Source organism: Hyaena hyaena, unplaced genomic scaffold (genome assembly GCF_003009895.1).
Source record: "Hyaena hyaena isolate Hyena2069 unplaced genomic scaffold, ASM300989v1 scaffold_841, whole genome shotgun sequence".
Lineage (NCBI taxonomy): Eukaryota > Metazoa > Chordata > Mammalia > Carnivora > Hyaenidae > Hyaena > Hyaena hyaena.
The window spans coordinates 4,900-149,078 of NW_024081474.1; the positions used below are offsets into that span (position 1 = coordinate 4,900).

The window sequence follows — 144,179 nt, forward strand, 5'->3', positions numbered from 1 at the left end:
CACGTCCGCTCCTGCCTAGTGCAACCTGCGGAGCGCTGTGGGCCCTTTTTATTGTCTAGATCACAGACCTTAAAGATCTCAGAACACCAGAACCATCCAGCTCCACGGATGGGGCCCAAAACTCACTTTCTCCTCCGAGGTGAACTTTCCTCATAAAACTAAATGAAGCCTCATAAAAAAGTTTCCTTCCATGACTCAAAAGTAGCATCACCATAACACACACACAAATCTGGCAAGCTACCCTTTTTAATCACGTCTCATGATGTAAAAGGCAATTATTTCTTTAAACCACCTCATGTCTCTCCGATGTATTTACAGCGTGAGTCACTTCATCCAGTGGTATATGCAGTAATAAAATATTTGAGAAGAAAAAATAGAAACCTCCTCCCATCTCCTGGGTGTTTCCCTCTGAAAAGCTTGTTTCTGTCAGTATCTAGAAAGCTGTTCTTCCATGTTCCTGTGCACCACATTTGAGTCTGATGGGGACACAGAGTCAAGACTCAGAGGGCATTTAACAGTTTAAACTGTATTTGAAATGTTTTCCTGTTTGCCAGACACTTGTTTTGATCCTTTTTCTCTTAATTTCACAAGTCTACAAATGACCCCAGGGATCCTATAATCTTTCAGGTATAAAACAAAGGAGTTTTTGCTTTTTTTATTTCCACTTATTTTTCTTCTCTCCCATATTTCTCCCCCAACATTTAGATCTGCCTAGGAAGGGCTTTGTATCTCACTAAGCAAAATTCTTTCCTATTTTACTATAGTCCAATATATATAATATCGATTTTAAAAGATGAATTTTGCAAAAAGTGAGCTAAAAGAACTTACACCTTTGAGCTCAGTGCTACTTTAACAATGAAATGTAAACCACCGGGTAATGAAAGGAATACAATCCAGAAGAAGTAAGACCTGATATGGCTGGGTCCATCCTTCTCCATTGCAGCCTCCCTTTGTGGTCAATATGAGCTACTTGAGTCTGTTGGCTTTTTGAACCACAAGCTCCCAAAGAGGAAGACTTGCCCAAGTTCTAGAGCATGGATTCTGTGTCACACACCTTCCCAGCATTCATGCAGTGATCTTCCCTTCCCTCCAAAGGTTGCTTTGGACCAGGCCCCCCTTCAGCTGTCCAGCTCTGCAGCACCCAAGAGCTTAAAAAAAAGACACCCACTAACCCCATTATTAGTATGAACATTAATCGCATTGACTTTATGGAATCTTCTGTAGGGTGGAAGGCTCCAAAGGGTAGGTTTCTGCATAGGAGCTGTGATCAGGAGTGCTGGGTGCAGGAAGAGAAATCAGAGAGGTGTCCCAGTGGGATTAATATCCTCCTAAATTTATTTATTTATTTATCCTCCTAAACTTAGAGAGACAAGGAGAATGTTTCCTACTGGGGAAAGGGATAGGCTTTAGAGTTACCCAGACCTGAATAAGAATTCTGGCTCTCACACTTATTAGCTATAATCCTATGCAAGTTACAAGCTTTTCTGAACATCAGTTTCCTTCTCTGTGAAATGGAAATAATAAAATTAATCCCCATAGGGGATTGTATGAAACAATTCATGTCTCACCTATACTTCTGTGAATCACACTCTCTGATACCTATCAAGTGTTCAATAAAAAATATTTATTTCCTTCCTTTTTTCTGGAACTGGCACCCTTTTTCAATTGCCTACTTGATGAGCTAACTTCTTTTTTATATATAATTTTTTAAGTTTATTTATTTCTTTTGAAAGAGACAGAGAGAGAGAGAGCACGAACCAGGGAGGGACAGAGAGATAGAGAGAATCCTGAGCAGGCTCTGCAAAGTCAGCACAGAGCCTGATGCGGGGCAGGAACCCATGTAACCATGAGATCATGACCTGAGCTGAAATAGAGAGACAGATGCTCAATCAGCTGAGCCACCCAGGTACCTCTTAATGAGCTAACTTCTTTTTTTAAATGTTTATTTATTTTTGAGAGAGAGACAGACAGGCAGACAGACAGGTTGTGAGTGGGGGAGTGGCAGAGAGAAAGGGAGACACAGAATCCAAAGAAGGCTCTGGGCTCCAAGTTTTCAGCACAGAGCCTCCAATATGGGGCTTGAACTCGGAAACCATGAGATCATGATGTGAGCTGATGTCGGGTCAGATGTTCAACCAACTGAGTCACCTAGGTGCCCCTTGATGAGCTTACTTCTAACATGGACACTGCATTTTCTCTCACATTGTCATCACTGAACAAAACGTATTTCCAACCTACCTTTAGAAGGTGTTTAAGGATTGGCCTAACTAACCCATTGCCCCTTCCCAGGTGTTGGTTACAACAAAAGGCATCATCGTTTTTCTAGCCAAAACAAACAAACAAGCAAACAAACTAAAAACATCTTGGATGTCAGTTCAATCCACTGGTTATTTAGTGAGCCTGTAATTGTGCCAGGCATTGTGCTGGGGTACTTGGGAAGCAGAAATGCCTTGAAGACGTTATAATGAGAGAAGTTCATATTCCAAAATAACATCAAGCATTCCCATTCCTTTCCTCACCAAAGGAATCACATCTGGTATCCTCAGTAACAGCCTTTGGGGAAATGTAAAGTTTTTAGAAAATTTGCCACCAGAAAAGAAAAGATAATCTTGTACGGGGCTATTGGTTGGCAAGTGATAGGAACAGGTGGGGAGGTACTACAATGGATCCAATTCACCTTTTATTCCCATTGATGAACTAAGAGTCTTGACATGTTTAGGAAGGTAAAATATAGGGGCGCCTGGGTGACTCAGTCGGTAAGCGTCCGACTTTGGCTCAGGTTATGATCTTACGGCTTGTGGGTTTGGGTCCCACATTGGACTCTGTGCTGACAGCTAGCTCAGAGCCTGGAGCCTCCTTCAGATTCTGTGTCTCCCTCTCTCTCTCTTACCCTCCCCTGCTCACGCTGTCTCTATCTCTATCTCAGAAATAAATAAAACATTTTTTAAAAGGAAGGTAAAATATATCATGTGCAGCTGGGCAAATGTTTTGAACATAGACTTTCCCACCCTTTCTCCCCCACTTCCCCTTGCAAAACCAAAGAGGAAAGAGAGAGAAGTGGAGCCAATAATATGGCATCATATTTAAGGGAGAAAAACCAATGAGAGAGAGAGAGAAAAAAAAGAAGGAAGATCCATTAAATGGACTGTTTGTAAAAGGATCCCATTCTGTGTGTTAATCTCTAAGGGGAATATGTCCAAATTTAATATGTCTTTACATAGAATTTTTCTCAAGGGGCTTTAAGAGCTCTAGCCTAACACTGAGGTTTATGATAAATTTGCAAAAGTGGAGAACTCAGGCAAACACCAACATTAAGTTATAAAGGAACACCGTACTTTCTGTGGTGATATCATCCATGATATGCGGTAGGGAGAAAACAGGTTATTTTTATTTGTTTGAGGTGGAGCTGCCTCTGAAGCAAGCAAGGAGGAAGAAAATTGAGCAACTGGATGCTGTCTGTTATATAATGGCTGGACCTCAGATGGTCCATCCAGATCAGACACTGCCCTTGAATGTGACTTTTCAATACCAAGGCCAGGAGGTCCTGCTTGCTTTGTATTATGGCAAAACACAGCAACAGTGTCTTCTCTTAATCATTGGCCTTCTCTGTCTTGCACTTCTGCCTTAGATTTAGAATCCATAATATTCTGGTGGGCACAAATAATTTGCTAAAATTCTTCCAAGTCCTCAATAGGCCCTTTTCTTTCTTCTGCCTTTCAGTATAAGTCTTCTGAGATTATCACTGAAGCTGGAACTCTCAAAGAGGGATTTTGACCAAAAGGAACTGGCTGATTCAGATACATGATGACCAAGGGAGTTGGCATCCTATGGAAGTGCTGCAGCTGAAGGTAGGGAACTTCTTAAATACCAAGGCATTTCATTGTGTAACTTGGCTATTTTCAAACTTTTTTAACTGCAACTCTTTCTTGCAGTTTCATGACTGCATCAAGCTTTGTCTTTCCTTGCTTCGTTTAAAAAAAAAAAAAAGGCTGAAGATGATAGACTGTAGACCATTTACTGTAGACCAAAACAAAAGGGCTTGGCTTTTCGGTCTCTGTAGATGGGACAGCCATTCAGTCAAGGATTGTCACCATGATTCAGGCTGGGCTATAGGAAATTCATCACTCTACACTTATACTGATGGTCAGCAGAATACACTTTTCTTCTCACTGTTTTTTTTGTTTTGTTTTGTTTTTTTTAATGTTTTATTTATTTCTAGGAGAGAGAGAGAGAGACAGCGTGAGCAAGGGAGGGTCAGAGAGAGAGGGAGTCACAGACTGAAACAGGCTCCAGGCTCTGAGCTGGCAGTCAGCACAGAGCCCGACGCAGGGCTCGAACCCACGAACCGTGAGATCATGACCTGAGCGAAAGTCGGACGCTTAACCGACTAAGCCACCCGGGCGCCCCTTCTTCTTACTGTTTTTGATATATTTTGTAATTGACATACTCCATGGGTCTGATATTACTTCAATTCTTCCTGCTTTTTATGTGTCTTATTCTCCCTTACACGGACCTGGTCATCTATTCACATTGCTATGGACTAAATGCTTATGTCCCCACAAAATTCATATGTTTCAACATCTAACCCCCAATGTGATGATATTAGGAGATGTGGCCTTCGGGAGGTGACTAAGTCATAAGGGTAGAGCCCTCAAAAATAAGATCAGTTCTTTTATAAAAGATGCCCCAGAGAGCTCCTTAGTTTTTTCCACTATGCAAGGACAAGTGAGAAGACACCATCTATGAACCACAAAGTGGTCCTCACCAGACACAGAATCTTCTGGTGACTTGACTATGGATTTCCAGCCTCCAGAGCCATGAGAAATAAATTTCTGTCATTTTTATAAACCACCAAGTCTGTGGCATTCTGTTAAAACAGCCCAAATGGACTAAGACATACATAAGCATTATCATCACACTGATGTGACATGGGAAAAGGACACAGCATAGGACAGTCTAAGACTATAGAGCAGGAGCCAGAGCAGCAACTTCCCCATAAGTAGGAGGGAACAGTTATTCGCTGTTTACAACATCTGACAATCAGTAAAATTGACTTTAGTGTCAAGACAAAAGGATGTTTGAGGGATGACTAATGCTTTAAGTGAATGTTTTTTAATCTTATGGTGGTTCTCCATATAACTTCATACCTGTAGAGACTTAAATAGAAAGGACATTAGATTGAATATGCCTTTAATGTAGAAAAGTGATTGATTGATTGATTGATAGCCATTAATTGGCCATAAAGTGTCTTAATGCCCTCGATCCCTAGCAGCCACTGTCAACATAAAAAGTACTCCCTTCAGTGAGAAATGTCTCTCATGCTTCAACTGGAATATTGTACCAGTGCTGTTTATCATTGTGGTGGCTTATAATGAATGGAAACATGTTTCTAAGTATTAGTCTTCCTCTTGCACAATTTTTAAAAATTAATTTTAAGGCTTCAGTGCCAGGTAAACAACTTGTCTCAAACATGTTTTTCATGCTTCAAAACTATTTCATAATTCTACATTTTTGTGATGTTCACTGGGAGAGGCAGGGAGGGGGGAAAGTCTTGCAAAGGAGAAAAATAACCATTTTTCCCATTTATCTTTCCTGGACTTTCATGTATGTCTTCCAAGGTAGTGGCCCTACCACTTTCTCCCTCCCCTTGTCCCCATTCTATCTCCTCTCCTCTTCAAGATCAGCTTCTCAAAAATGAACTGTTGAGACCTCATCAAGACAAAAACTTCTGAACCACAAAGGAAATAATCAATAAAACTAAAAGGCAACCAACTGAATGGGAGAAGATATTTGAAAAGGATATATCGGATAAAGGGTTTGTATACAAAATTTATACAGAACTTACCAAACTCAACACCCAGAAAACAAATAATCCAGTAAATAAATGGGCAGAAAACATGAATAGACACTTTTCCAAGGAAGATACTCAAATGGCAAACAGATACATGGAAAGATACTCAACATTGCTCATCATCAGGGAAATACAAATCAAAACCACAATGAGATACTACCTCACACTGGTCAGAGTAACTAGAATGAACAACTCAAGAAACAACAGATGCTGGCAAGGATGTGGAGAAAGGACAACCCTCTTGCACTGTGGGTGGGAATGCAAACGGGTGCAGCCACTCTGGAAAATGGTGTGGAGGTTCCTCAAAAAATTAAAAATATAATTACCCTATGATCCAGCAATTGCACTACTAGGAATTAATTCAAAGGATACAGGAGTGCTGATTTGAAGGGGCACATGCATCCCAATGTTCATAGCAGCCTTATCAACAAATCCAAATTATGGAAAGAGCCTAAATGTCCATCAGTTGACGAATGGATGAAGAATACGTGTGTGTGTGCGCACACGTGCGCAATGGAATACATACAATATTCCAATGTATGCAATATATATATACAATACACAGTGGAATACTACTTGGCAATGACAAAGAATGAAATCTTACCATTTGCAACAATGTGGATAAAACTGGAAGGTATTATGCTAAGGAAAATAAGTCAGTCAGAGAAAGACAGATATCACATGATTTCACTTATATGTGGAATTTGAGAAACTTAACAGATGATTATAAAGGAAGGGAAGGAAAAATAAGATAAAAACAGGAGGGAGGCAGACCATAAGAGACTCTTAAATACAGAAAACAAACTGAGGGTTGATGGGGGCCAGGGAAATGGGTGATGGACATTAACGAGGGCACTTGTTGGGATGAGCACTGGTATGTATGTAAGTGATGTATGTGTGTGAGTGATGAACCACTGGATTCTGCTCCTAAAGCCAAGACTACATTGTATGTTAACTAACTTGAGAATAAATTAAAAAATAAAATAAAATATTATTTATGTATTAAAAAAAAAAAGATCAGCTTCTGGCCTCAACACACTGGCCTTTTCTCCCAAACAGCAGAAGACCATCAGCACTTTCTGCTCAGGCTGTGGTATTTCCACTCCTGCTACTCAACAGACCACTGTTACATGGTAATGGTGGCTATGATGACTCCTTGGAAAACAATCCTGTCTTTGTCACACCTTCCATGTCAGTTCACCTTTGCATAGTCTAGGCGACTTACCTGCTGCTCATCTATTCTGGAAGATTTGTAAAGTCCTTATTCCTTCTAAAAAAAAAAAAATCATATGTCTTGCATGCACACACACACACACACACACACGCATATCCAAAGAAGTTCAAGATCCATTGTTTGGTAGAAACAGACACCTCATAACATTTAAGTGATTTAAGCAGAGACTTAACTTGGGTCAATCAGTGCTTCTACCTGAACTTCCTACACTGTAGACAATTAAAACCGTGAATGCTCTGAGCCACAGAGAGGCTATCAGATGAACTGGTGACCCAAATCTACACCAGAGCTCTGTGCTTCCTCAACAGTGGGCCTTTGCACAAACTCACGTGCACACATGTAACAGGCACACATGTGCATTCACACACACACAACACACAGTGAAGATTGAAGTTTTCCAAATTTTGTAACACATCCTACGTTAGCTTAAAAAATTTTTTAAGTTCTCTTTGTATGACCATTTCATAGGCATGAATTCTTTCTCTTCTTTCCAGGATAGGAATTCTAGTTAAGCTATAGTGAACATTAATATGAGTGTACACATACACACACACACGCACATATGCACACACATCGACGCACACATGCACACACATCTAGATAACATTTAGAGCAAAATCAAATATTTACATAATAATTACCTGCCTGTGGCAAACAACCACAGTATACTGCCAACCATGGCAATATTTTGCCATGACTGCAAATAATAGAGTGAATTTGCCTTTCTGATCTTTGCTGACCCATTACACTAAGGATTTCTTTCTTCTGAACCAAGGCTTCATCCATGACCTTGCTCTTGAAGATATGGCCTGTTGCTAACAGCTAAAGAGAGAAGCAACCCTTGTTTCCTGTGTGCCTACGTGAACACCCCCTCCTGGGTCACCAGGATCTCCCTTGCCTGCCTCTTCTTTGGCAGAGTCACCTGTCAGTGGCCATGTGACCTGGCTTCATGGAGAAGATGTGGCAAATGCTGATGAATTGCATCGTTATTATGTTGTGCCTCCTGGGCCTGGGGAACTAGGCAACGTCTGTACATTGAGAAATAAATCAATCTAATGAGCAGCCACAATGGACTTGGCCCAGGCCGGGCTGAGGGCACCTCACATGGTGCGGATCCTAATGTCCCAGGGTTTGCCAACTCTCAGTTACGGCAGCAGTTATCCCAGTGAGGCTGAGCCAAGTCCTTCTTTTTCTCCTACCATTGCCTGATCCTTTGCTTAACTTGCACGGTGTATTCCTGTCTCTCCAAAAATGTGAAAAAGCCAGCAGAGGACCTGAACCCTTTTGGTCTCTCTGCTGGTACCTCCAAAGCACTTGGCTTCTTCCTGCATTCCTTCCTTTCTACAGAATCTGTGATTTAGTCCCACAAGCATGACTGCAAATGCCTGTGAAATGAGAACAATTGATTGGTGGGTATCTAGTGTATGCAAAAATAGTGAGCACAGATAGGGAAGCATCTGATGTGTTATTTCCATTGTCTGGCAACTGTTAGCTACATGCCTGCCCAAGGCAGGTTGGAACCTAACCTGTTCCATTAATATGCATGTTCCAGAGTGAGACTGAATGATTTCTCCAGATTCATATAGAGAGAAACTAGCAGAGCCAAGTTGCAAACCCAAATCTGATTCCAAATCCAACGTCCTTTTCACTATAAAATGCTCTATGTTTTTTTCTTTAGTTTTTAATTAGGGTGAGATTCATGTTAACATGAAATTCACCATTTGAACGTGTAAAATCCAGTGGCATTTAGCATAGGCATGATGTTATGCAACCACTACATTTGTCATGTTCCAATATTTTCATCACCCCAAACCACTAGTGGTGACCACTAGCCTGTTTTCTGTCTCTGCAGATTACTTTGGCTGGGATTTTCATATAAAAATCATCAGACAATAAGTAACTTTTGTGTACGGCTTAGTTCACTTAGTATCATTTTTTGAGGTCCACCTGTGCTGTAGAATGTATCAATACTTCCTCCCTTTGTATGATTGAAACATTCCACTGTGTGTCTACACCACAACTTGTCTATCCATCCTTCCATCTATGGACACTTGGATTGTCTCCACCGTTTGGCTATTGTAAATAATACTACTGTGGACGTGCATGTACACATATGTGTTTGAGTCCGTGCTTTCAATTCTTTGGGTGTATGCCTAGAAGGGGAATCACTGAGTTATGTGGTAATTCTGTGTTTAACTTTCCAGGGAACCACCAAACTGTTTTCCACAGTGGCTGAACTATTTTACATTCTCATCAGCAGTGAATGGGGGTTCCAGTTTCTCCACATCCTCTCCAACAACTGTTATTTTCCTTTCTTTAACTTTTTTTGTTGTTACAGTTTTCCTAGTGGGTGTGAAGTGGTATCTCATATGGTTTGGATATGCATTTCCCTAGTGACTACCAATGTTGAGCATCTTTTTGTGTGCTTGTTGGCTATATAGTTCTTGAAGAACTGTCTATTCAAGCCCTTTGCCTCTTTTAATTGGATTCTTTTCTTTTTCTTTTCTTTCTTTTTTTAATGTTTATTTATTTTTGAGAGAGAGACAGAGTGTGATCAGGAGAGGGGGGATGAGAGAGAAGGGACACACAGAATCTGAAGCAGGCTCCAGTCTCTAAGCTGTCAGCACAGAGCCTGATGCAGGGCTCGAACTCATGAACTATGAGATCATGACCTGAGCCGAAGTCTGGCACTTAGCCTACTGAGGCCCCCAGGAGTCCCTATTTGTCTTTTTCTCACTGAGTAGGACTTCTTCATATTCTGAATACTAGACCCTTATCAAATATGCAATTCAAAATACTTTCTCCCATTCTCTATTCTGTCTTTTCACTTTCTTGAGAATGTCCTTTAATGTGCTTGTTTTTAATTTTGAAGAAGTCTGATTATCCATTTTTTTTCTTGTTGCTCATGCTTTTGGCATCATTGTACTCCTTTTTTACCCAAAGTACCTAGATTAACACCATACACTCAGCAGGAAGTCAATAATATGTGTTTGCCAAACAGTTTCCTGCATCTATTTGGCTGAAGAGAATGATAACTGACTTTTCATCCAACTGAAACATTCTAGAACTCTAAGGCTGTTTGCAGTCATATTTCAGAAATATTATAATTTCCCAAAACCAACAGATGATTTCTCATTGTACTCTTAGAAAAATCATAAAAATATACATTAGTTTTGATATGTCTTTTTTACATGTGTACATGGTGTACATGTCCACCTTGTACACATAATGCTTTTTGTGTATATGGTACACATTTTACATGTTTACATATGTGTTTCTTAGTGGCATATGTGTTTTTACATGTTTTCCATTGTAAGAAAGAAATAGCAAGTTGCTGGTCTCTTAGGAATCTTCGATGTCTTTTTTTTTTTCTTGGCTACTCAACAGCTCTGACCTTTCCATACACTTTTCTCAGGCATAAATCATGAGGGAGAGGGAGGAACCTGAAGATTTAATTGTGTTATAATTACTCTTGGGCTGCCATGCCACCTCCAGCTTATAATTCCAAAGGAAATGATACCTTTTCACTCTTTCTGTGGTGATTTATGGCTATGCTTTGCAGGAAAGTAATTTATGTGGCTAATAAATCCAAGATGAGTTTCCCAGGTACATGACGGAGGAGAAGACTGTTAGCACTTGCATCGTCCTTTGTTATTCTCCAGGTGACAGTGGGTTCTCCATCCTCAAGCCCATTATCATTGACAACGATTACTGCCAAGAACTAGCTCTACCTTCCATGGTGGCCCTACAGCCCCAGTCAAAGCTTCACGTGAGTTTCTAGCACAATGCTTAGGCTGATCATGGTTAAAGATCCGGTTTCTAATCGAATGCCCAGATTGGAATGCCCACATTCACATCTGCTAGTTATTTGAAAAGTGATTTCTCAATTATTTGTGCAAACTAATTCAAATAATATACTGATCCATCTTCAAGGCAGGGAGACATACACATTGTATAACTACCAGTCCTTTTGAATATAATGAAGGAAAAACCTAGTCAGTGGGATCTGGGGAAAACATAATAAACAGCTGTAAGGTAAAGCATTACACTTAAGATATGCAAAGCCAGATATAGAGAAATATTTCACAAAATCCTTATCATTCATTCTTCAGGAAAGAGTCCTCATATACATGCTGAATGTATTCTTAGACCTGTACTAATCACATTTCAATGTCAGCAGAGGGATTTCTAATCTAAAACAACATAGGAAAACATAAAACATACAAGCCAAAAAAAGAAAAGAAAAAAACCCTTTGTACCTAAGTTTTCTCATCTATAAATGTGGTTAATGATAGTATGTGTTGTATAGAGTCATTCAGTGAATGTATATAACACATTTTTTAAAAAATGACAAGCAAAGAATAAGTTCTTCATAACTTTTGGCTACTGTTTTTAAAACTTTATCTTAGTAATATAATACAGTAGAAAAAATACAGGTGGAAGGTTTTTTTTTAAATGTTTTTTATTTATTTTGAGAGAGAAAGAGAGAGAGACAGTGACAGTGAGCACGAGCAGGGAGGGACAGAGAGAAAGGAAGAGAGAGAAAAATCCCATTTCGCACAGTCAGCACAGAGCCCTAAGTGGGGCTCAATCCACCAACAATAAGATTATGATCTGAGCCAAGATCAGGAGTCCATCATTAAACTGACTGAGCCACCCAGGCACCTAGGAGGTGGCCCTTTTGAACTGCAGTTTGTTTTTCTTCCTTCTGTACCATGTTTTTGTTGAGTGTCTTTTGTTCCTTCTCTAGAAAGGCTTCACTCTTATGTATATGTGTGCAGCAGCTAATGTATACATGCACACTATAATAACAGGAGCAAGTAAGTGATTCTGACAAGTACATCTGATCAGAATGGCCAAATACTGGAGATACTAGAATTGTATAGTCAATTCAATCAGCAACAGCTAGGAAAACAATTTCCTTAAAATCAGTCACATGTGTTGTATTTCATAATACTTCACATGTCTCCAGGCTGGCATTTACCACGTGGTGCTGACTTGCCTTACTGTGTCTCGCTCTACATCCAACTTTGTTCCACCCAAATGGAGACAGAAAACTTGTCTTGTACTTCTTGGTATCTCAAATCCACACAAGCACACAAAATGGCTGGATGAACAAGTGAAATAAGCAAGTAAGAACCGCTGCTGAAATAAGTCACTGTTACTGACATGGTAGAGCTTTTAGCCATACTCATTGGAGAAATCCCTTTGTGCCTGAAAAGTACTTTTCCCTAGCTTTCCACAGAATCAGACTCCCAAGTTACAGAATTAGAAATGGGATAGCACTGGAGTATTGGAAAAATTACTAATTTTTAGTAGAATAATAGAGTCAGAATGAGCTTTAAAAGTCATCTAATCTAGCCAGATCACTTTATAAAAGGAAGAAATGAGGCCCAGAGAAGTTAAGTGCTTTGCTTAAGGCCACACAGCTAGTTAGCCTCAGAACTGGAAACAGAACCTATACTATCACACACATTTAACTGAACATCCTCCATCCACTATGGACTAAGAAACTTCCTTTACTTTTATAACTGGCTTTCCCATGACACAATCCTAATAATGCTTTTTCTCATCTGTAAAAATCCTCAAAGAACCAACTTGGCAAATTACATTTACTAACTTGGCATTTATATTGTGCATTCAACTAAGAAAAATTGAATGGTAATTCACAAGTGGGAGAGCATGCCAGCCAATTATCCTTTAAAAATAAAGCAGAAATAATAAAACCTGCTTTCATTTCAATGAAGGAATTGGAGCTATAAAGTCTAAGCATCCTTGTGAATGTAATGAAGTCAAAAAGAAAACTGATAACAATGACAAAAAGCTGAGACATCAGTGAGTGTCTGACTGACTATCAATCAGAGGGAAGAATTGACCCTTGGAGGCAGGGGTGTCTGATTTAACAAATAAAAATACAGGACACCCAAACAACCTTGAATTTCAGATAAAAGATGGATAATTTTTAGTCCCAAATATTGCATGGGACATACCTGTACAAAAAAATTATCCATTATTTATTTGGAATCCAAACTTAACATAGACATCATGCATTTTATCTGGTGATGTCATTTGAAGGGAAATTGGCACTTACACAGTTGGGCTATGGTCCTGTCTTAATTCCCTGTGCCTAGGGACATGTTACTCTCCTGAGAGAGTTCCATGGAACAAACACATGGTCTCACAAGGGAAAACCCCAAGCAATTAGGGAAGAGTAGGCTACCTGCTCAACCAGACTGTCCCAGGCAGCCAATGGGGTGAGAGACAAATCCTCCCATGGCTCCCCCTTTCTATTGTGAAAGCCTGCCATGTAAAATACAAAAATACATGCATTGCTGAATGCCACAGATGAGTACCTGAAGGGACTACAAAATGAAATCTCATTTTAACTGGAACAGAACATCTTTATTTAAATCAACCTTAGAAATAAACACACACACACACAAATACACAAACACAAAGGCAAACAAACAGAATCCCACCCTCCCTTACCTAAAAAGACCACTCTTACATAAAAACTGTATGGCTTTTCCATCACAGTTGTTTGAAATTGGGATTTACATACATGATTAAGGTCCTTATATGTATATATATCTTAATCACAGCCTGGCGCAAGAGACCACAAGTATTTTTAACTGTTTTCAATGACAAAAATCTGCATTCCCTCCTCGCAGCTCACTTCCATGGAGCATTCCAGCACCACCTGCTTCCGTTTAAGCAAAGCTGACCAAATCCACTCCCCCCCCCAAAAAAACACACACACACTGAGTTCAATTTAATTATAGCTTTTGTTTTAACCCTCACTACTTGGTGATTAAGGCAACAACAAAAACCAAAAGGACCCAAAAAAGCTGGCATAAAGTTGCATTTCACATAACTTGAGAAGTATCTTCATCTAGTCTTTGTCCCTGTTATACTTTCAACTGTAACATTAAAGACTCTCCAGGAATAAGATCCCTGTTATGACCACTTACAAATAAATTAATATTGCACCTTCCCTTTGGAAACTTGAAAGGACCCTCAAAGGTCCCTAGATACTTTGTCAGAGTCCAGCTCTTCTGGATTATTTATGAATTGCATAAGAACCATCTAAAATTCCATGGCAAAGACAGTGGAAATGCCCTTATGTGTGCAGCTGGTTAGTGCTCATGGATTATTCATGAAGCACCACAATTCCAAATTGGTCTAAAGGAAACAACAGGACAAAGGACTCAGCAACCAGCTTGACTTGCTGGAAATTGGATCAAATGAAGTTAGTGTAGTCATCAGAACTAAGGCCCTCAGCAGATCTGATTTCTGATGTGCTTCAGCTGAATCTGAGCAGCAAATAAGAAGCAGCTGTTACTGCTGATTCTATGATGCTAGTAACTAAGGGTGATTCTTTCTTCCAGGTCTACAGGTCTTGGGTAGTAAAGAACATTCAGTGAAATGCCCTTAAAACTTCATGGATATGAGCTTTTACCACAGGGCCCCCAATGGGTACCCAACTCGTTTTTTAGAAAAGGCAAAGGCTGGAAACAATGCAATATATGCATATCTGGGAATAGATCCCAATATAATCTTGAGGATCTTCTTCAAGGGAGATGGCAAAGCTGTCAAAGACAGTATGCAGTATCTGGGTCATTGCCTTATTTCAAATCCAAGCTGAATTTTAGACTTCTCTTTTTGTCAAAGGGGGAGGGTACTGAAATCCACAGCAAAGGTGATGGCCTTTGTCAGAGGAAGGTGTGGGTGTGGCACATAAGGGATGCAGAGGTTTGGATCAGTGCTCAAAAATCAACTCTCAAACCAGGGTCCAATGTGGATGGCACCACTGAATGTGAGCACAGATATTAGTGGTTCTGCTTTCTCCTAGCTAGAAGCTGGGTAGAGAGTTATCTTGAAAGGCAGGAGAGAGAATAAGACAACTAAGAACAGGAGAGAGAGAAAGAGGGAGATCCCCAGTGCAAAATGGGAAGTGGTGCAAATATCACAATGATATGTCTCTCACACTGGTGTAACTGGCACATGGGTGGAGGACTATTACAGACATAAAGATGTGTTCAGGGAGGAAGTCCAAGATGGTGGCAAAGCTGCCTATTCCAAAATCATGCTCCTTCCTTTGGCAGCCCATATCCAATCTCTGATCCATCTCAATCCTCCTTGGGACAACTCTGAAGGGGCATTCCAGGCCCAGACCTCCTGAATCAGCTGAGACTGTCATGTGTCTACATTCCTTATTGCTTTTCCTCCCTTTTGGCATTCTTCCCAAGGGCACTCCTTAATAAAAACACCATAGACCAAATTCCCTCACAGAATCTGCCTCCTGATCCACAACACCATCTATATCTGGGATTTCCTTGACAACTTTCTACAGTAAACTTGCTACATCTCCAGCTACACCATTGGATTATGCTTGAACAATTCATTTCTCATGCCTGAAAAATAATCCATAGGAAACTTGGATCATCAATTTGTTGAGGCATTTGGCTCAAGAATGTGTGTTTCTTGCATACAAGAATTATTAACATTGGGACAAACTATTATCACATAAAAAGTAGCATAGAAAGCCAGCATGGAGACATTTGGTAAGTGTGGAAAGGGTGGAGGAGGGAAGGGATCTTTGTTGGTTGTTTTCTGGTTTTCATTTTTTCAGTTGTATGACTCATTGTGGCCATGCAGACCTGACTAATGGTGGTTTTTGTCAGATTTTTAAAATCAAAAGCCAAGATGAGGAACACTGTTCAAATATTGTTTGCAGTAAATCACCCTTTATCTCCACTCAGAAAGGGCAGAGAAGGAGGAACTCATATTCTAAGAAAAGAGCAGACCCTTTCCCCCCTTTACTCCTCTTGTGCTCTTTTGGAAGTACAAACATGAGTACCAATGTCAGGACCACTCTGAGTGCTGAGAAGCTCAGCCTGTCATGTGCTTGGCTTTCTCATAGCAAATTCCAGGCAGGTCTTTCTCAATGGCCTACCAACAGCATAGTCATTAAAGAGGCAAAGCTCCATCTCTGAACTTGAACCTGCCCTCACCCATTAGCTATTGGCCAGCAGATAGTCACAGGAACTGGATTTTGAAGGAATGGGGACTCCTTGAGACTGTTGGCAGACAAGACAAGCACCCCTGAAATTAGAACAGATCTAGAAACTGAGGTGCTCCCTGTGTTCAGACACTGAAGTTGATGTCATTGGAAAACTGAGAGGCCAAGAAGTACCAGAATTTGGCACTTGTTCTTGGAATATTTGAGCATCTTTGGGTTGAGCTCAGTCATCACCTGTCACTTCTGCAAAGCAGCCCTCAGGACATGCTGTACTTGAGCATTTTGTTTTAGGGATCATGTTTCTTAGATGGCTTTTCAACAAAGGTGGTCTTCTCAGCCAGCACTCCCAGAAAGACCACTGAGATGATACAACCGAACAGTTGTGCACAACTTCCAGCCCTCACTGCCAGGAGAGAGGGGGTGGAGGAGACCATGAAGAAGTTTATGGAAACCAGAAAACAGCAGGAAATGCTAGATCAAATTTCTTTTCCAATCCAGCTGGAACGATGGTGTACCCTAAACATCCAAGAGCCAGGCACAGTTAAGCAAGGGCACTGGAGCCAGAGTGACAAAGAACACCATATATGAGAAAGGATGCAGAGGAATAAGATGGGCTACTGCACAGACACTAGCATGTCAGATGCCAATTCTGGGGTCTCCCTGGAAGGAGGTTCTTCTGACTGATTTTAAAAAAAAGCCCATTTCTCTGCTTCTCAATTTTAGATATATAAAGATTACTAAGAGTACTTGTTTCAAAAGCTGATCATGGATCCTTCTCCTAGAGTTTCTGATTTGATGGAATGAGAGCCAGGAATCTAGTTTATTGGTATAATTAGTTTTTAAGCAAACCATCGGTGACTCAGAAGCATGGACCACAATTTGAGAAACAAAGCTCAGATCTACAGAGAGATGTTTCCTTTAGTAGTTTTCCCATATACTTCCCTGCCAGCAACTGAGTCTGGATTATTTGCATAAAGGACTATCATAAACTCTGGAAAAGTCTGTAGGATTTGAACAAACATAATTGTACTAAAGGGAGTAGAATGGAAAGTAACAATTATTAAGCTCTAACTACATGTTAGAAACTGTTGGCAGTTTGATCTATTAGTTTAATTTTAGAAGACTCCTATATAAAGAAGTACCTCCATTTTACAAATGGAGAAACTGAGGCTTGGAGAAGTTAAGTAACGAATTTGCCTAAAACCACCAAGCTAAAAGAGTAAGGATTTAAACCCAAGCATATCATCTGCTCTGAAAGCATAATTGTCTGAGCACAAGAATCTTCTATGGCATTTGTTTAAAATTTGATTCTCAGCCATCCACTCCCCTGGAGATTCTGATTTCACGTTTTTTCAGTAGAGCCCTGGAATCTGTATCTTTGGCAGTTACCCCTAGACGGTTCTTTAAGCAAAAAGTGTTGCTTTTGAAAACACCTTCAAAACTTGCCTTGAAAAATAAATGTGTATTGCTCTTCAGATGTTTTCCTTTGCTACATTGTTTCTTTTCTTGGAGAAAAACTCTGGATTGGGATGAAGGGATTCCCAAAGCTATGTAATAACATTTGAGGGTGGGCAACATTTTTTGCATGACTCCCAGTAATAAAAAACAGCAAGTGGTTGAAAAAATAGCCGCAGAATTAGAACAGCCGCTGTGCTCCATACAGAGATTAATTAACTCTCTTGAAGGATCAGATTTCAACACTCCAAAGTCCTAACATTCTCTGGCTGTTCACACACTATAGAGTACATCAGAATCATGTGGTGTAGGGGGCTGTCATGTGGGTGCGCAGGCTTCACCCGATAGAGATTCCAGGTTTCATGGGTTTGTGGTGGGGCTCAAGAATCCACATTTTGAAAGAGCACCTGGAATTATTCTAATGTAAATGCTTACAAACCACAATTTTAAAAACTGTGGCAATTTATCAAGGCCATCTTGGGTTATTTTCAAAAATAGAGGGTGGATGGATGGATGGATGGATGAGTGGGTGGATAATAGATGAATATCAACTAACACAAACAAACCATAAGATTTAGTGGTAACATTGCTGTTTTATCATTATCCACTAGTAGTCTGACAGATTAACATAAATAATTTGTTTATTCAGGAACAGTGTTGAATATATAAGAGCTATGACTGCATCCACCCCAAATTTTTTACCAAGCATGCTACACCATTAAGGTAATGGTGACTCTTCCAACTGTTCCTTACCCAGTATACCCCAAGAAACTGTCACCAGATAGAAACTGAAGCAAATCCTATTTTACTATCAATGTCCATTATAAAATCGGGCTGTGTTCTGAGATGAATAACAGTATCCTTGGAATATGATAAAATAAAAGGAAATAATACGATAAACTTATAATTTGAAAGTTCTGGCATTTGGATGACACAATAGTGTTTATCAATGTAACAGTAACCCTGCTTTGTGTTATTACATATTAAAAGTGAAAGTAGGGCTATTTTCTCAATAAAATATATGACGAAGTAAGCATCATACATCAGATAGAGAATGGAGTATTTAATCAATCTTATAATAATTGCTTAGCAATTTGGAGTGAAAATCAGTTTGGCTTGCTTTCTCATACCACACCCCCAAATAAATTCTAGGTAGATAAATTTTTTACATTAGAGAAGTGTAAATTACAGAGGATTTTAAGTTTATCAAAATAAATATTCCAGTTATTCCACTAAAAAACAAGCTTATTTAAAGTGGACAATGTTTTGTGGACAGTGAATAATTTTGGTCACAGTTTATCTATCCATAGTGCCTACAACCCTTCTAAGGGTAGTATCCAATAAATAAATATCTGAATTTATCAACAAATCACTAGATTAAATTTCTAGAGGGGAAGGACTTTTAAAAATTTAAAACAATTGAAAAATAAATACAATAGAAAACAATAGAAAAAAATTTTTTTGATCAACAGATTTGAGAGAGTGGGAACCTATAAAAGTCAGAAGACAAATCAGTGGTATATTTGTAGTAGATGTAGAGGAAAGATAATTGTTTAATAACTTTTACTCTATTAAAAAATTCACCCACAAAAATATATACCTGTATCAATAAAATATTGTCCCACACTCTCTCATTCACTGCTGGTGGGAGTGTAACTGGTTGACATTTCTGGAAGACAATCTGATAATATGTATAAAATGAGTTATAAATGTGAATGCTGTTTTTTTCCAGCCATTCATTTTCTGGGGATTCATCCCAGAGTAAGTAGGTCTATAACTACATACAAGAATTAACATAAGAATGTACATCACAGTATGGTTTTTAACGGCTAAGAACATTGGAGACATCCAAGTGTTCATCAATGGGAACACCAGGGCCAGACCTACCAGGGAACCCTAGGGAACCTTTAGGGAATCATGCCTGTATTTTTTACAAGAGAAGCTATCAATGTAAAAGTTAAACATTTCAGAATAAACATAGTTTGTTTGCACTAGACATGAATATAGCTGATGCCCCTGAATTGTATAGTCCAAAATGGCTAAAGTAATAAATATTTTGTTATGTATATTTTACCACAGTAAAAAAGCAATGAGCTTGAATAAATCTAATTTTCATAAATGTTAAGAAAAATACTGATGTAGAAGCCACCTGGGTGGCTCAGTCAGTTAAGCACTCAGGTCAGGTCAGGTCTTGATCTCAGGATTGTGAGTTCAAGCTTTGCATTGGGCTCTGCACTGGGTGTGAAGTCTACTTAAAAAATATATAGAGAGAGAGATGTAAAACAATAATAAGGTAATTATTATTATTAAAGAAAATATTCATTCTCTGAGTAGTAGAATTATGAGTGATGTTCACTTCTCTATCCCTTGATGAAAGTCTGAATTGTAATTTACAGGTGCAGGTATAATTTTTAATTGTGTTACTTATTAGTGGCAAGGATGATAAAATGACTTTCATTTTTTTAGTTTAATCTATTTTAGCTTTATTGTTGATTTATTTAAAAATTTTTTTTAATGTTTTATTTATTTCGGAGAGAGAGAGGGAGAGAGAGAGAGAGAGACAGTGTGAACAGGGGAGGGTCAGGATGAGAGAGAGATACAGAAACTGAAGCAGATTCCAGGCTCTGAGCTGTCAGCACAGAGCCTGACGCGGGGCTCAAACCCACGAACCTTGAGATCATGACCTGAGCCAAAGTCAGACGTTTAACCGACTGAGCCACCCAGGCGCCCCTATTGTTGATTTAAAATTTTATTGTATTATGATAAAAATGTGAGATGTGTATAATTTTTAAAAAATTTTTTAAGTAAACACTCTTTTTTTTCTTAAGTAGTTTATTGTCAAGTTGGTTTCCATATAACACCCAGTGCTCATCCCAACAAGTGCCCTCCTCCGTGCCCATCAACTCCCTTTCTCTCTCTCCCACCCCCATCAGCCCTCAGTTTGTTTCCAGCATTCAGTGACTTCCGTTTTTGAGAATAGATTGTCCAGTCTGCTGGGCATACATCCACTGAAAATAAGCAGAGAAAAATTACAGATAATTCATAAAAGGAAAGATAAATTCTAAGGAAGTACATGTGAAATGTTCAACAACAATCAGATTTATGCATTCAAAGTTAAGGTCATTTTCAACTGCCAGTTAGGCATATTTTTAAAAGACATACCCAGTGCTGGTAATCTATGCCTTGAGTCATTGGTGCCTCTAATATCATGACTTGAAAAATAATTATCATTTAATATTTGTCTGGTCTTACTCACTTCTTTTATGGCTTCAAGCCCTAGGCTGTGCCCTACTGTCAAAGCCAGATAAGTGCCTTCTCCTTCTTCTCCTTCAACTCTGCATCCTTCTGGTACCTTTCTTCCAGATCCATCTAGAACTACTTCCCCCACCTGCCTCACACTACCTCCCACTTCTGCCCTAGTTTCCCACATTTTGCTTCTGTTTTCATCTTCCCTTCATTCTTCAATTTGAACAAACCATTTCCTTTTGCTACCCATGAAGCAAGACCTAATTTGCACATTTCAATAGAAAGATGACTATCATTCTGCATTTCTCTTAGCATACTAATTTCTCCTGTATCAGACTTTGCAACTCACACATATTTCAGAACATTTAAGAATGTCTCAAGACTATTATTCCCTATGACATAGGTCATTCTTCACTGACAGACTGACTTTATGTGGTATTTCATAACTGTAAGCTACTATTTCATTTTGATTTCTGAATTAACATTATTCGGACATGAGTCCTTATGCATGTCAAGCCCTGCTTGTTCCTTCATTGAAACAAACATATGCAGATTCCACATTACTATCCCCAGATAGGTCACGTGGGGAAGGAATTAAGGAAGGAAATAAATTAATTTCCATGTCCTGTCTGAAGTCTGGCAGAGCTCAATAGGGTTGAGTGGCTCCAGGCCAACACAGACCCTTGAGCCACTCTGTCCCAACATGTACAATCTTTTCTTGGTAGACAGGGAAATACGAGGCCAATTAGTAATTTAAGCAAGAGTTTGCATTATTAATGTATTCAAATTTTAGCACACTCCATATAGAAAATAGAAAATACAACTGGCTTACTCCTTTAATACAAAAACTTCAGTAAATACTTTTTTCTCAGTCTACTTTCTATCCTGGAAGCAAAAAGTTTTAAGCGGAAAGAAACACCAGGGGAAAATGCAGAGATCTGGCAGGCTTATTTGTACTCCCTGAGATGTCTGAAAAGGAAGCTGCATCAGCTTGAACTCTGCCTGTAAGAACCCTCATAATCTCTAAAATGTTTTTTACAGAAATGTATTTTTGAGGATTTCAGTATGTGGTCTTATATTTTTGGCAGAGGCTGAGAGCTGCAGAGCTAGATAAAAGAGCTGTATACACAAGCAGCCCATCCTGCCAATAGGTTAACCTTAACTCTCTAACAAACCCCAATTCCATGGGGCAGCCATGAGCTCAAAGGAAAACTAGTCAGACCAGTTTGGCTTTCTCAGGGGTGTTAGAATCATTTGTTTTTAGTAAATCAATTTCATCCAGTCACTCATCCACAAATAATTACCAAGTCACTGCCTTGAGCCAATCCTTGGGTAAAATAAATGGACAGTGGCTTTGGGCCATGCTGGCGACCATTAACTCCAATTTTTCTTTCCATATTGAAAAATTTGGAGGCTGATTTATAGTCAAAATCTTACAAATTATGAAAAGAATAAACTCTAATGCCTTTTAAGCCCGTAAATCTTTGAATCTTTTTCTCAGCAGCATTCAATACAAGCACTCTTGCTCTTGAAATATTTTTGTTTCCTGCCCTTTATCCTACCTCACTGTTGGCTCCATCATGATAATCTTGGCAGGTTTATCTTCCTGAACCAGATCTCTAAACATTGGAGTTCCCCTGGGTGGCTCAGTCCCTTATTCCTCTCCTTCTTCTTCACTCTTTCCCACAGTGACCACCTCTATCCCTATGGCTTTAAATACCATCTATGTGGGGACAACTCCCCAGGTTTATCTTCAGCTCGAAACTCTCCTCTCGGGGCGCCTGGGTGGCTTAGTCGGTTAAGCATCCGACTTTCGCTTAGGTCATGATCTCGCGGTTCGTGGGTTCGAGCCCCGGGTTGGGCTCTGTGCTGGCTGCCAGCTCAGAGCCTGGAGCCTATTTCAGAGTCTGTATCTCCCTCTCCCTCTGACCCTCCCTTGCTCACGCTGTCTCTCTCTCTCTCTCTCTCTCTCTCCCCTAGAAATAAAAAAAAAAAGAAAGAAAACAACCAAACTCTCCTCTCATCTCCAGACTTATATATCCAGAAGCCTCTTACATGCCATGTGGAGATCTCATGGACATCTAAAATGACATGTTCCTCCAGAATTCCTGATTCCTTCCCCTCCTCACCACACCTGCTCTTTCCCGGGGTTCTCCAGCTCACAAAATGGCACCACCATTTGCCGAGTTGTGTAAGCTAAACCTGAAAGTCATTGCTGATTTCTTCTTCCCTTGACTCACTACCTACATTCAAGCAATAGCTTGTTGATCCTACCTCAAAAATATGTCCTAACACCAGGTGTGATGTTCAAAATATTTAACAACTGGTACTAAAGAGCATTTGCTGCTGACACTGCCATGGGTGATATCTTTCCAATGGGTCCCCTGAGGGTGTCGGGTGGCCTACTGTAACCTGGATGAGCTGCTGAAGGGGCCAGTAGATGCTAGAGGGGCCCCCATCAGTTTGATGTCTGTCTCCACCACTCCCTACCAGAATGCCCACCTCAAGTGTTAGCCTCAGACCCTGCCGTCACTCTTCCCCTATTCTGCTCTGTAGCATGGGTTTTGACCCCAGGAATACATCTAGGGTGAGGAGAGGGAAGCACTCACTTTGGATGCAGATCTATAGAACAACAAGAAGCTCGGTAATCAAAAAATAATAGTTGAATGCAATGCTTTAAAATTTTTTAAGTAATTAAAAAACCCATAATGAACTAAAGACCACATTTAAATATAAACAGGATGCAACAGTCAGAATTAGGATGAGGTTATTGAAATAAGTCATACAAAGTGCATGGTCAGATCCCGCCCTAAAATTTTGGCATTTTGTTTATCATGGACTTTCACTCTAATTTTGATTTTATAAAATATTGCCTTAAAATGTTACTTCTCTTAGGGTGCCTGGGTGGCTCAGTCAGTTAAGCATCTGAATTTGGCTTGGGTCGTGATCTCAGAATTTGTGGGTTCAAGCCTTCCATTGGCCTCTGCAGAGCCTACTTAAGTTTACTTCTCCCTCTCTGAACTTTCCTGTCTTGTGCTTTCTCTCTCTCTCTCAAAATAAATAAAGAAACTTAAAAAACAACTTTAAAACATTATTTCTCTTGATTACTAAGCTTTTGAGTGCCCCTTTAAATCTTATGCCCTTGGCAAGCACTTCATTTGCCTCACCCTGTCAGTGCCTTTCAGGTACCTTGGTAAAATCAAACCCACAAAGGTTGGTCTCCCCTTGCTTATCTTCCCTGTAGTGGGCAGCCAGCCCCTGTCCAGAGAGGTCCACATGGTTAATTGTGGCCTCTTCCCTTGGGGTGGTAATGTCTTCTTGCCGTTCTAATCTCTGGATTGTCTCACTACTGCCTAAATGGTTTAATTTTATTCCTTGGATAAAATCCTTCTGGTCATGACCTGACCATACCACTCCTACGTTTTCACCCAAGAGAAGTGAAAATGTATTCTGTACTAAAACTTGTACACCAACATTCCTAGCAGCTTTATTCATAATAAATAAATTATTCATAATTGTGCCAAATCAGAAACAATCCAAACATCCATCAATAAGTGAATGGTTAGTGTATACTCATATAGTGGACTACAGCTCGGCAATGAAAAACAAAATAGATGTAAGAGTATGGATGAAAATCAAAGTAATTATGTTTGGCTGAAAAAGTCAGACCCCATCCTCCCATAGAAAGAGTAGGTATTATATATACTGTACTCATACATTATATACATTATGTATTACATTATCTGGAATGACAGTAGACCAGTTGCTACCTAGGGCTTGGGTAGGGGGATTGATTGCAAAGCAGTACAAAGGAGCTTCTTGGGGTGATGGGAATGTTATAGATCTTGATTGTGGTGGCAGCCATCTTACTATATACATTTGCCAAAAACTCATCATAAGTTACTTTTAAAATAGGTGCATTTAAAAAAAACAACAAAATAAAATAGGTTTATTTTATTATCTAGAAACTATACTTCAAAAAACCTGATTTCATAAACCTCAGTTACCTCTTCTATAAAATGAAGAAAAAATATACTTGTTTGTGACAATGAAGTGAGGCAACACCTATAAGAGCTTAGAACAGTGCCTGGTGTATAATAAAAACTCTATAAATGATAGATATTATTTTAACAAGCATAGTGTTCTTTTTAAACTATAAATTAGGGGTACCTGGATAGTCCATTGGTTAAGCATCTGACTCTTGATCTCTGCTTAGGTCTTGATCTTAGGGTTGAGAGTTCTAAACCTGTGTTGGACTCCAAGCTAGGTGTGAAGCCTACTTAAAAAAAATTAAAACTATAAATTAGAGGCAAGTCACCTTTCTACCTAAAAATCTATTGTGTTTCCCACTTGAAGCACTAAAATCATATTTAAATTCTAAAAGAATGGCCCCCAAAATTCCAGTTGACTTATTAAATAATTCATTGAGTATAGACCACTTATTTTTTTTATTTGTAGTTTTCATCTCTTTAACAACAAAAAGAAAAGGAAACCATTTTATTGAAGTAATTCTATTGTTGAGAGAAACTCGTTGCACACATTTAAAAAAACAATCTATGCAAAACATATCCCTTCAAGTGTCGAGACTGTTCTTAAAGGGGACAACACATGAACGGAAAAAGAAATTCCAGCTTGAAGTGGACGGTTATTACACCACTTTTAATAAATAGGTTTTTTTTAACTGTTTATTTATTTATTTTTGAGAGAGAGAGAGAGAAGTAGAGTACCCTTGCCTATCATGGTCCCTAAGCCAGGAGATGCCATCAAGGTTCTCCATATCAAAATCTGCTATGGAACCTCCATCTTGGAATGTGACACACATAGTGCAAGAGAGAAACCTGTAGCCCAAGAAGCTGGACTCGAGGGTCCCTGTGCTATTTCTACCCAAGTGTGTCACCCTAACATCAAGTGTGGGCTATGAGGCTTGGTGTAGGGTAACTCCAGGACCCCCATTTCCGTCTTGTCAAATGTCAACAGCATCTTCTGAATCGCAACTCTGAACCAGGTGAATGATAGCTCTGTGTCCATACTGCCCTGTCAGCCCTGGGCATGGGCATGAAGCGCTTGAAAATGTTTCCTGGTAGAATGAGTGGTGTCCTTCACCACTCTTCAGTTCACGAGCTGTCTTGCTTCAGGGGAACTTATTGCCTTCCTTGTAGATGTGATTTGGGGAAGGGAAGAGGAAACAGATGCAGAGAGAGACTCCTGGACCCTCTGGCTCCTTGTTTTGCACAGGTGTGTGGTAGCCTCTTGCACCTGAATCTTATCTCCCTGTCTCATCCCCTACGTGTCTCTGGATAGGCAAAGATCTGAGATCTGGGGCCCAAGGCCAGTCACTCAGCCTTTTGTTTTGTTTTGCTTATTTACTTTGTAAAAATTAAGCTTTTTGAGATAGTTGTAGATTCACATAAAGTTATAAGAAATAAGACAGAGATCCTGTGTGCCTTTCACCCAGTTTCCTTGGATGGTAACATCTTACAAAACTATAGTATAATATCACAACCAGTGTGTTAAAACTGTGCAGTCCACCCTTCCAATTCAGGTGTCCTGAATTTTACCTGTATGTGTGTGTGCTTGTGTGGTCCACACAGTTATCCAACACTGCAGTTAAGATACAGAAGAGTTCCATCACAAGAATTCCTTGTGGAGGGCCTGGGTGGCTCAGTCGTTAAGCATCTGACTTCGGCTCAGGTCATGATCTCACAGTTTGTGAGTTCAAGTCCCACACTAGGGAGCTCAAGTCCAGCTTTGGGTGAACACGAGCCCCATTTCAGGTAAAGACAAGAAACAAACAAAAAACGTGAGGCCTTCTTCAGGTGAACCTGCTTCTCTCTCTCTTTCCCTCTGCCCCTCCTGGGGTTTTCTCTTCCTCTTTGCCCCTAGCTCACTTGCACCCGCTCTCTCTCTCTCTCGATCTCTCTCACTTTCTCTCTCTCTCTCACACGCACAAATCCTTTGTGTTGCTCTTTTACAACCACAACCATCCCTCCCCCCACCCGTAACACCTGGCAACCACTAACCAGGTCTCCATATCTCTAATTTTGTCATATAATTTGTTATAAAAATGGAATCATACAGTACTTAGCTTAGGGTATCGGCTTTTTTCACTGAGCATAATTCTCTTGCAATTCATCTAAGCTATTGTGTGTATCAATAGTTCATTCCTTTTTATTACTGAAAAGGATCCCATGTTGTGGAAATATCACCATTAGCTTAACCATTTATCCACTGAAGGATATCCGTGGTGAGCCCCTGGCCACTGATCCCTCAGCATGAGGGGGAAGGCCCATCTGTGGTCCATTGTCTGTGGGTGTTTCTGGAGAAAAATCTAGGGCATGAAGATCACAAGATGGTGAACTCTTCACACCAAGAATGAGATCTGTCACATTGTGTACCAAAATGTCTGGAAGAAGCCATCAACATCGCCTTCCCCAGATAGGGAGATGCCTTGCCTGATAATATCCAGCGAGATACCATCTTTGTGCTGAAAGGTCAACCCATTCCCACTCTTGGCAAGGTGGCACCCATCTGCTCCACACTGACTCCATTGGATGCAAAGCCATGGGACTAAGACAGGCTGTGTTGGGCAGGAAGGGGAAGGTGGGAGAGCCATGATTAAATATGATGAGCACAGCCTATGTTTTCCCACATATTGGTTCTTTCTTGTCATCCACACCTCTTCTCCTTTCTCTGCCATCCACCTCACTCTGCCCTCACTCTTGCTCTCCTTTTCCTCCAGGCAGATGCATGTCCCAGACACAACACGAAGAGGAAGATCCTCTTCCTAGGCTCTGCCCCAGCCTTCCTAGTAACCATCAGAGCAATACCTCCAACAGACCCTCACCCAAGACACACCCAGCTCTGTGTCTGCCGGATGATGGCTATCTTTTCTAGAATAGGAAGAGGTAAGTATTTTCAGAGTGTTCTTATTCCAGAGCCCTTCAATAGCTGGTTGCATCATGGTGCGTGGGATGTGAAGCAAGCTAGCCCAGGAGGGAATTTTCATATTCCTGTCTTAAAACCAATTCTCATTCAGATCCTGAAGAGTGACCTGATACTGACTTGCCCAAGCTTGAAAATACAATGTCCCCTTAGTCTCCCAGCTCAGGAAAACTTTTCCCCTTCCCTCCTGATATGCTACATCATCCTTTTGGGGGCAACAACAGGAGAGAAAAAAACTGCTTTACACACCACACACACACACACACACACACACACACACACACCAGCTTGTACCTCCCTAGATCTATGGTACCCAGCAGGAAATAGCCAAGGTTATGGTTACTGCACATACATTCACCCAACTGTGCCATTCATTCATATACTGGCAGGCTCTCTGCTTAAGATAGGAAGAAAAGCAGATCACTGATGACCATCTTCATCTGGGGACACAGGACACATAAAACCCAAGCAGCCTCCCTGACAACTCCTACTAGCTTCACACCCATGAAGCTAAAAGTTCTCGAAATAACTTAGAGTCACTTGCAAACAAGCAGGACACTACTACTGCCTAACCCTTCAGCTGCAAGAAAGGCAAATGAGAGCAGGTGCACAGGCCATGCAGCCTTGCACCCCACTCCTGAGGGCACCAGGTGTAGCAGACATGGGGCCAGCTCTTCCAGGGCCTTTGGTTTGCACAGCAAGTCCCGGGAGACAAGTGTCTGCATCTCTAGGAGCTCCTCCTTGCTAGACTCTCCCTTTGTCTTATTCAGTTTCCTTCATTCCCTAAAAAATAACTGTTAACTTCTCCTTTTTTTTTTTAATTCTAACTAAGCTAGGAGGATTCTTTCACTCATAAATCAACTGTGCAGTCTTTTAAAAAAATTTTAACTTTATATTTCAGAGCAGTTTAAGATTCACAGCGGAATTGAGAAGGTACAGAGATTTCCAATATGCCTCCAGCTGCCACACATGCAGAGCCTCCCCATTATCAACATTCCCCACCAGAGAGTAGTATATTTGTTACAACTGATGAACCTACATGGGCACATCATAATCAACCAAAATCCATGGCTTAAATTATGGGTGCTGACATTGTTGTACATTCTATGGGTTTGGACAAATGTGTAGGAACATGTATCCACCATTATAATATCATACAGAACATTTTACTGCCCTGGCTATTCATCCCTCCTTGCAACCCATAGCAACCACTGATTTTTTTACTTTCTCCATAGTTTTCTTTTTTCCAGAATGACCTATAGTTGGAATTACACAGGACATCTTGTAGCCTTTTCAGAATGGCTCCTTTCCTTAGTAATATACATTTAAATTTCCTCTATGCTTTTTTATGGCTTGATAGTTCATTTCATTTTAGGGTAAAATAATATTCCATTGTCTAGATGTACCAAGTTTATTTATCCATTCACCTACAGGAAGGCATCGTGATGGCTTCCAAGTTATGGCAATTATGAATAAAGCTGCTATAAACATCTGTGTGCAGGTTTTGTATAGATATAAGTTTTCAACTCTTTTCAGTAAATACCAAGGAACACAACTGCCAGATCTTACAGTAAGAATATGTTTAGTTTTGTTAAGAAACTGCCAAACTGCCTCCCAAAGTGACTGAACTGTTTTTGCATTCCCGCCAACAATGAATGGTAATTCCTGTTGCTCCACATCCTTGCCAGCATTTGATGCTGTCGGTGTTCTGGAATTTGGCCATTCTGATAGGTGGGTAGGGTAGTGCTATCTCATTGTGTTAATTTGCATTTCCCTGATTATATATGATGTGGAGCATCTTTTGTTATGCTTATTTTCCATCCGTATATCTCCTTTGGGGAGGTGTCTGTTAAGGTCTTTGGCCCATTTTTGAATCAGGTTTAGTTTTCTTATTGTTGGATTTTTTAAAAGGATCTTTTTGTGTGCTTTCTGGCCATCTGTAATATATTCTTTGGAGAAATATCTATTCAAGTCCTTTGCTCATTTTTTAATTATGTTGTTTTGGTTTCTTGTTGCTGTTACTAAGTCATAAGTTTCTTTAAATATATTCTGGATATTAATCCCTCTCTTATCAGATAAATAAATTGCAAATATTTTCTCCCATTCTGAGGGTTGTCTTTTAACTCTGTTAATAATATCTTTTGGTGAACAAAAGGTTTTGATCTTGATGAAATCTACTTTATTTTTTAAAAAAATTTTAATGTTTATTTACTATTGAAAGAGAGAGAGAGACAGAGCATGAGGATAGGAGGGACAGAGACAGGGAGAGACACAGATTATGAAGCAGGTTCCAGGCTCTGAGCTGTCAGCACAGAGCTTGACGCTGGGCTCAAACTCACAAACTGTGAGATCATGACCTGAGCTTAAGTTGGACACTTAACCGACTAAACCACTCAGATGCCCCTATCTATTTTTTCTTTTGTTGGTTGTGTTTTTGATGTCCTGAGAAATAATCGCCAGATCAAGTACCATGCAGTCTCCCCTACATTTTCTTCTAAAAGTTTTATAGTTTTAGCTCTTACATTTAGGTCTTTGATTCATTTTGAGTTAATTTTTTGTATATGGTGTGAGATAAAGTTCCAATTTCTTTCTTTCATCTGTAGATATACAATTTTCCCAGCATTGTCTGTTGAAAAAACTCTCCTTTTCCTGTTGAACAGCCTTGGCATTCTTATCAAACACCATTTTACCAAATATGCAAGGGCTTATTTCTGGGCTTTCTATTCCATTGGTCCATGTTTGTCTATATGCCAGTGCCACACTGTTTGGATCACGGTAGCTTTGTAGTAAGTTTTGAAATGAGGAAGTGAGGGATCTCCAACTTTGTTCTTTGTTTTCAAGAATTTTTTTAACTATTCAATGTCCCTTGAGATTCCATATGAATTCTAGGATAGATTTTTCTATTTCTGCAAAAATTTTCATTAGGATTTAATAGAGGTTGCATTGACGCTGTAGATTGCTTTAGGTAGTATGGACATTTTAACAATATTAAATCTTCCAATCCATGAGCACAGAAGATTCTCTATTTATTGTATCATTCTTTAATTTCTTTCAACCGTGTTTTCTAGTTTCATGTGTGTTAATTTTATATGCATGAAATACTCTGGACGAAAACAAGAAACTCATGGTAATTGTTACCTGTCTGGAAGCAGAGGCTGGGACCAGTGTGGATGGATGCTTTTATATACTTATTGTAACTATGTATATTTTTCATACTTGCACTTGTGAATCAGGGCCATGATCAGAGTAAGGTGAATATGGCACATGGGGCACAAAATTTAAGAAGGTACCCATTCTCAGATGCCAATGTTGTCCTTACACAAACCTGAGAGTGAATACCTCCTTAAATGTCTTGCTGTATGTCCCCACCCTGGCCTCTAAAAGCATTTCCCAACTAATAACTTGCACACAGTCTTCATCTCTGACTCTGCTTTGGGGAACCTGACCTGAGACACCCTTTAGTATCTGCTAAACTGTCAAATCCTCAAAGAGAGATTGCCCTTGACTCTCCTTCTCTAAAGTAGGAACCTCTTATTACCTCCTGTTCTCTATCACAAAATGCTGCTATATAATTGACCTCAATATCTAGCCACTTGCTTATTTACCTATTTCTCTAATCCCAAGATTACACCCTGCATCAGGACTGGGACCATTGTCCTCACCCAGTTTCTGGTATGTAGTAGTACTTACAATATATCTGTTGAAGGAGTATGTGTGGAATTAATGGATTTATTCCCTGAATATCAAAATAAAGTTCAAGGAGAATGGCTTCTTTTTTTTTTGTAAAGTTAAGATCCTAAATTCAAGTATCATCATGATAGTTTAATAAACAAAAGGATGCATTTCTAAATGTCTTTTTAAAGGTACAGTTAGAGGTACTGGGTGGCTCATTAGGTTAATTGTCTGACTTTGGCTCAAGTCATGATTTCCTGGTTCATGAGTTCAAGCCCACATTGGGCTCTCTGCTGCCCACACAGAGCCTGCTTCAGATCCTCTGTCCCCCTCTCTCTCTGCCCCTCCTCCCCCCTCTCTGTCTATAAACAAACAAACAAACAAACAAACTTTTTTTAGAAAGGTTTAGCTGGAGTGCCTGTGTCCCTCAGTCAGTTAAGCATCTGACTCTTGATTTCAGGTCTTGATCTTCTGATTTGTAAGTTCAAGTTCTACACCATGCTCTATGTTGACAGTGCATAGCCTGCTTGGGATTCTCTCTCTCTCTCTCTCTCTTTCTCAAAATAAATAAAATTTAATAAACTTATGAAAAAAGTTAAACAGAGTACTATCAGGAAAAATATTATTCCTGAAGCTCATTCCTTCTTGTCAAATCTACATATCCCATCTGGCTCTGATTTAGTCAGATTTTTTTCTGCTGCTTTTTATTTTTCTTTTTTCTTCTTTTTTTCTGAAAATTCATGCATGTTTCCATTATGTCATGTATTTTGTAACTATAGCCTAAACATCTTATTTTTTTAAGTCTCTCAGCCAGCATATTTGTTTGCCTTAGATAAGCCTCAGACTTGTAAAACAATGATATGATCAATGCACCTCAGGACCTCCTTTTTGCTGTCTAACCCTTTATACAAAAAAAAGGTCTTTCTGCAAGTATCCAGGACATGAAGACAGTTTTTCCTAAATATTTTTCAAATACTAAGGCAGCTTTTTTTTTCCCTCAAAGGCCCACGAATGTTTGTAGATATTGGAGAGTCCCACAATATTTGTCTGTAGCAAGCAAGAGCCAAAAATTTGAAAGAGGAATGAGGTATTGAAACCCCAAGACCCAGGAATGATTACATTTACAGAAAGACTCAGAGGATGAAGCTCTCAAGCAAAGCAACTGTTCCCAATGTGCAAAAAGCTCTGCTAGTCCCCACCCAAGGAAAAGGTGCCCAATAGGTTCTTCTGTGTATGAGTATCATTGTATAGATGTGTTCTTTCCATGGATGTGGTCTTTGCTTAGATGTTTAAGGGTTTTCTCTAGAAAAGGAGTCAACAAAATTCTCTTAAAAAGGGCCAGATAGTAAGTACTCTGGGTTTTGTGAGCCACATATGGTCTCTGTCACATCTTCTTAGTTATTCCTTTGATTGGTTTGTTGATTGACTGGTTGGTTGTTTGACGGTTGGTTGGATTTTACAACCCTTTAAAAATGTAAAAATGATTCCTAGCTCAATGACTGTATAAAACAGACCATTGGCTGGATTTGACCCACTAACCCTAGTTTGCCAGCTCCTGATCTAAATGATAGGAGGGAAGAGAGGATATTATTGATACTTGTTGGTTTCCTTTAGAGCTTCTTAGCTAAGCCTTATTATGTGCCTTCTCCCTTCTAATGCTATTAATCTATTCACTGGTGTGTACCAGATCCTGTGTCAGGTACTATTAATTCATTGCAGAATCTCAGCAAATAGTCCTTTGCTTTTTATTCCCTATCTTATAGATCAGGAAAGTGAGATTTACAGAAGTTTAAGTAACCTTACCAAGTTCACACTACTAATAAGTCAGAATCAAGAACCAAAATTAAATCTGGTTCCAAATCTCTCATTTACTCTTTCCATTGGGACCTGTCAAGGTAGCTCTTCTTACCTATTCACTTCCAATCTATCCCACACATTCTACCCAATATTCTTTAAATAGTCATTTTATCATGACACTCCCTTGCTCAGAACACTTCAGTGACTTCCTAGTATTTACCCAATAGAGTAAAAGCTCCTCCATCTAGCTCTTGATATGATCCCAACTTAAATTCTCAGTTTTATTTTCATGTTCCTGTGTTTCCCCATTCCTTCAGTCTGGCTTGATCATCTTACCCAATCTCCCAGCAGATGGCAGGAGGCTTTCCACCACCATGTTCTCCCTCCTGCCATCCTCCACCAAGTACATTCTCCCTTCCCACTTCTCAGAACTTACCCACCCTCTGCCCTCTCACAGGCTTAGCCCAACTTTACCTCGAGGCCTCAGGAAACCTGATGTGGACCTTTTCCTTCCAAGTGGGAGATAATTGTTCTACTCCCAACATGGCTATGGCCCTTTGTTTGCTCCTCTGTCTCTGTTACACTTGAGAGGCAGATCTATGTCCTTGGAGGGTCCTCTTCTTCAAAGTCATTCTTCTGGGTTTGGATATGGTCTGTCATTTGGGCACCTGTCCCCCACTAGGACCTTCAAGAAATCATGAATGTTTAGTGTCTCCAGGAACTAGCCTTTTATTTGTTTGACAGTCTATTCTTTGTCTCAAGGGCATAATTCCACTTTAGCTAGAGTTTTAGTTAAATAGATTTTCCAATTGTTCATCACACAAGCCCAGTCTTGTAAAATGGAGAATTGAATCAGCCAACTCTGAAACCCCCTACTTGGACCCTATCTTCGTTCAGGTCTGCAACTCTCTCGCCATCTCCAAAACTCACATGTATCACTCTGCCTACATTTATAAGGTATCTCATATTTGATGCACTATTTGCATATATATTATCAATTTAAATTCTATAAAACCCCTGTGAGGCAAGTGGTATATCCTAACTTTACAGATGAAAAATTGAGGCTGCAGAGAGCTGAAGAACTTTCCCCAGGGTCACATCATGTCCTCGAGGAACTTGAGAATTGTCCCAGTACCCCTCAGGATAATAAGCAGAGGCTCCAAATTCCCAGCCTTTCATTTCCAGAGGAATTGTATTCTGGCACATTTATGCAAACGTTAGAGCCAGAATCTCAGGGAGGAGTAGGGAGAGGCAGGGAAGAATGAGGTCAAGAAATATATGAAGGCGTTTCTCCCAGGAACCCCTGGCCAGTTTCTATAAGCCTCAGCCCTTCCATGGTATGAAGGAAATTTTCCCTTACCCTAATATTTTTAGCATGACTATACCCCAATCTCCTGTGAGGACTTGTATCACAAAAATTTCATTTCTGAATCTGCTACATCAAATGAACTTAGGGTTAAAAAAAAATGTGTGTGTGCATTTGCACATATGCACACACACGTATGTTTAATAGCTCATGGGAAAAGCACATAAAGTTACATTGCAAAGTGCATGCAATTGTCACATGGTATTGATTACACATATTGAATATAAACTGAAAAAGATGTGGCTTTGGGGGAAAAAAGTTTAAATTAAAAAGAAAAAAGACAAACAAGAATGGTAGAAACTGAAAATGCTTAAATGCTTATTCAGACAAGAGATTAGGTCAACCTCCTGACCCACTGACAAGAAGTGAGAAATGTCTGGGGTGAGGAAGATTGCTGTGCATTGCCCAGTTGCTATAGTTACCAGCTATGAATTTTCCTACAGGTAAATCATAAAGTGGCCTCAAATCTCTGATAGACTTTTTCTCAATCAAATTATCAAGTGGGTCAATTTTGTCTTGGGAAAATTTTCTCAAATCATTTCTATTTTTTTCATAATAGGCAAACTAAATTTTATCTTATTTTTTAATAATTTATTGTCAAGTTGGTTTCCATATAACACCCAGTGCTCATCGCCACAAGTGCCCTCCTCCATGTCCATCACCTCCCTACCCCTCCCTCCACCCTCATCTGCCCTCAGTTTGTTCTCAGCATTCAAGAGTCTCTCATGGTTTGCCTCCCTCCCTCTCCCCCACTATTTTTCCCCTTCTTCTACTCCATGGTCCTCCATTAAGTTCCTCCTAATCCTCCTATACGTGCAAACATATGGTATCTGTCCTTCTCTGCCTGACTTATTTCGCTCAGCATAACACCCTCAAGTTCCAACCACATCGCTACACATGACCAGATTTCATTCTTTCTCATTGCCATGGAGTATTGCACTGTACAGATAAACCACATCTTCTTGATCCATTCGTCAGTTGATGGACACTTCTCAAATCATTTCTGATGTTGATTGATTGACTGATTCATTCATTCATTCATTCATTCATTCAAGGAACATGAATTGGGTTCTGCTATGAGCCAGGCAGTGTGTTAGGCGCTTTATATAAAGGAAACACTGAAAGAGATAATCCAGTAGAGAGATGGGACCTCACCATGTAAAACAGAAGAAACAGCAATCATTTATGAAGTGCACCCACGTGCCATTAATTATTCCATTAATAGGCACAAGTATCCCACAAATCCAATTCTTAATATCTGTACTATGGAAATCAGGAGTTCATCCAGAATCATGCTCACTTCTCTCTGCCCCTAGGGCCCAGCCTTCACCTGCTATGCTCTATGCCAGTGCTATTTTGTACACATACAATGCAAGCCACGAGTAAAATTCTACATTTTCTAGTAGTCACATCTGGAAGGAGATAAGAAAAAAGAGATAAAACTTATTTTAATCATGCATTTTTTTTATTTTTTATTTATTGCTAGGAGAGAGAGAGAGACAGCGTGAGCAGGGGAGGGTCAGAGAGAGAGGGAGTCACAGATGAAACAGGCTCCAGGCTCTGAGCTGGCAGTCAGCACAGAGCCCGACGCGGGGCTCGAACCCACGAACCGCGAGATCATGACCCAAGCGAAAGTAGGACGCTTAACCGACTAAGCCACCCAGGCGCCCCTAATCATGCATTTTAATTTAACCTAATATATTTGTAAACACTATCCTATCGACATGTAATAAGGACAAAAACTTTCATGAGATATTTTACCATTTTTTTTCATCTTCCAAGTCCAGGCCATGTTTAACAATTACAGAACATCACTTTTCAAGTGCTTAGTGGCCAACTGAGGCTGTTGGTGGCCATATTGGATGGTGTGACTCTACCCCTTTTTCAGGCAAGCAGGTTGGTACCTGTATCTGACAGGCCCAGGCAAATGGCAGTCTCTCTGAACACACAAAGAAGAGCTGGGTACTTTAGCACGGGTGGGGGTTTCAGCAGACAGTCTTTACAGAGAAAGTGACTTTGAGTCAGACCTTGAAGACAAGGAAGAAGTGGATGAGAACAGGAAAGAGGTCACAACAAGCTGGGTGAGCAACAAGAGTAAAAGGAGAGAGACTGGAAGGGAAGGTATAAACAGGAAGGGCAACATCAGTTCACATTGCCTGGCACATAGGATCCTGGGAAGCAGCATTTTTATACCTTCTTACTATGCCCCATGGGGAAAGATGTTTTGTATGTATTTATCCACGTATTTGTATACGCACATACATAGATATACACATATATCCACATATATTCACATACATATGTATACACTCAGATATATTAAATTCCCTTCTGTTATAATTTTGTGATGTTGGCCATGATGCACCAACTTGATTTCATAGCCACTCTGGATTGGAACTCACACAAACTTGCCAAGGAGGACGTGGGGTATCTAAATCTCCAGCACCCATTTCTCCCTTTCTATTCACTTCTGCATATCTCAGTGAAAGTGAATTGATTGAATTGACCCATCTCTGACTCCAAGAGGAAACACAAAACTCCAGCATGGCCCACCAGAGCATTGCATCTGGTGGCCTTCATGACTGATTCAGAGAGAAGCATGTGGCTAATCAGAGCCAGTTAAAGCTAATTTACCATAATATTTTTCTGCAGTGATCAGGCCAAGAAATAGCCTGTTATGTTACACTTTAGAGATCATAGGAGTCCCCACTAGCAGAGGGCTCTCTGAGAGGAAATCCAAAAGAGAGAAAAGTAGATGTAAGAGCAGAAAAGCCTAGTTTTGAAAGTACTGTTTGAGCATTTTGATCACACGATGCCTGAACCTCACCGCCAATCTACTATTGGACTTTTAAATTATATAAGCCAATACACTTTCATTTTTCCCTTAATCCTAGTTATGTTGAATTTTCTGCCACTTAAAACCTAAAGAGCCTAATTGATAAAATCTCCATACATGTCACTGCAGACACTTGGTGCCTTTTTATTGCCTGCTTTGGCAAAGTTCCAGGCATTTTTCTTCTGAGCCATTCCCTGTCTCCAGTTCAGAATCCCTTCCTTTATGTGATCATTTCACCATAGCATGAGTGTCATTACCTGGCTACTTCTTCCAGGCATATTTGCATTTTAATCTCATTAGCCCTCTGAGTGATCTAAAAGATTCGGAATTTCAGCAGTGCCCTGCAGACAGGTGAGGGAGAAATCTGGAAGCAAAGATTTCACACGGTATCTTCTCTGAAAGACCGTAAGCCCAATTCTATACATGGGAGCTGAGGTTTTTTTTTCTTTAATTAGTTTAAAAGTCCCGTTTTCAGAGTGCCATTTTCGATTCGGTCAAAAAAGCATGCAACTCTTGTGGGTTATGGGTTCAAGCCCCACATTGGGTGTAGAGATTACTAAAATAAATAAACTTTAAGCACTTTTAATAAAAATAAATAAATAAAGGTCCCACTTTTGTTGTGGTTATTGGCGTTGCTGAATAGTAAGTTATTGCCTGAAACTCCAAGCTTCCCTCTGGGTCTGTGACTTTCCATAACTCTCTACCTTCATTTGAAACTAAGCACCCAAAGATGTATCCTGTGAATACTTGGCTACCTATAGGAAAATATGAACACTTCAAAAATAAGTGCCCTGCCAACATTTCAGAGCTGTAAAAGGTGGTGCCCAGAACTGTCAAATGTCAAAAATAATTACCAGGCAGAATGTTACTCACACATCCAGCAGTCATGATCAAAACTGATCCTTCCTGCCTTCATCTGTCTGGACAAAGTTAGGTAGGAAAGCTGCCCGGGCTGGTGCCTTGAGGCCTCATAGATTTGGAAAGGGAGAGTCTCCGACCTAATTCTGGAATATTCTCCTTAGCTGTCAGGGGTAATTTTATGAACCCACTGCTCAGCTGCTGTTTTCATTTGCTTATTTGTTTTCCTGTGCACACACGCTCACACACACACGCGCGCACGCAGACGCACAGACACACAATTTTTCATAAGTGCAGAGACTAGTTGTGTCATATTTACCATGATTTCTTAATTTTCCATTATGAAGTAAAATATGATATGGGTGCAGAAAAGTATTCAAAACAAATATAAATAGTCATGAATTATTATAATCACTCCCCGGGTCAAGAAATAGAACTTTGCAGCCACCTTAGAAATCCCTGTCATATGCTCCACCCCAGCCATTACCCACCTCTGAAAGGTAATCACTGTCAGGACTTTTGTGCTAATGCTTTTCTTGTGTTTCTTGATCATCTTATCACCAGAGTGTGAAATCCTAGATGCTATAGCTTGGTCTTGCCCATATTTTAAAAAATCTAAAAAGTCTTTATTTCTTCTTCTCAAAGGCTCCATCTTTTGCTTTTCCTAACAGATTATTTATTAAGGAGCCCAGAACGCTGTGTTTAAGGGGGTGTGAGGGTACCAGTATATATTATGCCCATCACCCCCATGCTTTCTTTGGTCTGCCTCACCCATATTCCTCAGCTTCCCCTGCTTGCTCTACACCAACTAACAACCACTGTGTGCCCTCCAGTGTTTTCCTCCATGCTGATGAATCATATGCAGGTGGTATATTTGAAAGAAGAGCCCAGGAAACAGGAGTGAGAGAGAGAGAGTGAGGCAGGGAAGGAAGGAAGATGGTGTCATGGAGCTAGTTACCTCTGTGGGCACCAGAGAGGCACAGAAATCACAGGAAAGGCACAGGAATGTGACTCAAGGCACAAGGAGGCTTCCAAAATCTCTCCCTCTCCTCCCCAAAGATGTCTCTAAACTTCCTGCTTTTTCCTCCCACCCACCCTCCCCCTTGAATTTAATCTAAGCCTAAAATAATCCTTTCAAAGCCCCACTTTGGATATCACCTTTAGGGGGCAGCATGGAGGGAAACCATGGACTTGGGGTCCAAAGTACTGTCAAGACCTGGCACAGCTCTTCCTGCTGCATCAGACACTTGGGCAGCTCCTCCAGAGTCTCCTAGAGGTGAAACCCCTCCCAGAGCACAGATACTGTCAGTCTGGCTTGGCCAGAGCCTCAGCTAAAAACAAACAGCACACACACACACACACACACATGCACACCACAAAGACCTTGATGAAGCGAAAGTCCAGGATTTAACAGCCAGATGAGCTCTGCTTCTGTGCAGACAAGAAAACACCTGCATAAAAGAAAGCAGCAGAGGGTCAGAACTTGCAAAACAGCCTTTGCTAACTAGATTAAACTGGTCTTCTGTACAATCCTTTAGCCAGGTCTCCTGCCCTCCAAAGGTCCCCCAATCAGTCTTCCCCAAACCCCCTCTGCAGTCACCATGGTCTGGGTCAGAAAGAGATGGAATCACCCAATAAGAATAAGTGTGCCATGTACACAAAAGTCAGTTGCTTCCAGAATCCACTGGAAGGTGAAACGTTTTTTCCTCCACAGAAAAACAAAGCAGGGAGAAGAAGGGAAGTATTCCCCCTCATTTGTGAAAGGGGAAGCATCTGGATTTGACAACCTGGAGACAATTCAGGTATGTGCCACTGTGGTCAGTGTCATGTATAAATGTCATTTCCCATCTGCCTCGGAGGTGAAAATATCAAACCTGACACTACCTCATGGTTTGCAAAATGACAACAAATAATTTTATCATAAACAAGTTAGCACAGAAGTCTTCCCTTCTTAATTTAATTTCAGGAGAAAGGATGCTTAATCCTTTAATTACACAGCACATTTATCTGTCAAACTGACTCTTTCTGCTAAAAAGTATTTTGCCATCACAGAGGCTGCTGATACCTATCTGCTCAAAGAATTTATAGCATTACAGAAAAATTATCCTCTTCAAAAATTTTTTTTAGAAAGCAAAGAGTGGAAAGCTTTATCCTTTTAGGAAAGAAAGCACTATATAGGTCTGATCATCAACTGCCCCTCCCTCCGCCACCATGCCCAGCTGAAGGGGCTGCAAAGGCCAAGGGCACAGGGTCTTGATGCTGGTCAGCCGGCAGTGTATTTCCAGAAGGTATATTTCCAAAAGGGTTTCTTGCCGGAGGCCGTGCCAGCTCCGACAGATCCAGGGGTCCCTGAAGGATGGACGGTGTCGGCGAAAGAGAATGAGAGAGCCCCGAGATCCTTTCTGATCACCAGACAGGCATCTCTGTCTGTCGGTTTTGGTGTCTTTATTTATAGGTTAAATGATAACATGACATCAGAAAAAGGAATTTTTACAATGGGTAGCTCTTTGTGATAAGATGCTTTGGAAAGTGTACAGAAGCAGGTTTTACAGAAATATTCTTGCAGAACTATTCCAATTATAGTGAGGTTAAGTAAATCTTTTTTTTTTTTATGTTTTTTATTTATTTCTAGGAGAGAGAGAGAGAGAGACAGCGTGAGCAGGGGAGGGTCAGAGAGAGAGGGAGTCACAGACTGAAACAAGCTCCAGGCTCTGAGCTGGCAGCCAGCACAGAGCCCGACGCGGGGCTCGAACCCACGAACCGCGAGATCACGACCCGAGCGAAAGTCGGACGCCCAACCGACTAAGCCACCCAGGCGCCCCAAGGTTAAGTAAATCTTACAACTAAAGATTTAGCAGGGTATTCTTAGTAAAAGACAGGATACATATTTGTTCTAAGTTAATCACGCTAAGGTTAGGTCATAGGTTAAGTGTATAGATGGGCTAAGAGTCATTCTGTCTGACTCTCAAATGTATGTTTTTGAGTTGGTTAATAAGTTGTTTGTGGAAACCTATTTGATGCTGAATGTGTGAACACTATGGAGGCCCTAAAAGTGTCAGCCTTTTGTTTGTGGGTAATGTTTTAGCTACTCTTATCTATCCTCATCCTAGCCACCTGTAAGGGAGGATGTTTGCAGAAAGTAGGCCTTGGGGAAGGGACTGCCATACATCACCAATTAGGAGAAGGTGTAAGTATTAACTTAAGTTCTGCCCTTATCTGTACCTTAACTCTAAATTAGGCTCTTTGTCTCGGGGCCAGGCTCAGTTGTAATTCTTGTGTTCTTAACCCCCTAAGTCTTGGATCTGCAAGGCCCTCAGGAAGAGCCTTTTGACAATCATCCATAGAGCTTTCATCTAAAATCTCTCTTGTAAAGGCAGGAATATGCTTTTCCTTATGAGGTATCTGTGTTCAGAATATTGGTCTGATATGGAATATTGTGAGGCCTGGTCAATACCAGCACAACACGAGCCAGTAGTAGCAGGAGATACCAGTTTTCATTTCTCATGGCAGGAGCTGTGCAAACACTGCCATTTCCTTGCTGTGATTGCCATCCAGAGAGGCCAGTGTGGCTCCCAGCAGTGTCTGGGGACTTAACTGAATGGGATCCACAAATAAAATCTCAAATCCAGTTGAGAAATCATCTACTCAAAGGCCTGAAGAAAGAGCACCACATGGCGAGGCTAATGTTGAGTGAAGGATCCAATATCATCCCTGGGAATGGGGCAGCTGTGGTTCAGAAGTGCCCTAGGAATCTGGGGCCAGAGTCCTGGGGGGGCGGGGAGGGCGTACTCTGTGATGTTGACCAAAGCTCAGACAGAACCTTCGTGAAAGTTTTTTTCCAAAAATAGTAATAGCAACTTCTACCTTACAAGACTGTGGTGAGGATTAATGAGATGGTACCTATGAAAGCACTTCAGCAAGTCTAAAGTAAATCTGTGATCATAGTGGCATGTTAGCTGGTGGCTCCAATGGATTTCAGTTAGAGGGATATACACAAAAATTAACTCAAAATGGACTAAATATTGTGTGAAAGGCCTAAAACCACAGAACTCCTAGAAGAAAACATAGACTCCTTGACATCAGTCTAGGCATTGACTTTTTAGATTTGATCCCAAAAGCAAAGACAGAAAAAATAAAAATAAGCAAGTGGGTCTCCATCAACCTAAAAAGCTTCTGCATGGCAAAGACAAACATCGACAGAATGAAGAGACAGCCTCCTAAGTGAGAGATAATATCTGCAAATCATATATCTGATAAAGGGTTAATATCTAAAACATGTAAGGAACTCATAAAACTGCATTAAAAAAAATCTGACTTAAAAATGGGCAAATGACCTGAACAGACATTTTTCCAAAGAAGACACACAGATGGCCAACAGACACATGAAAAAATGCTCAACATCACTCATCATCATGGAAAGAGAGATTAATACTACAATGAGATACCACCTCACACCTGTCAGAGTGTAACAACTAACAAGTGTTGGTGAGGATTTCTCCAGAAAAGGGAACCTTCACACACTGTTGGTGGGAATGCTATCTGGTGCATCCACTGTGCAAAACAACGTGGAGATTCCTCAAAATATTTATAATGGAACTACCATAAGATCCAGCAATTCCACTTCTGGATATTTATCCCCCCAAAAATGAAAACACTAATTTGGAAAAAATATAGGCAGTCCCACATTCATTGCAACATTATTTAAAATCACCAAGATATGAAAACAATCTAAATGTTCATCAATGGTTGAATGAATAAAGAAAATAGTGTGTATACACATATATTATATACTATATATAACTACAACTGAGCCACAAAAAGAATGAAATTCTGCCATATATGACAACACAGGTGTGCCCTGAAGGCATTATGTTAAGTGAAATAAGTTAGACAAAGAAAGAGAAATACTGTATGTAGAATCTAAAAAATAAATAAATCACTTATATGTGGAATAAAAAAAAAAAAAAAAGAGCTTAGAGATCCAGAGAACAAACGGGTGAAGATGGGAGGTTGGCAAAATGTGTGAAGGGGGTCAAGAGGTACAAACTTCCAGTTATAAAATGGACAAGTTGTGAGGACATAATGTACATCATGGCAACAATACTTAATAATACTGGATTGTGTTGTTGAATGTTGCTAAGAGAGTAGATCTTAAAAGTTCTCATCACAAGAGAAAAGTCTGTAATGATGTATAAAGAGATGTTAAGTAGACATTGTATTGATCGTTTTGCAATACACACATGTACCAAGTCATTGACTTGTGTATCTGAAACTAATAGAAATATGTGAATTATATCTCAAGTTTTTAAAACAGAGCCAACTCCTTTCCCCCCAAAATTAAACCTTTCTAATACTAGAAATACTGAAAACAGACATAAAATGCCACTTTTTGCCTTTCTTATAAGAAAAGGAAGTTTAATTATAACCAGGCTTTGTAAGGGAGGGATGAGGGAATGAGGCAGATCAAAACCCCAAATGCAGAACCCTATTTTGGAGGGCCATTGGTGGTACCTATCAAAAATTTCAACATGCTTACCCAGCAATTATCTCTCCAGAAAAGTACCTTTCCTTCTGGAGTATAAAAATTATAAGAACAAAGGCAGTGGTTACAGCAATGTTTGCTTACATAAAAGGAGAGTCCTAAGTGTCCATCATTAGAAGACCAGTCAAATAAAGTATGAAGTAGTCATATGATGGAATAATAAACTGCTATAAAAAGAATAAAAGAGAGCTAATTGTACAGCTCTGGGTGAAAAGTCCATACTTTGTCAACTTACAAAAGTCCATACTTTGTCAACTTACAAAAGCCTACTTCACACAGAAATATTCAATCAAGTATCACCAAAGTACCACGTGCATGTATACTCATACAGGTACAAAGAAGAGTCTACAATGTCAAACATGGGGGCTGAAATTTAGATATTGTGGAGGGAAAAGACTTTTAGTACTTAAATGCCATTTATATGCTGTGTGAAATATTTAACATGAGCTTGTATTGCTTTTATAATATGAAATGGAAAAAATATATTGTCTTATTCTCTATGCACAACAAGGATACCTCAACAAGGATAAATGAAGAATATTCTCTAAAACAAACTAGATATCACTGTGATCCTTCTTGAATCAAACACTCTCTTGAGGGGCACCTGGGTGGCTCAGTCAGTTAAGTTTCAGAAACTTGATCTCAGCTCAGGTCTTGATCTCAGAGTCATGAATTTAAGCCTCACATTGGGTTCTGCACTGAGCATGAAGCCTACTTAAAAAAAAAAACTCTCTTGAAGTACAGTTGACCCTTGAACAACATAGGTTTGAACTGCACAGACACACTTATATGGGTTTGTGGGTTTTTTTTTCAATAAATATAGTATAATACTATAAATGTATTTTCTTTTTTTGACAATATAATTAATATTGTCTTTTCTTCTAGCTCACTTTATTGAAGAATAGAGTATATAACACACATCACATACTAAACATGTATTAGTAAACTCTGTGTTTTGGTAGGGCTTCCAGTTAACAACAGCTATTAAGTTTTTGGTGGAGTTAAGAGTTATATGTGGATTTTCAATTGTGCAAAGGGCCAGCTATATATGAATTTTTTAATTGGGGACCTGTAGAACATGAAAAACATCTAGATACAATTCTTAAAACCTCCAGAAATTTTTAAGCATAAAATATATCTGGCCTACACTTTTCTTAGCTGTAACAAGCAGACTTCAATATTTATTAAAATGTATGTAAGTAGGGGCATCTGAGTGGCTCAGTCAGTTAAGCGACTGACTCTTGGTTTCTGCTTATGTCTTGATCTCACAGTTCATCAGATTGAGCCCCACATCCAGCTCTGTGCTGATGGTGTGGAGTCTACTTGGAATTCTCTCTCTCCCTCTCTCTCTGCCCTTCCCCTGTTCACTCTCTCTATTTTTCAAAATAAATAAACATTTTTAAATGTGTGTAAATAGTTCTGTAAGATTAAAATAAGTGAGAAAACCAAAACAGAAGGAAAATCAGGGTAAGAAAGCCAAATGAAGTTAGAAATAGCATTTGTAGGGGAGGAAATGCACCTTATAGCTTGCATCCTGGGATCTCAGTAGCATGGGTGTCCTAACATCTCCACAAAGAGAAAAATACAAGTTTATGACTTCACAGTATACACAGGATTAAAGCAAACCTCTTACTTGTGAAGATTACAGATCTTCATGTGGATGAGTCCTGAGAGAAATTTCTTTCATGAGTCCTCATTTAAAAAAAACAAAAAACAAAACAAAACAAACAAAACAAAACACTGCTACATTAAGAGGGCTCTCAAGAAAATCCTACAGAAATGAGTTTTCATAGAATAGTAGCTATTTTGGTTATGGAAAACAACATGGTAGAAAAGAAGATATTATTGCCCTTTACTTTCTAGTAAGGGACCTTTTTCAAAACAACAAACAAAAAACGCACCTACTTCATAATCATGATGTGCAATTTAGATCACAAGAGTCACAAAGAATGCTAATGACAAAACACTGTTTGCTAACCTGCTATCCCCAGCCCCAAGCAGAATGCCCGGGTAAATAAGAAGCCTTCAACATAAGTGTTTAAATATTATGAATTTTGCCTTTACGCAGAGTTCTAAAATAGCTTGCTCTTCTGCTATTTTCCATGATGCTTTCGTCAATGATAAACTGGACTGCAAAATGGGAAAAATACACAATAGAAGCTTGGAATTTCTTTCAAAGCATATTCCTTCCTTTCTCTGCTTGCCCTAGGAGCTGGGAGGTGGGTACAAAACCATTAAAAGATAAGTTTTCTGGCATGAGACCAGAAACAGTTCAAAAGGTGCTATTGTAGAGCTGTCAGCTCAAGGAACCTAGCTACAGAATTCCTAAGAATGATATGGGAAGTCTGTGATTTAATCAGCTGCAGACTCATTACCCACAGGACCTCCACAGAGAAGCCTCCATCCATTAGCATGTCAGGTGCATATTTCATGGACGGTAGGAGTAACACTTCGGAGTTAGGGCAAAAGTTGACAGCAGGAGCTGTGGTTTACCAGGGCATTTCTCACTGGTCGGGGATTTCATGCTGGTGACAGCTACATAGCCTCTCACCTTTAAAAATAAAAAAAGTAGAATGACACCTGTCAGGGGGCTCAGTTGGTTGAGCCAACTTTGGCTCAGGTCATGATCTCAGGGTTCGTGAGTTCAAGTCCCTCATCGGGCTTGCTGCTGTCAGCTCAGAGCCTGCTGGGGATCCTCTGCACCTCCCTCTGCCCCTCTCCTGCTCACACCTTCTCTCTCAAAAATAAATAAAACATTTAAAATAAAATAAAAATTAAAAAGTAGATCCATCAGCCTTTTGGCAGATTCCCCCATAGAGGACTGACATAAACTGACTTGCTATTGACTCTTCACTCTGACCACAAAACTCTCCTATGACAGTCAGATGTTTGTTCTAAAGAGCAAGTTTGCATTCACCTATTAACCTAGCGGCCCTTCCAAAACGGAGTGTGTGCACCTGAGTGCGAGAGACAGCGGAAGGGGAGAGAAAACTGAAAAGCACCACAAATCAGCAAGTACCCACGACTAACCAGGCTCTCCCAACGTCTCTGGGAATGTTGAAGTACTAAACCAGATCCTGTCTTTACAAAGCAGTCAACCGAGGTAGTACAAAAATGGAACCGTTAGTGCCCAGTTGGTGAGGCTAGGCTGTGTATCCCCACAACCCCTCAGCCTGGAAGTTACACAGCCACGCTGTGAGGGGCCAGCCAGCCCTTCGAGGCTGCCTCACTTGCAAGCGGGTGGACCGCACATCAATAAGACACAGGTTCACTTATTCCTCATCCCCTGCCCCTTTCCTTCCCAGTCAGACTGCAGGCCATGCTTTCTCTTTGCTTTGGATCTCCGCCCTCATCCAAGAGTCCTGAATCAGGGAAACATCACTCATAAAAACTTACTGATCAATACTGACCTGTCTGAGCAGCCAGTTGAACACATCAGGCCACACAACACACCCCAACAGAAATAGGAACTTAACCTATTTTTAAAGACATCCAAAGAACAAAATTGCATGCTATATTGCATACTCCAACCCAAAACTTTGGACTGAAAGATAAAAGTTTCAAAATTCTGCCACCAGAGTAGAAGAGTATGCACATGGGGGAACCAAAGAGGGCTGGAGAATGCAATAAAAATTAACACCCTTCCCCCAGAGAGTCAGCTACCAAAGATGCACTGTGAAAATAATCTCACAAAGAATGAGGAGAGCAGCTGAGACTGGGAAGGTGGCAGCCCCAGGGCTCTTGCTACCAAATGGCGCCCTCCTCCCTTTACCTGAAACTGAAAGACATTCTCTTGTCAGGACACGGAGGTATCCCTGCCACCAAACAAATTACAGACACCCCAAAGAAAATTCCTTCTGCAAACAGTATCTCTTGCTAGACATAAACACCTCCTTTCAAAACTTGAAATTTATTAGCACCCAAATGATGTTTATGACCCTGTGGCTTGTGATCCTGTCATGGATTCTATCAACCAGGGAGACTGGATTAGCTCATGGACCCAGGCATTTATGGCTCTGAAGTGAGCCACTGTTCAAAGAACTCTAAGGACAGATGGTATTGATCTACCCACAGGTGGATGAGTGCTGCTCGAGCAGGAAGGGCCCCATGCTGGCTAAAAGAACACCCAGAACCAAGGAGAGAGCGTAAAATAATAAAGCAAGAACTCACACAGTGACCAGCAAACACCCAGAAGCCATATCTAACTATAAGAAGTGAGTTACCCAGGGGGAGAAAGCAACCAAACTCTGAAGAGGTGATACAACCAGAAAGAAAAAACAGCAAGATTTCTGCATTGACATAAAAAGGCAAAGATGAGGGGTGCCTGAGTGGCTCAGTCAGTTAAGCAACCAACTCTTGATTTCTGCTGAGATCATGGTCCCACAGTTCATGAGTTCGAGCCTCACATCAGGCTCTGCTCTTACAGAATGGAGTCTCCTTAGGATTTTCTCTTTCCCTTTCTCTCTGCCTCTCTCTCTCTCTCAAAATGAATAAACATTTTTTAATAGTTTATTGTCAAGTAGGTTTCCATATAACACACAGTGCTCATCCCAACAAGTGCCCTCCTCCATGCCCATCACCCCCCTTCACCTCCCCCCACCCCAACTCCTCTCAGTTTGTTTTCAGCATTCAAGAGTCTCTCATGGTTTGCCTCCATCCCTCTCCCCCACATTTTCCCCCTTCTTCTCACCCATGGTCCTCCGTTAAGTTCCTCCTAATCCTCCTAAATGTGCAAACATATGGTAACTGTCCTTCTCTGCCTGACTTATTTCGCTCAACATAACACCCTCAAGGTCCATCCATGTTGCTACACATGGCCAGATTTCATTCTTTCACATTGCCATGTAGTATTACATCGTATAGATAAACCACATCTTCTTGATCCATTTGTCCATTGATGGACACTTAGGCTCTTTCCATGTTTTGACTATTGCTGAGAGTGCTGCTATGAACATTGGGGTACATGTGCTCCTATGCATCAGCACTCCTAAACCCCTCGGGTAAATTCCTAGCAGTGCTATTGTTGGGTCTTAGGGAAGTTCTATGGTTAATTTTTTGGGGAACCTCCACACTGTTTTCCAGAGGGGCTGCACCAGTTTACATTCCCACCAACAGTGTAGAAGGGTGCCCATTTCTCCACATCCTCGCTAGCATCTGGAGTCCTCTGATTTGCTCATTTTAGCCACTCTGACTGGTGTTAGGTGGTACCTAGTGTGGTTTTGATTTGTATTTCCCTGATGAGGAGGGACCCTGAGCATTGTTTCATGTGTCTGTTGGCCATTTGGATGTCCTCTTTGGAGAAGTGTCTGTTCATATCTTCTGCCCATTTCTTCACTGAATTCTTTTTTTGTTTTGTTTTGTTTTGTTTTGTTTTTTGTTTTGGGGGGTGTGGAGTTTGGTGAATTCCTTATAGATTTTGGAGACTAGCCCTTTATCTGATATGTCATTTTTTGCAACTATCTTTTCCCACTCTGTCGGTTGCATATTAGTTTTAGGACTGTTTCCTTTGCCGTGCAGGAGCTTTTAATCTTCATGAGGTCCCAATAGTTCATTTTTGTTCTTGATTACCTTGCCTTTGGGCATGTGTCAAGTAAGAAGTTGCTGCAGTTGAGGTCAAAGAGGTTGTTTCCAGCTTTCTCCCCTAGGGTTTTGATGGTTTCCTGTCTCACATTCAGGTCCTTTAACCATTGTGAGTTTATTTTTGTGTATGGTGTGAGAAAATGATCTAGTTTCATTCTTCTGCATGTTGCTGTCCAGTTCTCCCAGCACCATCTGTTAAAGAGCTGTCTTTTTTCCATTGGATACTCTTTCCTGCTTTGTCAAAGATTAGTTGGCTGTGCATTTGTGGGTCGAATTCTAAGTTCTCTATTCTATTCCCTTGGTCTATGTGTCTGTTTTTGTGCCAATACCATACTGTCTTGATGATGACAGCTTTGTAGTAGAGGCTAAAGTCTGGGATGGTGATACCTCCCATTTTGGTTTTATTATTCAATATTACTTTGGCTATTAGGGGTCTTTTGTGGTTCCATACAAATTTTAGGATAAATTGTTCTAGTTTTGAGAAGTAAACAGGTGCAATTTTGATTGGAATTGCATTGAATGCGTAGATTGCTTTGGGTAGTAATGATATATTAACTATATTTATTCTTCCAATCCATGAGCATGGAATGTTTTTCCATTTCTTTGTGTCTTCTTCAATTTCCTTCATAAGTTTTCTATAGTTTTCATCATACAGATCTCATATCTTTGGTTAGGTTTATTCCTAGGTATTTCATGGTTTTTTGTGCAATTGTGAATGGGATCAGTTTCTTGATTTCTCTTTCTGTTGCTTCATTGCTGGTGTATAAAAATGCAACCAATTTCTGTACATTGATTTTGTACCCTGCAACTTGGCTGAGTTCTTGGATCAGTTCTAGTAGGGTTCTGGTGGAGTCTGTTGGGTTTTCTATGTAGAGTATCATGTCTTCTGTGAAAAGTGAGAGTTTGACTTCTTCTTTGCCAGTTCTGAAGCCTTTGATTGCCTTTTGTTATCTGATGGATGATGTTAGGACTTCCAGCACTATGTTAAACAACAGTGGTGAGAGTGGACATCCCTGTCATGTTCCTGATCTCAGGGGGAAAGCTCTCAGTTTTTCCCAGTTGAGGAGGATGTTAGCTGAGGGCTTCTCATAGATGGCTTTTATGATGTTTAAATAAGTTCCTTCTATCCCGACTTTCTAGACGATCTTTATTAAGAAGGATGCTGTATTTTGTCAAATGCTTTTTCTGCATCTATTGACAAGATTTAATGATTTTTATCTTTCCTTTTGTTGATGTGATGTATCACATTGATTGATCTGCGAATATTGAACCAGCCCTGTGACCCAGGAATGAATCCCACTTGATCTTTGTGGATAATTCTTTTTATGTGCTGTTGAATTTGATTTGCAAGTATCTTGTTGAGGATTTTTGCATCCGTATTCATCAAGGATATTGGCCTGTAGTTCTCCTTTTTTGCTAGGTCTCTGTCTGGCTTGGGAATCAAAGTGATGCTGGCTTCATAAAATGAGTCCCGAAGTTTTCCTTTGATTTCTATTTTTTGGAATAGCTTGAGAAGAATGGTATTAATTCTGTTTTAAATGTCTGTTAGAATTCCCCAGGGAAGCCATCTGGCCCAGGACTCTTATTTGTTGGGAGATTTTTGATAACTGATTCAATTTGTGGGAGATTTTTGGTAACTAGAAGAATTCCATTTCTTCACTAGTTGTTGGTCTGTTCAGATTTTCTCTCTTCCAATGTGAATTTTGGTTTGAGTGTGTCTTTAGGAATTTGTCCATTTCTTCTAAGTTGTCCAATTTGTTGGCATATAATTTTTCATAGTATTCCCTGATAATTGTTTGTATTTCTGAGGGGTTGGTTGTAATCAGTCCATTTTCATTCATGATTTTGTCTATTTGAGTGCTCTCTCTATTCTTTTAGAGAAGCCTAGATAGAGGTTTGTCAATTTTGTTTATTTTTTCAAAAAACCAACTCTTGGTTTCATTGATCTGTTCAACTGTTTTTTAGGTTTCTATGATGTTTATTTCTGCTCTGATTTTTACTATTTCTTTTCTCCTGCTGGGTTTGGGGTTCTTGTTGCTCTGCCTCTAGTTCCTTTAGATGAGCTGTTAGATTTTGCACTTGTACTTTTTCTAATTTCTTGAAATAGGCCTGGAGTGCAATGTACTTTCCTCTTAAGACTGTCTTTGCTGCATCCGATAGAGTTTGGATTGTATTTTCATTTGTTTCCATGTATTTTATAATTTCTTCTCTAATTGGCTGATTGGCCCACTCATTCTTTAGTAGGGTGTTTTTAACCTCCATGTTTTTGGAGGTTTTCCAGACTTCTTCCTGTGATTGATTTCAAGTTTCATAGCATTGCAGTCTGAAAGTGTGCATGGTATTATCTCAATTCTTTTATATTTATTGAGGGCTGTTTTATGTCCCAGTATGTGATCTATCTTGGAGAATGTGCCATGCACACTTAAAAAGAAAGTGAATTCCATGGCTCAGGATGTAGACTTCTAAATATATCTGTCAGATCCATCTGGTCCAATGTGTCATTCAAGTCCATTGTTTCTTTAGTGATTTTCTGTCTGGTTGATCTGTCCATTGCTGTAAGTGGAGTATTAAATTCCCCTGCTATTAGCATATTCTTATCTATAAGATTATTTCTGTTTTTAATTGTTTTAGATTTAAGATTTAATTGTTTTAAATACTTAGGTGCTCCCATATTTGGTGTGTAGACATTTATAATTGTTAGTTCTTCCTGATGGACAGACCCTGTAGCTATTATAGAATGCCCTTCTTCATCCCTTGTTACTGCCTTTACTTTAAAGTCCAGTTTGTCCGATATAAGTATAGCTACTCCAGCTTTCTTTTGACTTCCAGTAGCATGATAGATATTTCTCCATCCCCTTACTTTCAATCTGAAGGTGTCCTCAGGTCCAAAATGAGTTTCTTGTAGACAGTAAATAGATGGATTTTGTTTTTTTAAATCCATTCTGCTACCCTATGTCTTTTGATTGGAGCATTTCGTCCCTTTACATTCAGTGTTATTATTGAAAAATATGGGTTTAGAGTCATTGTGTTCTCTGTAAGATTCATGCTTGTGGTGGTGTCTCTGGTACCTTGCATTCCTTGCAACATTTCCCTCATAGAGTCCCCCTTAGGATTTCTTGTCCGGCTAGTTTAGTGGTGATGAATTCTTTCAATTTTTGTTCATTTGGGAAAACCTTTATGTCTCCTTCTATTCTGAATGACAGGCTTGCTGGATAGAGGATTCTTGACTGCCTATTTTTTCTGTTCATCACATTGAAGATTTCCTCCCATTCCTTTCTGGCCTGCCAAGTTTCAGTAGATAGGTCTGTAACCACTCTGATAGGTCTCCCTTTGCATGTTAGGGCCTTTTTGTCCCTACCTGCTTTCAGAATTCTCTTTGTCCTGATGTTTTTCCAGTTTCACTGTGATAAGTGGTGCAGAAGATTGATTCAAGTTACGTCTGAGGGGAGTTCTCTGTGCCTCTTAGATTTCAATGTCTGTTTCCTTCTCCAGATTGGGGAAGTTCTCAGCTATAATTTGTTCAAGTACCCCTTCAGCTCCTTTATCTCTCTTCTTCATCTGGAATTCTTATGATACGGATATTGTTCCCTTTGATTGCATCAATTCTTGAATTCTCTTTTAGTGCTCCTGGATCAATTGACCTCTCTTTTTCTTGGCTTCCTCTTTTTCCATCATTGTGTCTTCTAATTCACCTATTCTCCTCTCTGCCTCTTCAATCCGTGCAGTGGCTGCCTCCATTTTATTATGCACCGTCTTCCATGCCTTTTTCAAGCCCAGCAATTAATTTGATGACTATTGTTCTAAATTCTTGGTCAGTTATGTTGCTTATATCTGTTTTTGAGCAATTCTTTAGCTGTCATTTCTTCCTGGAATTTCTTTAGAGGAGAGTTCTTATGTTTTGTCATTTTGGCTAGTTTTCTGTCTCTTGTAAGTTTTAAAAGCTTGTTATGTGCTCTGCACCTGCGAGTTCGCTATATTCAAGGAGGCTCATTGACTGTCCGTGGTCTGTCTGTTCAGGAAGTGTTCTTTTAATGTCGTTCCTTGGTTTCTCTTGTTGTGCCTTTGGTTATTTTATTTCCTTACTCGTAGTGATATTTGGGAGTCTCCACTATGTGTACTTTGGTTTGTTTCTTGAGGTAGCCCTGAAAAGGAAAACAGACAGACAAACACACAGGGAGCAAAAGCATGCAAATGCACAGACAAATCAAACAAACAAGCAAACCGAAAGGGGAAAAACAACAGCAACAACAACAACAGCAACAACAGACAAACGACAGTGTAAAAGCATAAAACCAGAAATAAATAAAGAGCAGGGTGGATGTAGTGCTGATGGAAGAGCATATCCAAAGTGAGAAATGAATAGGTACCAATGAATAGGTAAACATTTACACTCTACTGTAATGTGAGTGCTCACATGGAATTGCTTTATATTCCTCTCTTGGAATTAATCTCCTTGTGGGCACAGACAAAGCCTAAGGCATCCAATTTCCTCCCCCAAAGTCTAGTTCAACCCCTGGCAAATAATAGGTATTCAGAAAACATTTGTCAAAGAAAATAAATAAGTTGACTTCACTGTCTGATATCTTGCCTATTCTAATTAAATAGGTTTCTTTTATGTGACACTTTTTAAATTAATTAATTAATTATTTTTAAGAGAGAGAGAGGGAGACAGAGAATCTCAAGTAGGTCCCGTGCCATCAACACAGAGCTCGACTTGGGGCTTGAACCCTTGAACGATGAAAGCGTGACCTGAGCTGAAATCAAGAGTCAGAGGATTAACCAACTGAGCCACACAGGTACCCCTAATGTGACACTTTCAACCACCTTTAATAATTAATGGCACATTGTAAATTCAGTGAAGTAAATATAGTATTCAGCATTTCTCAAACATGAAAAAATATTTTTCCCCACTAAGTAATTTGTAGTACTAGGGGTAATATGAAGTATAGACAACTAAAAATGGAAATGGAAAATATTGCATTGGCTTTTAGTTTATACCTCACTGTTTCCTAAAACTCAAGGTTGGCAGAGACCATTAGTGCTCACTGAGTATTCATGGGCTCCCTGCATCTCTCATGCTGCCCTGTTGTTGGGTCGGGGCCATGTGATTGCATCCAGTGTGAGAATGTATGGAAGTGATGTGCCGTCTCCATTCCAATGCACTCAAGTGTCAGTAGGTCACCTTCATCTTTTTCTCCTTTTGCTGGGACAACTCTGGAAATCAGATGTTGAGAGAATGACCTCACAAGAGAATCCCCAACTCACCAGATGTGGAACACTCCATTTCAACTCACATCAGAGTTTGTGATGAGCAAGAAATATACTTTTGTTGTACTAAGCCACTGAGATTTTAAACCACAGAGTAATTTGTTATAAAACCCTAACCTAGCCCATCCTTACTAAATTCATTCATCATTATCACATTCCTTGAGATAAAAATATGGAATAAATGTCTACTAAGTGTCGGGCATCATACCCATCTTACAATAAGGGTATTGCAAAACTGCCAAGAGAGAAACTAAAGAAGCATAATATGTAGACTGAAGGATGAACAGCCTCTGTTATTTGAAGGAAAAGTGCTGAGGTTAGATGTTTTTCATCTTTGCAAACCTAGAAGTTACTTCAGAGGTTATCAAAGTAAGCTTAAGGGCAAAGAATACAAATTTGACCAATGTAACTGGCATTTTATTGTGTCTGGACTACTCCATTCTTTCCCAAAAGCTGGGTATTCTCTGAGTAAGACTGGAAAGCAGTATGTCCAGAAATATGAATTCATATCCAGAAATAAACATTTCTGGTCTCCTGTTATATCCATATGGAATTATTGGCTTAAAAAAACTACAAATCTAAAGAGAACACTGTAAGTGGTCTAATATATATCAGAAATTGTCACTAGACCTCTTCAGTCAGTGTTCTTGTGCCTTTGTCATAATTAGGCAATGTGTCTGTGAATTTTCTGGATTAGGGTTACATAATAGATCAGCACTCTTAACAGATTTGTATCATCCAGCCATAATATCCATCCAAAAAAATAGTCACATGAGATAAAATTCCATTGCAGTGATGTACTTTGATTCGCATCTATAACTGACTCGTGACATTACGGGGAATTGGGGACGAAGAATAATGTTGGGAGACATTGAGGCAGAATGTAGAGGAGGCAGCATTAGTTCACTGTCCATCATCTTCAGTGGTAAAAAGTCAGAACAATGAGATCTACTCGGTGCCCCACTTCTCTAAATCCCAAGGATCTCTTTAAAGCTCAGCAGAATTTTCATAATCACAGTGATTCAAAAGAGTCCAGAATTCCAACACCAGTTGTCAGACAAACCCCAAGTCGTGGGAAAACAAAATCTTTCACTAATTTTCTTTCCAATGCTCTAAGCAGCTTCACAACTTTGCTTGGTGGAATTTCCAGTAGCACATAATACTGGGTTCCTCCCTCCATCTTCTTGCTCCTCCTCCCAACTGGGCCAAAAGCTTTTTTAAAAGATTGTATTGGAGAAGCTGTTCCCAGGTTTGATGTGTACTGGCCAGGGTTTAACCTCAAGTTTATAGAACTCTGGGACCCTTCATGGAAGCCACGGTGACAGACCAGTTTGAAATCTGGAGCGCTGGGCAATGAAACCACAAACTCTGTGCAGGCACTTGATCAGCCAGGCTCTTCCTATGAAAGACGACCCTTTTGAGACAGAGGTCAGAGTTGGAATGCCCTATTGATTGCAGCTTAGCTCTCCAGGCTGAAACCCTCAGGACCTAGGACTGGTCTGGCCCAAAGCGAGCTCTGGAAACATATATTTCCTCTTAAAATTTTTATTTTCAACTCACCAATAACTTATTCCACCTTGAGTTAATGCCAACTGAGACAGCCAACCAGATTCTCTTCCAGTTCCAAAACTGCCCTTCAGTCCTTGACAACCATTATCTTGCCTCTACATTTTTTACTTTTGATAAAATAGCCATTGTATCTACAAGTTAATAGATCCAGTTCTAACTCACTCTTGTTTCTTTATAATATATTAATACACACATTAATTTTTTTAACATTTATTTATTTTTGAGAGACAGAGAGTGTGAGCAGGGAAGGGCAGAGAGAGCAGGAGACACGGAATCCAAAGCAGCTGCAGGCTCTGAGCTGTCAGCACAGAGCCCTACGCCGGGCTCGAACTCACAGACCGAGAGATCATGACCTGAGCTAAAGCCTGACGCTTAACCGACTGAGCCACCCAGGCACCCCTCATACACACATTAATTTTTGCATAAATAGAATCATTTCATATTTGACAGGGATCTGCTTAGTATAGTCTTTATTTCTTTTTCACTTGCCCCCACTTCCCCATCTTTACAATTACACAGGATCACCAAAGCTATCGTCCTTATTTTCCCCTATATTTGTATCATCATAAACATATGCACATGTGGAATTTTGTTAGCCTGTGTTTATTGTACAAGTTGGATCATTTAAACAATTTTTGGTGTGTGTGTGTTTTTTTAAAATTTATTTCTGAGAGAGACTGCATGAGCAGGGGAGGGTCAGAGAGAGAGGGAGACACAGAATCTGAAACAGGCTCCAGGCTCTGAGCTAGCTGTCAGCACAGAGCCACAAAGCAGGGCTCAAACCCACGAACTGTGAGATCATGATCTGAGCCTAAGTCGGATGTTCAACCGATTGAGCCACCCAGGCGCCCCAAGTTGGATCATTTTATACAGATTTCTCTGTATCCCTTATTTCCTCATTCTATAATACCTTGTCAACTGTGGTAGCTCTAACACATTATTTTTAATACCTAAAAATGCAGCTTGGTCAAGCGATACCAATTACTTTACCAGCTTTTCTTCCTCTTTATTTCTAGCTTGTATTTGTTTGTGATTTTACTTTTTCCTTTACTAACCATGCTTCAGTAAATATCCTTGTAAATATAACTTCCCATATTGATGCTTTCATTTCTAAGGAAGATAGTCATAAGAGTGGACTACTACCTTGAAAACTATGTATTTTAAAATTTTATATCTGACCCTCCGCTGCTCATGCTGTCTCTCTCTCTCTCTCCTAGAAATAAATAAAACATAAAAAAAAATGTAAAATTTTATAGATTGTTTTTCATTAGATGTTGCGTGGTTGTTTCCATAAACATGATGTAATTCACCTTGCAACTAGCTACACATAGGTATTACAATCTTTAAATTTTTTCCAGTCATATTTCACTGTTACTTTAATCTGTACTTACCCATTCCAATGGATTTGAGCATCTTGTCATAATTCTTTAATCCCGTTGCTTCACTCATCTATAAATTGCCATTGATTTTACTGGAATGATTGTCTTTTCCTATGTTCCCTCTTAAGTGACACATGTATGAGATAAACAGAAAATTAGTGGAATTCACAGCCAAGGTCAAGCATAACTGGGAGGTGACCATCATTAATAGCACTATATTGTACATTTCAGAGTTGCTAAGAGAGTAAATCTTAAAAGTCCTCATCACAAGAAAAAATATTTGTGTCATGATGGATGTTAACTAGTCTTATTATGGTGGCCATTTAACAGTACATACACATGTCAAATAATTATGTTGTATGCCTGAAGTGAAGATAACAGTTACATGTCAATTATATATCAATTTAACAACAGCAGCAAAAAAAAAAAAAAAAAAAAGAATAATGGGGAGGAACTTGTATAAGGAAAGGAGTTAAGGATTGGGGATTGCAATCAATTTTGCCAAAAGGTCAGTGATAAGTAGAAAGGAGTTCTACTTTACACCTAGATATGACAGTGGGCATTAGGACACCATCTATTTTCTTGGTCATGGATCAATCTCACTCTCCCAAGAGCTCGAGTGCTGAGTTGTCCTTAGTTGTGGAGAGCATTTTGGTGGGAAGAGAGAGAGCAGAAAACAAAGAGGGGAGGGAGGCAAGGAGAAATAGTATGTGGTTAGTGCCTGCCTTCTGCCAGTTACTGGAAGAGGCATTTTATAGACATGTTCTCACTTATTCCTGGCAATGAACTTATGAGTTAAGCCATCATCTCTATAGGTACTCAGAGATACCAAGCAACTTGCCCGACATCATTCATTTAGTGAGGGATGGACCTAGAGTCTGGCACAGGTCTGTTTCACTCCCCCATCCATGCTGTTTCCCAGCCAAAGGGAAAATGCCAGTGGGAACCTGAGTCAGGCACTGTGTCCTGCACAGAAGAGCCAGGTAGTTGCAAGGTTGCATCACCACCACCCTGGGAAGCCTTGTATGTAGCTTTGAGTTCTACAAAGGTGTTCTTATAGTCAACACTACCCTCATGTGGCCAGCGAACTCTAATTTGGCAATAATATTTCTCTTGTAAATATTATGCTGAGATAAATCAAAGAAAGACAAATACTCTATGATACCACTTATATGTGGAATCTAAAAAAACCAAACTTTTAAAAACAGAGGATGGTGGTTACTAGGGGCTGGGGGCAGGGTACTTGGGGAGGTGTTGTTTAAGGGTACAAACTTGCAAACTATTAGATCAATAAGTTCTGGAGATCTAATGTACAGAAGAGTGATTATAACAATACTGTATTATAAACCTCAAAGTTGCTAAGAGACTAGATCTAAACTATTCTCACCTCAAAAAATATAATTATCTGATTTCAGTTAACATTATATATTGCAATACATAAATTTTCAAATCAACTTTTTGTACACCTTAAACTTGCCTTAAACAATCTTATATGTCAATTATATCTCAATTTTATTTAAAAAGCCTCTCTTGTGAGTATCAGCCTTCTTTAGGGTGGGTGGCTTTAAAATTAAATGTACTTTTAATTTAAAAGTACATATTCATGTTGCCACAAATTCAGTTTCTGAGCAGCCAGTGAGTACAACCAGACTTATCATATACCAATTAGCAGTACACAATATGTTTTTGTAAGGAGAGATAGCTATGTTAAAAAATAAATGTCAGGAATCTATCCAAAGGACTGTCCTTCAAGTAACAGCTTCAAATACCAATTATATACTATGTCTATTCAGAGGAATTCAAGGGAATGCTGACAGAGGTTTCTGGGTAGTGATTGTTATTTTCTCCATTTCAACTTAACAATTACTCCACCAATCAGGTCCCATTGGTCTTGTCTCCTTACTAACTAATTCAGACTTTTCCCATCACAGAAATCCACAAAAATGTCATCCTGGAATGAAATCAAATTGTGCAAGATGAATTCTCCATTTAGAGCTCAAGAAAATAACCTTAATATATAAATCATCTTGGATTTTTCCATAAAGTGATTGCACAAAACAGAAAGCATTACTCATAACATGGAAGTTATCAGCAGTGTCCTAGGGAAGGCACAAACAGCTTGCCCAGCCGTCTCAAAGGTTCTAAGGGGTGGACATCCAGTTGGAACATTTACATTGATTTCTCATTTTATTGTCAAGCCTTATCACATAAGGGTGATTTGTGTTCCACACTAATTAGCTAAGAGGCTTAGACATTAATCCACTTGCCCAAGAAGTAGCCCTCTACAAGGATGGAGTTTTTGAAAAAGACCGGCTCTGGCTTTATTGCCATGGGATCCATCACAGTAAGGAGATGTGCATAGCATGCTCTCAAACGGCATCTGGAGACATCCATACTTTACACTCATACACAGGGCTTTTTCCTCCTGGTTCCTTGTGTTCCTTGTAAGTGTATCACTTAAAAGCAAGCAGTGTCAGAGGCACCTGGGTGGATCAGTCAGTTGAGCGTCCGATCTCACTCATAGGTTCAAGCCCTCTGCCAGGCTCTGTAGTGACAGTCAGAGCTTAGAGCCTGCTTCGAATTCTGTCTCCCTCTCTCTCTGCCCCTCCTCTGCTCATGCTAGTCTCCTCTCTCAAAAAAAAAAAAAATGTTAAAGAAATTTATTAAAAAAAAAAAAAAGCAAACAGTGTCAGTTGAAGAAAGTGGGAAATACCAGTGGAGAATTTCAGTGAAAAGGAAGTTGTATAAATCTGCTAAGGGTCCAGTATCCAGCATATATAAGGAACATTTGAATTCAATAAGAAGACAACTCACTCAATTACAAAGTCTATGAGATTTCTTTTTCAAATGATGAAAATATTTTAAAATGGACTGTGATGATAGTTGTGCATATCTGTGAATATGCTAAAAACCCACTGAATAATTCACTTTAAATGGGGAAATTGTAGGGGTGTGTGGGTGGGTCAGTTGATTAAGCAACAACTCAATTTCAGCTCAGGTCATGATCTCACAGTTGTGAGATCAAGCCCCAAATCAGGCTCTGCGCTGAGCATGGAGCCTGCTTGGGATTCTCTCTCTCCCTTCTTCTACCCCTTCCCTGCTTATATGTGCACTTGTGTGAATGTGCATGCACACTCTCAATAAATAAATAAATAAAGGAATCGTATAGTATGTGAGTTATGTTTCAACAAAGCTATTTTTTAAGGACATAAAAAGGAACCTGTGAGTATGATAAATACTCACTGGCTGAAGTGAATGGCAGGGGGGTGTAGAAAGAATGAGACCAGATATGCAGAAGCCATGGTCCCATCCAATGGCAAGTTAGTAAAGCAGATGAGTAGCCTAAGATGCCCATAACTGGCATGCCAGCATCTGAGCCTCTCTACTAATTTAGTTATTCAGTAAATGTTTATTGAGCATCTACTATGTAACATGTTATGTTCTAAGAAATTGGGATATGGCCATGAACAAGTGTTTAAAAGAAAGAGAGAAAAAGTTTAGGATATTTGCTGCCGCATCAGTTAGCTCTCAAAAACTGGAAACAATCTGATGATCCATAGGAAAATGAGTAAACAACCGTGATGGAATTTTGTCCATCCATACATTTATTTACAACTATTACAGGGATGCCTGGGTGGCTCTGGCAATTAAGAATCTGACTCTTGGTTTCAACTCAGGTCATAATCTCATGGTTCATGGGATTGAGCCCCATATCAGGCTCTGTGCTGACTGAGCAGAGCCTGCTTGGGATTCTCTCTCTCTCTCTCTCTCTCTCTGCCCCTCCCCAAGTCATACTGTCTCTGTCTCTCTCAAAATAAATAAATAAACTTAAAATAAATAAATAAATAAATAAAATAAAATAAAAGTCTGATAAATTATGAAAAAATTGCTCATTAGTGTGCATAATAATATGTGTATCTGTATTTGCATAATTTTTTACTAGATGGGGAAAAGTATAGAAGGATAAATACCTGGGTGTTACTATTGCTCACTCTAGGAGGGAGAGGAATGTTTATGTGCATGCATGTGTATGTGCATGTGTATGTATGTGTGTGTGTGTGTGTGTGTTGGGAAAGTGCTTATTAATTTTTTCTTTATACATCTTTATATTGTTTCATTTGGGAGTACAATTATATGTTACTTTCATAATTGAAAATTTTAAATAAGAAAGGGAACACAAGGGAAGTTCCTATGGAACTGAATCCATCATCCAGACTTGTGAGCCTTTCCCTTCAAGTTTAATTTCATGTACAACTGGCAGGATGGACTGTCTAGACGTGAACACCCACCATATGCTATGGAAGGTTTGTTGAAATGGGAATTAGCTGTGGATCTGGACCTGTCCTCATAGCTGCTCACAAGGAAACACAATAAAAATAGTTTCATAACACTTGCGATAAGACTACTGTACAAAGATTGATCACTTGACGTCATTAAATCAAGTGCCTTTGTGTGGGTTTCTGAGGACAAAGAAGTCCAGAGGTATTTTATGTGCAACATGAAGTATGAGATAAGAAATTAGCAAAGATAAGATTTCAGTACATTGGTGTGTTAGCTGGATTCCACTCATCTGCCCTAACTCCTAAGCCAAGTCCCAAACATTTCTTTCAATTCTGGAATAGACTTGAAGAAGAGAGACTATCATTTTTTTAAATGAACTTATTTTATGTATGCTCCTTCCCTTGGGGGCTTAAGAATGTGGGCAGTATCAAAATGTGAAAGGCGGTGTGTGATCATGGTTAAAAGCACAGTCTTTGGCCACAGAATGCCTGAGTTCAAACCTCAGCTCTGCCACTTAGTGACTTGGGCAACTCATGTGCATGTAGTTTCTCCATCTATAAGCTGGGGTTAACAATGAAAAGCACCTCTGGGGACAGTCAGGAGGATTGAATGTGCTGATATAGGCAAAGCATTTAAAATTGAGCCTGGCACTAAACAGTACACATTTTTGTGCATTAAAAACTGCTTATGGCTTTGGCATGTTGTCCAAAACCTGGGTGTAATGTCCTGTCGTTTTCACTCACACACATGGACTGATTGCCTCCTGCCTTTGAGGCTGTATTCAGAATAATAAATAAGCAAATGAATGAATCTTACAACCCCTGTGCTGAATGGTTTGCCACACATTTAAAAATGTGCAAGCCTTTTAATTGCTATCTCTTTTCACAGCAGAGGCCAAATGGAAGCTGTTACAATTATTGAATTAGTCGTGACAGAATATGCAAAGTGAGAAGAGGGCAGCGCAGGATGGGTCCTTCAGGCAGAGTGCTGCTAGTGTGGGACCACAGGGCTCAACACCCCAACTCAACATTTGTGGTGTGACTATCAATTATTGAGGCTAGATCCCTAACTGGAGCAAACACTTGATCCTGTTACCTTATGAGTTTGGTGAGTTACATCAATCCTTGGTCAGATTTAGAGCACAGTGTCTGCAGGTGATTGCATAAATTCACCTTGGCCTACAAGCCTCGGCCAGAGAGAAAGCAGAGCAGACCTAGCAAGAACCAGAAAATGGATCTAACACAAAATACCAAACCATGTGCCCCAAATGCTTCGTCTTTTCCCCTTGAATTTCATGAGTCAAGAGAATTCTTCAGTGCATATGGTTTGTGATCTCTAAGCCTTTTGATAGGTAAACAAAGGAAGAGATGACCGTGGAAATGCCCATTGACCAATGGAAACTTATGTCATCAGGAACATTTTTGTGGCTCGATGATTTCCCCAAATCAATGAGGCCAAACATGTTAGCTTTTGAAGCCGTCTGTGGTTTTGTAGAGTCTTGACAATAAGGCCCCACACAGTCAGACAGTTAAGGGTACCCAAAAGCTCTCGTGGTCATTCTATTCATTCATTAACTCTGTGACATTACAGCTATTTCTATGTCCCTGACACTATGCTAAAAGCTGGGATCACACAGATTCCTTTTTAATTCAGAGCAAAAAAATGGATAAGAACCTCAAAAGTTGATGAACTTTTAGTCAGAAAAGAAAGTTCCTAGCAAAACAAATACACATTGTGGTATTGCTTTTATGTGGAAAACTTTCAGCTTAATACATTATTATGTCAACTGACCACAGTTCAAGGGCTAATTTCTCAGGAGCTGGTGCAAAGTGGAAAGCTTGGGAAGCTAGTAATTAGGTAAGTGGTCTTGCCCATCATTGCTTCTAAAGGAACACCAGTCAAAATTATGCTTGGAAATGTTACTTCAATAGGAAACAGAAAGCAGAAAAGAAATGTTAATCCAAGTGATAAGGAAACAATTCCTACCAGGAAATATTGCCATGGCAATGTGCATGTCCCCATAGTTCTCAAGGCAAAATACAGATTTAAGAAACATCTCCTAGGGCACCTGGGTGGCGCAGTCGATTAAGCGTCTGACTTTGGCTCAGGTCACGATCTCACGGTTGGTGGGTTTGAGCCCCGTGTCGGGCTCTGTGCCGACAGCTACCTCAGAACCTGGATCCTGTCTTTGGGATTCTCTTTCTCCCTCTCTCTCTGACCCTCCCCTGCTCATGCTCTCTATCTCTCTCTCAAAAATAAATAAAACATTAAAAAAAAATTTTTTTTAATAAAAATAAAAACAAAATGGAGCAATGAAAATGACAGAAAAATCATGTTTGTTTTAGGACTTAAAACATCCAGATCTATTCCTTGAGCTGTCCATGAAAGATGAAATTGAGGGGTCTGGGACACAAAAGGAAAAAGGAATTCATAATGGTTACTGGATGTCATTTGGGGAGGTGGTCACTTTTTCAACACAGGATAATTTCCTTTTTACAGTTGCTTTGTGAAATCAACTGACAATAGATAAAATGACCTAAATCTGTCATTTACAAAGAGGAGTTCTCTCTGGCTTATCTAGCACCCCACCCACCTCAGGCTCACACCCTTCCTACACCCAACCCAGCATTATCAGCAGCTCTAGGTATTAATCAAGAACCTACTCTGACCTGCCCAGACTAACAAGTTCCGTGTGACCAAAGACACAAGAGCAGAAGACTCTGTTCCTCCTCAGAGTTTTTTACTGATTTTAACTAAAACAGGGAGGCCCTCAGTCTTGATTCTCTCCACTCCATCAGAATGCTGACAGGGTGATTGAACACAAGAATCCATTTTCTCTAACTCCTTCCTGAGCAATACCTACGACCCTGATGGAAAGAAGAGGCATTCCTCAGACTGCCCCCAGGACTTCCCATCTGATGGTCCAGGCTGCCATACCCTACGACTAGCTCTTTCGATGACAGATAACATGAGAATGGATGAATTTAATTTGTCATTGCCTTAGTCTCCCCATTTGTCAAATGGAGACAATAATGCTTCTCCGTGTTTTATGCCCTGTTTTAGGAGCAGACTGAGCTCACTAGAAAGAAAGTCCTCAAAGAATGTAGTGTTTATATTAAAACTTGATTTCCTCCCTTTGTCCCAAGAGAATGCAGCCCAGTAGCTATGGATCGTCCTCTGACCAGAGAGGGAAATAAACCTATTTTGTAGCTGCTGCCAAGCTCTAATGGAATGCCAAGCTCTAATAATGGAAGCTCTAACTTCATGAGGCACACAATGGTCATGAGAAAGACCCAGGGGGCACCAGCTCCACAACTAAATGCCTATTCAGGGGCCCAACAGAAACTTCAGATCAATCCTTCCTCAAATGTACTCCCAAGTTATATGGAAACAAAAGTCATAAACAAGGTTACTAACCAATTTTTATGAAGAGATGAAGAAGATAAGACTTTCCACCCTTCCTTGAGGGAAGACTTTGTGCTTTTCTCATTCTTGAGTTTCAGGGCCAAAATTCAAGGTGACTGCTCAACAAACATTTGTTGCCTTTGTGCAAGTGGTCCAACACTTGCAAGTGCCTGATTCTCCCCTTCAGGGGAGAGATGTGGATTCAGATTAGGATTAGCAGGGCCTTGAATAATTCATACTAAATCATCCAATTCACCTAGACCTGCAGAAAAGGGCCTTCAATTCCCATGTTTAGAAACTTACCATATCTAACCTAAATCTGGCATGTTCTTTTTCCAGTTCTAGTGGAATCAGAAAACACAGTGATGAAGAAGTTGTAATTTAACTATTGCAATATGCTGCTTCTGAGTTACAGATGAATTTGTCTTTCTAGGTAAAAAAAAAAAGTCTAAACAAGCTAATGTTAGTGTCATTGGGTCATTCTATGACATCTTGCTTAAAACAGGATACTTTTGGTCTGAACTTGTTTTTGTCTGATTCACCATTCAGTAGTAAATTGGCCTTGAAAGCCAGTAGATGGCTTGTTATTATCTCACTTCAAGAAAAACTCAAGATTGCAGTAGAGAGAAAGCAAGTGCTGGTCTCCAGATTGAGGTCCCATTTCCTGGGTACCGAAACTCATGGTATGAAGTCAAACTACACTTCTATTCTTTTCTTTCATTTCCCTCCGGAGAGCTAAGGAAGGGGGACTGCAGAGGGAGTGTCTCACGAACAACACTCACCCAGGCTTTAAATGTGTTTGCTCTGTTTTCAATAGCCTCTATTCCTACAGCACATTCCTGAAATAATACTTTGCCACTTAGGGACTTCATCCTTTTCACGAGCAGACAGCTACTTAAGAATGTAATTACTGCCACCTTGTGGGATGGAGACAGACTTACAGATATCCTCCCCTTATCCGTGGTGCGGGGTGGGGATACATTCCAAGACCCCCAGGAGGTGCCTGAAACTGCAAATAGTACCGAGCCTTATACATACTATGTTTTTTCCTATACATACTTATGATAAAGTTTAATGTATAAATTAGGCACAGTAAGAAATTAATAATAACCAAAATTAAAATGGAGCAATTATAACAATATTCTGTAATAAAAGTTATGTGAATGTGGTCTCTCTCTCCCTGGGTATCTTATTGTACCGTACTCACCCTTCTTCTCGTGATGATGTGAGATGATGATAAAATGCCTACACAATGGGATGAGGTGAGATGAAGGATGTAGGCATTGTGAGGTAGCATAAGGCTACTAGTGACCTTTTGATTATACCTGAGAAGAGGGATCATCTACTTCCAGACCCCAGCTGACTGTGGGTAACTGAAATCATGGAAGTAGAAACTCAGATAAGGAGTGGACTACTATATTTGTAAAAGCTTGATCTGTTCGGTTTTTTTGTCACACTTGAATTTTTTTTCTCATTTTTGATCACTTTTTCTTTTCTGGGAAGGAGTCTCTGCTGATCTTGTTACAGGAGCATCTTGCATCTGGCTGGAAAAAAAAAAAAAACAACCCAACCCTGCTTGCTTCACATCCTGTTATTCTCAGTCAAATGGAGCTCTGACATACAGAGAGTAAAAAACTTCCATTCCCTGGAAAGCTTTTAAGCTTCACAGACAGTGCCAGGAATTGAACCATAATCCTAAATAATTATATTTACAAAAAAGGGCCTGTCCATAATCTCTCCAAAAAATAATATTATTCACATATGTTTTGTATAGAAATCCACATACATTGGCTTAGCCATGTTTGCATTCTGATCTTAGACTAGAAAATTAGCCTGACCTAACAGAAGTGTTTAAAATTGCCTGCCCTATAATATATCACATCATTTGCTTTCAATGCAAAGCATGGTCTGGTTTATTTTCCATTGCATTTTCCTATTATAAAGACACTTCTATAGCTGTGTATATCTCTGTAGATGGCTCTAAGGGAAGGGGTTAGAAGTAAGGTTATACCCATGTTTGGATAAACACATCTATCTGTTTTACCTCAGAGTGAACTATCTCATCATGGGAAAGTTGAAGTTCACTGAATAGACACCAACATTTATAAAGAGTTTGATTACAAGCAATGTCTCTGTTTTATATATATATATGTGTGTGTGTATGTGTGTGTATATTATATATATATATATATATATATATATATATATGTAACTTTTTCACTTGGAAGAAGCTGGTTTTGTATAATTCTTTTTAGCAGCTACAATTTCCAATACCTGAGTAGATAAATCATATCACTACAGCTTTGACTTGAATCACCAAAATGGTTACTAAACTCTACAACATAGACATTACATCTGAACAGACAAAATGTAAGAATCAACTAGAACCATCTTGCAACAAAGCCCCTTCTTTCCTGAAATCTACTTTCTCTTACTGGAAGAGATACTTGATTGTAACCAGCATTGTCACAGAACAATTCCCTTTCTATAGTCTAAGAGATTTTGAGTTGAAAGTTTGGGAGAGGAAGGGGGAAAGGATATGAGGCTCTCTCAGGAATGTGGAGTAATCTGGTGATACTGATACATGAATATTTCAGAGGGGAGAAAAAGTGTGACACAAGGCAGAACCCAGAAAGGGAGCCAAGCTGAGTATTTTCCCCCAGTGTTTCCAGTCTTAAGTTTTCAGAGTAATGGCAAAGCTAGAAGGGGACATAACACATCAAAAGTCCCAGAAATGGAAGAAGTAATACAAGGAAAATAAAATTAAATAGAATAGCAGGTTGAAAACTAAACACATTCTTTACACTATATGATAGGCCTTACTTTTTTCTCTAAGTCCTCAAGAAGCAAAATGAAAGAGAATTCAAGTGAAAGTAAAAAAGATCATGAGCTCTTTCTGGGAAAAGAAATGAAACTGGTCACCAAATATTTACTCAGAATATTGTGAGGAACATTGGTGCTGTTCACCAAAACAGTCAGCTCTCCCAGGCTCAGGGGAGAATTGCACTTCCGGGCTCCCAGCCGGTAGGGTGGGGCTGTGTGACTTATTTTGGTCAGTAAGTAGAGAGCTGAAATGACATGTGTCCCTTCCGGGACAGAACATTTTGTTATTGATGCAATATGCAGAGTTCCCTATTCCTTGTGACACAGTGGCCTGCAATTCAAGATGGCAGCTGCTTAGCCATCCTGGGTCTCTGAGAGAATCCCAAGATCATAGCCACTTGGCCTGAACATGTAATGTAGGTGAGCAACAAATCTTCATGGTTTGGGCCACCAACATTTTGGAGATGTTTGTTACTGCAGCATACCAAAGGCAATCCTGCCTGATACACACTTGCAATAAGGAGGCAGTAAGGACAGGAGCATATGAGGTGATCCTTATGTGCAGACAGTGAGTGCCTGAAGCTTGCAATGCAAAGATAGGGAGGGTGGGAAAGAGAAAACCTTATATTTCAAAGCAGTTGCACTTTTAAGAAAGGAAGTTAAGCCTTGATTTGGAAATGTCAATTGTTACATAGAGTTGAGTCAGAGTTGTGACTCAGAGGCTTTCATGTTTTCCTGAGTGAGAGAAAGAAACTTAATTCTCTCTTTTTGTCTCCCTCAAACATGTCCCAAGGGTGGAGTTGAAATGGGCAGCTGGGAAAGATCCTAAGGAGAATCTGGGGCTCTGGGTTCACAGCAGAACGACTCCTGGGAGCTACATGAGTCACATTACTGTTGGTCCTCATGTCAGTTATTCCTGGGCCTAAAAACAGACCTGGTAAAACTTGTGGCCTGGCCTCTGTTTTGAGGGAAGTATAAGGACGAGTAACTTCCTCACTTGAGATACAGTGGCTAGGAGAGCAGCAGCATCTCCCTTAAGGTTAGAGGAGTAGTAAAAACATCAGCCAGAGAAAGGAGGAAGCCCCACTGCCCATTAGCCAAAGATGGCCATCAAGAAAGACAAAGGGTGCCATGCCAAGAAGCCTGGAAAAAAAGAGAAAAGAATATGGTCCCAACACATGTTTAATATTGGCGACGATGATGATGATAGCTAATATCATATAGTGCCTACTGTGTGTTACTATGTGTTACTGTTCTAGGTAAAGACACATACACACACACACACACACACACAACATATCACATGATGACAGCAACAAGACAGACTCTCCAAAGGAAGTTTGGTGTGGGGGAGGGGCGGGATACACCTGGGAGGCTTAGTTGGTTAAGCATCAGACTCGATTTCAGCTCAGGTCATCATCCCAGGGTTGTGGAATCAAGCCCACGTTGGGCTTTGCTCTGAGCATGGAGCCTGCTTAAGGTTCTCTCCCCTTCTGCCTTTCTCCCCTGCTCAGTCTTTCTCTAAAGAAGAAGAAGAAGAAGAAGAAGAAGAAGAAGAAGAAGAAGAAGAAGAAGAAGAAGAAGAAGAAGAAGGAGAAGAAGAAGAAGGAGAAGAAGAAGAAGAAATTGGGAATACTTTGGAAGTGGGGTGCAGTTAGATTTCTATATTTCTATAGCAAAGAGTGAGCAGGGTAAATGGAGTAAATGACCACATTTTAAAAACAAAAGCTGGTTGTTTGGTAGGATACTTCTTCCAGAAAACAATTAGCTGACACTATGAAGCACCTACTGTGTGCCATATGTGTTCACTCAACACATACGCTTTAATCCCCTACTCAGTGCCAGGCCCCATGAGCACACTGGACAGCAGTGAGCATGGCAGGCCAGAACCCTGTCCTGATGGACACAGAAAATGAACAGGAAAAGTAGTTAGTTCATTAATTTTTATAATGATATATGCTATAACAGAAACCAATACCAAGAGAGGACAGCAGTGCACAGGAGAGCATGCTTCAGACACAGCCTCTCTGAGCAGTTGCCTCTTCAGCTGACCCAAGAGAGAGAAGCAAAGGCCAAAGAGGCTGGGGGTGCTCCTAGGCACCAGCAGAAAAGCACTGGGGTCCCAGAGAAATGAAGTCCGAGGGGGTGGCACTTAGCAAGGAAGGCCAGAGACAATGACTTCGAATTTTACTTTAGCAACAATAGGAAGCCTTTGAAGAGATTTAAGTAAGAAAGTGAAATGATCTCATTTACATTTTTAAAAGACAATTATGGCCGCTAGAGGGAACTAACATTTACTAAACCGGCATTTTTGACCCTGACTCTTCTAGGAGCTTTTGGGTTGTTTAATCTAATCCTCACAAAAATCTCAGGGAGTAAGCTACTAGTCCCATTTTGTAAGTGATGACTTGGTTTGCCTGAGCCAGCCAGAAGGACCCCTGCACAGTGTAGATTTCACTCAGGTAAATACTTCATGGATCATGGCTGGCCACCAAGCTTGCTTCCCAGAGAGAGTTTAGGTCTGTGCTCCCAACAAGGGAGACTACTGAATGGGCATTGGAGTCAATGCAAGGCACCCGAAATCCATAGGTGCACCAAGCATCATCTACAGACAAAGAAGACAATATGCCCTGCTTGGTTTTTTTTAATGCTTATTACCAGTAAAATACACATGTATAAGAGTGTCACTGAATTTATTATATCTTTGTGCTGTTTTGTGTCTTCTCAAGCAGCAGAGATCAAAACTGCAACCACAAGCACATGAAGTCCATTAAGTTGTCTGATTTTTAAAAAAATTTTAATGTTATTTATTTTTGAGACAGAGAGACAGAGTGCAAGCAGGAGAGGGGCAGAGAGAGAGAGATAGAATCCGACGAAGGCTCTAGCCTAGAGCCTGATGTGGGGCTCAAACTCACAAACTGTGAGATCATGAGCTGAGTTGAAGTCGAATGCCTAACTGACTGAGCCACCCAGGGTCCCCAAACTGTCTGATGTTTTAAAAGCATCTTAATTCTGGGGCACTTGGGTGGCTCAGTCAGTTAAGCGTCTGACTCTTGGTTTCAGCTCAGGTCATGATCTCACTGTTCATAAGTTCGAGCCCCAAATCCAGTTCCACCCTGACCTGGGGGAGCCTGCTTGGGATTCTCAATCCTTCTCTCTCTGCCCCTCCCCTGTGCATTCATTCTCTCTCTCTCTCTCTCAAATAAATAAATAAATATTTTTTAAAAAACATTGTTTAAAAGGCATCCTCATTCACAACTACCGGGGAACTATGGGTTTTAGACAATAGTTTTGCACTCCATGTCTGAGAAAGCTGGAATGCACAGTGTGGCCAGTGTCTTGGCCACCAGGGTAGGAATGAAAACTCCTTCACAAAGCCTTCCACCAGCTCTGCTGCACACACCCCTGCCATTCCACAACAAGGATGCATTCGAGTCACCCCACCTTTCAATAATCTGTCTTCACTCTGGATAATATTGACATATAAATGTATGCACGGTCCGACATACAGGTTTACCTCCAGCCAGCCATGTGTACATGAGTGAAAGCAAGATGTTCGGTTACTACATTGCATAAATATGTTTAGAGTTTGCCACCAGCAAACGTATGTTCTATTTTCCCACCCCAATTTGTAAAATACAGCCTCTACTTGACCCAGAGTGGGTCAGCTAAAACTGGCAACCAGAGGAAGGTATAAGGATTTCAGACCTAAACAAGGTATTGATTCATTGGTTTTCTTCATCTACTCTGTGTTGTATTGAGTACCTTCCTCATTAACAGGCACTAAACTTCATGTTTTATTGTTATCGTCTTCCTTAAACACAATCTCGTTAAAACATAAGATATCACTGTCCCTATTTTATGGATGAAGAAAATGAGGTTCAGAGAGGTGAACTTGACTGCCAAGGTAGCTGGTTAACATCTCAGCCAAGATTCATGGCCAGGTCTAGGTATGATTGAAGCTTAGGTATGATTTTAATCACTCCATTCTCTTCCAAGAAACTACAGCTATCTGAGTTAGAGCATCATGGAACACTTTCCAATCCTTTATAAAAGGTGCCTTTTAGGATCATTTTCCAATACAGGAACAATGGGAAAGTCAGAATCATGAAATCAAGGATCTGGAAAGTGCCTGAGAGCTGAAAAATGGTGCAGTGGACCCTCTCATGTACCAATGAGAGGTGGACAAGCCCATCACCACAAATCAGAGTGGTCATCTCATTGGGCTACCAAACTACCTACACCCAAATGACTGTTGTCTTCCAAAGTGAACATACACTTGAATGTATGAGCTCTAGGCTGTTTATTTTTAAAACTAACCACTTTAGGAGCACCTGGGTGGCTCAGTCAGTTGAGTGTCAGACTCTTGATTTTTGCTCAGGTCATGATCTCACGATGGTGAGTTCGAACCCTACATCAGGCTCTGCACTAACCTAAAAGAGCCTGCTTGGGGTTCTCTCTCTCCTTTTCTCTTTACCCCTCCCCTTCTCTCATGCATGTGTGCCTTCTCTCTCTCTCTGTCTCTCTTTTTCTCTCTCACTCTCTCAAAATAAATAAACTTAAAATAAATTAAAATAAAATAAAACAAACCACTTTACTATATCACACCTTGCATATACATGCATTGTAATTGGTAAATCCAAACATCAATTAAGGTAATTATATTGTTACCAGGATAAAATATTCTTCAGCTGAAAATGTTTCCCCACATTCAGCTTACCTATTTTTTCAATGATTAGAGCAAGAAGTCTTTTAATTTGGACCTACATATTGTCACGTATTTATTTTACAGATATTTTACTTGGTAGTTTTTAAAAAGTTATTATTGGTCAAGTCAGTTTTTAAAATCACCAATCCTTTCTCTGCATTTATCTTAAATGCTGTTAGACAGCCACCACCCACTAGTAGACACTCACATGATAAGGTGTTCAGTGCTTGATTGCTCATGGAGACATTTGATAATATTTGTACCCCACAGCACTGCTTTACCTTCTCATCAGGGAAAAGTCATTATTTGGTAGATTTTCAGTTTTACATAAATCCAGATAAATTTCTCCCTTTTTAAAATAGTTATTTGTCTGTTACTAATCAGGTAATCCATTTCTACTATTCTTACCAAAGCAATTTTTAAAAATAGAATCCACTAGTGGCACCCAGGTGGCTCCACCAGTTGAGCATCTGACCTGACTCTTGATTTCAGCTCAGCTTGTGATCTCACAGTTTGTGAGATTGAGCCCAGAGCTGGACTCTGTGCTGACAGTGCAGAGCCTGCTTGGGATTTTCTCTCTCCCTCTCTTTCTCTGCCTCTCCCGCTTACTCTCTCTCCCTCTCTCCCTCTCTCTCTCTCTCAAAATAAATAAATAAACTTAAAAGAATAGAATCCATTAAATATTTCTGATCAAATCAGGTAATCTTTGTTCCATGCAGTTCCCGCTAAAAAGTAAAAATATCACTTAGTATATCAGCAAAGAGTTAAGGGCAAATTGTTAGTTTTTATGTATTCCAAGTAGTTTTTAAGAACAAATGATACAAAAAGTCACCTTAGGCTTAAGCTTAAATAGTTACCTTAATTTCATGGAATAAACAGGTATCTATAGTAATAAATGCACAATTATATAAACATTTGTCATTTTTCACTTTCTCAAATGTCTCTCTTGAAACTTTCTGAAGTTAAGAAATTTGTTAAAGTACGTTAAAGAATGCTGTTTCCCTTTTCTCATAAATTGTGTTCAGCTATAACACACATGAAGAAAATTGCATACACCATAATACCTCAATCAATTTTCATAAAACAAAGCACTCATATCATGAAACAGAATGTGACCAATACCCCTAGGGCTCCTTCCTGCCTGGCCCAGGCACAACTTTCCCAGAGTAACTACAAGGCTGACTGGCCCCCAAAGTTGAGTTTTGTCTCTCTTTAAATTCCATATAAATGGGAAGATACAGTGTGCGCTCAGTGACTCTTGCATTCCTTCAATATTATGTTTTCTGAAATTCATCCCTGTTACTGCCAATAGCTGCAGTTTGTTTATTCCCACTGCTGTCTATTCTTATTGCTCTGTTGTAGGGACACCACAATTCATTTCTCTACCCCACTGCTGCATGGGACATGCCTACACTAAACATTATGCCTTGTTTATCTGAAATTCAAATTTCATTGTGTTTTTTCTGGCAGCCTTAATCCCTACCAACGCTTAACGTTACCAGGAGAAGTGCCTACTTTATTTAAAAAACAAAAATAAACCTACTGAAACCACTTGTTTACCCTGATAGAAGTTGCATCTACTAAATAAAAGCTTTAAGAGTCTTTGAGTTCATCTGTACAATGGGAATAGGGAACTGGTCTATTCAAGAGTATCTCCTCCTCCAGAAAAAGAAAAAAAAAGTCCACTTTATGAAATGAAGTGCATCCTTCAACTATCTATGTTTATTAAATCAACTGAAACAGCCAAGTCTTCACTTTATTTTTGACATGCAAACAGCTTCAATTATATTACGAGTTTGCTGACAAACACAGAAGTTGTAGTTATAACAATGTTTATTATTTCTATGAAGTTTTCCTTTATTCTCCAAAGCATATTACAAATTACAAATTAATGAAGCTCCACAACAGCCCTCCACCCCCACCCCATGGAAGAAGGAAATTACTATATTCATTTTATTATTTTTAAGTCTTTATTTAAATTCTAGTTAGTTAACATATAGTGTAATATTGGTTTCAGGAGTAGAATTCAGTGATTCATCGTTTACATACAACACTCAGTGCTCATCACAACAGTTGCCTCCTTAGTACTCATCCATCACCCATAAGCCCATTCCCCACTCACCTTCCTCCATGAGCCCTCAGGTTGTTCTCTATCATTAAGAGTCTCTTATGGTTTGCTTCCCTCTTTCTCTCTCTTTTTCCCTCCTTCCTCTATGTTCATCTGTTTTGTCTCTTAAATTCCACATATGAGTGAAATCATATTTGTCTTTCTCTGACTAACTCGTTTTACTTAGTATAATAGACTCTAGCTCCATCCACATCATTGCTAATGACAAGAGTTCATTTTTTTGATGGCTGGGTAATATTCCAGTGTGTGTGTGTGTGTGTGTGTGTGTGCGCGCGCGCACGTGTGTGTGTAGCACATCTGCTTTATCCATTCATCAGCCAGTGGACATTTGGGATTTTTCTCTAATTTGGCTATTGTTGATAGTGCTGCTATAAACATCAGGATGCATTTGTTCCTGTGAATCAGTATTCATTTTAAACCTCAAAATCCCAAAGTCAAGATAGGAACCACTGATCACAGAATAAATTTCAAGCCCAAAAGGAAAGTTCTTGGCTACATTCTCCAAACACCAAGCTTATGTCAAAAGGAAACATTAATAATCCATGAGCGAAAACCACTGCATTCTGCTTTTGCAACTAAAAATGGGAAAGAAATCTGGGGGGAGCCAGGGAAGGCTAAACATCCAACCAAGTGCTTATCTTCATTCTTAAATATAAGCCTCAGCAGCAAAGTTTCAACCTCAGTAAAGTTCTGATTTGCTTTTTGATTCAAAAAATGGATCCTTATCAAGAATACAAGGCTCAGACAAGTGATATCCACAGAAAACCAGAAAAATATAAATTCATGAAAATTTAGTGGGTCCAGAGGAAATTCTAAGATTAAATTCCAAATGATCATTTGCTAAGGATATTCTGAAGTAGAATTCTTCTGCTGTTATCTTCCAATGTGATTACTGAACAAGTACTGAAAATTACTGACCAAGTACAATAAAGCTGGTCTAAATTTCTCTCTTGACTTTTCCAGCCACAAAAATCTTGGCATGGGGGAATAGTTGTCCTAAAATGACTATTGTTCAACCCAGATCCTGATTGGAAGTGAGACTCTGAGGTTCTGTTGGGAACAGCTGGGATATTTTGGGGGAAAACATTTTGATCTAATTCCATATTTGTCTTCAGACATTAACCAATGATTTATGAAACTTTCCTTGACAACTAATATTTAAAGAATAGAAATTGGGTATTTTCCAGAGCAATTTTTTCCCCTGAATTATTCCTTTAGCTCTTGCCAGAAAAATTTCTATCAACATGCTTACACTAAAGATCTTTGTCTCCATTTTTGCACTATTTTTCTGTTGAATAGAGAAAAATGCCCATTTAAAATGTGAAAAACAGAATTATAACTATGATTAGTGGCTATGTGCTGAAAAATAAAACCGTAAGATGTAGAAGACATACTATTGGTGGTGATAAAAGATCAAGTTTAGTTCACAAGTACAAATTTTGTTTAACACAAAATATGTTGTGTTTTTTATGTTAATTTTAAGAGAGAGAGAGAGAGCCCACAAGCTGAAGAGGGGCAGAGAGAGGTATAGAGAGAATCCCAAGCAGGCTCCATGTTGTCAGTGCAGAGCCTGACACAGGACCGATCCCACCAACTGTGAGATCACAGCCTGAGTCGAAACCAAGAATCCGATGCTTAACTGATTGAGCCACCAAGACACCTCAAAATATGTTGTTCAAATTGAACGAGCCAAAGATATAATATGAGAGTAGTACTTTTTTTTTAGTTGATTATTTGTTTTGAGAGAGAGAAAGATCGCATGCCCATGCGAGCCAGAGAGGGGCAGAGAAAGAGGGAGAGAGATAGAGAATTCTAAGCAGGCTCCACACTGTTACCGACATGGAGCTCAAACTCACAAACTGTGAGATCATGACCTGAGCTAAAATCAAGAGTTGGACAATTAACAAACTGAGCCACCAAAGTACCCCAAAAGCAGAAGTCCTTAGTGGATAAGGAAGAAACATTGGCAAAAAGTCACAAAATTAAAGAGAAAAAGTATTTTTTAAAAAAATGTTTTATTTATTTCTGAGAGAGAGACAGCATGAGAAGGGGAGGGTCAGAGAGAGAGGGACACAGAATCTGAAACAGGCTCTGAGCTAGCTGTCAGCACAGAGCCCAACACGGGGCCTGAACCCACAAACCATGAGATAATGACCTGAGCTAAAGTCGGACGCCCAACCGACTGAGCCACTCAGGCGCCCCGAAAAAGTATATTTTTAATGACTGTCTTTACACAATGATCAACCATGATCCAGTGTGGACATGTTAAAATAAATCTATCTTGTGAAGTAGAGTTGTTTAGCTGAAAAAGGGATTTTTAAGAAGTGAATTCATGACATGCCTTCAAGTCCATGACAAGTTTGAAAGATTCTTGTTTACCTCGCAAGACTGGTCATCTTCCCATGACCCCAGCCCCTTCCACCTTCCTCAGCTCAGTAAATAACTGCCCATTTTCACCTATCACAAACTTAGGAGTCATTATTAATGCTCTCTTCCCCAGTCTTCACTTTACTCAATCCAGTGCCAAACAATATCCTTTCTATCTCTAAATTGTATTCTAAGTCCATCCACACCTCCCCATCCTGACCAACACTGCACCTTGTTCCAGCCTCCATGGGCATCAGGGCAACCCCTAGGCATTTTTCCTACTTCCATGCCTGCCCAACAGCCATTCCTTATCTCATACAGCAGAAAGGCTCCTTTTAAGCTCTTTTTACTAGATCATATCACTCTCCATTTTTTTTTAATTAAAAACCAAAATGAGGGGGTGCCTGGGTGGCTCAGTCTGTTAAGCATCCGACTCTTAATCTCGGCTCAGGTCATGATCTCACAGTTTGTGAGTTCGAGCCCCACATCAGGCTCTGCACTGACAGCACGGAGCCTGCTTCAGGTTCTTTCTGTCTCTCTATGTCCTCCCCCACTTGCTGTCTCTCTGTCTCTCTCTTTCAAAATAAATAAATAAACTTAAAAAATGAAAACTCTTTCATCAAACTTCTTAGTACACCCCACAAGGAACTGCAACTAGATTAATCTTGGCACAAAGGATACAACGTATCTTGGTTCAAGATACATTTGCTGAATAAATAATAAATACAATAAAGATTTTTTTTAAATGTTTTATTTATTTCTAGGAGAGAGAGAGAGAGAGAGCGAGAGCAGGGGAGGGTCAGAGAGAGAGGGAGTCACAGACTGAAACAGGCTCCAGGCTCTGAGCTGGCAGTCAGCACAGAGCCCGAAGCGGGGCACAAACCCACGAACCGCGAGATCATGACCTAAGCGAAAGTCGGACACTTAACCGACTAAGCCACCCAGGCGCCCCAATACAATAAAGATTTTTAAGGGAGCCTCCTAGGGAAAAAAGAGACTTGCCAGTCAGCAAAGTCATTGCAAAGGAGGGGTGGGGAGACAGAAAGATGATCTATAAAGATGTTCTAAGCAGGGCAGGATTCCACAAGCCATTTGTTACTGGATCTTTGTGATCAACCTCCAGAGACACCCTGAGACCCTTCTGTGTTTGGCTGATGCATTGGCTTGCCCTCTCACCCCACTTCCTAACCTCCGTATTCTGGTTCCATCACCTCAAGGCAACCCCTGAGGAATCCTGAGTCTCCAATGGGTGTCATTAGTCAGTTCTCTGGAGACAGAGAGCACCAACCCTGCTGGTTGGTGTCATGCATGGGGACTCTTTGGTGGGTGGGGATGGTGACTGCTGAGCTAGTCAGGCTCCCAACACTGGTGACAGCATGAACCTTCATGGGGCTGCAAGTGGCTGAGAGAGGACCAAATAGTTTTCAAGAATAACAGAAACTGGAGGTGCCTGTGTGGCTCTGTCGGTTAAGCATCCGACTCTTGGTTTCGGCTTCAGTCATGATCTCCTGGTTTTGTGAGTTCGAGCCCCACATCAGGCTCTACGCTGATGGTACAGAGCCTGCTTGGGATTCTCTGTCTCCCTCTCTCTCTGCCCCTCCTCCACTCCCACTGTTTCTATCTCTCTCAAAATAAATAAACTTAAAAAAAAAAAGAATAACAGAAACTGGACCCAGAACAATTACATAGAAGAGTCATAGGAGAATGAGCTGATCAAGAAGAGAATCCAGAAACTATCCAAAAAACATTTTTCTTCGCCACACCTTCACTAAGTCACATGGAGGTAGGATTGGTCAATAACCCAGAACCATGTCATCTACTATTTGTTATCTGAGCTTTAATGACACATTTCTCATTTTTAACTATGTTACTTAAAAAAAGCATTAAAGCAGAAAAATATTGCCCAAAAGATAAAAATGCATTTTGTCACTTATTTTTATCTTCCTCATCCTTTCCCTTTAAATTCTGCACCCATCTTCTGTCATGCTGTTCTCCAGTTGCTCTCTAAGAAAGTTCCACTTCTCCCTCACACACAGAAGAAAAAGTATCTTTTCACTTTATGTTAACTAAAATTTACATGTACTTTACAACTTATACAACATTGCTTATGTGGTTTACTAACAAGACAGTTATAAGCAAAGGTCAAAAACAATCAAATGCTGGCAATTTCCTATGGTTCAACGTAGTATATTTCAGTGGGTTCTTACAACCACCTTGTGAAGAAGATATCATTAGTCCTGTTTCACTAAGCTGAGGTTCAGAAAAGTTAAGAAATTGGTACAAAATGCTCAGTAAATACATGCCCAATACTTAAGGACCCAAATCATCTGATTCCAAAGTATTTTTCCCCCATTAAAATGTGTTAAATGCAATACATAGCTCAGGGCTTTTAAGATATCTTGTGCAGAATGTCCAGGGTCTAAACAATCTCTTTTCCCTTCACCCCCTGAAGTATTCTAAGGAGAAGATTCAAGCTCAAGAACCACTGAGGTTCCCTTTATTTAAGTTTTGGGAAGCAATCACGGGGACCAAGGAAAGAAAAGCAGAAGGAATATAAAGGTTCCTATTGTGCTCTTGATTGGCTGGGGCTATCAATCCCCCCCTTTACGGGTAGAATCAATACAAGGAACTCCATGCTTTTCCTGACCATCTACTTTCCCTCCAAAGTGTTTCCCTTTTCAAAAATGGATGATTTTCTAACTAATGTAAAAAGAGGATCAGTTCCTCAAAGGAAAAACAAAAGCCAGTATCATCTAATTCAGAGCCTGGATCAAGCCACTGTGGGTTTCACTCAAAAGAAATTCTCATTGCTCCTGATCCACACTTGCCACTGGTCCCAGAAACATACCAATAGCTTTAGAGCCAGTGTTTGTAAGCTGCCTCCCAAGAATTAAGAGTCACAGGAAGCAACAAGCGCATAAAACCTGAGCATTCAGGAATTGGAGAAAATAATAGATTTGAATCATTCTGACTCTGTCCTCTAACAGCCTCCAAACTCTCAGCCTCTAGTCTATCACCTCTGCTGCTGTGATGGAAATCGCCTGAAAAAGAAAAAGCTCAGATGCATCTTGTTTATCCTAACAAAAGGCATCCTTTACTAACCTAGCATTGCATGAATAACATGATGTATTCCATTAAGAGATCCCTGTTCTGACGAAATTTACAAAGTAACTTAACCTTTCACATCTGGAGCACACATCTTGAAAATGCAATGTGAGAGAATGTTCCCCAGGAGATGGAAACATATTTATGATCCCCCACGTTATAGGTGAATAAAGCACAACAGGGAAGACCTAAATCTCTTTGTAAACTAAATTGGTAAAATATGTTAGGGAGGGAGGGGGTGTTGGAGAATAGTAGATACACATGTACTCGCAAAACCTTGAAATTTCCAGGGTTGTTAAAATGATAGACTCAAGATACAGAGAGGGCTGATAGGTCTGAGGAGGAACAGTGTGCGTACAATGAGTTTTATTTCCAATTTTCATTTTTAAAGACATGCTTGGCCTGATTTTTTTCAGACCTGTCTAAACTTCTCTTTGCGCCTGGAGCCTGAGGATGAGTACCAAATGTTTATGGCTGGCTAACATGACTCTCTCCATGGAAGACATTGTCCTGTTTCTTATTTAAGGCCCTAGTAATTAATCTGAACTGTCTTTTTTCAGACATAGAAGAACCGGATTCTAAAATTCTCTCCTTTCCTTCCTGTCCCCTCCCTGCCCTTTCAGGAGAAATGGGAAACATTTTTCCTGTCATCATAACCTTTTGGATTTTTGCATTGTATGTTCTGATGAATCTGTTGTTAACCTTCAGGCATTTTGAGCTCTGAGGTATCTGAGAAGCAGGAAGTGATTTATTAAGATTCATCCCCAGAGAACAAAGATTGGAACACAATAGTGATTTTGTTAATAATACAAAAAGAGATTTTCTACATATAAATCACATCAGCATATGTTTCTAGGTTCAACATCCATAAGGTTCCAATTTAGAGTAAAAAGAAAAAAAAATCACATTCAACAATCTCATATTGTAGCTTTGTTATGGAACTAGTGAATTTTGGTCAACAAAACCATTCACCTCTAAGGAAAAAACCCAGCGCAATAAGTGGACTAAATCCAAACTATTCTTAGGGCAAATTGTTAAAATATTTTCAAAGAAAACTCTTGAAAAAATAACATAAGAATTCTCCCATAAAATACCAATCTTAGATTCATGCTAATTTGTAGTGAATCTGACATTTAATAGTGATTTCTAGTTAATTGCTTTACCAAACTCTCTTTCAGGCCAAACATCCACAGATAATGCATTGCTTGCTTTTCTGTTAAAGAAGAGAGAAGAGAAAAAACAAAGTCGAGCATCTAGACTTCTTCAAATAATTACTGAAAAAAATTTCAGCCACTCTGAAGTTAAGGGATCTCAATGTGCATCAGGAGCCTAGTAAGTGTCAGAGACCAATAACGCCCTATCAGCCCTTAAGGAATCCATAGTCTACCAGGAGAAATGACATGTCAACACTCAGAATACAACAAGTAAGTGCTTAGCTCCAGGACCAAACACTCCACAAACAACTCCATTCATACTGTTCTCACTTTCAGGAATCAGGAGAATTATAATAGCTGCTCTGTACACGGAAAGCATGGGAAGCTATCATAAGCATGTCACAAGCATTATGTTAAGCCTAGCCTCAACAATTCATATGGATATTATTTGTTCTATTTCACAGGTAAGAAATACTGAGTTTCACCTTATAACAATGTTCGTAGGAATGTAAACTGCTACAACTGCTATAGAAAAGAGTATGAAGTTTCCTCCAAAAATTAAAAATAGAACCACTACAAGATCCAGAAATCCCACTTCTGGGTATTTATCCAAAGAAATGAAATCACTATCTTGAAGCAAGATCTGCACCCCATGTTCATTGTGGTGTTATGCATTCTAGCCAAGACTTGGAGACAACCTATGTCCATCTGCAGATGGGTGCATAAAAAAAGATACGGCATATCCAAAATGCAACATTATTCAGTCATTAAAAAGAAGGAAATCCTGCCTTTTGCCACAACATGGATGGGCCTTGAGGGCATTGTGCAAAGTGGAATAAGTCAGAGAAAGACAAATACTGTTAGATCCTAGTTACGTGTGGAATCTAAAACAGTCAAACTCACAGATGCAGAGAGTAGAATGAGGGTTGGAGGTGAGGGAAATGTTAATCAAAACTTAAAGTTATGGGACAAAAAAGTTGCAGAATCTAATGTATAGCATAGCAACTACAGCTAATAATACTGTATTATGTCCTTGAAATTTACTAAGAAAGTAGGTCTTAGATGTTCTCACCACTAAAAATTGGGAATTATGTGAGGTGATAAAGATAGACAGATAACTAACCTTATTGTGGCAATGATTTTTGCAATATATATATGTATCAAATCATCACGTTGTACACCTAAACTTCTTATATGTCCATTATATCTCATTAAAGCTGGGGGAAAAATCTGTGTTGCAATGCAAAAGCAGCCGTAGATAATACATGAATTAATGGTGTTGCTCTGTTCCAATGAAAGTTTATGGATACAGAAAAGAGGGTTTTTTAAAAATGTTTTTATTTATTTGTGTGTGAGAGAGAGAGAGCATGAGCAGGGGAGCATCAGAGAGAGAAGGAGGTACAGAATCTGAAGCAGGCTCCAGGCTCTGAGCTAGCTGTCAGCACAGAGCCTGATGTGGGGTTAGAACCCACGAACTGTGAGATCATGACCTGAGCTAAAGTTGGATGCTTAGCCAACTGAGCCACCCAGGTGCCCCTGAAAAGAAAGTGTAGATCTTTCCTGTCCAATGGGTATAAAGCTTCAGTTGCAAGATGAATAAGATGTGTACAACGTTTTCCTACAATACTTGATTGTGCACTTAAAATTTTATTAAGAGGATACCTATCGTGTTTAGTATTTTTACCACAATAAAAAATTTTTTAACAAAAAAGATGAAAAGAAAAAAAGAGATCACCAATACCATGAGGGAAAAGGTGGTGGACATGGAACGCAGTATCCCACGTCTTGGCAATGATGGATGGAGATAACAAAAAGCAAAAGACAACGTCAATATACAAAAGTCAGTGGATTTCCTCTATACCAGCAATGAACAATCAGAATTGAAAATTTTTAAAATATCACTTACAATAGCACCCAAAATTGGAATATTTAGTTATAAATCTAGCAAAATATGTACAAATCTATGTCCAGAAAACTATGAGACAATGTAAAAAGAAGTCAAATAAATTCTAAATAAATGGAGAAGAAGGTATTCTTTTTAAAAAGTGAGGAAGACAGTTTATATCAGTTGTCTAAACTCACAAGCCATTAGACAGGAAAATCAATACCTGAAGTCCTCTGGCTCCACATTCCCGCTGACCTAAGCTTTGTGCTAATGTCTTGTTGTACCTTAAACCAAACGTCACTAGTCCTTTCGTTATATTTCTGCAAATTAATATTGTTGCAACAAGGGAAGTCCTTACTGCATTCTCATGATGGTTTGCTTTTGGAAAATTGTAATTCTAATTCCACCTTAGCACAAGTTGTAATACATTATACAGCTTTAGGACTCATGACTCCATTTTCATGTGAGCACTAGAAGTAAAGAACTTCTACACATTTTCAAGTGCCTTTTTACCTTCCTCTAGAGTACCTCCTTTGTGAATCCCAAGAGACCTAAAACTTCATAAAGCCATCTGTGCTCACATAAAACTATCCCTGCAGAGAACCATTGGCACTGGCAGAAAAACTTTAGAAGTATTCTGAAGTATTACATGTCTAATGAGTTGAATTCAGTGTTCAATTAGTAAACTATTATTTCACAGATTGTGATGAGGCAAAGATTTCCTCAATGGAGAAAACGCTCAACGGAGTTCCACGCTAAGCCAAACATTCAGACAAGATGGTGCACATTGTGTCAGCTTTGGCCTCCAGTCACAGATAACGTGAAGTTCATCTCATTAGGAGGCCTTACTTGTGACGTCAAGGGGACTTCCCTCCAGCCAATCTCGACAGCTGCCAGCACACAGATTCCACCTTCTATTCTATCCTGACTGGTTTCTTAAGGAACATTCACAAATGGGCCATCTGTTGCTTTTAATTGTTCTGAGTTGAAGTGCAGAGAATAGTATGTTTTTAAAAAAATTACACATACTAAATTTCTCATGTTGCCCTAAAGAAGATAGCATACATACCTGCAGTAGATTCCCCAGATGCACACAGATGTGCCCCCCAACCGTGCTTATTTTTAGGACCATATGTTCCTTTTTCATATCTTGAATATGGCCAGGTTAAAGCCACATTATCTTGACTACTGGATATATTAGTAAATGACAGAAAAAGAATTTTGATGGGTTTCATCCCATAAAAGTTGTAAGGGAAACCTTTCCCTCCTATTAAGACAGAGTATTAATTCAATGTTTCAACTATAAGATACTATTTTCCAGTATATGTTTTCTAAAGAAAAATACAGGTCTCATAATCTGCCCTCTCCTGTCCCAGTTCTAATATTAGAACCGTCAGAGGTTTTGTGTTTAATTTTATCATTGAGATTTTGATTGTGGGAGAGTGGGAGGACATAAGGATGAGTCTAGCTTAGAAACTGATTGGTCCATTGATGGAAATAGGGATTACAGGAGGAGATACTGGGGAAAATGAGAATCAGAAGCACAGGAGAAAGATCTAGGCTGGAGCCATAGATTTGGGGGTTAATGCACGAAAGAGGCACTGAAGTGTGCTCTAGAATTTTTAGCCCCTACACACACACACACACACACACACACACACACACACACACAGCAAGGTCTATCCTTGCCTACATAGATGAAGCAAAGACCACATTCTGATCAGTTGGCACGAGCTTTACCAAGCCCCACCCTGTCGGCAGGCAACCTGATTGACAGTAGTGTCTTCACAGGTGAGGATGACATCAAGACCCTAGAGCCTCAATACCAGGTATCAGGGTCTGGGGTGCCTGGGTGACTCAGTCAGTTAAGCACCTAACTTTGGCTCAGGTCATGATCTTGCAGTTTGTGAGTTCAAGCCCAGCATCAGGCTCTCTGCTGTCAGTGCAGAGCCCACTTTGGACCCTCTGTCCCCCACTCTCTCTGCCCTTCTCCCACTTGTGTGCTCACTCTATCATGTGCGCTCTCTATCTCAAAACTAAATAAACATAAAAAAATAGCAGGTATCAGAGTCATCAGAGAAAACAAACAACATGGAACACACCTGGAAAGGCAGGAAATGGTGCCACATAGCACCCAAGGAACATGTGAAGTGTTTCCATATGGACGCCCAGCACTATGTAGGAAGAATTTGAGAATCTGGAGTTTCCAGAGTTTGTAGAGGCAGAGCCTCCATTGTGACTTATTTTCACCTTAATTTCACCCTTAATCCAATGTGATTTCAGAAGTACGGGCTATACTGAAAAATAGGGTTACACAAAGAAAGAAAGAAAAGATAAACACATTTTATAACTCCATCTCCCCATGGATGAAAAGTATCTATTCAATCATCCCTCATAATGCAGATTTTTTTTTCCTAGGAAAATATAAAAAGTTACATCACGGTTCCCTTTTCATCCCCTGGCAGTGAAATTCTGCAGCAACTGTTCTCTTAACATCTCTGTCCTCGCGTGGGTCTCTTTTGCTTCAAAACAAGAAGCTGGTTGGACTGTGCTATTATTCACACTGATCAGAGAAGCAAATTTTCCTGGAATTCTCCAAGACACAATAGAAGGCACTGTTCTTACAGCTAATTGGAGGAACATGGATGGTGCCCAGGTTTGAATCACACAGACATAATTATTCCTTTCCCTTCACAGATAACATTAGAAAAGCATTCCCTTACATTCATGAACTTCTCCCTCTGCAGCATGAGAAATGCACGAATGTAGCCCAGCCTTCCTTGCTTACAGAGAGATCTGTTCCCCAAAATTGAGTGCATTTGTTTAAGCCCCTTTCCAAAAAAAAAAAAAAAAAAAGTTGAAAGTTTAGCTTAAGATTGACTTTTGGGGAATGGAGGGATGGGATTTTATCAGATTGCTGGGCAAGTAATGTGAGTATCTGCCAAAGAATCATATTGCTTTTTCTTTTAACAACAACAACAAAAAGTTTAAACTCATGCTGATTTGGCAGCAGGGAGCCTGCTCATGTGACAAATTAGTCAAGATGAAATGCAGTGGTTTGGCATTCCTGGAAATTTAATTCTCAGGTTTTGAAAAATGTGGGGAAAACAAGAAATCTTATTGTTAAGAGAGAGTCAGCACAGTGGCAGCAGCCCATTTGTAAGAAAAGTTCGTTTGCAAACAGGAAGGAACGTTTTGAAATGTCTTGAACTGGAAAGGTTGCCTGTAAAACAGCCATTTAAAATAGCTACAAAGGGATCATGTAAAACATAGAGAGAAAGAAGCACGGAAGTAAAGGCCTGATAGGCAAGAAAGTGGAATCTATATCCAAGGAGCTGAAAGTCCTATATGATTTTTAGTCTTTGCTTCATTTTATCCAAATGTCATGAGGAAGGGACCCAGGTGCCTCTGTCTGCGATTTCAAACAGAATCCAGATGCCAAATCAGGGTTAAAAACTTAAAGATAAAAACCTGAAGCAAGAGAGAATCAGAAAAGAGAGAACAAGGTCAAAAACACAGCAAGTAAGATCCAGGTCACCAAGTCAAGATCACGTACACACACTCAAAGTCAGGGGGAAGAGACCGAAAATTTCCAAGTTCAAGCTCACTTACTAAAGAAGAGCAAGGCCAAACAGGTCAAGAAGCGCCTTACACTGGACTTTTCAAATTCTTTCAAGGAAACTAATGCTGGAGTAAATTCATATCCTTAAAGATACTGGAGACATGACTGGAAACAGACGGGTACTGTGACAGCATTTGTAAATATCATATATCTTAAAAATCAGTGAAAAATGTGCATTTGTCTCATACAGTAGCTTTATTGTGTTCAAGATGAAGCTGATAAAAGTTAATGTCTCACCACTGAGTAAAATAGACTGCTCAGAAGGACACATCACATGCAGAAGTGCAAGAGAAACCACACCCTTGTGCAGCTGGGAGAACAGAAACTGATTGAGAAGCACAGGGCTCAACCATTGTCCTTAGCTGCACTTCCACATCATGTTGGGCCCTAACCCTCCCTACAATTCAGGAGTAAGCCCTGCTTCACCCCATGGCCATCAAGGTAGCCAGGGACCACAAACTCAAGAGGCAAAGGGGGTCAAGTAGGAAACACAATTGCCTGAGCTACTTGTCTCGAGGCCAAGGATAATGTCTGTCAGTTACAAAATCTTTTCAAAATGCCACGGAAGCCAAACGAAAAGGTCAAAGAGAGGAAGATGTGGACCCATATGCAGCCCGAGGGCCACAGTGTACCAACCTTTAGCGGTCTACTCCTCTTCCCCATAAAAAGAACTTAACTAATATTTGAGTGAAGAAGAACATAGAATCTAAGAGCTGGTGGCAGATCTTTTGCAAGAGAATAAACTGTGTCCAAGAAAGAAGAAAAGTAAAGAAATTAAAGTTATAACTCACATCTTAGCATATCAAGACTGTTTTTTCAGACTCTTCATTAAAAAATTTTTTTAAATGTTTATTTATTTTTGAAGGAGGGAGAAACAGAACATGAGCAGGGAAGGGGCAGAGAGAGAGGGAGACACAGAATCCAAAGCAGGCTCCAAGCTCTGACCTATCAGTACAAACTGATGAACCATGAGATCATGACCTGAGCTGAAGTTGGACACAATCAACTGAACAACCCCGATGCCCTGGGAGACTTTTCATTTTAACAAATGACAAAGGTAGGCTGGATGTGGAATGGACGTTCTGTGTGAGTTATCCAGAAAGCAGTAACCTAGATAAAGGTCAATGAGCAAAAACTCTATTGAGGGGGTGGGGAGAGGGAATGGAGTTATTATTTAATGAGTATAGGGTTTCAGTTGTACAAAAGGAAGCATTCTGGAGATGGATGGTGGTGATGGTTGTATAATATGAATTCACTTAATACCACTAGACTATAAATGTTTTAAAATGTGATAGATAGAGACACACCCATACACAATGGAATATTATTTAGCCATAGAAAAGGATATCCTGCCATTTGCGACAACACGGATGAATATTGAAGGTATACGCTAAGTGAAACAAGTCAGACATAAAAAGACAACGGACACCTGGGTGTTTCAGTCAGTTAAATGTCCAGCTCTTGATTCTGACTCAGGTCATGATCTTATGGTCGTGGGATCGAGCCCCACATCAGTTCTGCACTGAGTGTGGAGCTGCCTTGAGATTCTCTTTCTCTTCCTCTGCCCTTCTCCCCTGCTTTCTCTCTCTCTCTCTCTCTCTCTCTCTTTCTCTCTCTCTCAAAAAAGGTGGGGGGAGACAAATTCCATATGATCTTACCTAGATGTGGAATCTAAATAAAACCAAAAACCCATAGACTCAGAGAAAAGATACAAACTTCTCATTATAAAATAGGTAAGTCCTGGATGTACAATGTATGGCATGGTGACTACAGTTAATATTACTGTATTACATATGTGAAAGTTGCTAAGAAAGGAAATCTTAAAAGTTCTCATCACATAAAAAAATTTGTAACCATGTGTGGTGATGGGTTTTGACTAGACTCATTGTGGTGATCATTTCACCATATACACAAATGTCAAACATTAGATGGTACACCTGAAACTGATATACTACTATATGTCAATTATATCTCAATTAAAAATGGTCTGGATGGTAAATTTTATGTTATGTGTATTTTACCACAATAATAAAAAAAAACGTTTTAGGGAGTGCAACCCTAGGGAACAGGAGTGAGGGAAAGGCGGAGCAAAATCAGGCGGGAGAGAGAGCCAGAACAAAGAGTCTTGAGGAGTTAGCCACTGATTACAGGGGATTCCGCAGGATTGTCCCATGAATTTTGTGGAATGTGACTGAAGGCCATCCATGAGGGAGCAAGGAAAAAGCAAGTATCTCCAGGCTCCACCCTGCATTGGACATGAGTTTGCCCTGCAGAGGTATCACTCCAGCATGTCTGGGATATCATCAGTGGAGCCAAGTGGTTTCATTGCCAGAGGTGAGGCCTGTTGAGTTGCACATGTGTGTAACTCTTCAGAGCCCTGTAAAATCAATTATAATGGTGGCCACAGTAAGAGACAGATGAGCCCCTGGGAACCTGAAAGGGTGTCCAATACACAGATAAGCCAGAAAAACGAAAGGAGGCAAAAATATTCTAAGTAATGTTCTAATGCAATACTAAATAACAGTCAAATTTTGAGATGATTGTTAAATTCAGTATGTACCACTTCTGATCATTTGCTTACCATCTTTTATCACATCTACATGCCACCTTTATGTGATAATTGCTTTAAATTAAGTCCTTCTCTTGATTTACACTTTTGGCAGCTTATTAAGATATAATCTACATAGAGCAAAATTCACTCTTTTAAGTGTGCAATTCAGAAAAGTTTTGATAAACATACTTGTGTAAAATCCACCACAATCAAGATATCCATTTCTTGTATGATGATGTACATATCATTGAAAAACTTTTCCTTGTGCCCCTTTGTAGGACATGTCTACCCCCTGGCAGTCATAGATGTGATTTCCATCCCTATAAATCTGCCTCTTCCAGACTGTCTTAACAAAAAAAAGAATCATATATTATGTGATCTTTTTACTCACATTTTTAAAGGACCTTGGGGCACCTGAGTGGCTCAGTTGGTTAAGCATCCAACGGCTCAGGTCATGATCTCATGGTTCATGAGTTTGAGCGCCATGATGGTCTCTATGCAGACAGCTCAGAGCCTGGGGCCTGCTTCGAATTCTGTGTGTGTGTGTCTCTCTCTGCCCCTCCTCTACTTGCATTTACTCTCTGTCTCTCAAAAATAAACATTACAAATTTTTAATAAAATTAAAAGGAACCTTTAGGGGAGCCTGGGTGGCTCAGTGGGTAAACATCCAACTTCAGCTCAAGTCATGATCTCATAATTCCTAAGTTTGAGTCCCACATCAGGCTCCATGCTTACAGCACAGAGCTTGCTTCAGATCCTCTGTCTCTCTCTCTCTCTGCCCTTACCCCTCTCTCATCCACTCTCTCTCTCTAAGAATAAATAAACATTAAAAAAGGAAACTTAATCTCACTATTTTAAAGCATTGATGTGATATGCTAGTCATATCGTAATACCTATTAAAGAACACATAAAAATATAAAAATTAAAATATACCACGTAAACCATAAACACCACATGGATTTGGCTGGGCTGGGCTGGGAGTGAATGCAAACTAACACAGGACCATCAGGGGATGGAGGAAGCAGAGTCCAGCCCTCAGCTGCTGGTGGCAGAGGTGGAATGAAGCCTACTATGCAGACAAAGTGTATCTGAGCAGGTGAGTGGACAATGAGAACAAAGACCCATGAAGAATTGACCCCTGGAATTCCACACAAGTGTTCCTTGATTCAGACCAAGGTTGATGGGCTGTTTACAGTCTCTGTGTGGACACTGGCCAGAATAATGGAGGACTCCATGCAGAGCTTCTGGAACACTAGGCTGATGTCCAAGAGAAGGACTCAAACTCAGGAAATACAAACAAACTAAACTTCTTTATTGATGATTTTTCACTTTTCTTTTTCTTCCTAGCCCCACCACTTGGTTCTCCTTATCCTTCATCCGTTGGTAATTGCAAGAATAGAAAACCTAACTTTCAAAACAACATAGTCAAGAGCCATGATGAAGTGTGGTTTCTTCCTCGTGCTCCAAATAGAAAAACATCCACTATTGCAACCATGTTCATCTGATTGTCTTCTGGACCTGCAAGTTCCCTCCATCTCCCTCAGTGAAGTTGAGAAAATGCGCAGACACCTGAGCAGGAGGTAGAGGGGACTTTTGATTGGACCACTTCCAAATATGACTTCCAAATTCCCATTTCAAGAGCAAATTAAGGGGCGTCTAGGAGGTTCAGTAGGTTAAGTATCTGACCCTTGATTTCATCTCAGGTCATGATCTCAGGGTCATGGGATTGAGCCCCATATCACACTTCATGCTGAGCACAGAGCTGACTTGGGATTCTCACTCTCTTGTCTCTCTCTGCCCCTAGCTCCCATGCTCTTACTCTCTCTCACTCTTTCGAAATAAATAAAGATTTTTTTTAAAAAAGAGGAAATTAAGACCAGGTGGGAGTAACTTATTTATTTAGAGCATACTTCAAAATATGAAAGCAGCTCTAAGGTGGCATGACCTCTAATCTCCCTTTCTAGAACAGTATGACAACTTGAGCAATCTGAATTGCCATAACTCATAAGATAAGATGACTCTCTATCGAAAGGTGGCATGTGCTTCACCCTCTAACTCGCACCCCCAGGTGGAGTAAGTGGTTGTACACAGAGATATATGTGCTGCCACTTTGACCGCAGGTTATTTGGAGTGGTTCGTGTACTCAGGAAGGAAAAGCTAAGCAAAGACACGAGGCATTGTGTTTGCGTCTATAGACATAAATTGCTTTTTCTTTTTAATCTACTCCAATAAGTAAATAGCCAAATTCATTGTTCAACTACACCCCCAAGGTAAAATGAGTAGATTTTTTTTAGTGCAATGGACCTTTATGAAAGGGTTAATAAGCTTCCCAATGAGTCACTTACATGAGCTATTACATTTTAAAATCATGATTAATTTCACAACAGCCACTGTTTTGTGACTTATGTAATTATCCAAGCAGTGTTCGTAACACATTTGCAATAACTAAGTTCTATAGACTATATGTGTGTAGGAAAGTAAGGTTTATCCGCACTAGGAAAACTTTTTGCCTTTTCTCTCTTACGTGTCTTGAGCGTGAGGACAAAGCTGAAGCGTACTTGTTTTTCAGATTTTTCTCAACCTTGGAAATTCAGCTAGCAAAAACTTTACTATTGAGTGGTCAGCTTTCAATCTTAAAGGCAAATCCATATTTCTGATCTCATTTTTCTCCTCGGACAAAAAACAAGTATGCATTTCTTGTATGATACGTATCAATTGATTAAGTTGTGCAATCTAAATAATATAAAATATTACACAGATTTATTTCCTGAAATAAATTTGGATCTACATCTATCCTCCCTGAGGGAAATATGCATTGTATAAAGTGAAAAAGAAATGTACTGAATTTCTTTAGCAAAGAAAAATGAGAGCATAGGCCAAAAATAATGCCAATATCGTATATCCAGAATATGTAATTATAATCCTAGTTCTTAAGATACAACCAAAGGGGCACCTGGGTGGGTCAGCTGGTTAAGCAACTGACACTTGGTTTCGACTCAGGTCATAATCTTGCAGTTTGTAAATTCGAGCCCTGCATCAGACTCTGTGCCTATAGTGTGAGCCTGCTTGGGACTCTCTCTCTCCCTTTACCCCACTTGCTCTCTCTCTCAAAATAAATAAATAAACTTAAATTATTTTTCGTTATTAAACAAATAATAATAAAATATAACCAAAGAGAACCTCCATGTACCTCCGTGTAGGTGTAAGTGTGTGTGTGTGTGTGTGTGTGTGTGTGTGTGTGTCTTTGTATGGGCACAGAGAATCAGGAACATTTATTTTAGGCTGTTAATACATGGTTACTGCGTATGGAGTTGTGGGATACCATGAAATTTTTGTTTATACATCTTTATATTGTTTAAATAGTTACAATGACTATAAATTACCTTTGTAAATAACAAGAAGAACAAAAATAACAATGGAAAATGAAGGAGCAAGGGAGTGTAGATGGTGCTAATAAGTTCTTTGCAAGTTTGGGGTTTGTTTTTTTTTTTAAGTTTATTTATTTATTTTGAGAGATAGAGAGTGATTAGGGAAGGGGCAGAGAGAGAGGGAGACAGAATCCCAAGCAGGTTCTGTGCTGTCAGTGCCGAGCGCAATGTAGGACTTGATTCCATGGACCATGAGACATTGACCGGAGCTAAAATCGAGTCAGACACTTAACTGACTGGGCCACCCAGGAGCTCCTTTTCCTTCCAAGCTTTAATGCCAATCATTTGGGTCCAATATTCTAAATTGTTTTCTTGTTTTACTGGTTCCCCTCACCCCAGTCTCTGGTTAATTCCTTTTTCTTCCATTTGTATTATATAATTGACACACAGCACTGTGTAAGTTTAAGGTGTACAACACAATGAGTTGGCTTACGTATATTATGCAATGATGACCATAGAAAATATAGCTGACACCCATCATGTCCTATAGTTACAAAAAAAGGGAGGATCACTTTTAGCATTCACTCTCTCAGCAATTTTAAAATATACCATTTGGCAGTGTTAACTGTAGTCGTCAGACTATACATTGTAACCTCAGTATTTATCTTGCACCTGGAAGTCTGTAACTTTTGACCATCTTTCTCCAATTCTCTACTCCTAACCCCCTACCTCTGGTAACCACAACTGATGTCTTTTTCTATAAGTGTGATCTGGGTTTGGATTTTCCCCCCAAGATTCCACATATAAGTAAGATTATATAATATTTGTCTCTCTCTGTCTGAGTCATTTCATTTAGCATAATTTCCTCAAGGTCCTCCTGTTTCGTTGCACAGAATTTTTTCTTTTTATGGCTAAATAATATTCCATTATACATATCCCATCATTCTTACCCATTAGACATTTAGATTATTTCCATGTGTTGGCTATTGTAAATAAAGCTATAATAAACATCTTTGGTTAATTCTTTCTATCTTGAATTCTTCCTCAAGGGATGTTTTTGAGGGGTGCCTGGGTAGCTCAGTTCATTAAGTGTCTGACTTTGGCTCAGGTCATGATCTCACATCTCATGGGTTTGAGCCCCTCACTGGGCTCTGTGCTGACAGCTCAGAGCCTGGAGCCTGCTTTATATTCTATGTCTCCTTCTCTCTGCCCCTCCCCCACTTGCTCTCTCTCTCTCTCAAAAATAAATAAACATTAAAACATTTTTAAGGAATGTTTTTGATAAGCTAAATTTACAGAATGTAACTAGCAGCTCCAGTTTTATATAAAACAGCCATATGTATTCAGGAATAATCTAGCATTAAACAATGCGATGTAAATCAGGAGATCTAAATAGTATACAATCAGAGTTAAAATATTTCTAATCTGAAAGAGAGGACTTGAAAAATCAATTCAAGACCATAGGACTTAGACTCTAGTAAGCCCATCCACAACTTGCCAATGCCTTCAGGCAAATCCTTATGATCATGTACTAAGCTGCTGAGATTCATCAAGTAAAATCACTCCCCCAAAATTCAAGTGAATATATATAAATATAAATAAATGTGCTTACTAAGGAAGGCATCACATAACATTTTGATAGGTCTATAGAAAAAGGCCACTATGACCTTAAGTACTCTAGCTTAAAAAGCTCTTTGGAAGACTGAACTTGAACACTGGAGTAAGATAACATAAGCATAAAGGAGAAGAAAGATGTCTCACAAGTTTCAGCACCCTACAGTTTATACACCCCCTTGCATTTAGGCAGGTTCCAGGTTCAAGCATAGTCCCAACCTGTTGAGCCAACTCAAACTGTCCCTCTGGTCCTACTCCTCCCCACTTTGTGATGTTTCTTCCATATCCCCCTCACAGAATTGCCTGGATTTGTCATTCGGGAGCACCACACACCAGCATCCAGTTGCAGTAAAAGAAGATTTCTCATACCCCCCAAAAGAGCTCAAATTACAATCTGACATGCCTGATCATTGGCTTTCATTCCCTAATTCTACCTCAAGACAAGGTCCCATAAAATATTCAATCCCAAACAATTCAGGACATGCCTGGGGTATCCAGGGAACATCCCATAGCCCTATCAACCTTTGTTCTGTGTAGACTGAAATTAGTTACCTAAAACGTGCTTGTTGAGGAGCACCCTGAACCCCCAGAGCTGAGTTATAGAAACCATAGGAAGAGATAACACACCACCCAACACATAAATGTTATAAAAGGTGGTTTGGAATAAATGCAGTGGCCTGTCTTATGCTCCATTTCTTCAGTAAAATGAGCTCTTCTATCAGATAAGCAAGTCCTACATTTGTTGTTGTTGTTTTTAAGGCCTGCATTCTTTTTTTTTTTTTTAATATTTTTTTATTTATTTCTAGGAGAGAGAGACAGCGTGAGCAGGGGAGGGTCAGAGAGAGAGGGAGTCACAGACTGAAACAGGCTCCAGGCTCTGAGCTGGCAGTCAGCACAGAGCCCGATGCGGGGCTCGAACCCACGAACCGCGAGATCATGACCTAAGCGAAAGTCGGACACTTAACAGACTAAGCCACCCAGGCGCCCCTTAAGGCCTGCATTCTTAACTTACTCTACCACCCTAGCACCACAAGCTGGAAAGTGGCTGCTAATCTATTAAGGAGACTGACTGGGTTTTTGCTTCAACTTTCCATGGACAGCAAACATATTGAGCTGCTTCTGCATTAGGAAGGGGATAATGTTGGCTTTGGTTTCTTGCCCTATATTTTGTACCATTCCCCAAGAAAATGGGTGATTATTTACAACTGACAAACAAATTTGGGCATAGATAAGATCCTTGCCCATGTGTGGTTCATACTTTCCTCTCCTCTGCAAATGGGAACTGTCAAAAGCAAATTAAGTAATTACATGGTGTTCTTGCAGCTGTGTGTTTCCTTCATTACATTATATGGCTGTGGCTAAGGGATGGCTCTCTCCTGCCTAGTTTTTAAAATATTTGTAATGGAAGGTGGATTGTCCACTGTTGCCAGAAAAAACAAAAAGTAAATGAAAATGACATTGATGGCATGGCACAGCTGTGTGTGTGTGTGTGTGTGTGTGTGTATAGTACACCCTCTGCTGTGAATCATACTCTTTACCTGTTTTTTTAATTAATAAAAACGAGGCTATAAAAATAGAAACAAATTGTCAATCTTCAAATGGCTCAATAAATAAAATATCTTTAGTACAAACAGTGGGATTTACTGACCACAATCTATCATTTCTTTTAAAAGAAATCCACTGAAAAACATTATATAAATAAATAGCAAGTATTTATCCAAGAAAATAACAGCTTTAAGACCTAATGATCCTGGGGCGCCTGAGTAGCTCAGTTTGTTGGGTGTCCGACTTCAGCTCAGATCATGGTCTCACTGCTCATGGATTCGAGCCCTGCATTGGGCTCTGTGCTGACAGCTCAGAGCCTGGGGACTGCTTCACATTCTGTGTCACCCTCTCTCTCTGCCCCTCCCCGACTCGCACTCTATCTCTCTCTCAGAAATGAATAAATGTTAAAAAAAAAAACAACACAACAACTTATTAGAGTGCCTGGGTGGCTCAGTCGGTTAAGTATCCGACTTCGGCTCAGGTCAAGACCTCACAGTTTGTGGGTTCGAGTCCCACAACAGGCTCTGTGCTGATGGCTAGCTCAGAGATTGGAGCCTATTTCAGATTCTGTATCTCCCTCTCTCTGATCCTCCCTTGCTCACGCTGTCTCTCTCTCTCTCAGAAATAAATAAAAAATGTTAGAAAAATTAAAGAAAAATAAATAAAAATTTATTTAAAAAAAAAAAGACCTAATGATCCTGCAAGGTGAGTGTTTGGTTACCTATTGTTTGATATATGTATGGAAGAAAAGAATAAAAAGGAAAGGGGAATTTTTTTAAAAAAAGGTTGATCATTCTAGAATGCTTGCTTAAAAATTCTACATTAGCCTTTGGACACTGTTATTTTCAAAAACCTTAATTTCAGGCATGTTGGGGTGGTTCAGTCAGTTAAGCATCTGACTCTTGATTTAGGCTCAGGTCATAATCTCACAGTTTGTGAGTTTAAGCCCTGCTTTGGGCCCTGTGTTGACAGTGTGAATTCTCTCTCTCTCTCTCTCTCTCTCTCTGCCCCTTCCCCACTTGTGCACTCTCCCTCTCTCTCTCAAAATAAATAAACTTGAAAAAAACCCACATTCATTCCAGCACTCCTAATAAGGATGAGGGAAGAAAACTTATGATTTCAATGTTTGTGCCTGTTTTCTTAAAGAATGTCCTCCAACTTGACAAGGCTAATTTTCAACTAATTGGCTTCTCATAACTGTAAGGATATATATGCTTAATGGAATACCAGGCATCTGGATAAAAGAGAAGTTGTTATATACATATACACATATGTATGTATGTATATATATATGAAATATATTAACATCATATTAAATTTTTAAGATAATACAGTTTATTTAGAAACATATACTCAAAATGTCAGAGCTTCAACTGGAAGCAATAAAAAATGCCAAGACTTAAGGACAACAAAGAAACACAAAGACAACCCAAGAAAGGGGCCAGAATGAAATGAATGCCAAAAAAAATCTCCAAGGCAGATAGGACTTTCAAGAATATGAATTTTTATGTTATCCTGGAGGAATTACCTTCTTAGTATAAACATTAAAAAAATAGAATTATGAGAAAATGTAGCAAAAATAAAAACAAAATTAACATATAACCATGCTTAAAAAAAATAGAAAATCTTTACATGCAAGATAAACAGAGAAATCAAAGCCAGGGCAGAGAGGTGACCCAACAGCAGGTCCAAGCTCAATCACAGACCCTAGAGGTTCAGGGCTAAGTCCAAATGATTCTGCTTTGTTTTGTTTTAAGATTTTTTAATTCTAAGTAACTTGTGCACCCAACACAGGGCCTGAACTTACAACCCTGAGATCAAGAGTTGCACACTCCACTGACTGAGCCAGCCAGGCACCCCATCTAATGCCTCTTCGAGGACAAGGGAGAGAATGTCTGCAGGGTGGAAGTGGGGTAGAGGGAGGGCTGTGGTTGGATACCTCCCTGTGAATCACAGAGTCTTGAAATACTACTTCCTCCATGAAAAAACTGAAATAACTCCTCCCACTGACTATGAAAGCAGTTAGAAGTCTTGCCACATCTTCAGGGCCTTGGGTTAAAAATAAATCACCTATGAGAAATCACAACTCCAGGTACCCATTTTATATAAGTGTAGGGTTTAAATGTGTAACACCCACACCATTAAGGCACCACAAACCATGAAGTTGATATCAAAATGGCTCTAAAAGACTCTTAGCATCCTACAAAATGTAAGACCCCTCCCTGGAGATACTTTAAAAACAGGGGCTTAAGAAACTCTCACAGTGAAAGAGGAGTGCTTGGGTAGTCAGTTGGTTAAACATCAGACTCTTGACATCCACTCAGGTCTTGATCTCCCAGTCACAATCTCAAGGACATTATCCCACAGTCGTGGGATGGAGCCCCAAGTTGGAGTCTGCAATGAGCCTGGGGCTTACTTGGGATTCTCTCTCCCTCTCTCTCCAACTCACACTCAAGTGTATGCTCTCTCTCTCTCTCTCAAAATAAATAAATAAACATTAAAAAAAGAAGAAGAAAAGAAACTCTCCGGGGAGAAGAGGTGAGGGTGGAGGAGTCACCGTAGCTGACACTCATTTGTTTTAATTACCTTTTTTTTAGATTTATTTTTATTATGAAGAGAGAAAGAGTGAAGCACCAGAGGAGAGGGGCAGAGAGAGAGAGAGAGAGAGAGAATCTTAAGCAGGCTTCACATTCACTGTGAGCCCTACTCAGAGCTCAATCCCTCAACCCTGGGATCATGACCTGAGCTGAAATCAGTAGTCAGATACTTAAATGACTGAGCCACCCACTCAGGTACCCCTGAACATCATTTTAAATTCAATGAGAAATCAAGACAATGTAAGGGAGATTCAGAAAATGCAATCAACAGGAAAATTGACACTCCAAAAATAGGGATTAGATACAGTGTGAAAGAGACTACAAACAAGTTTATTTAAAATTAATAAAGAGATAACAAAGGAACAAAAACCATAAGGTAAAGACAAGAGACAATAAAAAAGAACAGACCACTTTGGAAAGAAGCCAGTGAGAACTCTTAGAAAAGAACAAAGTCATTGAAGTTACAAACAAATGAAAATATCCTCATTCAGCCTAAGTGTCCATTAACAGATGAATGGATCAAGAAGATGTGGTTTATATATACCATGGAATACTACATGGCAATGAGAAACAATGAAATCTGGCCATGTGTAGCAACATGGATGGACCTTGAGGGTGTTATGCTGAGCGAAATAAGTCAGGCAGAGAAGGACAAATATATGTTTGCATGTATAGGAGGATTAGGAGGAACTTGACGGAGGAACAAGGGGGAGAAGAAGGGTGGAAATGGTGGGGGAAAGGGAGAGAGGCAAACCATGAGAGACTCTTGAATGCTGACAAAAACTGAGGACTGATGGATGTGGGGGGGGGGATGGGCATGGAGGAGGATACTTGTGGGGATGAGCACTGAGTGTTATGTGGAAACTAATTTGACAATAAACTATTTGTAAAAAAGAAAAAAAAAGAAAATATCCTCATTCAGACATGTTATAGAAAAACTTCAAAACTTCAATGACAAAGGAATGAGAAACTAAAGGCAAATTATCCATAAATAAATGGCAGTTAGACTGACAGCCAACTTCGCATCATCTCATCAAATGATTCCAGAAGGCAGTGAAATATCTTTAAGCAATGGGGGAAAATAACCATTGGTGTAGAGTGTAGATAAAGTGGTGATGGCAAAATGAAAACATTTTTAGGTAAACTGATAGAAAATATTTACTACCCACAATTCTTCCCTGAAATGACTATTAGGGTGAACCATGTGAACTACTTCCTATCTGGCCATTTTTGACCCACAAAAAAAATTCATGATTCAAAGTAAAACTGAAAGATGTATGTGATTTAGGAAGAAGAAAAGTGAATATCAGATATAGGAAGCAATGATGAGCATTTACTTACAAATCTCAATAAACCTTGACTAGTAAATAAGAATACTATTTTAAGAACAATAAAATAACCACTAGAATTTTTGGAATGGGAGGAAAGAGTTAATATATATGTAGGGGTATGAGGATAGAGCTATTAATTAAAATGAAATCCTATTAAGTCATGAGTAGATGTTAAAATTTTGAGGTTGATGACTAAAAGACCAGAAATAAAATACAAAACTTCTGAATCAGTGGTTGGAGTGGGGGCTGGGAATAAAGAAAACTCAGTTTTTCCAAGAGAAGTTAGGAAAGAAGAAACTAGAAGGGGAAATAAAGGTGTGATAAATAGAAACATGGAATAAGATGATAAACTAAGCCCAATGATGGGATGCCTGGCTGGCTTAAGTTGATTAAGCATCAGACTTTCATTTTTTAGCTCAAGTGATGATCTCACTGTCATGGGTCATGTGATCGAGCCCTGAGTTAGACTCCCTCTGTGCTGAGTGTGGAGACTGTCTAGGATTCTCTTTCTCTGTTCTTCCCCACTCACATTCTCTTTCCCACACACAAAAGAAATAAACATTTTTTAAAAAGCCCAAAGAACTGATAATCAAAGTGGCTAAAAAAGGCAACAAATGTGCCTGTTTAATGGCAGATCCTTCAGATCGGATTTCAAAGGGCAGATGCATAATATCAAACTATACGCTGTTTTCTATAAAATGAATCTATAAGGGTTCAAAAAGATCAAAAGTAAACTAATGACAAGAATGAAACAGTATGTAGCAAGCAAATACTAAGAAGGAGGGAAGGGGAGAGGGGAAAAGAGGTGGAAGGGGAGATTTGGAAGGGGAGAAGGGGATGGGGGAGGGGGGAAGAGAAGGAAAAAGAAGATGAAAGCGAAGAATGAGGGTAATGGAAGAGCAGGAAGAAGCTGTATAGCAATATCAGACAAAGAGACTTTAAGACCAAAACAAATTTTTAAATCATTATTAACAGATTAAGAGGGTCATTATTTAATGATTAGAGGAACAATACACCAGGAAAATATACTTGCTTTAAATCTCTATTCACTTAAGCCTGGATAAATAGTTTTGAGGACATATTGACCGAAATTCAGACCACATTTGATTTCTTTGGTGTTTTACTAGAATATTTTCCACCATTAGTTAGTTCCTAAGTATTAACTTGATCATCAAAAAAAATTTTTGGTAACTAACTATTGTGTCCCAAACTAGAAATTAATGTTGAAGGAAAAAAGTCCCTATCTTCTTGGAGCTTAAATTATACTCCAGAGGGTAGAATACATCTATTTCAAAATAAATCTTGAAAGCACATGACTTGTATGTAAGAAATTACACTAAAATCTAAAATAATATGCAGGATTCAAATTACTTAGTCATATTGCCCAATGCCCTAAGTGGTTCTCTGATAATAAATTAGATAGTTAAGAGATTTGTTCATGTTTTGAGGGATCCCCTGTGTCCAGTGGGCTCCATGTATTTTTTCACATATTTGTTTCTCATTTTTACTGAACATAATTATAGAGGTGACACCCCATGGCATTATTTCATTTTAAATGTACGAAGCTTAGTAAGATGTTACTGCCAAAGTGTACATGTGGCCAATTAATAATGGTTATGAAAATAATGATTTCATAATTATTGGCTTGTTCCATGAGAAATGTAACTGAAAATCCAGCACAGTTCCATGATTTAGGAAGTATAAATAGCAGCCCAGCAATGTACTCACTTTTTCATCATTTGCTTTATTCTCCAAATGTAAACAGCATAGATTCACTGAAAGTTCTCCTTCAGGCATGCGCGTCTCTGTTGAGTCATATGTTAAAATGACATAAGGGTACATATACTTAAATCTTCATGAAGCATATCTCTTTTCATTAACTGCCAAAGTATACACACAATATTCCAGAAGAACAAATTACGACATAATTTTTTAGATACGGTCAAAACATAGTTGGCACAAGCTAGCCAAAGAAATGTAGTCGAGTGGCAAGTGATATTTAATTCACATCCTGACATATTTACATAAACTATTAAGTATTGATGATGATAAGACCTCACAATTTCTGATATCAATTTCTGCTATAAATGCCATGCACACTTTAAGCCAATATAAACACAATTCTAACAATTAGCATGAAAAAAGTCCTAAGATTACATCTGGACCCTCCAAAAAAGTCAATGTGATACAAAAAGGTTTCCATATGTTTAAACAGCTTACCTCTAACAGAAATAAAAGTTTCAAATTAACCTGGTATTTTGGCATGCCATTTTGTGGTATGGATGATGGTACGTCATATCCAGACTAGGACATGTGAACTAATGGTCATTTCTAAAAGTTTGTGGTTTTTCTCATCAATAGAGAGGGTCAAGTAACTATGAGGTACACTCATGAATCTTATGTCCTCATAAAGTTCAGCATTTGATTGGAAAAGGCTGTCTCTGGGTTTAATTTTCTGATGATCATGGCCTTGAAATGGCTCCCATTGTTTTGCTCGTTTTATTCAACCAAATTCACCCAGAATCTCCATGCATGTGTTACTTAACTTGCCAACCACTTTGAGGGGGAGGGAAATGCCAAATCTGGCATTACCTGGTGTTTCCTGTGAATTCCTAGGGTTGAGTTGCCAGTGTCTTGTGGGAGAGATAGTCAGTAGAGCCCAGGGCCTGCCAGCGGGAAGAATGTGCCAGAAGATCCCAGCATAAAGCTTAGGCCCCACAGGCCTGCCCTGAGAGAGTGTAAGAGAACCAGATTCCACACAGTTCGAGGATCTCAGATAAATCTGCCTATCCCACCTCATCCTCCATGCTCTGGGGAAGGGAAAGAAGGAGAAGTCTCCTCTGAGGATTCATACCCACTCAGAGGTCCTCTCTAGGGTTTGCAGAACCAATTCCTTGTGCTTAGATAGTCTAAAGACTCATAACAGTGGAGAAGTTAGTTTAAAGTAGTCATCAGAAGGAATCATTACAGAGAATAAAGATGGCATGATATGTAAAGAGATAATGGGTAAGGTTTTTCAGAATTGCTAAAAGATACCAGTCCTTAGATCATAACACTTGAAACCTCAACAAAGATATATCAGATACATCATAGTGAATGAAAGTCAGAGATGAAAAGAATTTTTAAAAACAGCCAGAGAGAGAAGATAGATGATCTACAGAGAAAGAGCAATAAGACTGATAGCTGACATCTTGATATCGATCCACTGGAGGGCCAAAGAGAAGGCACTGAAAGACAGAAAAAAATAACCAGCAAGCTGGAACCCTAACTCTGGCAAATATTCTTTTCAAGCAATGGTACAATGCAGGTGATGAGTATATGTGTGCAGACTAGAAAATTCTTTCAGCTTTGAGAGAAGTGTACTTGACCTCTACTCAACACTGTCTTCCTTATTCTTTTCCTCTGGCACACAAACACAAGGATGAATACTGCAGGCACTCCTGAGACCTGAGGTTGGAGCCAGGCTGCACAGGACCCAGACCTTCTTTCCCACCAGGGGACAGCAAGTAGAGCAAGGACATCTGTCCAGCAAGAGGCACCACCAAGAGAAGTAGTGCAGGGGGCAGGTGCTGACTCTGCAGACACCTTGGCAGAGAGGCGAGGGCCTTCCGGGCCAGCTGATTGCCACTGAAAAACCCCCAGAGAGACCACCCCCCCCACCAGGCCCCCCAGAAGGCACTGCCCACATCGGATCAGGCTGTTTGGAAAAATTTCCTGCAGTTGTGTAGTTTAAAGAAACTCCCACAGTCATGTGACTGCAGCTATTCCCGGGGCTGGTTGAATGCAATGTTTAATAAAGTGGATGGTCGAGGTGTCTGGATGCCTCAGTTGGTTGAGCTTGATTTTGGCTCAGGTCACAGTCTCACCCATGATGGGATGGAGCCCTGCGTCTAGCTTAGCGCAGAGGATAGAGCCTGCTTAAGATTCTCTCTCTCTCTCTCTCTCTCTGCCCCTCCCCCACTGGTGTTCTAAATAAATAACCTCCGACAGGCCCTCTAGACAAATATAGGCATTTGTCTAGAATTGGACCTTTGTCCATAAAATTCAGGCAATTGACACCACCAGCTCTTGTATCACCAGCATGGGATTTGATCACATGAGGGCTTACAGCATATTGGAAAAATGAGACTATGCAAACGTCATATATCAAGGGCGACTGCTTGGAGAGACTTAGTAAACTTGAAAATTTACAAAAAAGCATGTTGGAAATGGGAACAATTTCATGTGGGAATATCACAGGCAAAGGCATCATTGCTTTACATCGCTTAAGAAACCTCAAGTATTTATTGTTAAGTGATCTTCCTGGAATAAGAGAAAAAGAAAACCTTATCCAAACCTTTAAGACAACACTGCCTTCTCTGGAACCAAAATCAGACTTGAAATAAAATAATAATATTTAATAAGTGTCTTATTTCAATATAAAGTGTCATTTGAAAAAAATACTTTCAACTTTGCAATACATTTGCAAATCTTAATAATGAAATATTGGAAAGCCACTTTTCAAGAAAGAAATGCAGCTAGGGGATTTTTATTTTTTTGAAGTTTTTATTTATTTTTGAGACAGAGAGAGACAGAACATGAGCGGGGGAGGGGCAGAGAGAGAGACAGACAGACAGACAGAATCTGAAGCAGGCTCTTGGCTCTGAGCTGCCAGCACAGAACCCGATGCAGGGCTTGAACCCACACACCGTGAGATCATGACCTGAGCTGAAGTCAGATGCTTAACCAACTGAGCCACCCAGGGGACAAGAGGATTTTTAGATTAACCTAAAATATTGCAAGGGCCGTACTTCAGGCAAGAAGATTATCTAAGATGGAAAGGATTTGATCTGAATAAAAATGGTGAGCAAAGATCCTGGAGTAGTAAATAAATAGGCAAGTAAATCTAAACAAATTCGTTGTGTAAAACAATAGTAACCTAGTTTGTGGCAAAGAACATTCTAGAGATAAAATACAACTGCAATTGTATACCAGGGGAAAGGAAGGAACAGAGTTTAAGCTTCTCAAGTTCCTTCTATTTTATGAGAGAATACAGATGTTGATTGTCTTAATCTTTGGCAAATATATTAAATTAGCTTCAGTAAGTGACTTAAAGATAGGGATAAAACACACCTCCAAACAATAATAGAACTAGCAAAAATTTAAAGACAAGTAAACCAAAACTAAATCCAAAGGATATCAAGAAAGAAGAGGATTTTTTTTTTAAACAAGGAAAGGACAAAATGAGACAGAAAGAAAGTCTATAATAAAGCTACATGGACTAAGCAAAATCAATGAAAGCAAAATTCAATTAAAAAAAGAAGCAGAAGCCAAGGTATGCAGTTTGTAAGTGAAGAACCTAAAACCAAAACAAAAAACTTATAGGGGCACTTGGGTGCTCAGTTGGTTAACTATCCGACTCTTGATTTCTGCTCAGGTTATGATCTCACCATTTCTGAGATGGAGCCCCACATCCCGCTTTGTGCTGATATCACAGAGCCTACTTAGGATTCTTTCTCCCTCTCTCACTATGCCTGCCTCCCACTTGTGTGTGCATGCTGTCTCTCTCTCTCAAAATAAATAAATAAAGTTTACAAAATTACAACATAAAAAGATGGGAAAATATATACTAAGTATATACCAACAAAACAAAGCTAAAGTAGCTATAGAAACATCTGACAAAATGGTCACTAAAGCAGTAAGATTTCTCTTCCTGAGAGTAAATGATGAATTGCACTTCTTTCACTGAAATTCCCAGGTCAAAAATAACGACTCTTCACACATGGTAACCTTGCTTTTGAGCCTCGCTGTGCATATCCCCTTAGATTTCTGTCTCCATTTCCAGTTGACGTAAGCCATACCTGGAATCCTCACAAACTCTGGTCCTGCATTCTGAGTTCTATCCGTTTTTCCACTCTCTAACCACAATAGCCTTATCCTCTGGCTTCCTCCCTTTCTCCAAAAACAACCAAACACCAAACCTACTCTACTGCTCCAAACCCTCAAAACTCAACCTTTCTCATCTCATCTTGGCATCAGGGATTTCAGAAGCGCCAGTTCCTTTCTTACCTCTAAACCAATTACAAAACAAGAGTAAGGCAGATGCAAAAGCTTTGTCTTTTCTATTTATTTTTTAAAGTTTAGGGGCGCTTGGGTGGCTTAGTCTGCTAAGCATCCGACTTTCACTTAGGTCATGATCTCGCGGTTCGTGGGTTCGAGCCCCACGTCGGGCTCTGTGCTGACTGCCAGCTCAGAGCCTGGAGCCTGTTTCAGTCTGTGACTCCCTCTCTCTCTGNACATATTTCCAAAAAGAACACAGACTCAATTTATATACTTTCCTAACCCAATTATTTATAAGGCTATCTACCTTACATTAGCTAAAACCTATGACTTAAAACCCATGTTTGTTAAAAACAAATACACAGGGGCGCCTGGGTGGCTTAGTCAGCTAAGCGTCCGACTTTCGCTTAGGTCATGATCTCACGGTTCATGGGTTCGAGCCCCGAATCGGGCTCTGTGCTGACTGCCAGCTCAGAGCCTGGAGCCTGTTTCAGTCTGTGACTCCCTCTCTCTCTGACCCTCCCCTGCTCACACTGTCTCTATCTCTCTCTCTTTCCTAGAAATAAAAAAAAAATATTAAAGTTTATTTATTTATTTTGAGAAAGAGAGAGAGAAAGACAAAGCATGAGTGGGGGAAGGCCATAAAGAGCGGGAGAGAGAGAGAATCCCAAGCAGGCTACGCACTGTCAGTGCAGATCAAGGCATGATCTTGAACCCAGAGATCATGACCTGAGCTGAAGTCAAGAGTCAGCCACTTAACCAACTGAGCCACCCAAGCACCCGCTTAGTTCATTTTAAAGGACAAAGCTGCCTTTCCCAATTTCTTATATTTAAGATATTTTCTGAATACTGTGGTCAAAGACATTGGAAATGATTTTGTTTCTGTAACTTTCTTTTAAGAATGGCCAACAGTTTGTCTATCTCACAAAGTAGGTCATGTGATTAGTGATTACCTGAGCATTGGACGAGAATTCGCCCTCCAGGTATTTCTGACATGTAGCAAACGTAGGGCAGATTCTGGCCTATTAGAAAAAACAAAGCAGCAACAGACTAAAGGAGACAGTAAAAAGAGTCAAAGAGAACAAGAACAAAACAGAGCTTATTTACTGTTTAACCCAGATTGACCCTAAAAGTATTAACGTATTATTGGAATTGAACATTGACTAAAACCTATCAGAGGAAAGGAGGAAATAAATTGAATTCCAAATAACACAAAGCTCTTTCTGTTTGTTTCAAAAAGTGGAAGGCAGAATTACTGATTTATACTGAATTTCTATAATTTTTTTTTCTCAAAAACACTTTAGCCAAATGAAAAAGTCCTTAACTCTTACATAGAAGACCGTGATCCTAGGTCAAAAGAGCTTGTTTTCACCCATGGGTGTTAATTCACATTCTAGATGGGAAGAAAACATAAAAAAAAACAAAAAAAAAGGCTAAATGAAAAGGAGAGATTTAAACACCTACTCAAGAAATACAAGAGATATCACTAGACCAGAAGTGGTTGTCAAAGGAATTGTATCCAAAAGAAATGCTAAACAAAATGGACTGATAATATTGCTGAAGCATTCACTTCAATGCCAAAAAGTAATCAAAGGCAAAGAAGCCCACTTCCACTTAAGCCTATCTGAATGGTTAACTGCAAACACAAGGAGAATCCAATGAAGAGAGGATGAGCAAAATGTCCCACAAAAACAACAGTAGCAGAAGAGGGTGGGGTGGCGAGGAGGAGTGCTGCCCACTGCCCCCCATTGCTAAAGAAGAATCACGCTGTAGGAGTGAGTCTGGTCAGGTAGGAGAGAACAGAATGGATTCTATCTCTGCTAAGTCAGCTGTGGAGATAGTGCCGGACAGACACTGGAGACTCCTGGAATGCGAGCCGATGAATCAGGGAGGGAGAATGCATCCTAGCTCCCCCTCTGCAGCCACATCAAAGGTTCCAAGGATTAGAAAAAATGCTCAGCCCATTGCGCAAGCCACCCTGGATACCCAGAATCTAATCCAGTTGATGAGTTTATTCAAGCCAGTTTTTTGTGGAGTTGGTACCAAAAACATCTCGAACGACTTTTTGCCTGGGAAACGAAACAGAAGAACATTCTTTATGCAGCACCCTCATCAACATTTGCCAATGGTAATAAAGCAATTCTAGAACTCTAATTCCTTAACATAAAGTTATGATTGCCAAAAACCAAAATTATAGTCCCAGACTTCTTTTTCTCTAGATAAAATGAAGTCTTGGTTATCTGGACTATTTGAGCCGTATCCTGTCTATGCACTTATTTTCCATCCCAGAAGTGGAAAGGTAGGTATGATGCCCCCTCTACTGGCTATGCCCCTGCAGTTAAATATGAGTTTAACTTCACAACTCAGCCTTTTAGCTGGATTCCTCTCTCCAAAAACCAAGAAATGGACCGTGCAAGTTTCTTAAAACTTAACCAAAGATTTACAGAGCCTTTAACAAACATCACATTAAAGAGTTAAAAGAAACATGTTTAAACCCTTAAAAACAAATTCTATTCATTTATTTTTGCTGATATTGACTGAAACTATTGACATTTTCTGATGATTTTCTTAACTCTGCCCTGGAGAGTGAAGGACTAGAGAGGAAATTTAAGAAAGGAAAATAATAATAAAGATGTTTTAGATGTTTTGAAGCAAGGTTTCCAAGCATTTCCTATTCTCTCTCCTCTCAATACATGCAGAACCTTTGCCTCCCCATTCTTCCATCACTGAAACATGCAAGCACACTTGGTGACCTTATATCCTATGTCTTCCGAACTTCCAGAAAAGAGTATAAATGTATACAGTTAACTGTAGGTGAAAACCCTAGGGTATTCTTTGGTTCTTGAAAACTAATAGGAATAATGGCAGTGATTGATACCAGCAAGTGGACACCCCTTACACGAGCCAATTGTTACTCAGATGGATTAATGGGGCTATCCCCTCCTCATTGATGATCAAGCAAGTAATCTGAAGTTGACATTCCACAATGTACTTTCTTTCTTCCCAAGGTCCGAATTTTAGCCTAAACCTATTTATTCAACCAAATTTGCTCATTAGGTCATCTGATAAATATTTACCAAGCATCTACAATCTGTCAGGCAATGTCCTAGGGGCTATGGATATAGTAGTGAACAGACGGTCTCACCTCATTTCACTGAAAAGACAGAAGGCAGCTTAGTGAGTGGGCTCCCATTCTTTGTCCCTGCATCTCAATGAGTTTATATGTGTCCACAAATACTAGGTTAAATTCCAACTCCATGAAGTCTTCTCTGATCAATTTGGGCCATGGGTCTCACACCAACTCTGATTTTATGAAACATTCTATCATTAAACCACTACATATTTCCTATCTATACATGTATTTCTCATGTGTTATTGCCTTGAATTAGCATTTAAATATTTCACTGCCATCTGACTGTTCACATATGTCTGCATTTTTCCTCAACTAAATTAAAACTTCTTTGAAGCAAGAAACACATAACCTGATATAGAATTATATAAGAAGTCCTAAAGAGGTATAAAAATAAATCATTTTTAACAATTCTCCTTTCTTGAAAAGAATATTATTAATACAGTCTATCAGCAAAGTTTTATGTACTACAGAAATTGAATTAGTTACTAATCCTAACTAGATTGTCTTATATTAAGAAGTTAATTGTAATCCCCAGGGCAACTTCTAAAAAAATAACAAAAAATATGGTATTGAAACAAGATTAAGAGAATTTAAATGATATTACTTAATGCAAAAGAAGACAGGAAGGGAGAAATAGAAGAACAAAAAGAATGTAAGACATGTAAAAGGCAAATAATAAAATGATAGACATAAATCCTATCATATCAGTAATTATATTAAATGCAAATGGATTAAATGTTCCAATAAAAATGCAAATATTGGGCAGAATAGATTTTTTTAATGTTTATTTTTGAGAGAGAGAGAGAACATAGGAGAGGGGCAGAGAGAGAGGGAGACAGAAGAGCCTAAGTGAGCTTTGCACTGACAGCAGAGAGCCCAATGCAGGACTTGAACTCATGAACCCTGAGATCATGATCTGAGCCAAAGTCAGATGCTTAACTAACTAAGCTACCAAGGCATCTCAGGCAGAATAGAGGTTTTAAATGATCCAATTCTATGTCTACATGACATATATTTTAAATTCAAACAGATGAATAGGTTAAAAGTTAAAAAGATGGAAAATATATACCATGCAAATAGTAACCAAAAGAGTTGGAGTCCTATATTAACGTCAGATAAAATTGACTTCAAGACAAAGATTTTATGATGATAAAAGGATCAACCTATCAGAAAGACTTAACAATTATAAACATATATACATCTAATAAGAGATCCCCAAAATACATCAAGCAAACATTTACAGAATTGAGGAAATACATAATTCAGTAATAATAATTATAGATTTCAATAACCCATTTTCAATAATGGATAGAACAATTAAGCAGAAGATCACAAAAGAAATAAAAGACTTGAAAAACACTATAAACCAACTAGACTTAACAAACATTGATAGAACACTCCATCCAACAACAGCACCAAAAATCTAGGAATAAAAGGGAATGTCCTCATCAATCTAATGAAGGCTATTTTCTAAAATCACATAGCTAACATCATACTTAATGAAGAAAGACTAAATATTTACCCCTATGATCATGACCAAGAACAGACAATGTCTGTTCTAATCATGTCTAGTCATTGTACTGGAGGTTCCAGCCAGAAAGATTAATCAAGAAAAAGAAATAAAGGCATCCAGACTGTGAAGGAAGTAAACCTATCTCTATTCACAAGTGACATAATCTTGTATGTAAAAATACCAAATAATCATTTAAAAATTTTATTGAAATAATAAATGAGTCAGCAGGTTTGCAGAATAGAAGATCAATATGAAAAAAATCAAATGTACTTCTCTACACTATCTATGAACAATACAAATATGAAATTTTAAAAAATCCATTTATAATAACATCAAAAAGATAAAATACTTAAGAATTAATTTAAGTGTAAGAATTATACAATGAAAACTACAAGGCATCATTTAAAAAACTGAAAGAATCTTAAAGCTGTGTTAAATTATGCTTCCACTTGTAGTGCTTTAGATCATATAATTTTTTAAAAATGAGGGGTACCTGCATGGCTCAGTCAGTTAAGCATCCAACTTCAGCTCAGGTCATGACCTCACAGCTCATGAGTTTGGTCATGATCTCATGGCTTGTGAGTTCAAGCCCCATATCAGATTCTCTGCTCTCAGAGTAAAGCCCACTTCAGATCCTCTGTCCTGCTCTTTCTCTCTCTGCCTCTCCCCTGCTCATGCACTCTTTCTCTTTAATATTTTTCACATTTATTTATTTTTGGGGGGGGGCAAAGAGAGAGGGGGACACAGAATTTGAAGCAGTTCCAGGCTCTGAGCTGTCAGCACAGAGCCCGATGTGGGGATCGAACCCACAAGCTGTAATGAGATCATGGCCTGAGCCAAAGTTGGACACTTAACCAACTGAACCATCCAGGTGCCCCAGTAAACATTTTTTTAAAAACAGAAATAAACCTATATCTCTACAGCCAATTGATTTTTGACAAGAGTGCCAAGACCATCCATTGGAGAAAGAATGGACCCTTTAGCATCCTGGACATCTGTATATCCATATGCAAAAGAATAAAATTGGTCACCTACCACACAATATACAAAAATCAACTAAAAATGGATCAATGACCTAGAGAGCTAAAACCATAAAACTCTTAGAAGAAAACCTAAGAGTAACTTGTTGGCTTCATATTTAGCAACAACAGATTCTTAGATATGACACCAAGAACACGAATAACAAAAGAAAAAATGTATAAATTGGACTTCATCAAAATTCAAATCTTTTGTGCTTGAAGGATATTATCAAGAAAGTGAAAAGACAACGTACGTAATGGGATAAAACATGTGCAAATCATATATGAGATAAAAGTCTAGAATAAGGAAAAAATGAACTCCTGCAAATCAACAATAAAAAGACAAACAACCCAAGTTAAAAATAGGCAAAGGACTTGAACAGACATTGCCCCAAAGGAGATATATGAATGGCCAACAAGCACACGAAAAGATGTCAACATCATTAGGCAATGGGGAGATACAAATTGAAACCACAAAGAGATACCGCCTCCCGCACACTAGAATGGCCATAATCAGAAAGATAGATAACAAGTGTTAACAAGGATGTGGAGAAATTGGGATGTTCATGCATTGCTGGTGGGTAAGTAACATGGTACAGTCCCTTTGCAAAAGCAGTTCCTCAAAAAGCTAAACATGGAGTTGCCGTGTGACCTAGTAATTCTATTCATAGGGATGTACTTAAGAGAAATCAAAACATATGTCTGCACAAAAACTTGTACATGAAGGTTTTATAGCAACATTATTTATAATAGCCAAAGAATAGAAACAATACAAAAATCCATCAACAGATAAATGAATCAGCAACATGTGGTAGGTATACCAACACAATGGAGTGTTTGGGGCCATAAAAAGAAATGAAATATTGATATATGCTACAACATGGATGAATCTCGAAAACACTATGCTAAGTGAAAGAATCCAGACATGATAGGTCACATATTGTATGATGACATTCCCATGAAATCTTTTCTATTTGCAGAAACTGACAAAGTTCCAACTTTGTTCTTTTTCAAGATTATTTTGGCTGTTTGGAGTCCTTTGTATTTCCATATGAGTTTCAGGATTATCAGCTTGTGCATTCTGCAAATGGAATAGATTGCATAGAAATGAAATTAATAGGTTGCTTGGGTGGTTCAGCCAGTTAAGCTTCTGATTCTTGATTTCAGCTCAGGTCATGATCTTGCAGTTTATGAGTTCAAGCCCCACTTCTGGCTCTGTGCTGACAGCAGAGCCTGCTTGGGATTCTCCTTCTCAGCCCCTCCCCTGTTAGTGATCTCTCTCTCTCTCTTTCTCTCTCTAAATAAATAAATAAAAACTAAACCATGAGAGACTCTTGAATACTGAGAACAAACTGAAGGCTGATGGGGGTGGGGGAGAGGGGAAGGGAGTGATGGGCATGGAGGAGGGCACTTGTTGGGATGAGCACTGGCTGTTATATAGAAACCAACTTGACAATAAACTATGAAAGAAAAAAATAAATAAATAAAATAAAAAGTAAAGAAATAAAAACTTTAAAAATAAATAAATAAAATCAATTTTGCTAATAGGTAAATCTATAGGGACAGAAAGTAGATTAGTGGTTATGAGGGACTCAGGCACTTGTCAGAGGGGAATAGAAAATGGCTGCTAATGAGTACAGGGTTTCCTGTTGGAGTGATGAAAATGTTCTAAAATTATATAATGGTAATGGTGTACAACTCTGTAAATGTGCTTAAAAACCACTAAATTGTAGACTTTAAAAGGGTGAAGTTTATAGTATATGAACTGTATTTCAATAAAGCTGTCATTTTTAACATCCCATTCTGGGAAATTAGGATGGTATAGTTGTATTCCCACACAATCTATAATAGTAGGCCTTGTACAGAGAGATGCCAAAAAATATTTATGTAGATGAGTGCACATGACACTCCCTTGTTCACAAATTGCTCCAAATATTAGTTGAAGTTTTTCAAATGGGTCAACTCCTTGAGGCATAGCCCATGCCTTACACGTTGTGAATACTCATTGCAATTAGACATTGTCTTGTGATTACACTGAGCCTAGAGATAATCACATCCATGGTGGGAAGAAATGCTTAGTACCTGGTATGACCTACGACTCCTGATTATTCAGGAGGCAGCTCTGTACAGTGAATTCTACAATCAGACTAGCTAGGTTTAAATCCAACTTCTATGATTTAATGATATGATCTTAAGTGAATGACTTAACCACTGTAAGCCTCGGTTTCCTCATCTGTTAGGACAAGATTAATAATAGTAACCACCTTTAAGGGCTGCATGAGGCTTAGATGAGGTAAGACGCGTAGAGCACCCATGTGACCTGTGACAAGCCCTTATCATTCATTCATTCATTGAGCTGCTCAGCATTCATTGAACACTGGTTTAAATCTCTGCCCACAAAGGATAGAAGTAGAAGAAAATCATGTAAACAAATCAATGCCATAAAGTGCTCTGGGGGCTCTGAAAGGCATCCAAAATGCACAAGAGGGAATCCCAAGGGACAAGAAACACTGTGTGTATGTGAGATGGGGCAGGAGTACAGGATATCAGGAAAAGTTTTATGGAAGAAGTACCATCAGAATAGAGTGTTTATTTAACTTTTTTTTTTTACATGAGAATTATTCCCCAGATTGAGGGAAATAGGGAAATAGGATATTCCAAGGTGAGAATGATAATGGGAAAGCATTATTTGTTCAGGGAGCTGTACTGAGCTCAGCACAATGAGACCCAAAGTGAGGTACAGAAAAGTCAAGAAAAGCAGGAACCAGATCACAGAAAGTCTTGTTTTTCCCCCTTCATCAGTGCAGACTGAATCACCTGGCATCTGGGAATCCTCCTCCCAAGCCCAGAAAAGGCATTTTCTTTGGGTGGTTTTGTTTCTAAAGGCCATAGAGCAAAATAGAGGAAGGACTGAAACTTTGAGACTGCTCGAAAATTTCCAAAGTATTATAGTAATTTTAATGCTGACAAGGCCAATCATTTATTGATCAGCCATCACTGAGCACCCGGAGGCTTCAGGACAGCTATTAAGAGTGACCAGTGTCCTTAATAAATGCTATTGCACTTTGCATGAGCCCAGTTTCCCTGGCATGCTCCCAGCATGCACTATTCCCGCACTGGGCACCAGAAGGGCTAAAACAAGATGGCAGGTCCCAGAGGAATGCCCTCAACTACCCACAAGTATCTGGGCATAAGCTCTCATCATAGGTGATTATGGCCACGGGTTAATCTAGTGGTTCTTCCTAATTAATAGCCTGGAGTATTGAAGAAGCCAGAAGTGACCACAACATTCTGAGTTTTTGGAAAAGCCCAGATGGCTGAGTGTCAGCCTTCCGTTAGATCAAACCTTGGTGTGTTGTTTAACCACATCACCCTTTCCTGGAATCCAGCCCTTTGGCTGACACTCATCTGTGGAGACACAGTGTCCCTTTTGTGGCTCAGAAATACCATTTAGGCTTTTCTTCTGCCTCAGCATTCCCATTTCTCATCCTTTCAGCTTCTTCCAATCCATTCTTTTCTCTTGGGAATATGCTCAGTCTTTCTTCACTCACTTCTTCAGATTATTTTCTCCTGAGTTGTTTTATTGTTTTCTTTTCCTTCAAAAGACCTGATGTCCATTTCTTTCCCTGCTCCTTGATTTCTCAATTTTCTCTCTTCCCTTCTGCCCTCCTCCCTCTTCTCCCCCTTCTTGACTTTCTTTTACTTTTTAATTGGTCCCAAATGAAAACAAAAAAATTAATCATATTGTGTATCTCATGATATGTTCAGCAGGTTCTTTTGTTTGGTTTATGTTTTTTCTAACTACTTGTTTTTATGTAATAAGCACCAATGAATCTACTAATCATTTAAATAAAAAGAGGGATCACAACAATAATCCTACAGACAACCATTTTGTAGCCCACTAACCCCCCCACCCCCGGCTCCTCACCAGAGTAGCTACCATGCTGAATCTTGGGCATCATTCCTCCTTTTCTTTTTATACTAATAAGTTGTATTAATGTGTTAGTGTCAAATTCTTACTCTAGGGGAGCCTGGGTGGCTCAGATGGTTGAGTGTCCAACTCTTAATTTTGGTTCAGGTCATGATCCCAGGGTCATAGGATCAAGCCCAGAGTCTGGCTCCATGCTAAACATGGAGCCTGCTTAAGATTCTCTCTCTCTGCCTCTGCCCCTCTCCCCCGCTTGTGCTCTCTCTCCCCCTAATAAATTTTTTACTCTAGTTTTTTTGGTTTATGAAAAGATTCATGCTCTTTCTTAGTTTTATTTTATAGATTTTTTTATCTTGAAATAAATTCAAACTTACAGAAATGTCAAGGATAGTACACAGAAATTTCATATAGCCTTACTGATATATAGTTTATAGTTTATATAGATATAGATATATAGACAGAGAGTTGGGGCTCCTGGGGGACTCAGTCATTAAGCATCTGACTTTGGCTCAGATCACGATCTCACAGTTGGTGAGTTTGAGCTCCCCATCGGGTGAGTTCGTGCCCCGCTTTGGGTGAACACGAGCCCCATTTCAGGTAAAACATGAGTGCCCCTTCAGGTGAGCCTTACTTCTCTCTCTCTCATTCTCTCTCTCTCTCTCTCAGCCCCTTGTGGGATTTGCTCTCTCACTCTGCCCCTTGCTTGCCTGTGCCTTTTTTCTCTCAAAAAAATTATATGTATATATAATATATATAGACAGTTACTATTCTCCAAATCATTTGAAAGATTTCATATAGCTTGACTCATTATATCCTTAATATGTCCATGTGTATTTCTTAAGAACAAGGAAATTCTCTTATATAACCACAAATGACGAAAGTAAACATTAATATCATACTCATACACTTACATCTTACCATTAATCCGTTTTTTTATCAATAGTCCATTTTGAAATTTTGTCCATTGTCCCAATAATAGCACACAGCAGTTTTTTCAATATGGAATCGGGTCCAGAATCACATCTTGTGCTCAGTTATTGTGTCTCTTCAGTCCTCTCGAACCTGAAATTTTCTTCTGATTTTCTTTGCTCTTCATGACATTACCGGTCATCCGGGATCCTATTAAGGTCCCTTAGTTTGGGTTCTCCTAATGTTTCCTTTCGATTGCATTCATGTTATTCATTTTTGGCAGTGATGCCACAGAAGTGATGCTGTGTTTCATGTCTTTCTCAGTAAACCACAGCCAGAGGCCCTGTGTTGGTGATATTTGCTTTGATCCCTTGGTTATATTACTGCCTGGTGTCACCACACTGTATGCTTACATATGTTTTGGGAGAATTATTATTTCACTTAATGTCACATTGCTGAGATTAATCCATATTGTTGCATGTCACCCTCTTCCCTCTCTCTTTCCCACACCCACCCACCTACACTCTCACACACACGCATGCATTTTCTTCTTTTTCCTTCCTGTCTTTCATTTTCTGGCCACATTCTTTTTTTGTTTGTTTGTTTTTTGTTTTTTGATTTTTGTTTCTTGTTTTTTGTTTTTTTTTTTCCCCTGAGGAATTTTTTTATTTTTTTATTTTTTATTATTTTTTTTTACAAATAGTTTATTGTCAAATTAGTTTCCACATAACACCCAGTGCTCATCCCCACAAGTGTCCTCCTCCATGCTCACCCCCCTCCCCCTCACATCCATCAGTCCTCAGTTTTTTTCAGCATTCAAGAGTCTCTCATGGTTTGCCTCTCTCCCTTTCCCCCACCATTTCCCCCCTTCTTCTCCCCCTTGTTCCTCAGTTAAGTTCCTCCTAATCCTCTTATATGTGCAAACATGTGATATTTGTCCTTCTCTGCCTGACTTATTTTGCTCACCATAACACCCTCAAGGTCCATCCATGTTGCTACACATGTCTGGCCACATTCTTAATCACTTGGAAGTATACAACTCCTAACTCAAGCATATACCTTCTGTTCTTCAGTTACGATAGACTAAACCTCCAGAGAGTAACATAAAGTTGCCAAAAATATGTGTTGTTATGAAAATAGATGGCTTAGTAAAGAAGCAGACCCCAAAGAGATCAAAGAGGGATCTCTCACCTTTCACTCACTCAGCCAAAGAACCAACCTGACATTTATTAACTGAGTAACTATTATGTCCCCAGCACCATACTTGACTAGATGGGGACACACAAAGTGCAAAACCACAAGGGGCTTAGAAGCCTGACACTACCCTCTCTCATCGGTGCACCTGTCAACCCCTTTCTCATGCTTCAAGGTACAGCTCACATGGCACCTCCTTAAGCTAACACTTCTGGCACCCACCCTAAGTACTTAATTGAGTACCTACTGTTTTTTTCAAGCACAGTGATATACTTTCCTCACAGTAGTTATGGAAGCTAGGTGTTACCATCTTTATTTCTTCAATAAGTAGACAGAGGCTCAAAGTTTTCAAGGACTTGTAAACAGTCACACAGCTGTTTCAGGACAAAGCCAGAATTGGTGTTCAAGCCTGACTTCAGAGTTGATTCATCTTCTCACTATTTCACAGTGGGGCCTAACAGAGTCAGGGCTTTGTCCTTAAAACTTGTAACATCTCGCTTATAGTTCAAATACCCTATTTATTACTCCATGTCATAGTTATCTTCACATCCATCCCATGTGATGGGTTTTGAGCCACTTAAGCCTAAGAATAAAGTTCACACTCATTTTTGAGTCCCCAGAATTTGGCAGAGTAACTACAAATGACAGTCCTCATTATAAATGGATTCCATATTTGAGAATTTGCTACTTTATTTGTCATCCAAAAATCAATATTAGGAGCACTTTTGTGAATATGCCCATGTGCACAAGATGAAAACCTGGAGGGCCCCACCCACACATAGTGCTCCGCCTTCCTGTTTCAGCTCTCAGACTATAAGCATATGCCCTTCTCATGGTCACTTTGTTTTTAGTGCCACTTTTTTTTTTTTTTTTACAATTTTGTATTTTTTGTTGGTGTTTTCCCTGTTTAAAATGACCCACAAGCACTGTGCCGAAGTGCTGTCCAGTATTCCTAAGCATAAGAAGGCTGGGATGTGCCTTCCAGAGAAAATATGTATCTTAGATAAGCTTGTTTCAGGCATGAGTTATTAGCTGTTGGCTGTGAGTTCAATGTTAATAAGTCAACAATATATATTGAACAAGGTATCTTTAAAGAAAAACATATGTAAACAAGTTACATATTGATTGGTTTACCAAAACATTGTGACCAGAGATTGGTAGCAACCTAACCCTGTATTTTCCCCTAGGAGCAATGGTTTGGTACTACTAATTCAGTGTTCTTGGTGACTTTGTAGAACATAGCTACTGTAAATAATAATTAACTATAGTAGGTGGTAAATAAATGTTTGGGGGAAAATGAAGGAAAGAAGACGTTTGTTGGAGAAATGGCATTAGCTTATTCATGAATCCACATGAAAAATCAAAATGATATATAGAGAAAATTTTCTTTTGATATAGTAAAGAAGTGTCAGATTATGTAGTAAGCAGAAAATGAATTATTGTATAATAAGAAGACACACAAAAGGAAGGGATAATAAATGTACATTTCTCAATAGGAAGAAAATGTTCTGTGACAATTTCTTTCCCAAAGAATGAATATTTATTATACAAATTCAAGTATTTCTGACTGCCCTGAATTTCACACTCCATAGTTATTAGCTTTTTCCCTCTGTATCTCACTGAGCACATTAATAAGCTATATGTTTTATGTCCAGAAAAATATAATGGTACAACTCTTTCTGAAGGGGTGGAGAGAATGAGCAAGGGAGGAGCAGAGAAAGAGGGAGAGAATCTTAAGCTGGGTGTGGAGCCCACACAGGGCTCGATTTCACGACCCTGAGATCATGACCTGAGCCAAAATCAAGAGTCGGATCTTCAACGGACTGAGCCATCCAGGCGCCCCAGTACCACATTTTTTAACCACAAAAGTTTTCAAGAACTCGCTCTATAACTCTCCCAAATTTTTATTATTAGTTTTCTTACTAACAGAATGATTAGCTCCACTTTTAAAGAAAAATACGCCAGAATTTTTATCTCTGAGCTCTTTGTAAAGCAAGGAGGAGGAATTTGTTTGCTCTTTCTACTGACTTTATAGAGCAGATTCTACACTGTGGCATGATGGGAAAGGGCCTGACCTGCCAGTTCCTTATCCATATGATTGTGGTAAAAGCAGACATAACATTATGGCTCAAACAGAACAAAGATGAGCTTACAAAGTACATGGTATAAATAATTCCAGAGCTTTGGGACACAGATCTCTTTTTTTCAAGACACGAATCTCATGTAACCATAATCATGATTGGTGGTGGGGAATTTTAAAAACAGAGTCTTCCTTAAGCCCTCCAGACTTAGTTATACCACAGCTAAATCAGGTGATTCCAACATATGATTCACATCCCACAAAAAATGAAATGTTTACAAAAATAAGACTCCCAAAGGACAAAGTAGCCTTTTCTCAAATCCATTCAAATTTTTAAGCCAATCTTCCTATGTTTTGTTTGACATAACTACCATGTTTCTTATACTAAAATAAGAGGTTCATACACACACAGGGGTCTGACACAGTTTAAATGCAACTTTGCCTTAGTGTAGGTCAGGAGTCAGGTCTATTGGTATAGTGATCTATACATACATATATTTTTTATTATGAATATCTTCAACCACACACAAAAATAGTAGGAGAAATAATACAACAAACTCCCATTTACCAACCATGCAACTATATTTTCAAATACAAGGAAAAGATCAGAGAGAATTTTACCTTTTCCATCTATACCTAGAGCAAATAATAACAGCACCAACAACACTAAATGCTTTGCAGACTATGAGCTGTTTGACTTGTAAACACTTTGCATCTCAACCTGAAATGCCCAATAGGGTGGCTGCATTAGAGTAGTTTTCCTAAATCCCTTGTAGAATTAAAACTGATGAGTATAAAAATTTGGTTTCAAATTTTTTTATTGTTTTAAAGTTATACGTTTTCATTTTGTAAAATTGGCACATAAATTAACATGTGGATGGGTATTTTATGATATAATAAAATAAATATTCATTTTCTTTGGTGTGACAATATTGTATTATAGTGAAGTAGGAATAGTTCTTTATTTTTAGGAGACTCATAATAAATATTCGAGGGAGAAATGTTATAATGTCTGTAACTTGGTTCAGCAATGGTATCTGTGTGTGTGTGTGTGTGTGTGTGTGTGTGTGTGTGTAGATCCAGAGTTGATCGGCTTTTTCTGTAGAGAGCCATATAGTAAATGCTTTCAGCTTTGCAGACCAGAAGACAAAAATCAAGGATATTTTATAGATAACTCTATAACGAGCTAAAATGTTGCTACCAAAAGCATAAAAACCCTTAACTCAGGGCTGTACAAAGACATATGATGAGTCAGATTTGGTTCACCATAGTTTGAGTCAGATAACCACAGTATGGGAACAGTTAATATAACAGATAGATACATAAATGATAGAGGATAGGTAGGTAGGTAGGTAGGTAGGTAGATAGATAGAAGGGCAAATATAGGAAAAGATTAACAGTTGTTGAATCTTAGTAGAGAGAACATGGATGTTCATTGTATTGGTCTTTAAAATGTTCTTTTTGTTTGAAGATTTTCATAGTAAAAAGTTGGGGAAAAGCAAATACATAAAAATACAATGAAAATAAATATCACCCATAATACAAGCACCTCAAGATTATTAACACCATCAACATCTTGATCAAGTTCCTTTTATTTTATTTTTTAAAATGTTTTATTTATTTCTGAGGGAGAGAGAGAGAGACAGCGTGAGCAGGGGAGGGTCAGGGAGAGAGGGAGATACAGAATCTGAAACAGGCTCCAAGCTCCGAGCTGGCAGTCAGCACACAGCCTGATGTGGGGCTCGAACCCACAAACCATGAGATCATGACTTGAGCCAAAGTCGAAGGCTTAACCGACCGAGCCACCCAGGTGCTCCAAGTTCCTTCTATTTTTAATTCCTAGAGTGTGTGGAGTGTGTATTTTTCACAATGATAATGATATTCTACCCCATATAAAGTTTTGTAGCTTGCCATTTCATTTCATATTTTTTCCTTTTTTTCATTTGCAGTTTCACATGTGCTAATCATATTAATGGACTCATAATATCCTATTGAACAAGTTTTTTAAATGTCTTAATTATTTCCCAATTATTGAACATTTAATTTATTTCCAATTCTTCACTCACACAAATAAGAATTTCTTAATGTGATTTTTATTTTAGAGAGAGAGAGAGCAAGTGGGGGGGAGAGGCAGAAGAAGAGAGAGAGAATCTCAAGCAGACTCCACACCCAGTATGGAGCCCAATGAGGGGTTCAATCCCACAACCCTCTCTCTCTCCGAAAATAAATAAATAAACATGAAAAAATAAAGTAACCACGCCTTGTCACTCTCTATCCTAACTTCCTACTGCACACCGTCACTCAGCCTTGAGTATGTTTATCTGCATTTGTCCACCTCTCCAGTTGGATGTAAACTTCAAGAGGGCAAGGAGTCTGCCTGGCAATATTCACTGTTGTTACCCCTGTTTTATACACTTAGTAACTATTCAATAAATATATGTTGATCAGATGATCAGATGAGTGAGTGACAGTCTGGGGCCCATGAATGAATACTTGAGACTTGGCTTTCATTTGCCATTAAGATATAGATCTTTTCTCAGACTTCTCAGGTTTTCATGCTTGGTATATTTGCTATAGTTTTGATTATGCTACATTGTAATTCTTCCTACACATCTATTAAGTGTGTGAGTTAAGCCACACATTTTGTTTTGTCTTTTTCTGTTATTTATTTTGAAAAATTGTAAAACTGTGGACAAGTTATAATGACCACCATATTCCTTCCACCGAGCTTCACCAACTACCAACAGTTTAACACATTTGTTTTATTGCCCCCCAATATATTATTTTTACTGTTATGTTGAGACTCTTGACCACATGACTCTTAAATTTCTTACTAAACCATTTGAGAACCACAAAAGAGCTGACTTCCTGAGGCTTTCCAATTTTCACTTTAAACATCCTCTGAGACCTAACTGATCTTGGGTGGCAGGAAAAAGATGCAAGAAGTACATATTTACAAACCCAGAAGCTATATTTGAAGACAAGTTCAAATTAAAAGTTTTACCTTACCATCCAAAAGTTACATGTTTATTGGGAGCTAGATTTAATAGATCTCGAATGCTTTACCTACCCTGTGAAGACACAACATGGAGAGAGAGACATTCTGCCCCAAATCCATTTTACCGAAAGGGGCATGTGACATGCTAGAGTGTCACATCACACCTGGGCTGTAATTTAACTTTCTCTATGCAGATAGTACTCTGGCTCCATCCTCATCCCAGTGTAGTGGGGGAAATTCCACCACAGCGCTTTGGACCGTTTTTTCTTTAACTCTACTGCCATCTAGCGTGCAGAGAATAGAATTTCGGACTCCGTTAAAGAGAAGGTGGATGTGTACTATTTGTTTCCTTATCTGGATTCAAAGCCTGTCTTACCGCAGAATAAACTGTTTTATAGCAGAATAAACTACCATGGCCTTTTTGCTTTGCTTTGGATTAAAGAAAGTATCTAAGAAAAAATATATACTTTAAAAATTAGACTATATTTCACACTATCTTGAAAACAAGCTAGACAAGAAGGCTTGCTTTTCTAATTTTTTTAAAGATTTTATTTTTCAGTAATTTTTTTGAGTAACCTCTGCACAGAACAGAGGGCTCAAACTCACAACCCGGAGATCCAAAGTCACACACTGTACTGACTGAGCCAGTCAGGCGTCCCATGGCTTGCTTTTCCTGGTAAAGCCCTCTGGCACATTTGGCCTCACAGATGATTCCTACATCTTCCCCTCTCACTCCAAGGGCATACTCAGGTCTTCAGCATGGCATTTTCCTTCTTTCCAGTGGGATAGGTTAGAAAGAGGGAAGAGAAAAGAGGGGAAGAAGAAAGTCAAAGGCAAAAGGAAGAGAATGAGACAGGGGCATAGGTGATAGGAAAAATAATAATAAAGACATTAAAACAGACCAAGGAGTGAGATACAAATACAAGAAAGTGCAGCAGGAAAAGCATGCAATGTTAGAATGGACACCCAGAAACCTAGAAAAGCAGAAATACAAGGGAAAATGTTGAGGATCCGAGGTAAAAAGAGGAAAGGAAAGAGATGGAAAAGGCAAAGGGTTGAGCTCACACTTCCTGCTTTGCCCCAGAAGGGACTGCCAGACCAGGGGCACACAGGCCCACTCCCCACCCTGTCCCTGGACTGGCTGCCCCCTTCCCTCATGGGACCGCTGACTTACTTGCTATGCTTGGTGTCCACCTCACTGGGATGGGAGCTTCCAGAAGACAGAGGTTTTTACTGCTCCCCCCTACCCCAGCCCCTTTTTGTTCACTGATGTTTCCCAAGTGGCTGGAACACCACCTTGCACACACGTGATAAACATGCAATAAACGTTCAACAAACAAATGAAGGAATGGTGGCGGCCGCTCTAGAGATGGATGTGAAGATGTATTTGCACGTTGGTTTTGCTTGGTGACTGTGACACCTTTTCTCCCGGGCAGACCATATTTTCATTTGCAGGCCACTGCCTGGTTTTTTACATACACTTCTTGCTATAGGCCAAGTGTTTATGTCCCCCCAAAATTCATATATTGATACATAATGCCCAATGTGATGAATAGTATTCAGAGGGTGGGGCCTTTGGAAGGTGCTCTGGTCATAGAGCAGAGCCCTCTTGAAAGGAGATTAGTGTCCTTAGAAAAGAGGCCTGACAGAGCTCCCTCACCCCTTCCTCCATGTGAGGACACAGTAAGAAGTCGTGATCTGGAACAGGGCCCTCACCCATCCATGCCAGCTCCCTGATCTCAGACTTTCACCTTAAGGACCATGAGAAATAAATTTCTATTGTTTGAAACCACCCAGTCTGTGATATGTTGTTACAGCGGGCCAAATAGACCTAAATATTTCTCTTCTGAGGAGACATACACTCCTTAGAAGTCACTGACTAGATTTTCACTCAAGTCAGGATTCCTCTGAGAGTTAAATTCTGACATCAAAATAGTTATCAGAGCACCTGGCTGGCTCCATCCTTAGAGCGTGGGACTTTTGATCTCAGGATCGTGAGTTCGAGTCCCACATTAGGTACAAAGCTTACTTTATATATATTTTTTAAAAGTTTTAGTGTTGATTTATTTTTGAGAAAGAGAGACTGAGACAGAGTGCAAGCAGGGGAGGGGCAGAGAGAGACACACACAGAATATGAAGCAGGCTCCAGGCTTCAAGCTATCAGCACCAAGCTGGATGCAGGGCTCAAACACAAGGACCACAAGATCATGACCTGAGCTGAAGTCAGACATTTAACTGACTGAGCCACACAGGTGCCCCTGTAAAATTTACTTTAAAATAAAACAAGAGCACCTGGGTAGCTCAGTGGGTTGAGTGTCCAACTCTTGGTATCATCTCTGGTCATGATCTCATGGTTAGTGGGTTCGAGCCCTGTGTCAGGCTTTGTGCTGACAGTGAGGAGCCTAGTTTGGATTCTGTCTCCCTTTCTCTCTGCCCCTCCCCTGCTCGCATTCTCTATCTCAAAAATAAATAAGCATTAAAACAAATCTACCTCTTTGTTGCTAGATAGATAGATAGATAATTTAAAAAAGAAAAGGAAAAAGAAAAACCATAAAGCAAACTAGAAAAGAGAGAGATTCTCACTTCAGGCTAAACCTTAGGAAGAATGTTTGGGAGCAAGTAAAGCAAGTTATAAAAGATTGTTTTGCTTTCTTTCTATTTATAATCTCCTTTTAAAATCTCTCCTTTCCTGACATTTTCATCCTTGTAAGTTATACTATATGTCTTCATATCTTTCCAATCCCTAGCTCAGCTAAAGTGAAAACTGAATTTTTTTTTTAATTTTTTGAAACATTTTTTGTTTAATGTTTATTTTTGAGAGACAGAGCTCAAGTGAAGGAGGGGTAGAGAAAGAAGGAGATACAGTATCTGAAGCAGGTTCCAGGCTCTGAGCTGTCAGCAGAGAGACCACAACGCAGGACTTGAACTCACGAGCCATGAGACCACTACCTGAGTTGAAGTTGGTCACCCAACCGACTGAGCCATCCAGGTGCCCCTTGTGATACCTGAATTTCTGAACCTCGACTGTCAGAACTCTAAAGAGCATGTTTTAAAAATTATTTAAGAGTTAGAAGATGGCATGAAAAGATATAAAAATCTTTAAGAAAGCAATGCAGAAAGGAAATGCTTAAGAAAGGTAGTTTTCCATCTAAATTTGGAAAATGTCTGTGATGCTGGCACACTTTGTTACACTAATTGGAAGCATTAGAGAAAGTGCAATTCACTACTCAAAAATCACCAAGAAAATTTTTTCAAGTATCTCATTTTTTTTTGTAATTAATGTCTTTATTTTTGGAAGTAGTATTTTCTTTTCTTTCTTTCTTTTTTTTTTTAACAAATATTTTATTGTCAAATTAGTTTCCACATAACACCCAGTGCTTATCCCCACAAGTGCCCTCCTCCATGCCCATCCCCCCCCACATCCATCAGTCCTCAGTTTTTGTCAGCATTCAAGAGTCTCTCATGGTTTGCCTCTCTCCCTTTCCCCCACCATTTCCCCCCTACTTCTCCCCCTTGTTCCTCAGTTAAGTTCCTCCTAATTCTCCTATATGTGCAAACATATGATATTTGTCCTTCTCTGCCTGACTTATTTCGCTCAGCATAACACCCTCAAGGTCCATCCATGTTGCTACACATGGCCAGATTTCATTGTTTCTCATTGCCATGTAGTATTCCATGGTATAGATAAACCACATCTTCTTGATCCATTCATCTGTTGATGGACACTTAGGCTCTTTCCATGTTTTAGCTATTGTGGAGAGTGCTGCTATGAACATTGGGGTACATGTGCTCCTATGCCTCAGCATTTCTGTATCCCTTGGGTAAATTCCTAGCAGTGCTATTGCTGGGTCATAGGGGAGTTCTATTGTTAGTTTCCTGAGGAACCTCCACACTGTTTTCCAGAGGGGCTGTACCAGTTTACATTCCCACCAACAGTGTAGGAGGGTGCCCGTTTCTCCACATCCTCGCCAGCATCTAGAGTTCTCTGATTTGCTCATTTTAGCCACTCTGACTGGCGTGAGGTGGTATCTCAGTGTGGTTTTGATTTGTATTTCCCTGATGAGGAGGGATGCTGAGCATCGTTTCATGTGTCTGTTGGCCATCTGGATGTCCTCTTTGGAGAAGTGTCTGTTCATATCTTCTGCCCATTTCTTCACTGGGTAGTTTGTTTTTCGGGTGTGGAGTTTGGTGAGTTCCTTATAGATTCTGGATATTAACCCTTTATCTGATATGTCATTTGCAACTATCTTTTCCCATTCCGTCAGTTGCCTATTAGTTTTGTGGGTTGTTCAAGTATCTCATTAATGGGTCATTTGCACTGGATGGAGATACAAAGGCTGATTTGGAAATCTAGTCCTTAGACACACTTGTAAAATGTAGCTGGTCCTCCGTGTGCTCACACAAATCTATTTTGGCAGTTACTTTTGCTTTCAGATCAAACAATATGATTTTCCCAGTGTTCACACCTTCATTATTGAATTTGTCCCCCTGATCTGTCAGTGGTGTAGATGAGACCAGGTGTTATTTTTTCACTGTTTTGTGGCTTTTAAGTAGGGAAGCTGAATTCATCTTATTTTCCCATCTCCATCACAGTCTCCCAAGGTCATGGACATGACTGCCATGCCAACACAGGACCAGGGGGCTCTCCCACCTTCCACCAGACCATTCTGGATCTTGGAGTGAATTTCATGTCTCTGCGAATTATAGTGGGTGAATGCAGCAGGAGCCTTAGATCTCAACTGGGGACTTCTTCTTCTTCTTCTTTTTTTATTTCTTTAATGTTTTATTTATTTTTGAGAGAGCGAGAGAGAGACAGCATGAGCAGGAGAGAGTCAGAAAGAGAGGGAGACACAGAATCCAAAGACAGGCTCCAGGCTCTGAGCTGGCTGTCAGCACAGAGCCCAATGCGGGGCTCGAACCCACAAACCGTGAGATCGAACCCACGAACAATGAGATCATGACCTGAGCCGAAGTCGGACACTTAATCGACTGAGCCGCCCTGGCGCCCCTCAACTGGGGACTTCTAAGTGGTTTGGTGAACACAGCTTGTGGCAACGAGTACAGCGTGGTCCTCATATGTGTGACCATGGGTAAATTAAGTAACCTCTCTAGGCTTTAGATTCCTCATTTGTAAAGTGATCATACAGTACTGTGTGGTCTTTATGGTAGTAGTTTCCAGACGAGTACGTGGGTCAATTTGAAAAAAAACAAAAAACAAAAAACTTTTTAATTTTAAGGATTAACATGGGGTTTAATTTTCAGGATTAACAAAGATTAAGGATTAACTCTTTGTTTTTGAAATAAATTCAAGATTCAGACAACTGCAGCCATGTACTCATCTCTCCTCTCACCCTGGCTCCAACCATGGAGAATTGACAGAGAGATTCACATGAAGACCAAAAAAACAACTTTATTAGGGGATTGGCCAAATGCCAAATATCCCACAGAGTAATAGGGAATCTCATAAAGCTGAATGAGGGAATACCAGCTGGCCTCTCTCAATGAGTTGAACTTAACAACCATGCCTGATGCCAGTCACATGCAGAGCAGCCTATCAAGGTAGTGCCTCTTCTACCTAAATTAGGCTGGGCTTCTGTTCCCTGCCCCTGGTGGCTGCTTCTAGGGGCTGTGAGATGGGCAGCTGAGCTATTACCCCAAAAGGCTCCAAGAGTTACTTTCAAGGCCATACACAACATAAGCCGAAATTTATTGCCTTTTTCTATTTTCCATCTCAAATGATGTTCCACTCAATGATCAATTTCGCTCATGAGAGATCTTACAATGAATACCATTCAAAAGTCTAAAAATTCCAAATATTGTGAAGCCAGATTGGGGAGGCTGGATGGCTCAGTTCATTGGGCATCTGACTCTTGATTTCAGCTCAGGTCTTGATTCTCACAGTTTGTGAGTTCAAGCTCCATGTCAGGCTTGCATTGACAGTGAGAAGCCTACTTGGGGTTCTCTCTCCCTTTTTCTCTCTGTGCCCCTCCCCAGCTCGTGCTCTCTCTTTCTCTCTCTATCTCTCTCACAGTAAATAAATAAACAAACTTTTTAAAAAAGAGTTCAAATTTTTTTTTTAATTTTTTTTAAATGTTTTATTTATTTCTAGGAGAGAGAGAGAGAGAGAGCACGTGATCAGGGGAGGGTCAGAGAGAGAGGGAGTCACAGACTGAAACAGGCTCCAGGCTCTGAGCTGGCAGTCAGCACAGAGCCTGACGCGGGGCTCGAACCCACGAACCGCGAGATCATGACCTAAGCGAAAGTCGGACGCTTAACCGACTAAGCCACCCAGGTGCCCCAAAGAGTTCAAATTTTAACATGAACTCACATCAGTGATTACAATTCCAGAGAGAGGCTGAATTCCAAAGATGAAATCCTTTGACCTGGGTCAATTGAAGTCTGAAGACATTACATTTAAACATTTCTCTCCCTCACATTTACTTGATAGTAAGAATTTTCTTCCCAGGTACATAACCCTGAGATCAAAACTATCTCCTTCATGAGTATTATAGACAGAAGATCTTGGATCTTGAGTCATAAAGGGTCCTTTCAGGAGCAAACCAGAAGTACCTCCAATCATCCATATGCAGCTTCCAATGGGATGGATCCTGAGAAAGGAGTGGTTGAGATGGTTCTAGTGATTGAGGGACATTCCTGGATCTTCCTCTTGATTGTTATATCTCTGTTTCTCGGTTGAGGTAAATAATTTATCCAGGGGTGAATTTGGTTAAGCACCCAACTCTGGATTTCAACTCAGGTCATGATCTGATGTTCTAAGGGATTGAGCCATGCATTAGGCTATGCACTGATAGCAAGGAACCTGCTTGTGATTCTCTCTCTCTCCCTTTCTTTCTGCCCCTCTCTCCCCAATAAATAAATAAACTTAATTTTATAAAAAAGAATTTATACTACATCTCCCACTCCCCATCTGTGTGCTCAGGAAGATGCTAGGATTCTCCATGCATATTTAGGCCATTCTCAGAACTATTGGTGCAACAATTACCAGCTGCCACATGGAGCATGTGGTTTAAGTTCCTGTAGAGAATGATCAGTTAAATATATATAATAGCATGTTAGTCAGACTTAAAAAGGAAGGAAATTCTGACACATGTTACAACATGGATCAGCCTTGAGACTTTATCCTAAGTGAAAGAAGTTAGTCACATACACACACAAAACAAACAAACAAATAAATAAATACAGTATGAATCCATTTACATGTGGTACCTGGAAGAATGAAATTCATAAAGACAGAAAGTAGAATGGTGGTTGTCAGGAGCTGGAAGAAAGAAGGAGTTAAGAGTTACTATTCCATACGTATGGAATTTCAGTTTGAGAAGACAAACATATTCTAGAGATGGATGGTAGAGATGCTAGCCCTCAATACCACTGAGCTATGCAGGAAACACCACATCCTTGGTGCTGAGATGTTGATTTGTTTTGACCCTAACCTCTAACAACACATATCTTTGAAACCCCTTTCCTCTCACATACATGAACTAATGATTACTGTTTTGTTTCTTTCTGCACATCCATCATGTGTATAAACCTTCTTATTCTAATAAATATGGAAAAAGGACCCTTACTTAGGACTCTTGTCTACTCCCGGATATTAGCCTCTTTCGTTTTCATTTCTGTGTCTGCTGTCTTGCTGGACAAAAGAGAACTTGAGACTCAAAGTCTGTGACAAACTGTACACTTAAAAATGGTTAAGATTCGGGGCACATGTGTGGCTCAGTCGGTTAAGCATCTAACTTCAACTCAGGTCATGATCTTGCTGTTCAAAGGTTTGAGCCCTGTGTCAGGCTCTGTGCTGACAGCTCAGAGCTGGAGCCTGCTTCAGATTCTGTCTGTCTGTCTGTCTGTCTCTCTCTCTCTCTCTCTCTCTGTCCCTCTCCTCTCTCTCTCTCTCAAAAATAAATAAAAAACATTAAAAAATTTTTAAATGGTTAAAATTGTCAATTTTGTGTTATGTGTATTTTACCACAATTTTTAAGGTTTTTTTTAATAAAAAAAATCTCCCTTAGCATGATTGTAGAACTAAGAACACCTTTCTATGATTCTCTCCAACCCTTAGCTGATGATGGCAGATGTAATAAAACCATCAGCATATCTTGTTCTTTTAATAAATTCCATAATCTACCTAGTCCTCCTGTACTCCCCACTTTGGTCCAGAGAAGGCTTTTCCTCCAACATTTCTACCTCTAGGCCAGTCTGGGAAGAGAGCTTCCACTCCACGTTCTTGTCACCCAAAAAGAAGAGATGCAACTTAACCTTATTGGTGAGAGGTGACATTCACAAGCATGGCCCATTGGTGGGCAAGGTCCTGGGTAAGAGTTAACTGTACCTGTCCTTCTCTTTGTGAGGTTAAACCAACTAAACCTGGCCCATCTAGCAATCCTGAGCAATCCATAATCTCTCTGCTCTACATCATTGGCCTATGACCAGCTATGAGGCAATTAGCCTTGTGGAATAGGTCTGGTGAACTCAGTTGTGGGAGAGAGAGGAAAAGGCTGCCCTCTGGACTAAGAGTGTCATTGTCCCTTTGCCTGGCTTGGGACAAAAGTGACACTTTAATCTCCATCTGTTTCTTGAGCTTCTTCTTTTCTGACAGGTGCAAGGAAAGCAAAACTTTATCTCCACTCATCTTTGATTTTTACCTGAGATCCTTTAACAAGAAGGAAAGGAAGGAAGGAAGGAGAAAGAAAGACAAGATTAACAAGAGAAAAACAAAGTATGCAGCACATATCATGTGGGAAAAACCTAAATGAAAAGCAACTCAAAGCAGTGGCTTAGAACTCCAGCTTCTGCAACATATTCATCCTAGAACAATAAATTCTAGAAAAAGACAGGACAAAGGAAAGCAGTTCAGACTCCGAAGGACGGCAACCTGTGGGAAGGTAAATACATGGGAGAAAACCAATGAAGTAAGTTTTGTTTGCAGATTCCTCTGGTGTCTTTGAGCTGATTAGACTCCATCTCCAGTAAAAGGAGAATCATACTCTGCCTTAAGGCAGAAAAAAAGGGAGCTTTTCCTGTGTTCATTCTGTCTTAATTGCTTTCAGCTCAGAATCATTTTTTCTACCAAAGGAACATGTTTTAGAGTGACATATTCTGGTTTCCTTCACAAAAAAGGGGGCAGCAAAGAAATGGTAGAAGGTGAAAGATTTTATTCCCCCAAATCACCATAAAATGTCTTCTTTAGGACAAGCATTCTTTTTAAAAGTTCCCCTTCAAATTAAATACATTTAACTTTATACAAACTCACTTTCTCGTTTTTCATTTTGTCCAAACTGATGGATATTTTTTTAATTGTCACCAATCCATAAACCTCTATTGAGGAACATTTGAGGAGTACTTCTCTGAAGTGCTTTTTTGCTCTTAAAATTCTGTGATATTAATACTGTTGCTTCAGGGGCACCTGGGTGGCTTAGTCGGTTAAACATCCAACTTCTTCTCAAGTCATGATCTTGCCGCTTGTGAGTTTGAGTCCCAGGTCAGGCTCTGTGCTGACAGCTCAGAGTCTGGAACCTGCTTCAGATTCTGTGTCTCCCTTTCTGTCTGCCCTTCCCCTGCTCTCTCTTTCTCAAAAATAAATAAACCTCAAAAAAATTTTTAGAAAAAAAGGTGCTGTTGCTTCTGCTTCCACAACACCTCCCCAAATCCCAGGAACTGAAGGGGTAATAAGGGCTAAAGTTGAAACCAGAATTTAGTGCCTTATAGAATGCTTTGTACAGATAAAATACTTGGCAAATAAAAGAAATAATTATTACTATTATGTCTTTTCTCCTGTGCCAGGGAAACCCATGAACTTGTCTGACCTGAAGTTCCACTTGCTTATCTGAATCCAGGATCTACCTGGACTGGGACACCCATTGCAGATAGGAAAAAATACCAGGAGGGACACAACCCGAAGGCACACTGCACCAAAAGTGATGTTGCAATAGGGACCCAGGTTTGTTCTACTTTATGAAGCTGTATGCAAAGTCAGGTTTCTCTGGTTTATATTCTTTGTGTTAGTATTTATTTATTAAACTGAAATCAAGGGCGCCTGAGTGGCTCAGTCAGTTAAGCGTCTGACTCTTGGTTTTGGCTCAGGTCATGAACTCACAGTTATTGTGTTTGGGCCCCAAGCTGTCAGTGATGTCAGCACAGAACCTACTTGAGATTCTCTCTCCCTGTCTCTCTGCCCCTCCTCAGCTCTATTATTCTCTCTTTCTCTCAAAATACATAAACTTGAACAAAAAATTTTTTAATGAAATGATCATATTTTCCTCATTTACCCATACCAAGACTAAAGTCAGAAGTTGCTTTAGGGGCGACTGGGTGGCTCAGTTAGTTTGCGTTTGACTCTTGATTTTGGTTAAGTTCATGATCTCATGGTTTGTGAGTTCAAGCCCCCTATGAAGCTCTGCAATGACAGTGTGGAGCCTACTTGGGATTCTCTCTCTCTCTGTCCCTCCCCTGCTCATGTTCTCCCTCTCTAAATAAATAAATAAATAAATAAACAAACTTAAAAAAAATAGTTGCATTAAACTGCCTTCCTTCATGATGTTCCTCCAGGTATCTGAGTTCATTAGAATTCATATACTTCCCTGAGAATTATTAGCTCATTCTCCCAAACATGTTACCAAGAAGAGAGGGAGAAAAAGAACTGTGTCCCCACCCGTACATAAAAATCTGCTCTCTCTTTGCAAGCAACTGGTGCACTTTGCAGCTGACATGTCCTAAATTGTTCTTTAAAAAGCAGCAGCATCAGAAAATATAAGAAAAGATGATTCAAAAAGTCCCCGTGAACTGCCACAACCAGCTCATAATTATAAATGCAGGGGTAGGTAGGCGGAACATCTGTATTTCTGAGTCACTCTATTTTTCTAGAACGGATAATGTCAGTAGCCTTCTTGCAGTATAAACACTTGTGGTCTGTAAGTAGTTTCCAGAACTGATTCATGATGAGCTAGATCTTTACACTGCAGATGGCTCTCTCCCCACTTTCATGAACTCAACATGTTCTTAAGTCACCTTAATTGATTATTGACTGCTGGCAGCCCAGAGAGTATTACGTATATTTTATGTACATATGTACATATATATTATATATATACTATACTATATTTTATATATTTATATATCATATATATTATATATACTATACTATATTTTATGTGTACATGTACTATATATAAATATATGGTTAATATAATAATATAATGTGTGTGTACATATATACATAAAATATATGTGTATATATATAGTATATATAATACATATATATGTACACATATATATTATATATTTAAGTAATGTCTACACCCAACATGGGTCTTGAACTCACAATCCTGAGATCAAGAGTCATATGCTCCTCTGACTGAACCAGCCAGGCGCCCCAAGACTATATTTTAAATAATGACTATGCAAAATCAGTGTGTGTGGGGGTGTGGGCAGCAGGAATTAAATAGCCTTAAAATCCTATAAAGGTTTGAACTTGGATCTCTAATGCCTAGAATATCATACAAATTTAGGGATGTTGAATTTTGTGGGGAAAAGCCCTAGGAAAAAGCAAAAAGGGAAGTGACCTTTTTTCCAGAAAAGTGTAAAACCAATTATTCCAAAAGAGAGTTCATTGAGGCTTTTTGGTTAATGAGTAACAAAAAGTTGCTGGCAAACAAAACAAAAAAGTAATACATAGATGAGAGAAAACAAGAGTTAACAGCTGTTAAAGCAGGGCCAAGTTCACCAACATGTTTTAAGGAGTTATTGCCTCTTCATGGGTGACTCCTATGGGGAAGTTGCACTGTTTAGAGACATGTAAACATCTGTTGACCTAACAAAGCACTGATTCTCATTCCTTACCCTCCCTCCCTGCCAGCTGTGGTAAATAGCCAGACATTGAGGCTCACTGGCTTTGGTATGAGTCAGAGGTTCAAATTGTGGTTCTGCTCTGACTACCTGTGTGTCTTAGGACAAGTTTCCTACCTCCCCCCAAGTGTCAATTTCCACACCAATATGATGGGGGATAATTGTTCACCCATCTGTCTCAGGGGCCAGATGTAAGATACAATGAGATAATGCAGGTTACCACCACACTACAGCTTCTGACACACAAGCTCTTGGGGACAGTGGGAGAGGCAATTTATTGTTGTAGATTTATCTAAATAAAGGTTCACACTTACAAACAGCTAGATCAGAATAAAGCCCTTCGGGATAGGCACTAAAACCTCAACCTCTGAAAGTGACAGCAACATGTGAAAAGCTTGCGCAAGATAGCTTGCGGTAAAGGAATACAATGAAATCTGAAAGAGAAACCCAGGGTGGTGGAAGTACCCACTTTGAAAACTCAGATGCATGTAACTATTTGCCAAAGAAAGATGGCACATCATAATCGGGGTTCCTTGAATGGCTGCAGGTCCTAATTAGTGATTCCAGAAATTAAAATGACCTGTCCTGAATCTGATTTTGCCCAAGGCTTCAGAGGAACCCTTGAGAATGTAATCTTTTCTACTGTTCTGTCTAAAGGTAGAAATAGGAAGAGAGGAAGTGGCTAGAAAGTAATAGGGAGGGTCTATGACAAGATTGTGGCAGAGAAGCTGTGTCTCAGGAAGTAAGAGGAAGTTACTCATTATCCTCACTTCCTCTCAACTTCCCCTACACCAACCTGTCCCCAGATGGCATAGGCTAGGGCCCTGGACATCCTTCAAACTTGACCCTAACTGATATCACTGTAATAAACTGGTATTATTTTCTTATTACTTCCTTTCACAAGTCAGTACCCATCTTGCATGGGATACATGTTTGTTGAGGAAAAGTCCAGGTCAGTCCACTTGGGGAAGAGGAATACCAGTAAGGGTCATGGATGTTAACTAGCACCATGAATTCTGCAAAATCACCCTGCACAGAGTCAGGTGCCTGTGACACTTCAGAAGTGGAAGAGAAAAGAGTCAGGAGGAAATAGAAAGTTGGGAAGAAAAGAGGTGGGAGCTAGGAAAAAAAGTGATTAAACATATATACATCTACTAAAGGCTCAAAGTATGAGCAGATATGCAAAGGTGAAAAAAGACCTAGAAAAGATGACAAGGAACGGAAGCAGTCTGCCCGGGCAAGGGAGCTGCCCAGGATTATGCTTGCGTGAAACCATGCACACCATTACTCTTCCATCAGTATTGGTGGAAATCTGCCCATGTGTGCCAGGCACTGTGCTGGGCTGTGAGCAAAGCCTTGAGTTCTTGCTCTGGTTTGCACACTAATGGGTGAGGCAGACATTGATCAAGTCATTGCATAAACATGTAAAATTGCAATTGTGAAGGGTGTTATGAAGAAGAGCTACATGATACTATATTGAATGTAACAGAGATTAGCCCAGACAGGGAGATCTGATGAGCTTCCCTGAATAAGCATTGCCTGACCTGAGCACTCAGTGATAAGACTTTAACTGGATAAAGAAAGAAGAGAAAAGCAGCTTAGGAAGAAGAATGTGTGCAAAGACCCTGGGGTGGCAGGTTTGAGGACTGAGAAAGGGCAAAGAGTAGGTAGTAGGGCAAAGAGCCCAGGAAGAATGGGCAGGGTGATGTTGAAAGCCAGGAAAGGACCAGACTCTTTGGGGACTGAGGACCATGTGATAGAGTAGTCTTTCTCTTAAGAACAGTCGTTGAGGGGCGCCTGGGTGGTTCAGTCGGTTAAGTGTCTGACTTCAGCTCAGGTCATGATCTCATGGTTGGTGAGTTTGAGCCCCGCGTGGGCTCTGTGCTGACAGCCAGCTCAAAGCCTGGAGCCTGCTTCAGATTCTGTGTCTCCCTCTCTCTTTGACCTTCCCCTGCTCATGCTGTCTCTCTCTCTCAGAAATAAATAAAAACATTAAAATAAATAAATAAAAAAGGAACAGTCATTGAAAGGAAATGGACAAAAAAAAAACACAAGAAAATCTGAAAATGGCAAAAAAAAAAAAAAGACCCCTGTTTATACTTTATCCCCACTTTCTTTTTTATCTCCACTATCAATCTGGCTTCACTTAAGCAACTCAGATGGCCCACAATCAGAAAAGAAAACATTTAACATTGTTAACTTAGTAATTTCACTTAAATAATCAATATTTTTAAATGTATTTTCCATTAATGTACAATAAAAACTTCCATTCTGAACCATCATCAAAACACAAATGCCCAGGATGAGCACTGAGTGTTATGTAGAAACTAATTTGACAATAAACTATTTGTAAAAAAAAAAAAAAAAAAAAACACAAATGCCCAATACATAAATTAATAATTCAGTTTTTAGTTACCTAAAGAACACTGAATTAGAAGTCAAACAGCCTGAGTTCTAATTCTGACTCGGCCACTATTTAGTAACATAGTTTTAGGTTTTAAGTCCCCAGACTTCTCTCCATCTCAGTTTCCTCATCTGTAAAAGGGGGTAATTACCATTGCCCAACATACCCCACAGATCAAAGTAAAAATCTTTTGTAACAGAGCTATAGACTAAATAAAGAGATTATTATCAACATTTCTCCAAATTGCATAGAAAAACACACAAGAGAGAGAGAGAGAGAGAGAATCCCAAGGAGGTTCTGCACTACTAGTGTGGGGCCTGATGCAGGGCTCACACTCACTAACTGCAAGGTCATGACCTGAGCCAAAACTAAGAATCAGATGCTCAACAGACTGAGCCACCCAGGTGCCCCACAACATTATTTGTAATTACAAAATATTGGAAGGCAGTTTGAATAAACTATGGTGCACTTACTCAGTGGAGTACTATACAGCTAGAAAATTAAACAACAAAAAGATTTCTATGTGGTGGCATAAACTAATTTCCAGAATATATTCTTGAGTGAAAAAAAACAAGATGCATATAAAGATTATATGTAGTATGCTACATTTTGTATGATAAAGGTGAAATATATTTATTCATTTTTTTATAAAAAAACAAACACAGATAAGATAAAAAAATAAATGAACTTGCTTACCCATGAGATTTAGAGGAATGGGATGGAAGAGATGGAAAGAGACAGCTGTGTCTGAATATAACTTTTAATATAGTTTTGTATTTTGAACCACATTGACATTTTACATATTCAAAAAATAACACTAAATCAACAAGAATGGCGGGGCGGGGGAGGGTAGGAGAACCTGAAAGTGAAAGAAAGGAATGTACTTGATTATAACCAAGTTGATAACACAAATTACAAAGAAAAGCAATGAAACCAAAAAGCTTTTGAACATAATAACAAGGTAGTCTGACTGTATGCTTTCAGTGGGATTCTAAGGACAAAAGAAACCTTGAACTTTACTTGGTAGGCTTGTTTGGGTAGTGATGTGGGTGAGGCAATTCTGAAATTGCTTTATTTATAATGTAGGATTGAGCAAATAAGTAAAGATATTGATGTTTTGAGCAAACAAGGAGTTCACTGTGGGAGAACAAAAATGCAGTTATGGGAGGGAGGAGGGAGAGAAAAAATCCTATATGGATTGGACATGAATTAGAGGTATCATTATGAACTCATGATTTTTGAAAAACATTTCTGAGTTCTGTTCATCTGAGAAGACCTAAAAGCAATTTCACCCCAGAGCGATAAGCATAGGGCATCAAGTTCTTGCTTTCTGAACACCATTCCCCAAACCCTTTGGGAAAATGCCTAATTTCAAGGTGAGCCCAGAATATGTTGTTATGCCAGAAATCAAGGCAGTGCTCAGAAGATATGCCAAAGAGATTCAAGAACCAATTTAAGAGGCTGTCACCTGCAGATTTGGGACAATTTGAGCAATAAAATGGATGAAAGAAATGGATTACAGTACACTGAATAAAATAGAATCCATGAGTCCTTCATGATATATATATACATATATTTTAATTTGTTAAAGGATTAGGGAGAGAAAGAAAAGCCCTCTTTTCTGGAAGAATGTCAACTAAGAAACACAGAAGAGATGATAGAAATGGAAAATCACTGCTTCCATCTACTGTAGTAGTATTTGATTTCAAGAGAGAACCATTGGTGGATACTAAAACCATAGGGAGAAAGATGGGGGAGGGTACTCACACAGCCCAAAGTGTCACATCCCAAGTTACTTACTGATTACAAAGGGAGAAAAGAAATCTTTATAATGGGGGAAATATGGTAGATAACATCTTAGCCAAATGATCAAACATAACCTCATCATTATGAATTTATTCACTGCATAGTTCTTCTGTTTTGATGCGCTATGATGTGTGATACATTACCTGGTAGTATTCCTGCCAAAATGTGTTTAACCCAAGTCTAACCATTAGGAAACAATGAGACATCTGAAATAGAATAGGCCTAGACTCTTGGAAAATGTCAATGTCATGAATAACCAAACAATAACAAAACATTAGCAAACCGAGCCACATTAAAGAACACTACAGGGGCGCCTGGGTGGTTTAGTCGGTTAAGCGTCCGACTTTCGCTTAGGTCATGATCTCACAGTTAGTGGGTTCGAGCCCCGCGTCGGGCTCTGTGCTGACTGCCAGCTCAGAGCCTGGAGCCTGTTTCAGAGTCTGTGACTCCCTCTCTCTCTGACCCTCCCCTGCTCACGCTGTCTCTCTCTCTCTCCTAGAAATAAATAAAACATTAAAAAAAAAAAAGAACATTACAGAGACATAAAAATAAATATAGCATATGATTCTTGCTCAAGTCTGGACTAGAAAAAGGAAACAAAGTGTTTTGTTTCTTTTTAAATATTTATTTTTGAGAGAGAGTGTGCATGTAAGTGGGGAAGGGGAAGAAAGAGAGGGAAGAGAGAATCTCAAGCAGACTCCATGCTCAGCTCAGAGCCTAATTTGGATGACCTAAACCAAAATCAAGAGCTGGATGCTTAACCCACTGAGCCACCCGGGGATCCCGAAAGTAAAACAGTGTTCAATGGCAAAGTGTGCCATTATTGGGATGATTGCAGGAATTAAAATATGAACTTTATATTAGAAAATAGTATTGTGTTTGAGGCACCTGAGTGGCTCAGTCAGTTAAGTGGCCAACTCTTTATTTCAGCTCAGGTATGATCTCACAGTTCGTGAGGTTGAGCCCCAACATCTGGCTCTGCTACATGGGAGCCTGCTTGGGATTCTCTGTCTCTCTCCCTCTCTCTCTGCCCCTACTTGCTCTCTCTCTCTCTCCCTCAAAATAAATAAATAAGCACTTCTTTTAAAAAAGAAAAAATAAAGTAGCGCTGTGTCAATATTAACGTCCTGAATGTGGGACTTGCATTGTGGCTATACAGGAAAATATTCTCATTTTTAAAGGCTATATGCTGAGGGGTTGGGGGTTTAGGTGTCTGGATGTCTGCAACTAACTCTCAAATGGTTCAGCTAAAAACACACACATGCACAAAGGGAGGAACAGAGGGAAGGAGAGAAAGAAAATGTGATAAAAAGTTAAAATTGGCGAGCTATAGAGATAGTAAATGGATGTTCATTGTACACTTCTTGCAAGTTTTCTGTCGGGTTGCCATTTTGCAAAATACAACATGGCTGAGGGAGATTTTTATATAGTCCCTGGAAGAAAACAGAATAATTAGACGATCTGAGAACCAGTAAACATTCATCAGCTGGTGAATCCTTACCAAGAATGCAAGCTCCAGCAGAAAACCCCAGAGGCTTGTGGAGGTAGTTGAAATTAGCAACAACACAATTATTTAATCAGTTAATTCAATACAAGACACCCGGTTAAATTTGAATTTCAGATAAACCATGAACAATTTTTTTAGGATAAGTATGCCCCCAAACATTGCCTGAATCACACTGTATTTTGCCTGACAGCCCAGCAATAAGAGGCACTTTGACCTGCTCCATGCCCAGAGGATAAAGCATGCCAGGTCAGGAACCTCAGGACAGTTCAAGGTTAGGAGCATATTATATTTTTTATTTACTAATTTTATTTAATCAAGCTCAATTCTTCTTTAAAGTTTACTTATTCATTTTTGAGAGAGAGAGTGTGTGTAAATGGGGGAGGGACAGAGAGAAAGAAAGAGAATATTCCAAGTAGGCTCTGTACTGGCAGCACCTAGTCTGAATTGGGTCTTGAACTCACAAACTGTGAGATCATGACCTGAGCCAAAACCAAGAGTCAGAGGCTTAACCAATTGAGCCACCCAGGTGCCCCTCAACTGTACTTTAATGAAGACTACTCCTCAAGTCATATTTTCTCCTTCCATATTGTTGACACAACCCTAATTTAGACTCAATTTTCTCTCACTGCATTTCAAAGCCCCCCACCCCCACTCCACTGCTCCACTCTCCCAGCTTTGACTTCTAAATACTTCACTTTTCCCATCCTTTACACTACCTTTTTTCCCTTCTCAACTTCACCTCTTTAGCTTGGGTGAGAATAGTTCCAAAGCAACAGATGATAGTTCGTAGGGATCTCTTCTGGAGATTTGAGTCACCTTGTTACCCCACCCAATGCCATTAATAAAATGCCTTGACCTAAACTGGTTAGGAACCTTCCCCTCCCAAGGAACACCTGGCTGTCTTGTCTTGCATTTTTGGTACGTGTGGCATCCATGAGGTCAGAGCCCGTCAGAGAAAAAGATTGTGTATTACCCTCTCTTAAATTCCTTATCATAGAATCCTCTCCTTTTTTGGTCTTCTTTATCAGCTTCTCTTATTGTTTTGTCTAAATGTTAGTCAGCCTCAGTTTTTAATCATGAATATTTTCTTTTATCTTCCTTAGGTCTAGTGCTTAGCAAAGTTCAATCATGTGTATATCATCTTTATGATTTTTGACATCTCTGGATAATTATTAATAATTTTTTCAAATGGATTTAATTTTTTACTTCAATTTAAAATAATTAAGAGGAGTAAATCATTATAAAACCTATGGGGCACCTGGGTGGCTCTGTTGGTTAAGTGTCCTACTTTGGCTCAGGTTGTGATCTCCCAGCTTGTGAGTTTGAGTCTCTTGTCAGGCTCTGTGCTGACAGCTCAGAGCCTGGAGCCTGCTTCAGATTCTGTGTCTCCCTCTCTGCCCCTGCCCCATTGATGCTCTGTCTGTCTCTCTCTCTCTTCTTCAAAAATAAATAAGCACTGGGGCGCCTGGGTGGCTTAGTTGGTTAAGCGTCCGACTTTCGCTTAGGTCATGATCTCGCAGTTCGTGGTTTGAGCCCCGCGTCGGGCTTTGTGCTGACTGCCAGCTCAGAGCCTGGAGCCTGTTTCAGAGTCTGTCACTCTCTCTCTGACCCTCCCCTGCTCATGCTGTCCCTCTCTCTCTCTCCTAGAAATAAATAAAAAACATTAAAAAAAAAAAAAAAAAGCACTGGGGTGCCTGGGTGGCTCAGTTGGTTGAGTGTCTGACTTTGGCTCAGGTCATGATCTCCTGGTTCATGGGTTCAAACCCTGCACCGGGTTCTGTGCTGACAGCTCAGAGCCTGGAGCCTGTTTTGATTCTGTGTCTCCCTCTCTCTGTGCTCCTCCCCTGCTCATGCTCTGTCTCTCTCTCAAAAATAAATAAACATTTAAAAAACTGTTCAAAAATAAATAAACACTAAAAAAATTATATATATATATATATAAACTTATAAAAATGCACACCCCAAAATAAATTACTGAGAAGAATTGAACTTCTTATGATCAGTCAGGAATAGTGGATAATTGGCTTATGTTCCTTATCTCTTGCTTACAGTTAAGGAAACTGAGGCCCAGGAAGAAGATAAGTTGCTCCAAATTCAAACAGAGTATAGGTGGAGCCGGATCTATAGCTGGAGACTGGTGAGTCCCAGTTTTAGAGTGTGATCTCTGAATGGGAGCATTCAAAAGGAACACTGGTTCTTCAGGGTAGGAGAGCTTCATCAGAGGACAGGAGCTTGGTGCATGGTAGGTTAAAAAGAACATAAAAATTCTGGACTCAGAAAGACTCTGGTTGGGTCTCAACTAGGCCACTAAACTCATATAGCCATACCCCCCATGAGTTCACTCTTTGAGTCTCTGTTTTATAACATAACACAAACCGCAGAAGTTGGAGAGGACTGTCGGGTCCATGTGCTCAGCCCAGTGTTTTTTCAATCAATTGAAGTTTCCTTCCTTCTGCCACAGACCTACAACAGCTATGTCTCCTTTTGAAAGAAATAGTTTTGTTTTGGCTTGTTTTTTTCTGAATAATCCCACCCTGATGTCTCTCCCTTACTGTTCAGTATCCAGTTCTCCATCTGCTCAGGGATCATTGGCAAGGAGAGAGGCAGCGGCTTCCTGGCATCTTCCAAATGTCTTGAAAGCTGAAGACAGCCTAGTGATCAGTTCTGATGGCCTCAGAGAGCCCCAGCTTTGGGTAGCCAAGGGAGGGCTGCAGGGTCTGGAATGTAGGTTCCAGATCCAGTGAATGTTCATGAGGGGCTTTTGGAGTGGTGGTGGGAGTCCAGAGCCGATAGCCAAGAAAGAATTCTTGAAGACGTCTTTGGTGCAAAAAAGGTGATTTTATTATAGTACAGGAACAGGACCCATGGGCAGGAAGAGCTTCACTGGAGTTGTGAAGAGTGACTGGTTATGTACTGTGGAGTTGGGGTAGGTAAAGTCAAGAGGAAGTTTCTTAAAAAGATGTCCATATGCTAAAGAAAACTCACAGATTACAGGAGACTTGGCTATTGTCAAGCTAAGGTTGTTTTTCCCACTAGCAGAGCATTATCATTAAAACAGCAGGGAGTTCCTGGAGATTAAGCTATTGATAAGATATTTGTAAACTGATGGAGACTCTATCAGTTTAACCATTTGTTTTCTAACCTTTCCTTTGTTTTGGCAGCCAGGAGTATCTAAGGAGTAGCACACATATCCAACCTGGGGGTGGGGGGGGGGGTATTAGCTTGTACTTTGCCCTCAGCTTGCCTTATGCTCCCTCATTACTCAGAGGCCTCTTGGGAAGTTTGACTTTAGGAAGTCCTGAGGATGGAAGACCCAGGGAAAACCTAGAGAAGTCTAGAGTGAAGCATTTGATGAGTAAGGAGACGAGAGGCTCTTTCTCCACCATGACATTTTGAAAGGCAGGTAGTGGGATCCAAGAAGCAGCCTGGAGTTGGGTTTAGGTTTCCATGGGAAAAGAGATGGCTGTGGCTTGGAAGGGAGGCATGGGGGGGGGGGGGATTTGGGAGGGAAAGTCAGTGCTGCTGGTCTGCATGACAACAGGAAAGGGAAGCAGAACTTTCCATCCCTCAGAGGGTGAGATTAGTTGAGGAAAAAGTTTGAAGCATGTGACCCATCCCGAGCTAGGAACCAGGGGGAAGTAGATGACCCAAGAGAAAAATAGGATGATCTGGGGAGTGTAAACCTAACA

At 39.6% G+C, this 144,179-nt stretch overlaps 1 pseudogene; it reads left to right on the forward strand.

The window, feature by feature from the left end:
• The first annotated feature begins 8,153 nt into the window (after nt 1-8,153).
• LOC120222122 lies at nt 8,154-104,486 on the forward strand (annotated as a pseudogene).
• The last annotated feature ends 39,693 nt before the right edge of the window (nt 104,487-144,179 follow it).